This window comes from Ochotona princeps, chromosome 13 (assembly GCF_030435755.1).
Source record: "Ochotona princeps isolate mOchPri1 chromosome 13, mOchPri1.hap1, whole genome shotgun sequence".
NCBI lineage: Eukaryota > Metazoa > Chordata > Mammalia > Lagomorpha > Ochotonidae > Ochotona > Ochotona princeps.
This window is the reverse complement of record NC_080844.1, coordinates 8,334,698-8,471,778: the sequence shown is the minus strand read 5'-3', so window position 1 is coordinate 8,471,778 and position 137,081 is coordinate 8,334,698. Positions and strand designations below refer to the sequence as shown.

Here is a 137,081-nt window from a genome sequence, read left to right as displayed (position 1 = left end):
GCTTCACATCAGCTCAGTTCCAGCCATTGTGGCTACTTGGGAAGCAAACCAGCAGGTTGAAGATCTTTCTGTCTCTCCTTCTCTCTGTAGATCTGCCTTTCCAATAAAAATAAAGAAGAAACAGAAAGATCTTCCATCTGCTGGTTCACTCCCTGAGTGACCACAACAGGCAGAGCTGAGCTGATCCAGGTCTCCCATGTGGGTAGAGGATCCCAAGGCTCGCTCACTCTCACTATCTCTCTCTTACACACACTTACACACACTTATACACACACACACACACACACAGCCTTTGAATTAAATATTTTTAAAGAAACAAGTTATTTGTGAATTATGAAAAAGGTATACATGAATCCTAAAATATTCACCTTCAAATAAAATTGTACCTTAATTACATTTTCCTGTTAATTGTGTCAAATTCCCCCACAGTATATTCACTTGCAGTCCTGGTTATAAGAAAGCAGAGCCAGGCAGTGGCCACTGAGAAGAGCTAAGTGCTGTACATTTGGAGGTGAATGAGGCACTGTCCTTGCCTCACACTGCTCACAACCCGCTGCCAGAGCAGTTGAATCACTGCCCAGTGTCACTATCATTTGCAAATCATGTCCCCCTTTTCTGCAAAGCAGACCTAGAGATAAAGTAGACACATGTCCTCTTGGGGAATTTCTGCAGCCATTTGAGAAGTGGACCAGTAGTTAGAGAATCTTTTTCTCTGTCCTTCTTTCTGTAGATCTGCCTTTCCAATAAAAATAAATGTTAAAACACACACACACACACACACACACACACACACACACAATCTTGATGCCCTGAAGAAGGCCCCTGTAATTATGCACAGTCTGTGTTCAACAGCAGGTTCCCAGGCTGAGAGGTAGACAGCCAGGTAGGTGCTATAGGGCCCGTTTAGGAGGGCACTACCCCAGAATGGCAGTGGGCAGAGGCTGGCATGAACAGCTCAAGTTGAAGCAGAATTAATACTCTACTCAACTACCCTGGCCTGTATTTGTTGTAGTTGTTTAGATTTGTTTTTATCCCAAAGGCAGATTTTACAGAGAGAAGGAGAGGCAAAGACAGATCTTTCATCTGCTGGTTCACTCCCCAAATGGCTGCAGCAGTCAGAGTTGAGCCGAGCCGAACCAAACCCACGAACCAGTAGCCTTTTCAGGGTCTCCACCTGAACTGCAGGGTCCCAAGGCTTTGGGCCATCCTCTTCTGTTTTCCCAGACCACAAGCAGGAATATGGATGGGAGAGGGAGCAGCTGGACTCGAACTGGTGCTCACAGGGGATGCCTGCTTTGCAGGTGGCTTAACTTGCTATACCACCATGCCAGCGCTGTCTTGCCAGGGTTGTACTTGAAGTGAGACTCATTCGGAGTTTTACTGTTTGTTTACTCTCCTTCTGATGATTTCTGGGGAGGGAATGGAAGGGTGAAATCCGCTGAGTGCTAACTCTGCTAACCACACTACACAGACAAGGAGTTGTCACGATGCTCACAGAAAGCTACCAGAACTACACACAGTTTCCAAAATTCGTGCATCAACATAAACTTATCTTTTTGTGTAAGACAAAAAGACACACATTCTTGGTTTTCTTGCTTTATTTGAAAGACAGAGAGATAGCTACACGGAGAGAGAGAGAGAGAGAGAGAGAGAGAGAGAGAGAGAGAGAGAGATGGAGAGAAATCTTCTATCTGTGGGTTTATTCCTCAAATGCCTGCAATAGCTGGGGTGAGGCCAGAAGCTGGGAAGTCAACCTCGGAATTTCCACCTGGGTGGCATGGACCCAGATGCTTAGCCCATCACCACTGTTTCCCAGCACCTGCATTAGGAGGAAGCCAGATTGGAAGTGGAGCCAAGACTCAATCCAGGTATGCCACTATGGGATGCAGGAGTCCCCAAGCAGAGTTGCCAGAATTGCGCCGAATATGCATCCCTAAATGTAACCTTTAATTCTGTTTTCCAAAGAATGTTGAAGTACCCTCGGGGTATCTGAGTTCATTTTGGCATTTTCCCTGGTAGATCGATGTTTTTCTTTCATCTTCATTTCAAAATATATAGAAGCTTGGAGTCTGTCTGGTTGACAAACTTGGCCCAGAATTAAACGCCAGGGAGTGCCTCCAAGCACTTGACTGCGCGGGTGTATTCCTCCCACCATGACACAGGGCTGAGCCCGTTTCTGAAGAGCATCTCCAGCAGACGGGTGCAGGAGCAGCCAGGAAAGCAGCTGGGACTGTTATCAAGGCCCAAGGAAAAACAGAAGCAAAAGGAGGAGACTTGCCGTGAGATCTTTCCAGAAAGTTCTGGGAAGGGATTGCTACGTGAGTCCTGTGACTGGCCTTGCAAAGCTGCTGAATGTGGACTTGGAGCAGTGAGGGCTCCTGGGACAGCCTTTGGGAGTGTCCACTGAGATCTGCTTCCTGCAGTTTATAATTTGCTGTAAACAGGGCGCTGCTCCTAATTAAACCTGTATGATCACGCCTGCACTTTTAGGAAATGAAAATTACTTTTTATGATTCTCTTCTCAGTGACACACACACACACACAAACCCCAGAGCCGTTTTCAATCCAGGAACCTCTTTAATCTGTGGGGCCTTGACTCTGTGACTCTGGACTGCAGTATAGAGTCCCAGAACCAGGCACCACGTCCAGCAGGTGCTGAGGCCAGAGGATCACTGGCCGTCACAGGCATGTCTTGCAGCAGGAGGGTCTCCGATTCTAGGTGGCAGGGCACTAGGGTTCCCCAGACACGGTTCTCTGAGTTAGGACGGATTGTTAGGTAGACTCCTCCAAGTGTCTACTTCCTCTCTTGGAGACTGGGGGAAACCACCTTAGTTGGAAATTGGCAATAAAAGAAATGAATGGGTTTAGGTATCTTTAATTTTTACTCATTAAGAGAGGAATATGTGCTTATTAAACAAAATGTGAAAAATACTACCAGACACAACCACCACTATTTAGCATTTTGGCTGATCTTCTAGCATTTAAACAAAGTCTGAAGGTTGGACGTTTGGCCTGGTGAAGAAGTTGTGAGTTGGGATGCCTGGGTCCTACAGCCCAGTGCCTGGGTTCGATACCCGCCTCTGGCTTTTGACTCCAGCTTCCAGCTAAGGCAGACCCTGCGGGGCAGCAGTGATGGTTCATGTTACACCCGTGGGGAGACCTGGATTGAGTTTCCTGCTGTCAGATTTGGCCTTGACTCAGCTCCAAAATATTCTTTTTTAAAGTTTTGTTCATTTATTTATTTGAAAGTCAGAGAAAGAGAAGGAGGGAGATCAGGGAAGGAGAGAGAGCGAAATCTACTGTTTGCTGACTCACTCCTTAAATGGCCAGAAAACCCTGGGTGTGGCCAGGCTGAACCCAGCAGCCAGGAACTCTGAATGGATCTCCTACATGGGAGGCAGAGGCCAAGTACCTGGGCCACCCTCTGCTCCTTTCCCAGGCACATGAGCAGGGAGCTGTACTGGAAAATGTGCAGCCAGGACCCAAACGGCTGTTCACATGGGGATCTCGGTGTCTCAGGCGGAGGGTTAACCTGTTGCACCGCAATGCCAGTCTCCAGAATGAAACCTGTATTCACCTTGAAGACGTTTCTGATGTGCACGTGACAAGTGATTATCATATTGCTAGTGCAGCTCCATGGGGAGGCTTCACAAATCCTGCTGGTCTCAGAGTGTGCCGTGGGCAGGGGGTAAAAACTGGCACAGGAAGGGCAGCGGCCATTTCCAATAGTCACAGAATCCAGAACAGTCCGCTGGGAGAAGGGCCACTCCAGGGGGAGGAGAAAATAAAAAAGTTCCGATGCACTCACAATTAGTCTTGGAGAAGGAAGTCAGTCATTAGCCACCTTCTGACACCCCAGCAATTAGCCAGTCTTGGGAGGAGAGCAGGTATCTCCAGAGAGGTGCCAAATGAATAGGAGATAAGAGACTATAAAAATGAAAAGGCTTTTGGTCTTTCATCACAGGATAATCCAATGCACGAGAATTAATGGCGAGAGGCTCAGTAATAGCCTCCGTGAGGAAATCGAGCAGTGTAGCAGGATATCCTTTTTCCGCACTACAGCACCCAATTCTTTCAATTTTATATACAGCGGAAGCAATTAAACGTACTCCAAAGAAACCCGCAGCTGCCTTTTCCTGATGGCCCCATAAGCAACCACTGCTATTGTTCAACTTCCGGTACAGATCTAAGGTCACTGTGCTGGCTGGCAGAGGTGCTTCTGACAGCTTTGGGCTTACTTCTCTGAAGCTGAAAAACCTACACGAGGATCTCGAAAAAATTCACCTCTCCTTTTTGTCACACGTTGACTGGTGTCAGCGGCTGTCCAAAGGCAGTTCTTTTATTTGTCGTAGAACTCCAGCACATGATCGGGCACTAGTGTTTCTTTTAAACTTTACGAGACTGAATCACGAGTTGCTTGCTTTTGTTGATATGTTTACATGCAGCTGAGCTGGGCTGCCCAGGCATTGGTGGTTAGCGTCCGTGCTGTGCTCCATTCAGGGGATCGTGGAGAACAAAAGAAATTCAACACTGGAAGCCTGGAAATACCTTGTTTCTAACTAGTGACCTCCACCACCTTATCTTGCCTTATCAAGGCAATAAAACACATTGAAAGTCATCAGTTTTTTTTTTTCAAGATTTATTTATTTCTTATTGGAAAGGCAGATATACAGAGAGGAGAGACAGAGAGGAAGATCCTCCGTCTGACAGTTCACTTCCCAAGCAGCAGCAACGGCTGGAGCTGCGCCGATCCAAAGCCAGGAGCCTGCAGCTTCTTCCGGGTCTCCCACATAGGTGCAGGGTCCCAAAGTCTTGGGCCGTCCTCGACTGCATTCCCAGGCCACAAGCAGGGAGCAGGATAGGAAGCAGGGATGCCAGGATTAGAACTGGCGCCCATATGGGGATCCCAGCGCATTCAAGGCGAGGACCTTAACTGCTAGGCTATTGCACTGGGCCTGAAAGTCATCACTTTTTTTAAAAAGATTTATTTATTTTTATTACAAAGTCAGATATACACAGAGGAGGAGAGACAGAGAGGAAGATCTTCCGTCCGATATTTCACTCCCCAAGTGAGCTGCAACGGCTGGTGCGCGCCGATCCGAAGCCAGGAACCTGGAACCTCTTCCGGGTCTCCCACACGGGTGCAGTGTCCCAAAGCTTTGGGCCGTCCTCGACTGCTTTCCCAGGCCACAAGCAGGGAGCTGGATGGAAAGTGGAGCTGCCGGGATTAGAACCAGTGCCCATATGGGATCCCGGGGCGTTCAAGGCGAGGACTTTAGCCTCTAGGCCACGCCGCCGGGCCCAGTCATCACTTATTAAATGTGTATTTTTTGTTTTCCACACTTCAACCTCTGTGAAACTGAGAGATCTTCAAATTGATGACATGTCATGGTTTAACTGGCAATGCCTTTCTTTCTTAGTTGTACTTAAAAGTAACAATTTTGATCTATGTAGTGATTGATACTTTGATGAAACATGGTACACTTACATCAGGTTAGTCTGATGCGTTATTGCACATAAAATGATACAATAACTTCTGTTGTTGAGAAAAATGTTCACATCCACCAAGTTCATGAAAACTTTAGGGCTGAGTGTTATGGCACTGTGGGTGTCACTTGGGAAGCCTGAGTCAGGTGCTGGGATGCTGGTTCAAGTCCCAGCTACTCCATTTCCACTTGGTTTTTGCTAATGCATCCTGGAAGATGGCAGAAGATGGCTTAGGCCTGTGAAGCATGAGGGAGGCCTGGATGGAATTCCAGGCTCCGGGCTTTGGCCTGTGCTCAGCCCCGGTTGTTTGCTGCAGGCATCTGGACAGTGAACTAGCAGATGAAGGGTTTCTGTATCTCTCTCTTTCTCTGTCACTCTGCCTTTCAAGTAGATAGAAATAAGTATTATTTTAAAAGAAAGTTATATATAAAAATGAAAACTTGAATATAGGTTTTTCATAGGACTCTGACTTCATTCTTAGAAATAAGCAGGTTGTTTTCATTTTTGTCCTCAAAATTTTATTATAAATAATATTTATTCTTACAACTATAAAAGCAATACTGTCCTTGTGGGGGACACAAAACCTACTGAAGAAAGCACTAATTTGGGCCAGAATCATAGAATGCCAGCATCCCATATGAGTGCCAGTTCAAGGGTTCAAGTCCTGGCTGCTCCATTTGTGCTCAAATTCCTTAGTGCACCTGGAAAAGCAGCAGAGGATGGCCCAAGTATTTGGTCCCTTGCTACTGACAAGGGAGACCCGGACGGAGTTCCAGACTCCTGGTTTCACCCTGGTTTAGCTCCAGTCATTGTGGCCATTTGGAGAGTAAATTGGAGGATAAAATAACCTTCTCTCTTGCTTTCTGTCTCTCCCTGTTTCTGTCACTCTGTTTTTTTAAATAAAAAATAAATCTTTTTAAAGGAAGTACTAGCCATTCACTATACAAACACCAAGAATACTGCTAAAGGGTGGGACACAAAGATTAGTCACTCCTCACCATGGTGTTGGGGATTTCCCTGCACACCGCCCCCAAAAACAAACAAACAAACAAAAAAATGTTCAGCACCTTAATTGTCGACAAATGTCTTGTTAGAGTTACAAGTCAGTCTAGATTACCCTAAAATCTGCCAAGATCAGCAAAATTATACTTCAACACAACAAATGGCTAAATACTAAAATGAAATAGACACGAGACAGCTGAATGGTACCTTATAGCCATTTTAAGGTATATAGCAGTCGGTTCTGTATATAAAACTAAAACTGAAATGTCAATGGGCTAATCATAGGTTGTGGTTAAGAAATTGCCTTTTTTTTTTTTTTTTTTTGTAACACACTGGTTACTCACAACCATGTCAATTCCATAATGTTGCAAATTGCTGTTGATGTTATGTCGGGACTCTAACAACGGACCAGAAATGGTCTCCCCAAGAGACTGTTCAACCCATCTGGACAATAAATAGCTGGACTTTATACTTGGTATTTGTTTGCAAGGAAAGAATCTTGATTGAATTTGAACTGTAATACTGCATCAAGGTGGAGGAATCCACCAGGGAGGAGGGGCGTAGGGGGGGGATTCCCAGAGCCTGTGAAACTGTAACATAATGCAAAATAATTAATAATAATAAAAAAAAGAATACTGCTAAAAATATTTTTTTTCCTTAAAAAAATATTGAGCCTTGGCAAGATAGCTTAGTGGCTAAATCCTCGTCTTTCACGTGCCGGGATCCCATATGGGCACAGGTTCATGTCCAGGCTGCCCTACTTCCCATCCAGCTCCCTGCTTGTGGCCTGGGAAAGCAATGGAGGATGATCCAAAGCCTTGGGACCCTGCACCTATGTGGGAGACCTGGAAGAAGCTCCTGGCTCCTGGATTCTGATTAGCTCCACTCTGGTCATTGTAGCCACTTCGGGAGTGAAGCAGTGACTGGAAGATCTTTCCTTCTGTCTCCTTCGTTCTGTAAATCTACTTTCCAATTTAAAAATAGATTTATTTTATTTAATTCAAAGGCAGAGCTACAGGGGGGATTGAGAGAGAGAGAGAGAGAGAGAGAGAGAGAGACTTCCATCCATTGGTTCACTCCCCAAATGGCCACAATGGCCAAAGCTGAGTCAGATCAAAGCCAGAGCTAGGAGTTTCATTTGAGTCTCCCATTTGAGTACAGGGGTCCTAGCACTTGAAGCATCTTCTTTCCCAGTCACATTAGCAGGGAGCTGACTGAAAGGGACTCAAACTGGTACCCATATGGGATGCTGATGCTTCAGGTGGCAGCTTGATCTGTTATGCCACAGTTCCAGCCCCTGCTGCCAACATTTTGTCTTTATTCTTTTTTCATTTGTCTGTGTAAATACATACATTTACAGGTATCTTGCAAAATACCCTCAAATATATATAACATTAAAGAAATACCTAATTCTTCAAAAAGATTTATTTATTTTATTAGAAAGGCAAAATTGCAGAGAGAAGGAGAGACAGAAAGAAAGATCTTCCATCTACTGGTTCATTCCCAAAGTAGTTGCAATGCAGAGTTGAGCTGAACAGAAGTCAGGAGCCAGGAGCTTTTTCTGCCAGGTCTCCCACACGGGTGCAGGGTCTTAAGACTTTGGGTCTTCCTTGAATGTTTTCCCAGGCCACAAGCAGGGAGCTTGTGAGAAGTGGAGCAGGCGTGACATGAACTTGTGCCCATATGGGTTCCTGGTGTGTTCAAGGCAAGGATTTAGCCGCTGAGCCATCACATTGGGCCCAGAGAGCTGATTCTTTGAGCAAGCCAAGCATTAGGCTCCTGGCTTGTAACTGGAGTAGTACTTCGCTGGAGTCCATAGGAGCAGGTGCAGGCTTGCCTTGGTGAACAGCTGATGCATAGCCCCAGTAAGTTTCACTTTCACCTTAGCACATGAATGAAGCTGTAGCTTGGCAACCCTGGTGTCAATGGCAACTGTAGCAATAGCTGCCATCTGGGGCAGGGTAGCCAGGAAGGGCACAGAGCAACATGGCCCGTGCTTGAAGGAGTGTGTGATCACCTCCTACTTTTACAGGCAGAGGCAAAGGATTTCAACAACCCTATGGCCTAGAGACTCTCTTTTGATTGCTTGTATATTTTTAAGGATTTAAAACACTTGCTCATTTTTATAAATGTTACTACAGAGATAAAAATTTACACAGAGAGAAGGAAAGACAGAAATATTTTCTGTCTGCTGGTTCACTCCCCAAATGGCCACAGTGAGGTAATGGCCAGGGCTGAGGTAATCCAAAACCAGGAGCCAGGAGCTTCTGGATCTCCCACACAGGTGCAGGATCCCCCAAACATGTGTCATCCTCCACTGCTCCCCCAGGCCATAAGCAGGGAGCTGAATGGGAAGTGGAGCAGCGTGCACACAAACCAGTGCCCATATGGGATGCCAGTGTCTGCAAGATTAGCATGCTGTGTCACTGCACTGGCCCCATCATGCCTTATATTTTAGTACCATCCACACTGCCCATCCCTGGCTGGGAGGCTGGAGGAGCCCCAGTTCCCCTGTAAGTGAAACAAGCTCTGAAATCTTGTTTGGGAAAAAGAGAGGCACAGCTAAGCTATGCAAGCATGTCAACTCTACAGCGATCAAAACCTGTGGAGATTGGGGTTGAACAGTGAAGGTGGTTTTCTGGGAACAGGTGGGACTTCAGCATTCCAGGCGGGAGGACGAGTGAATGAGTGTGGGCCACTGTGAAAGACACTTGGGAGGCCAGTCCAATAGAATGCAGCCATGCAGCGGTGGCTTCCAGACTGGGTGGGAGTGGTGTTTCATTATGACAAGTCTGGAAAAACTGGGCAAGATTAGTCAAAGGAGGAAATAACCCATTAGGAGGAAAGGTAGTATAATTTAGCTAAATAGCAAGGAAGGCAGGCTTTCAGATGGGTAGCAAACTAAACGGAAAATCTTCCACATCTAAAAAGGAACTCTGACAAGTATCGGCTGCTGGTTAAAAATAGATTATGGATCTCCAGGAATGAACTGAGGGAGGTTTTTGTTGTTTTGTTTAACCTGCTTGAGAAACAGAGAGGTCAAGTTAACATTTACTGATTCACTCCTCTGAAGCCTGCAGTGGCTGCACTGAGAGCTCCATCTGGGTCTCCCAAGAGGTTGGCAGGAGCCCCATTATTTGTGCCATCACTGCTGCCTCCCAAGAGCCTGTGCTTAAGAAAAACTGGGGGTGGGGACCAGAACTGGTAATTAAGACCAGAAAGCCCAACAGGGGACCTGGGTGTCTTGGTTGCCAGGTCACCCAGGTACTCCAAGGAATTTGTTTTAAAATGCAAATGGAACCTTAAGCATCATTTGTTGATGTAAGTTGTTCTGGGGCCAATGCCATGGTGTAGTAGGTTAGTTTGACTCCTGTAGTGTTAGCATCCCATATGGGCACCAGTTCAAGTCTGGGATGCTTCACTTTTGATCCAGCTCTAGGGCGATGTCTCTGGGAAAGCAGCAGAAAATAGCTCAAGGGTCAAGTGTTTGGGCTCATGCCGCCCACTTGGGAGACCTGGATGACACTTGCTGACTTTGGCCTGGCCCAGCCTTGACCATCGTGTCCATCTGGGCAAGACTACCCCATCTCTCTGTCTTATCCTTTCTCCCTGTAACTCCGACATTTTTTTTTAAGATTTATTTGTTTTTATTACAAAGTCAGATTATACAGAGAGGAGGAGAGACAGAGAGGAAGATCTTCCGTCCGATGATTTACTCCCCAAGTGACCGCAATGGCCGGTGCTATGCTGATCTGAAGCCAGGAGCCAGGAACTTCCTCCAGGTCTCCCATGTGGGTGCAGGGTCCCAAGACTTTGGGCTGTCCTTGACTGCCTTCCCAGGCTACAAGCAGGGAGCTGGATGGGAAGAAGAGCTGTCGGGACTAGAACCTGTGCCCATATGGGATACCAGTGTATTCAAGGCGAGGACGTTAGCTGCTAGGCCATTGTGCTGGGCCCTCTGACTTTCAAGTAAAGAAAGAAATAAAGCTTAAAAAAAAAAAAAAAGAACTTATCAGAACTAAGTCAAATGATATTTCTGTCATTATCATGCATGGCATTTGTTAACATCAAAAACATACTGAAAACCAAAATAAAAACAAAAGCAAACTTGAAAACTTTTTCTTGGTTGATAGGAATAAGAAGAAATGTTTATTAGTGGAGATAAGTACTGTATCAACTATGTTATTTGCTATCTATTTGAAAGGATGACAGAGAAAGGGAAAGAGACAGCGATATCTTACATCTGTTGTTTCACTCCCCAGTACCTAACACCAGCAGTGACTCCAACTGGGTCTCCCACCAGGGTAGCAGGAACCCATGTGCTTAGGCCATCATCCACCCATGTCTTTCAGGCGCGTTGACAGGGAGCTTCATTGCGGGTACAAGATGCCTGGCTCAAGTTCGATAATGGAATACCAGTTCCCCAGTTGGTGGCCTAACCTGCTGCGGTGCAATGCCTACAGCTACTGCTGTGTCATCTATCTTAAGGTCAGTGAATGCTCATGTAGAAATGAGTATCTAACACAGGAATGGTGTTTGTGCATTGTTTGCTTCGAGTTTTTAAGCTTTAAGGACAGATGCCTACTATGATGCTTACTGCATGGACACTCAGTGCCCACTGCCTCCCTATTGGTGTTTCAGGCAGCCTGCTGGCTTCTAAGAACATACTGAAAGGACAGTGAGACAGCCTCTATCCTATGTATCTTGGAATCCAGCACAAAGACAGGTCCTTCCAGCCCATTATGTGGCCAAACTTGTATTCCTGGTCACATTGTCTACACCTGCCCACACCTAGGGGCTGTGGCCTGGTACCAATGAGGCCATGGCAGTAGGCATGGGGTGCTTGTTAGTGACTCTGCACTCCTGAGCCAAGGTTTTTATCTCTCCAGTTATTTCAGCCTGAAGCTGTATCACAGCATCTTGTTTTCCTGATTCACAAAGTGAATCAGACACCAGGGTTTCTGGACTACCGACTCCAAAGGAATTCTTGAGTGGAATCAGTGTTTAGGGGATTTAAAATCAGATATGGGTGTTTCATCTGTGTGTGTGTGTGTATATATATATTTGGAATATTGAATATATATTTATTAATCTTGAATTTGAGTATTAGCTGGTTAAAAATTACTTTATATATATATATATATCAGTACATACATACTTACAATTTGTTTTAGAATTTGTTTAAAAAAGTTATAGAGAAGAGAGAGAGCAGGGAGAAAGCACAGGAGATATCTTTTACCTGCTAGTTTATTCCCCACATAGCAGCAACAGTCAGGGCTGGGTGAGGAGCCAAGAGCTAGGCATTGTATCTGGGTTTCCCATGGGGGTATAAGGGCCTAAGCACTTGAGCCATCTTCTGCCACTTTCCCAGGCACATTAGCAGGAAACTGGATGGGAAGTGGAGTAGTCAGGACTCAAATCAAAACCTATGGGATGGGCCTGGCGGCGTGGCCTAGAGGCTAAAGTCCTCACCTTGAAAGCCCCGGGATCCCATATGGGCGCCGGTTCTAATCCCGGCAACTCCACTTCCCATCCAGCTCCCTGCTTGTGGCCTGGGAAAGCAGTTGAGGACGGCCCAATGCATTGGGACACTGCACCCGCGTGGGAGACCTGGAAGAGGTTCCAGGTTCCTGGCTTCGGATCGGCGCGCATCGGCCCGTTGCGGCTCACTTGGGGAGTGAATCATTGGACGGAAGATCTTCCTCTCTGTCTCTCCTCCTCTGTGTATATCTGGCTGTAATAAAATGAATAAATCTTAAAAAAAAACAACCTATGGGATTTGGGTGCAGGTAGCTGGCAGGTGGCGATTTAGCACACTGTACCACAATGTTGGCTTCTATTTTCTTTAAAAATTTACATTTACTTGAGAGGCATCAGTGTGCTCCTGTCTGCTGTTTTACTCCCTCAAATGCTATAATAGCGGGAGCAGGGACAAGCAGAAGCGGGGAGTCTGGAACCTGACCCAGATGTCCCACTTGAGTGGTGCAGACCCAGGTACTTGAGTTGTCATCTCATGGCCAGCATGATCAGAAAGCTGGACTCAGAAGTAGGGCAGATGGGACTTGAATTCGGCATTCCAATATGGCAGACAGGCATCTCTCAGGCATTCTAGCTGCTGGATCAAACATTTGCCCTTCATTTCACAAACTTTATTCCCACTTCTACAATTTCTGTTTTCTAGAATGTATATCACATACTCAAGAACCTTCAAAAGCTTCATAGGAATATGTGTATTATGAGAAAATGATGCGTGGATTTTGAAAAATTTTTGTACCAGAAAAAAAAACTTTTCTAAGATTTATTTGTTTTTATTGGAAAGTCAGATATACAGAGGGAAGGAGAGACCAAAAGATTTTCCATCCAATGGTTCACTGCCCAAATGACCACAATGGCCAGAGCTGAGCCCATCTGAAGCCAGGAACCAGGTGTCAGGAACCTCTTCTAGGTCTCCCACATGAGTATAGGGTCCCAAGGCTTTGGGCTGTCCTCTATTGTACTCCCAGGCCACAAGCAGAGCTGGATGGGAAGATGGAGCAGCTGGCATACGAACCAGTGCTCATATGGGATTCTTGCACATGCAAGGCAAAGATTTAGCCATTAGGCTATCCTGCTGGGTCCCCAAAACAACTTTTCATTCCATTTTTCACACACACTTTTGGATGTACCCTTGTGTGTGCCTGTGTACCTGGCTAAAAAGCAGCTTGAGTATGCCAGGCCTTAAACCTCCTGTGGAGGCAGTGAGCCAGTGGCAGGATGGGGGAAGGGCAGGATGTGCCGGAGCCAGAGGGAGGCCTTATCTCCAGGTGCTTGGTAGGTGGAACTGTGGCCCTCTAGGCAATATGTGATAGCTAGACAGCAGTGAGCAAACAACAGGTGGTGGTGCAGGAAAGCAACCAGGCATCATCAGATTGTCCTCCCGGGGAGCAGGGTTGCAGAGACTGCACAGAGAGCTGGGGGTGACCAAGGGTCCCCACACACAGTGCTCAGCAGAATCTGTGCTGCAGGGCTTGAGCTGAGGCCAGCCTACAGGCAGGTCAGCAGCCCAGGCTTCTCCTGAGAAAAAGGCCAGCAGTTCTGGGTCAGGGGTCCAGATCAGGACTTCCCAAATTACCAGCAAAGGTAGAAGGAGGCTAATTCTTGGGCTAAGGACACAAGCTCTGAGAATTCTTGCTGTTCCTGGGACTGGGAGAGGACAGAAGTTGTACAGAAGGTTGGGGAAAAGCGGAACAGAGAGACCCTGGACTAGGCAGGACCAAAGGACCTTATGGCTGTAGCCTCATAAACCATGTGCTTTAAAGCAAAGAGAAATGCAAATGCAGTAAGGGAGAGGCTGGTGTTGTGGCACCGTGAGCTAGCTTTTGCCTACAGACAGCCACTGTCCCACGTCATCAGTGGATTGCTCATTGGAGTCCTGGCTGCTGCACCTGCTAATGCACCTGAGAAAGCCATGGAAGACATCCATGTGGTTGGGCCCCTGCACTCCTAATGGGAGCCCAGATGGAGTTCTAGCCTCCTGGGCTTCTGCTTGAACCAGCCCTGGCTCTAGTGGTCATCACTCCACCTTTCAAAATAAAATAAATAAATCTTCACCTAAATGGGGTAAGGGAGAAGGAGGGAGTTGTTTATAAGTAAAAATAGGGAGAGAAAACATCATGCCATGACAAAAGAAAGCACAAACTCTGATTTATATATTTTTTTGTTTGCTTTGTGTACTGAAGTATACTCATACATTTGTCTTTTGGTTAAACACAGCTTCTGATTTGGCTGGGTTGCTCAAAACCATCATGGGCTATCATTAGCCAATAAAATGATGCAGTCATGTTCAGGTTGAAAAACAAAGGTGTTTCCTGCACTGTCCACAACACTTTTATCTTTTCATCCCTGGAGTTGAACTCCACCTGGAGAGTCAGTGCACCAAAGGCTGTCCCTTCTCACTGAGCGCTAGCTTATCTCCACATGCACCCAGACTCAGGGCTGCCTTGTGCCTCATAAAATCTTTACAACAGGAAAATGACTTTGGACGGATTAACTCGGATTAATCCACTGAACTTGGATCCCTAAAGGTAGAAGTCCCCAGTTGCGGAAAGTGATGTCACCCACAGCTTCCATGGCCAGTCTGCACCCTCTGCAACATGGTCATGGTGCCCTGCGACCCCACAGAGTTCTGAAGAGCTTGGAGGGGAGGTCCTGTTCACTGCTCACCTATCTCCCAGCTACTGAGCAGGTGGCAGAGTCAGTCTGCGTGCTAGTGGACTGAGGAACTGAGAGGCTGTTCAAGGGAAAGAAGATGGAATTGGCTGTGATGGGGGTGTTAATTTGGGGGTAGGAGACAGTTTCCTTGGGGGGCCGGGAACTTTGAGGATGGTCCTTAGTGCTCTAAATGAACAATATGGCTGCCTTACTTGGGTCTGCCACAACTCCCTGGTGTGGAACCTGTTCTTCACACTCCTGCCACAGAGGAAAAGGTACATTTCCAGCCTTTTGGATGAACCTACTTCAAGGAAGCTATCAGAGCATGTTCAAGTCGGACCTGCTGCCTTTGAGTGTGGGGGCCAGACAGTACATGGCCCACATGCCTCCCTGGGCTTCCCGGCTGCTGTGTTCATTTAGTGGGCAGACAAACTGGAGAAACAGGTTGGCATGCACACACATGCCAGACCAGAGAACCCCAGACCTGCTTGGTTGCAAGCAGGCAGGCTGTCTGCTGCGATAGGTTAGGGTTGTAGGCTGGGCACTGGCTGAGCCTTTTTTTTTTTTTTTTTTTTAATAAAGATTTACTTATTTTTATTGGAAAGGCAATTTACAGAGAGAAGGAGAGACAGAGAAAGATCTTCTGTCCGCTGGCTCACTCCCCAAGTGGCTGTTGTGGCCCATATGGGAAGTGAAACAGCGGATGGAAAATCTGTCCGTCTCTCTGTAAACTGCCTTTCTGCAAAAACAAATGCATTTTAAAATTTTTCATATGCCCCCAATTTGCTCTTACTCCAGCTGCATATAACAAGCCAGGCAACAACCATCTGGACATTTTACAAGTTTCAGGCCTTACAAGTTACAACCTGTGATTGTTGGCTATTTCATGGAGTTACGTTAAAAAACTGAACTAGGCCGTCAAAGACCATCCAAGGCCTATCACAGTTGGCCGTGGGTCTCCCCGCCCACTGATAGACAACTCAGCAAGCAACACAACACACGTACCATGGAGATCCTGGGCCAATAGGCTTTAGTGTCCTTCAGCAACAAGTTTCCTCCTTCCTTTGCAAATTTGAGCAGGCTGGTGTGCAGGATTTGCAGAAAGAAAAGCAGCCAATTGCAGTGGGTGCCAAGTGGCTCACAGATCCTGTTCTTGCTTAGTAAGATGCTCTAGGCAGGACCTTCAAACCCCAGACAGCTAGAAGACATCAGAAAAGAGAACTGAAGCTAAATCAGGATCATGGAGGGTGTCTGGGCATTGAAGGACAAAGCCAGCAAAATGAAAACAGAATAAATGGCAAAATTTCAACAAACATCTATTACCCCAGGAATCTAAGGCAACACAATGGCTTTTAAGTATCCCTCCTGCTCAGTGTGTAAACTCAAGGGTAACGGCCTGGCACAATTTTTCCCAACCCCCAACCCCTTCTGGGGGTCTGTTTTAAAATATATTTCTAAAAAGGGATTTGTCAAAAACGTGCCTATTGTAAAAGATACCTGACACGTTTTTTCAAACATTTACCATAAAGGCCACATTTTGCTAAAAAGGGGGTTTATGACTTTCTAAATACCAACCCTCAGGAAGAATGAGGGGAAACGGAAGAAAAAAGGGGTAGCGAACTATATTCTGATTTTCCACAAAGAGGGTGCGGGGCTCCGGGGGTTGAGGGGCACCCGAGGTCACGCGACGAAAGAGCCCAAGGTGCGGACGAGGGCAGTATTTATAGCGCGCTGAGCTCAGTTCTCACCGGCTCCCGCCGCTGCTCCTTATCTTATGCCTTTGGAATTCGCGCGGCGCTCCGGGCCTTGGGCCCGCAGGCGGCTGCTTCGCCCCGGGCCCCGGGAGCCGGCTCGCGGCGGCGGGCACCAGGCCGGCCGCGACGGCCACCTGGCCACGCTTTCCTTCTCGCGGCCGCTCACGAGCCCTTTGAGTGTGAGTGTCGGCGGGAGGCAGCACCCTTAGGACCCCGGGAAGACACGGCGTGTGTGTGTGTGTGTGCGCGCGCGCGCGCATGCCAGGGGGGAGCGCACAGCGCGCTCACCGTCGGGGACACCCCGCGCGCCAGCGTCTGGAGACGGCCCCGCCACGGCGGCGGCGGTAGGGCTGGAGCGTGAGGAGAGGCCCCCTCCCCACAGCAGCCCTGGCGCCCCCTTGCCGGCGGCGGGTCCTCCTCCCCGGCAGCGGGGCGCCGGGATCTTCGGGCTCTTGGAGCCCTTCGGGCCCTTCCGCCGTGCGCTCGGCTTCTTTCGTGGCCGGGGCGGGGCCGGCGCCGGGGCGGGTGCGCGCGCGCCGCGCCGTCTCGCGCCGCGCGCCCCTCCCCCTCAGGCCTCGCACCCACCTCCCCACCCCTCCCCCGCGTGCGAGTGGCGGCGGCGGCGGCGGCGGCGGCGGCGGCTGCCGAGATTGGAATCCGCCCGCCGGGCTCGGCGAAGGAGGCGGGAGGAGGGAAGGGAGGGCAGGAAGGCTCTGGGATCGTAGGACCGCGAGAGGGGCAACCGGGGCCGGGGCCGCTTGCACGCCGCCGAGGGCGGAGGCCGAAGCGGGGCCCTCGCCGCGCCCACCCGCTCCGCGTCGAGGGCCGGAGGATGAGTTCCCCGGGGTCCGGGTGAGTTGGCCGGCGGGGAAGTGCGTGTGTGCGCGCCGTGGTGGTGGTTGTGGGGAGGCCTGCGACGGCTGCGACGGGGAGGCTGGCGCGCGTCGTTCCAAGGGGAGCCGGGCGCACTGAGGCCCTGGCCGAGGGGGACGGCCCGACCGGGCTCTCTCCGGGTCAGGCCCGCGGCTCTTCGGTGGGCCCGGACCCCCCTCCGGAGATCTCTCCCCACCACGAACCCGGCCCCGCGTCCCGCCACCCAGGCCCCTCTTTTGTTTTCCCCTTGCTACCCCTCCCCGGGTCGTAGGCCGAGTTGGGGAGGCGGTGTGGGCGCCGGGCGCTGGGGCGACGTTTCTGGGAATCCTTAAATGGGAAAGGCGTTCTGGGCTGGCCGGCCCGAGCGGCGAGGTGGGGGTGTTCGCGGTGCGCCGAGGGGGCCGAGGGGGCGCAGTGGGCGAGTGTGGAGCCCCGGGCCGGCCTGGGCGTTGTGGTTCACCTGCCGCGGCGCGGCCTGCGCGGCCCTTGCTCTGCCGGTCCTGGAGAACTTTCTGCCCGGCCGCAGGCAGCCTGTTCTCTTCGTTCCTCACTCCCAGTGGACAAGTCTGGCGAGAAAATAGAAGGGAGGGGGAAAAAAAAAAACCAGCCTGCGCCAGGGAAGAGAAAGGATAAGTCGTATGTGAGGGGCTGGAGTCCTGTGCTCGCCTGTTCTACAGGCTTTTGTTTTTCCTCTGTTTTAAATGGTTAACAAACTGTTCCTTGTGTTGCGTCGTGTGATCCTCATGGATCACCCTGGGTGTTACATATTCCTCCACGTTTTTTTGAGAGAGGAGATCACCACGATGCGGAAAAAGGTGCAAGAACTTTGCCGTAAAGTGAGCCGGGATTTGAACCCAGGAACACCGGTGTCGGGCATGCGAGTTTCAGAATGACCACGCAGGCTTGGCCGCCGCGGACACTTCTTGGGTTAAGGGACCTGTTTGGGTTTCTCATCTTTGCTGTGATGGCTGTCTGGCTGCTGGTGTGGGGCTCGACCCCACCCCCGCCCCGCCCCCCTTTTTGTAAAGTGGGATTAAACTTGGAGTTGAAGCCGACTGTGACTTAATGTTTATGGTTGTGGAGTTGTTGGAAGATTGTGGACTGGGATTATTTAGGTTTTGGGGAGTGTGGAGCTGAAAGAGGGGGCGGTTCTGAGACCTGGGAGTGGGTGGAGTTTAGGAAGAAGGATTGAAATTTAGAACGACTTTGTAAAGGGTCCAGTGCTTTTTTTTCCCCCCCCCTTCAGGTTCTGTACGGAGCCCTTCTCCTTTCTGTACTTCACGTCACTTTTTGCTGAAACATCCGGACTCCTTTGGCTGAATTCTTGTGTCAGCTGCTGTCTCAGAGAGGAGTCTTTTTCTTTTTTCTTTTGTTTTTGTCCTTAACTATAACATTTTGTGTCATCTTTGCCTAATTTTCCAGGCTAATGGGGCATGAGTTATTCGCTGTCCTCAAAGTACAAGTGTACTGAAGACTCCTTCCGTGTCAAGACAACTTCTCTCGAATATTTTGCTCAGTTTTTGTTTTTTTTTCCTCAAGCTTTTTGCTGCCTTTCCTTTTTGGATCACCCACTGAGGTTTTTAAAAACATTTGTCCTTATGTGTGAAGAGTCAGGATAGTAGGCAGCTAGGGTTTTCCAGGTCCCTGAGTTATTTTTTCCTAAAATATAAAAATTGTATTTTCTCCCCCATGTCTCAATATTATCGGAACACATCTCTTCAAGAAACTGGGGCAGAATTAACATAGCAGCTAAGATGGCCCACCTAATCCCATCCCCGGGCCACCGTCTTGGAGCTGGTGTCTGAATGATCAGTTAGAAAGGGATTGAGGAAGTTATGAACAGATTCTTTCCTTTGTTTTTGGAGAAACTCCTTTGAAATGGAGTTTTAAAAGGTGCATTCTCCCCCTGTGTGCATGGGTCTTTCCTACCTTGGCTTGGAGCTCCCTCTGGCCACTAGGTCAGAAGCCACTTCTCTCTTTTCTTCGAATAAACCTTGCTTTAAAGCTAGAGTTTGCATGAAAATTCTTTCGTGTGAGAGTGTGGGGAGCCATGCTCTCGGTCAGCCGGAGCTGGTCGCAGACGAGAATTGAGGTTGCTGTCGTGTTTTTGCGTCCAACGTCCTGCAACACTTATGTGAAAGTCACGCGTGAGCATTAGGGAAAAATGGCCAAATAAAGTAAAACTGAGTTCAAGCTGACGCTCGGTCCTGGCTAATTCCATCTCTGCAGGGTGCCAGGAGTGGTGACCAGACCTGGACTTACTCCCCCCTCCCAGAGCAGCTGTGCCCTCATCTGTACATTTCAGGGCTTCTTCTGGTCCACTCCTGACGTACTGTCGTGTTTGGGGTGGTGGTGGACTTGAGTTCTGGACATGTTTGTCCTTGGCTTGGAAGTTTTTTGACACACGTTGCAGGGCAAACAGGAGCAACAACAAAGAGGGTGTCTGCCCTTCCTGACCTTTAAAATCCGCTGGGGAGACATTGGTGGAGGGATGACTTCTCCAGCTAGGTAGAGTTGGGATTCTTCATAGTGTTCAGCAGCCTCAGACAGGCACCTGACTCTGTGCTGTTGGTAGTACTGGCAGAATCCAAGGCGGTCGCCTTAAAAATGTTCTTTAGTCTGTTGTGGAGGCCAAGAATGAACTAGATAGAAAGGGGGCCCCTGAGGTGACGTGCGACTTTGTTCTTTCTGGCTGCTCTGCCTTGCCGTTGATAGATTGTTCAAGTCTCCCTTTTCCAGTCTAGGTCAGTTGACACGACTGAATAATCCTCCAATCTGTTTTTCTTCGGCACTTGAATCCTTTTCTCTGCTTGGCATGTGTGCACCACAGTACCTGGTTGGTCTGGTTCACACTGAGCTGCCCCTTCCTAACCAAACCTGCTTCTCCGGTGTTCCTTATTTCTGTTGATGTCACACCAAACCTTTCCCGTTTCATCACATCCTGTCCGCAGCCAACATGTGTTCATTCTGCTTCCGTGATCGAACACTGCTGCCTGCTGTTTCTGCCAACCCTGAGCAGTTCTTTATGCACCTCGGGATCAAGGTTTAGTAGACCTATAAAAAGACTTGAGCAGCTTTCTTCCTTTTTCTCCCTTCAGGAGCAGTTTAGACTGGAATTTTCTGTTCCTTGAAACTTTTTTGGATCTTGCCTATGATCCGTTTCAGTCCCACATCATTGGATACTGTTTCAATTAATTTAGTAATATTTGCTTCATGTAGGTTTGCCATTGTGTAGATTTTATTTTTTTATATTTTCCCATAAATTTTATTGAGCTATTGAATCTAATGGCACTTCATTTTCGCATAGGTTTTTTATTAAAGGTTTCTGCTGTATTTGGTTATTATTATTATTTATTTTTTGGGTTAAGTCTGAATAATCAGGATTTTATGGGTTAATGTTATAATTCATCTTGTCTTCATTTCCCTTTTTTATGGGAGCCTGGAGCCTCTTCTGTGTCTCCCACACAGGTGCAGGGTCCCAAGGCTTTGGGCTGTCCTTGACTGCTTTCCCAGGCCACAAGCAGGGAGCTGGATGGGAAGTAGAGCAGCTGGAACTAGAACCAGTGCCCATGTTGTATCCTGCCACGTTCAAGACGAGGATTTAGCCACTAGGTCGCTGAGCCCTGAAAGGCATACCTATTTTTCAGTGAGAGAGGAGTGGCAGTGAGAAGGTCATCCATCCTGTGGTCATGGAGGCCAGAGCTGAGCTGGTCCAGAGCTGGAGCCAGGAGCTACTTCTGGATCTCCCATGTGGGACATGCTCTACTGCTTTCCTAGGCTGTAACTAAGGAGCTGAAAGTGGGCCAGCCAAGACCAGAACCAGCGCCCATATGGGTTGTGGAAGATTAGGCTGCTGAAGCACCACATGGGCCCCAGAGTGCCTGTTTGTAAAAAATGTCTGGAAGACAAATCCACCCCGTTGTGTTTTTTGAAGAGACCGTTAACTAGGGGCGAAGGAGATGAGGTGTTCCACGGGATCCGTTGCAGGGGTTTAGTGGGCTCATTGAACTAAGTTGGTTTGGACAGTTAAATGTAGAACTAGCTGGTAAACATAGACCCAGCTAGTAAATTTTGAGGAGTTAAGGACACCTGTTTTAAGGAACTCTTGTTTTCTCTGCTGTGGAGGCCTTTGTGGTTGCTCCTCTTCCCTTTCTTTTATGGTATGTTTTATTTATTTTAAAGGCAGAGAGCTGGTGAGAGAGAGATCTTGTTCTTCCATCTCCTGGTTCATACCGTCAATGGCTGCAGCAGTTAGGGCTGGGCCAGACAAAACCAGGAGCTTTGTTCAGGTCACCCACGTGGGTGGCAGAGGTCCAAAGTCTTGCTTTCCCAGGAGCAGTAGTAGGGAGCTCTAAGGGAAGTGGAACAGCAGGGACTGTATCTTGGTGCCTTACCTGCTATGTCACATCTCTGGCCCCCGTTGCTGCCCTTCCTACTTTTATGCTTCGGGTGCACGTTGTCTTCTTGGAGATTTGGTACACTGTTAATGTCGCAAATAGTATTGGCTGTTGATTTATTTGTTTATTTTTAAAGATTTATTTATTTTTATTGCAAAGTCAGATATACAGAGAGGAGGAGAGACAGAGAGGAAGAGCTTCCCTCCGATGATTCACTCCCCAGGTGGATGTGCTGTGCCGATCCGGAACCAGGAGCCAGGAACCCAGGTCTCCCATGCGGGTGCAGGATCCCAAAGCATTTGGGACGTCCTTGACTGCTTTCCTAGGCCGCAAGCAGGGAGCTGGATGGGAAGTGGAGCTGCCAGGATTAGAACCGGCACCCATATGGGATCCCGGCGCGTTAAAGGTGAGGACTTTAGCCGCTAGGCCACCATGCTGGGCCCTGGTTGTTGGTTTATGCAGGGGAAGAGGACAGCTGTCATGTGTATGCTGAAATGAGCACCTTTTTAGATTCAGGAGACTAATTATGTAAGAAGGAAGGCTGAAGGCTTGAAACTTTGGGAAGCTTTTCTGCCCTGGCCAGGCCAGGATGGTGGTGTGTACTTAGGGCCTGGAATGGATAGGACTTGGTAACTGGCTGTGTATGGAAGGGCAGTAGGGTTGGTGAGAGATGTCCCAGGTTTCCTTCTGGGAAAGCAGGGCACATGGTGGTGTTGACTGAGGAAATGTTGGTTGTTGAAAACAGCACAGCTTTGATTGCATGCTGTTGAGGGGTCTTGGAAGCAACCAGTAGGATTCCCCTGTGTTACTGGGCTGGACTGGAGGTGGGTGTTGGGCAGTGAGGACCTACCAGATAAACTTCGTGTTCCACAGTGGGAGCTGGATGGTGCTCTCAAGTGACTAGCTTGCAAGGGGAAAGGTCAACTCACATTAACCTCCAGGAGAAAACACCTCCCTATCGCCATGACTGGGTCTGAGTGTTCTCCACTTTTCTAGCTTCATTTTCAGGCCTGTGGTCTCCTGGCAGAGAAAGCTGGCAGGTGGCTGCGTGTTTACCTTGATCTGACCACTGTGGATCCAGGAGGGGAGCAGAACCTCTTCAGGTGTATGCATGTGTATTTATATTTGGATAAATGTATTCATTTGAAATACAGAGTTACAGAGAGAGATCTGCTGGATCACTCGCCGAATGACTACAGTGACCAGGGCTTGGCCTGGCTGAACCCAAGAGCCTCAAACTCCTGGTCTGCCACGTGGGTGGCTGGGACCCAAAGCCATCTTTCACTGCATTAGCAGGTAGCAGGATTAGAAGTGAACCAGTGCTATGGATGGTGTCACAGACGACAGCTTCACTCACTGCACCACACTGCCAGTCCCAACTGTGTGTATATTGTCTCCTGGAGAGCAGGAAGCTGTCCTGCCACATCTGGCTGCCCAGGGGCTGTGTCTTTCAGGAACCGTTCGGGATGGGCAGAGGAAGGATGGCTTTGGGCAGGTTGAACAAGGAAAGTCTTTATAAGATATAAATAGGTTCTTTTATAAATAGGTCATCATCAGAGAATCTTAAGAATTGTGAAGGGTCTCCAGCAAGGTCATGGAAAATGTGTATTGTGGAAAACATTGTACATGAATTTAAAGGTTTTTTTTTTTTCACCAAAATAAATGTGTGTTTTATTCCATTTTTTCCATGAAGTTTTGGAAACACCTTGTACACACATAAACATTTTGGCATGTGGCTTTCATGCTTTGGCCCTTGTAGCAGTAGCAGCTCTGGTGTATGTAGCAGAGAGCTGGAACAGAGCTCTGAGAAGCACCACTTGGAGGCCTGGTGGAGAAGACAGACATTAAGTAGTTAAACCATTCCCTAAGTTCTGCTGAGACTCATGCCAGGGCAGCCCGGGCAGCCCGCTACACGCTGTGCCTAGCCTTGGATTTGTGACTTGTGGCTGAAAAGTGACTGCCAGCCACAGCATCAGTAACAAGGGGAGTGGCCCAGGACCAGTGGTGTTCCTCCTGGGCTCTGCTGTCGTTATCTCCTGTTTTCAGCATTAATTTTCTTCTTCTTATTATTTTTGGGGTAAGATTTATTCATTTTAAATTTTATTGGAAAGGCAAAATACACAGAGAGGAAATTACAGCGGAAAGGTTCTCCATCTGCTGGTTTATTCTCTAAGTGGCTGCAACAGCTGGAGCTGAGCTCATCCAGAGCCAGGAACTAGGAGCCTCTTCGGGTCTCCCACGTGGGTGCAGGGTCCCAAGGCTCTGGGCCGTCCTCCACTGCCTTCCCAGGCCACAAGCAGGGAGCTGGATGGGAAGTTGAGAAGCTGGGACACAACCAGTGCCCTCATGGGATCCTGGCATGTGCAAGGCAAGGATTTAGTCCTAGGCCATTGTGCTGGGCCCCCAGCATTAATTAAGTGTTTGAAGTGTTGTGAGAGTAAATTCTCAGTCATAAGAAGACCTCCCATCTGTTGGTTGACTCCCCAGATGCCCACAGTAGTTCTGGGTTTGGCCAGGTTGGAGCCAGGAGGCCTTGGAAACCCAGCCTAGGTATCCCAGGTGGGTGACTACAACCCAGGCATTTCAGCCATGGCTGCAACCTTCTGCGATGCACGTTAGCAGGAGGTTGGATCAGAAACAGTACCTGGATTCCAGTCAGGCACTCTGCTGAGCGAGCTTCAGCCCCTGTGCCAAACAGCACCCACTCTGTTAGTTTTCTAATTAGCAGTTAAAATTCTTTGTAATGTATTACCAGAGTCTAAGGTCGTAGGTATTTAAAATTGTGTTTGATTGAGAATATATCAGATTCCTGGCTAAAATATGCTCCTAACAGGACATTGTTTTTTTTTTTAATTATTTATTATTTAACTTCATTAATTACATTGTATCATGTGACACAGTTACATAGATACTTGGGTTCTCCCCCGCCCCCCCATCTAACAGGACATTGTTAAAGTTTTGACATTTTTAAGTTTTCAATATGTCTGTATTTTTACAAAGCACAATTTAAAAATGCCATGAAATAAAAACATCTCAAGAGTAGCTATGCTGTGGAATCTTAAATATGGCCCAAATCAACAAAATGCAGTCACTTGATGACAGATTTTTTTTTCTGTGTCTTTCCATTTCACTGAAGTTCCATATAATAAAAATATTGGGGGAAATTGTATGTTGAATTTGTGTATCTTAGTAAAGAAAAACAGCTACTCTCCTGAAATAATGCTTTAGTCATCATTCCTACTTGTTAAATATTTTTCTCTGGTTTCCTGTTTGCTTGCAATATGAAATCCAAAATCTCTCATATTGGCCTGCTCTGGCCCAGCCAGCCTTTTCTGCCTCGTTCACTTTCTCCTCTTCTAAAGTCTCCTAAATTACTTAGTTCTGGCTGGAGTTCAGAATCCTTAAGTCCCGACTACTTAGACCTTAGACATGACCACCACTGGTAGCCACTACCAGGTGAGGCTTGAAACATGGCTAGTCCCGGTCGCTTCTCTTCGCTTTTCGGCTGAGCTCCAATGAAGTGCGGCTAGTCCAAACGAAGTGCTGTAAAAGTGTGATTACATACCAGATTTTGAAGATGGCAAAAGAAGAAATGTGCTTTTAAGATATTGCTTGCATATTGATATGGCACTACTTAGGATACATGGAATTAAAGAAATATATTAATGAATGTATTTCACTTGATTATCTTTGAGTGTTTAATGTAATAACCAGAGCCTTTAGTAAGAAATGTTCAGCTGGGCAGGGCTGAGTTTGGCTATCGTGTCCTGGTTCTGTCGATTGGGATGTTAGGACTCCTAGCATGAGCCGGTCCCGTTGGTGCTGCCTCCCTCAGCAGCCCAAGCCTCAGTTAGCCCTTCCCTGCAGCAGTATTTGAAGGTAGAATTTTGGGGATTTCTTGTACTGTCTGCTAATATATTAGATTTTTTTTTTTACTAATAAGCCTTCTTTTTTTTATGTTAGTATGCTTGGTCAAACCTCAGTATAATTTGCTTAACTGAATGCTGCAGAAATCACATATTCTAATGGTCAAAACCATACAAGCATGAAGTGGGCAGCAATAACCCCTCCCCTGCTTACTCTGGCCAGCCTTGAAGAGGTAAGGTGCCTCTCTTTTCCAGTTCCGTTTTTTTCTTTTCCTTGCCGCCTCCCCCAAAATAGAGTCATCCTGTATATCCTTCTCTGTAACTGTTTTCGTGGACTGGATGGGGACTCTGTCGGTCCACTTGGTTTTCTGTTCTTTTTGGAAGCACATAGCATTCCATTTCATGTGGGCACCTTTTGTTTTAATCGACTCCCTCCTGATGAATAATTAGGTTTTTTCCCCAATTTTTTCTCCCTGCAATGTGCTGGCTGAAACAGCTGTATTCAAGTTAGGAAATCTGTTTGCCCTTCTGCAATGCTGGCATCCTATATAGGTGCCAGTATTTGTCTTGGCTGCCTACTTCCGCTCCAGCTTCCTGCTCACGGGCCTGGGAAAGCAGCTGAGAATGGCCGTGGAGAGTCCTGGAGGCTTCGGCATGTGCCCTTGTGGCCATGTGGGGAATGAACCAGTGGTGGAAAAGATCTGTCTTTTCTCTGTAATACTCTTTCAAATAAATACATCGTTTTTAGAAAGTGGAAATTTTAAGTTCAAGTTCTCTGAGTCCCAACTTGTAGGCTACTTCCTTAGTTGCTGAAGTGCCGGCAGTAGAGATGTGTTTGTACATTGGACATGCTCAGAGTTTGTATATAGTCGTGGTGGCAGGGGCTGCAGGCTGTGTTGCTGAGGTGGAAACGTTTTGAGCTGAAGGCATTTGAGAATAAGCTCAGCTTCCCCATCCCCTCCAATCCCTCCAATCCCTGTGTGCCTCAGAGCTGAGTAAATAATTGCACCAGTTGTCAATGCCCTAGGGTTTTTTTTTTTAAGATTTATTTATTTTTATTACAAAGTCAGATATACAGAGAGGAGGAGAGATAGAGAGGAAGATCTTCTGTCAAATGATTCACTCCCCAAGTGAGCTGCAACGGCCAGTGCTGTGCCGATCTGGAGCCAGGAGCCAGGAGCCAGGAGCCAGGAGCCAGGAGCCAGGAACCTCCTTCAGGTCTCCCACACGGGTGCACGATCCCAAAGCATTTGGGATGTCCTCGACTGCTTTCCCAGGCCACAAGCAGGGAGCTGAATGGGAAGTGGAGCTGCTAGGATTAGAACCGGTGCCCGTATGGGAATCCTGGTGCGTTCAAGGCGAGGACTTTAGCCGCTAGGCCACGCCACCGGGACCCTTTTTTTTTTTTTTTTTTTTTTTTAAGATTTGTGTGTTTGTTTATTATTTGAAAGTCAGAGTTTTGGAGAGAGGAGAATCAGAGATAAGGCTCTCCCATCCTCTGGTTTACTTCTTAAATGCCCAGACTCGGAGAGTTGGGCTAATCTGGAGCCAGGAGCTTCCTTTGGATCTCCCCCATGGGTGGAGGAGCCCGAGGACTTGGGCCATTCTCCGCTGCTTTCCCAGGCTGTTAGCAGGGGCTGGATTGGAAGTGGAGCCTCTGGAACTCGAATTGGCATCTGTGTGGAATGTTGGGACAGCATGTGAAGGCTTAGCCTGCTATGGCATGGCACGGCCCCAGAGGTTTTTACAGCCAGAGAAGATTCAGTCTCCTTACTGGAGAAGAGTGGGCACCACACGCAGATATCTAGTTGCCACAGTTTTCCTAAGGGCCCATTTATCTTTCCTAAAAGTCACTTATTTTCATGTTAGTGCCCTTTCTTCACCCTAGGTTGCTAATGTATGATAGGTAGGCCCAACTGTAAGACTACGGTAGCCACATGTTTTCTGTCAACTGGTCCATAGGCACGTCAGAATCTGTAATCTGTTTTTGTCTCTTTAATTCTCAGGTTCCAGTTAGCCTAAAAGGTAGAGGAAAAGGTTTTCTTCCCTAAAAGTTACCACATTGGCTTTTTTATGGCTGTTAAGGTGAAGATATTGAGCAAAGTTAGGTTTTTCTATCTAAATATTCTTAAATGTGAAGAGCATAAGTCAAAGTAAGTGGAAGCTTCCAAAATTTGCTTCCCCAAAACCAAAAATTATTAAATAAAGTAGAATATACTATTAGACTTTATTCCTAATGTGCAGTAATAATGCTATTTATTAGTGGATGGCATTATAATTTTAATTATGCTAAGACCTCACTCTCCCTTGAATTATTCAGTTTTCTGTTTTTATCAACTTATTGGTTTGTTTCTGGTCATGCCACTGACAACAGAGGAAATTAGTGTGAAGTTAAATAATTACACAAAAAAGATACTAACTTATAAAGGCAGCCTGGCAGGCCAGCATTGTTGCATGCAGGTTAAGCTGCTGCTTAGGCTGCATCGCATAATCGGAGTGCTGGTTTCAGTCCCACTGCTCTACTTCTGACTGGGACAACAGTGGACGATGGCCCCTGCCCTCAACGTGGAAGACCTCAGTGGAGGCCAGGCTCCAGTGGACAATGGCCCCTACCCTCAACGTGGAAGACCTCAGTGGAGGCCGGGCTCCAGTGGACGATGGCCCCTGCCCTCAACGTGGAAGACCTCAGTGGAGGCCCGGGCTCCTGTCTGGCCCAGCTTCCACCATTGTGGCCATGTGGGAAGTGAACCAGCAGTGGAAACTTTCTGTCTGTCTCTCCCTCTCTGATGTACTGCTTTGCTTTGCTTTTTTTTCTTTCTTATAGATTTATTTATTTTTTATTGGAAAGATTTACAGAGGAAAGGAGAGACAAAGCTCTTCCATCCAATGATTCACTCCCCAAGTGACTGCAACAGCTGGAGCTGAGCTGATCTGAAGCCAGGAGCCAGGAGGTTCTTCCGGGTCTCCCATGTAGGTGCAGGGTCCCAAGGCTTTGGGTTGTCCACGACTGCCTTCCCAGATGGTAAACCGGGAGCTAAAAGGGAAATGGAGCAGGCATGACATGATCTTGTGCCTTTATGGGATCCTGGCACATGCAAGGCGAGGACTTAGCCACTAGGCTACCGCACCAGGCCCTGATGTGCTGCTTTTCAAAAAATTAAGTAAATCGTAAAAAGTGAAAAAGAAATGCTGGTATGTTTACAGTGACTTTCCATTTATTTGAATACCAATAACTAACAAGGTTAACTAAATCTTGGCTTATGTGTTTAGTGAACTATCTGTATAGTTAGATTCTGTGACTTACTACATTTGCTTCCTAGGTGAATTTCTAACAGTGAATTTCTTTAAGCCTCATTTCTTCATTCACGATTTGGGCATAGCAGTGGTCCTTCCCTCTAGGTTACTGTGAGGACTCTAGGGATCAGTATGTATGTAATACTGTGCTTTCCACATACACTTTGAAGAATGTTATTAAAGATAATATTTGTTAAAAAGAAATAACTTGGAAAGTTGTTAACAGCAGATTTGAGGGACCAGTACTGTGGTACATTGGGCCAAACTGCTGCCCACAACGCTAGCATCCCACCGTGGGACTTAGCTTTGGGTCCCAGCTGCTCAACTTTGATCCAGCTCTCTGCTATGCCTCTAGGAGGGCAGCAGAGAATGAACCAAATGTTAGGCCCCTGCCACCCATGTGGGAGACCCTGATGAAGTTTCCAACCCCAGCTGTTGTTGGCTATTTGGAGAGTGAAAAAGTGGATGGGAGATCTCTCCCCTCTCTGTCACTCTGTCAAATAATAAATGCTTAAAAAAAAAAAAACCTGAGTGGCTGTATTTTTTCTTGAAAATTTTCATTTCTTGGGTCCAGCAGTGTGGCCTAGCAGCTAAAGTCCTCGCCTTGAACACACCAGCATCCCGTATATGCGCCGGTTCTAATTCCAGCAGCTCCACTTCCCATCCAGTTCCCTGCTTGTGGCCTGGGAAAGCAGTCTAGAACGGCCCAATGCCTTGGGACCCTGCACCCGCGAGGGAGACCTGAAGGAAGTTCCTGGCTCCTGGCTTCAGATCAGCTCAGCTCCAGCTGTTGCAGTCACTTGGGGAGTGAATCATCGGAGGGAAGCTCTTCCTCTCTGTCTCTCCTCCTCTCTGTATATCTGACTTTGCAATAAAAATAAATAAATCTTAAAAAAAATTTTTTTCATTTCATTTGAAAGACAGAGACAGATATGTTCCTTTACCAGATGCTCACAGCAGCGAGGGCTGGCTATTGCAGGTCTCCCAAGTGGATGGCAGAGACCCAAGCATGTAAGCCTTCATCTGCTCTCTCTCTCCAGGGTGTGCACTAGTAGGAACCAGAAATCAGAACTGTTGAAGGGAGACTTAAGCCCAGGCAGGCACTGCAGTAAGAGATGTGTGGTCTCAGGCTGTGACTTAACCACTGAGCTAAATTTCTGTCCCCATTTTCTGAAAAAGCAGATCTGAGAGGCTGTGTATGTAGGGTCCTTGAAAGTTTAATTGTTGCTTAAAAGATTATTTTTGAGTGTTAGTTACAGAAAGAGGAAGTGAGAGAATGAGAACGGGAGAGAAGTCTATTTTGCATCCTTTGATTCATTCCCAAGATGGCCATATCATCCAGAAGGCAGCAGCCAGGAGCTTCTTCTAGGTCTGCCTCATGGGGTAGGAGTGCAAGCACTTGGGTTTTCTTCTGCTACCTGCCCAGATGTGTTAGTAAGGAGCTGGATCAGAAGTGGAGCAGCCAGGACTTGAACTGGTACACATATGGGATGCTGGCATTGCAGGTGGTGGCTTTACCTGCTATATCATAAGGTCAACCCCTTGCTTTTTCTGTCTTGTGCATAAAGGTTTGCCTCAAGTTAAGTGTAAATAGTGGATAGAATGATTCTTTCTTTGTTTTTGCACATGGAAGCTGGGAATTCAGTTGGGAAGTGCAGCAAGGACTATACACTCTGAAGAAAGCCCTCAGAACTTACTGGGCCATCTCTTCCAGGACTTAAGATGGGACTGAACTTGGGGGCAGGGAACTGTGCAACAGTCCTACAATGGCCATTGGCCTGGATAGAGGAATATTTTGCCCACTTCCTTCTCTAACTTAGAAGCTTAGTGTTTGTGTGTGGAGGGTCAGCGAGACCTGGACAATAGAGCGGATATCAGTGAAAATTGAATGGATTTTCTCTTACCTGAGCTATAGGCTTTACTCAGCTGCCTGGTTTTTCTATGCCTGCTTCAGTCAGCAGTGTAGCCGCTGGGATGACAGTGGAATAGCCTGGATTTATCTTGAAGTGCTGTTCGTTCCCAAGGGTGATGCAGAACAGAACTGAGGTTTGGACGTATTGTGAGGGCTGACTTGGCTGGGCAGGCTGAAGGACTTGGAAGAGGTGGAGTGAGAGTGGCTCTTTAGGAGACAGGAGGTGGGTGAGCCTCTGGTCATCCAGGAGCTCTGCCTGTCCCCAGAGGAGAAGCCATCATTTGGCTGCCTGTGACGGAGACTGCGGCCACTGCCTCAGCCCCAGTGGGAGTGCCCAGAGCCTGAGTCGGCTTCTCCTGATCTCCCCTGCCCTGCCCTGTGAGATCACTGGTGGCCCTTTCCCCCCCTCAGCTGTTAGACTGTGGGCCAAGCTCGAGTTTGGAGAGGAAAGCAGTGATTGCAAGATTGAATGATAAGATTTTTTGTTTTGTTTTTAAGCATTAATATATTTTTTATTTGAAAGGTAGAATGAGAGAGAGATCTATCTTTTATCTGTTGGTTACTCCCCAAATGACCACAACGGTCAGGCTGAGCCAATCCGAAACCAGGAGCCAGGAGTTTTCTCTGGGTCTCCCATGTGGATGCAAGGGCCCAAGGACTAGGGCCTTCCTTCACTGCCTTTCCAGGACCTGAGCAGAGAGCTAGGTCGGAAATTGAGCAGCTGGGATTCAGACTGGTGTGTCTGTGGGATGCTGGCACTGCAGGTGGAGACTGAGTAGGCTGTGGTCCTGGCCCAGATGATAAGAGTTTAAGCTGAGGTAGATTGGATTGGACTTGACTTTCAGTAAATCTGGAAGCTATTTACTGGAAAGCTGTGGAAAGTTTTCAAGATACCCTTCAGAGATAGGAGAGGAAGAGTTGACCAACTGGAGGATAAGGATTAGAGAAATGCAGTACTGTTTCTCTTGTTTGTACCCATTTGAGATTCTACCTAAGTGTCAGATTACTGCCAAAGTTGCTTGGACACCGAGTCCCTTTTTCTGCTCTCCACATGAATCTTTTATGATGTTATACTGTGACCATTGTATGTTGTTAAACATATGGTGTGATCGTTTGTTCTTTTTTAGACTACATTCCAGTTCTGGTCAATGTAATTCTAACTTTAAACAGTTCTTAATTAAATCTGGTTTGAATTAATAGAATACATTATATAACAATCCTTTTAGTTAGAACATTAACTCAGATATATTATTCCATAATTGTTATGGAGGAGTTAGAGTTTATCAAACCTTGGAAATATTAACTAAAATAGAAAACACTAGTTTATTTTAGTAGTTAATTTTTACTCAGTGTAGAAGATTTTGACTTCTGTGAATTTTTATGTTAATCTTCAGTTGTTATCCACATACAAACACTAAAGGGACAGAGACACGTAGCTGAGTGGTTGTACGACACAAGTTAAAAGACATTTCACTTCACAGCGGAGTACATGGGTTTGATTCCTGACTTGTACGCCTTAGACCAGCCTGCTGCTATAGCTGCCCCGGGAGGTAGTGATGATGGCTTAGATGATTGGATTCCTGTGACCCAGGCCAGGAGAGTGGATTGAGTTCCCTGCTTTGGGGCCAGCTGTGTGTGTGTGTGTGTGTGTGTGCCCCGCCTGCACTGCTGCTCTGATTCCTGGGTAGCACTTTTTAGTGCATGTGGGAAAGCAACGGAAGATGGCCGAGTGCCTGGGTCTTTGCAACCATGTGAGAGTCGTGAATAGAGTTCCAAGCTTCCATCATTACCTTGGCCCAGTTGCGGCCATTGCACCCATTTGGGGGACAAATCAGTGGATGAAAGATCTGTAACTATCAGTCCCTCTGTCTCTGTGTCGCTTTGCCTTTCAAATAACTAAATGTTAAAAAAAAAAGGAGGGGGGAGTCTGGTATTGCGGTTCAGTAAGTTGTCATTGTGTCAGTGCCATTCCAAGGTAGAGTGTCAGTTCAAATCATGGCTGTTCTGTTTCCCATCTAGCTCCCTACTAATGTGCCTAAGGAGGAAGGCAGCAGAGGATGGTCCGTGTACTTGGGCCCCTGCTGCTGGTGTGGGACATACAGATTTCTTGGCTTCTGGCTTCCTAGTCCTGGCTGTTGTGGGCATTTGGGGGAGTGAACAGCTAATGGAAGAGCTCTCTCTTTGTCTCTGCCTTTCAAAGAAAGAAATAAATCTTTTTTTAAAAAAAGACTTATTTATTTATTTTTATTGCAAAGTCAGATATACGGAGAGGAGAGACAGAGAGGAAGATCTCCCATCCAATGGTTCACCCCCCAGGTGATCGCAACAGCTGGAGCCAAGCCAATCCGAAGCCAGGAACAAGGAGCCTCTTCTGGGTCTCTCAGGCAGGTGCAGGGTCCCATGGCTTTGGGCCATCCTCGACTGCTTTCCCAGGCTACAAGCAGGGAGTTGGATGGGAAACTGGGCTGCTGGAATTAGAACCTGCTCCCATATGGGATGCTGGCACATTCAGGGCTAGGACTTTAGCCACTAGGCTACCACACCAGGCCCAAGAAATAAATCTTAAAAATAAAAAAGATAGAAATAAAAACACTTTTAGTTTCATAGGAAAATAACTGTTTTTTTTTAGCTAAGAAGTATAGATTAATGGGTCTGGCTCAAGTCCTCCTTGCCTGGCACATGCCAGGATCCCATATGGATGCCAGTTCGTATCCCGGCCACCCCGATTCCTGTCCAGCTCCCTGCCTGTGGCCTAGGAAGGCAGTCGAGGACAGACAGCCCAAAGCCTAGGGAACCTGCTGCTAGCTCTAGGTTCCTGGCTTCGGATCAGCTCAGCTCAGCTCTGTTACGGCCACTTGGGAAGTGAATGATCAGATGGAAGATCTTCCTCTCTGTCTCTTCTCCTCTCTGCATATCTGCCTTTCCAGTAAAAATAAATCTTAAAAAAAAAAAAAGGGAGCTGGTGAAAGTGCTTTTTTATACATGAAGAAACCGTAATCTGACCAACTAGGCTAGACTACTAGTCCAAATAGGTTAATTTTTAGTTGAAAGTACAAAGCACGCTCACACACACACTTCAACATTCTATGTCATTTCTGTTGTTTTTGTTGCCTATTCCCCAAAGAGTAGACAGATTGGCCTGTTTGTTATATGCTCAGACTAAATATTTGTATTTGATAGGTTGTATTGGCTTGATGTTTGACAGTTAATTTTTAAAAAAGAATTAATTTTCTTTTTAATACTGTTTACATAGTTGAGAGGGATGATAACCCATATGGGCTTCTGATTAGGGTGGGGAGGTCGGGGATGGAAGAAGGTGGGTGGGACAAATGTTTCAGATTTTTTTTCTCCTGTGTCTGCAGGGATGGACGTGGAGGGGCTGCTGTTTGCTGTCAAATTATGTCAGCATTGGAAATAGGGGACAGTCCTTTGAAGATGCCTCAGAGACCCCGATGCAGAATTTTCTAAGCATGCTACTTGAGTGGTTTTGATAGTTCTCAGACATCTTTGGTTTTGTTGTATGAGGGTTGAGGAATCTCCAAGGTCTGTTGGTTGACTTGGTTCACTGTAATGCATTCTCAGGTCTAGGAACATTGTACAAAGCTTGGCCAGGAGAATTGTCCAGTCTTTTTGCTTTCCATCCTTTGATGAGGCAATTGATATCCCCTTCTGGCCTAGATGAGCTGGCCTTCATGTCTTCCATATTCACCTGGGCATGCTGCCCACCTCACAGACATCAGCAGCTGAGGAGACCTAGTCCTGATACGTAACACTCCAAGGTCAGGACTTACCTGACCTTTGATTTTGCCTGTGGTCAAGGTCTGAGTCCAGTGGTCTAATAGGGGAGTCTCCCAAGAAACCTTACCTGGGGTGACCTCAGACTTGACTTGTGTGTGTGCCAGCCAGTGCAGGGTCAGGTGTGGTATCTCACCTGCACCAGCCAACACACAGTATTGGTGGATGCCACTGCCCAGCCTGACCCAACCCCCCAGCTCTCTTGTGAACTGGCAGGTGTTCTGTTCGGACCCAGCCTGGCCTGTCTGTCATTTCTCTTGCTCTTGCCTGGCGTGTACTGTGGACTGGCCCAACCCATCCTCTCCTCAGGCTCAGCTCACATATGCACTACTGGGTACTACAGCCCAACCTAATCTGACCTGCTCCCAGCCCTGGTTCTGGTGCTCACCAGTGCGAGCTGCAGCCAGTTTCCTAAGTTCCCTTACCAGGCCTGCTCCCAGCCCCAGATCTTGTGTGTGTTGGCAGATAACTGCTGCCCAGCCTGACATGGGCAGCCCCCAATCCTTGCACTCACTGGCAGGTACTGTGGCCTAGCTCAACTGGCCCACACCCATTCTGGGTCACCTATAGGTGCTATGGCCTATCCAGTCTGTGACCCGGCTCATGTGACCTGGCAGGTGCTGTGGCCTAGCTTGGCCTGGTCTGCTCCACAGCTCCAGGTCTTGTACTCACAGGTGGGGAACTACAGCCCAGCAGGTGAGCCTACAGAATTGCCCTAAAGACCTGTTCCAGCCCTGGCTCTTGTGTGTGCTGGTGAGTGCTTTGAGCCAGCCTGGCATGGCTTACCTGCAGTCTCACTTCTTGCTTGCTGGTGTTGCAGTCTAGCCCTGCTGGGTACGGCCCATGCCCTGTCCTGACTCACGTGTGTCACTGGGTAATGCAACCTGGCTCAGCCTGGTCTGTCCCCAGACCTCACCCCATGCAAATGCAGCCTTGTCTTTCCTGGCCCACCCCCAGCTCTGGCTGTTTTGCTCCTTAGTGGGAGCTGCAGCCTGATAAGGAAGTTCCCCAAGTTTCCCTACCAGGCCCGCTCCCAGGCCCTGATCTCACATGTATTGGCAGATACAGTGGCTCTGCTTGGTGTGGTCTGCCCTCAGTCCTGACCTTTGTTTGTGCTGGTGGGTGCTACAGCCTGGCCTCGCCTGGCCTCCTTTCAGCCCCAGCTCCTGTGTCAGGTGGTTTCATGTCAGGTGAGTTCTGTAGTCCAGCCTGGCATGGTCCAGCTCTTTGCACCAGCTGGCAAGTGCTGTGGTCTCGACAGAGGCAAGCCCACAATTCTTCACAGTCTGCCCCCAGGTCCAGTTCTTTGGTGTTCTGGTGGGTGCTGTAGCTCATCCTGACATGGCAACCTGTGTGGGTGGCATCTGTGGCCTAGCTAAGCCAGACATGCCTACCAGCCCCAGCTTTTATGTATGCCAGTGGGCCACGGGTGATACTATTTAATCTAGCCCAGGTCTCCCATGTGGGCGGGTGCCTTGGCCTGGACCAGACATGCCTTCTGGTTTTTCTTCTCTAAACCATTGTGTTTCAGCTCCCTCACCTACCTGCAAGTGGTCTGGTCCATGGAAGCCCTCAGAAGTTGTTCCTCCCCTTTCAAACATTCTCCCAGCCACTCCTGGTCCATCTATCCTCAGAACCCCTTCCCTGGGCAGTCTGCAGTGCCACCCTGGCCTGGGGACCAGGGTGATGTGTCCCTGCCAGAAGTTCCCCACCTTCGCCATGCATCTTTTTTTTTTTTTTTTAACCAAAGGAAAAATAAAAGAATAAGCAGCTCTGCTGGCACACTGGTGTAGTTAACACAAATTTGGCATTAAGCAGACCCAGAATACCTTCCAGCTGCTTTTCTCCCAGCAGTGTAACACTTGCCTAGGTTTAGGGCACCCTAGGCAGCTGCCTACAGTTGGGGCAGCTGTTAACTCCTGCTTCTCTTTTTTTGATATGGAAAATGTTAGAAATTCTTCTTAGGCAACTTTTTGAAGGATTCTCTGATTTGCCAGATCCTCCCCCGAACTTTGCTTTATATATTAAGGTCAGTCAAGTACAGCTGCTTCAACATTGTTACAAAGCCCTTCACATGTAACTGCGCAAAAATTGCTTATGTTTTTTTCTCCTGAGACACACACACCGTTTAATTGTCACCACACAAACCACCTTAAAAATTTGACTGATTGATTGATTGATTTGGAAAGCAGAGTGATGTGGCCAAAGGGTGTTGCAGGGGTCCTGCGGTGGAGATACCTTGCTGGACCAGTGGGAAGCCAGGAGCCAGGAGTCTCTAGCATGGATGCAAGGGTCCAAAGTCTTCGGCTATCTTCTGCTGCTTTCTGAGGCACATTAGCAGGGAGTGGGATCAGAAGTGGAGCAGCTTGGGGCTTGAACTGGTACCAGTATGGGATCTTGGGATTGCAGACAGCGGCTTTATGTGCTACGCCGTGGCACACAAGCCATTATAACATATGTGGTTGAAATTAGGTAGATGTTGACATGACATAGTTATGTTACTGTGATTTTTCTTGAAATTTACCTTGTGAGATAATAAGAACAGAAAAAGATTTAAAAAATCAATTGAAAATGATAGTAAGCCTGTCTGTAGGCACATTTTTGGAGCAATGAGAAATGAATCCCTATTTTTACCTGTTAATGGTATTGGAGTATTATTAAATTATTTTTGTTTCATAAAAGTTGCTTACATGGTAGGTTGTGACATGTTGGTGTGTAACCCCTTTTCTTGAAAAGTTGGTTTGCAGAGAAGTGTTTTTTCCTCCTGATTACAAAAGTTGTGCCAACAAAACAAATTTGAGACACAAAGAAATGTGCCTGAGCCAAAGATAAAAATCCTTCGTGTTCATACCATATATTCAAAGGTAGCATCTGTATACATTTTGGTATAGGTGAGTTAAAATCTTACCACCTAGTGTTTCTATTGTAAATTAAGCATTTGAGGAAATCTGGTGGGTAAAGGTGACAGAGATTCCATCCATGCAGTATCAGAGTGCCTGGACTTGAGGGGAAGGGACTTCAAATTGGGGGTGGGGGTGGGTCTGTCCAACTAGAAATAGAAATTTTGGCTCTCCCTTCAGAGTCTTCGTTTCCTTCTCAGCTGTATAACTTTCAAGCTTTTAGATGTTTAAAATCTGATGTATATTTCTCTAATAATGAACTAAAATAGACTTAGGTGTGGGAAGGCAGAACTCAAGCCGAGGGAGGTCAGAAAAACAGATGTAAATAAAAATCCCAAACTTCTAGCAAAGTGAAATGAGAAAGAACGGAATCTAAACACTGAAACTGCACATCTGCTGGGCAGCTGTGCTTTCTCCAGCCCAAAGTTCTGTTGCAGAAATAGCAAAACTTTGAAAGAAAAATATTCTGAGTAAACTGCTCATGTATTCTTATCGCTAATTATGATGGATGTATATTTTTTGGTTGTAATGCGTGCTTTTGATTTGTTTTTAAGTGAATTGTTTCCATTTCCTAGGAGTTATAAAAATTATTTTCTAAAAACAACACATCACTGTTTCAGATTAAATTTAGATTTGCTATTCATGCCTTCAGCACTGAATGACTGTTGTGTTAAATAACAAGATTTTTAGTGATACAGAGAGCTTGATGCTGGGGTGAGTTTGTCATTGCTTTCTCTTTGTCATTGGACCAAACCCAGTAGCTGGTGATTAAATAGAAAAAAAAATTGTCAAAGATACACTCCTGGGAAGGCCAGGTGTTTTTATAAGACTTTAAAAGTAATTGATGGTTTTTATCTTACACAGATTTCTAGAGGAAATAGAAAAAAATGCAAAAGAGAAGATAAGATGGCCTTTAAAGCCATATGTCTTTAAACAAAATCAGACAGGCATAACATAAAACAAGGAAACAGGCTCTTCTCCTACCTTATTGTAACATACAACATAAAATAGTAGCAGACTGATTTCAAGCCTGTATTAAAATTCTAGGAAGTCAGCCCAAGAATTCAGGAAGATTTAATCTTAAGAAATCTGTATCATTTCTACTGTGCCAATCATTCAGCAAAAAGCAGTGCAAGCCTTAGTTTATGACAGTAAGGCAGTGGAGGAACTGGAGTCACCTTTCTGATAGACCAGGACCAGGGGAAGAAGGAGATTTGTTTAAGTCTTATAAAAGGTAAAACTACAGAGAGCATTAGAGCAAACCTAACTGGTGAAATACTTTGTGTAAAAGCACTGATAAGAGGCCATTTAAAAAAGCTGCTGTTGACGCTGAAGAGGAGGAGAGACAGAGAGGAAGATCTTTCCTCCGATGATTCACTGCCCAAGCTGCTGCCACGGCTGGAGCTGAGCCAGTCCGGAGCCTCTTCCCTGTCTCCCACGCAGGTGCAGGGTCCCAAGGCTTTGCACTGTCCTCCACTGCTTTCCCAGGCCACAAGCAGGGAGCTGGATGGGAAGTGGAGCTGCCAGGATTAGAACCGGCACCCATATGGGATCCCGGCACGTTCAAAGCAAGGACTTTGGCCGCTAAGCCACGCCGCCGGGCCCGCTAATAATTATTACATCTTTAAAAAAATGAATGCTCTGGGCCCGGCACAGTAGCCTAGCAGCTAAAGTCCTCGCCTTGCACACCCAGGATCCCATATGGGTGCCAGTTCTAATTCCAGTGGCCCGCTTCCCTTCCAGCTCCCTGCTTGTGGCCTGGGAAAGCAGTCGAGGACGGCCCAAAGCCTTGGGACCCTGCACCTGTGTGGGAGACCCAGAGGAGGTTCCTGGTTCCCGGCTTTGGATCGGCGCAGCTCTGGCCGTTGCGGTCACTTGGGGAGTGAATCATCGGAGGGAAGCTCTTCCTCTCTGTCTCTCCTCCTCTCTGTATATCTGACTTTGTAATAAAATAAATAAATCTTAAAAAAAATATTAACTCAATGAGATAATCTAGTGGCGGGTTGTAACGAATGTCCTGATTTTTTAATGGTGATGAGCATGAATAATTTGAGTTATGTGCAACAATGTAATTCTGGTTACAAATTTGCAGGTACTGTTGCTGATTCTGTGAGTTTTCCTTCCAGTTAAAGAAAATTTTAAAGTTTAACAAGGACTCAAAGTGAAAATGAAGATTTATGATATTGAAAATGAAGATATATATAAATGTATCTTCATTTGAATTCCTTTATGAACTCCTTTACCTTCTGGATTCTGTGAGTGTGTGGGCTCCTGATTAAGAACCCTCCTATAGAGGGGTCACATCCAGGAAACAGCCTCTTTGGCTGTGGAGTTTAGCCTGGGACATGGAACCTGGTACCCTTTGAACCTGTTACCTTTTCCACACTTCCATGCTTATGCCCCTCACAGTTCTCTTTACTCAGTTTAGTTTCTGTTGTCAGCCGGAATTGTTGAGTTGCACGTATTAAGATCACTCTTGCCCTGGCTTGTTTCATTGCTCAGAAATCTCAGAGTTGGTTAAATCTAGTAGCGCCTCCTGTACACCTGCCACTCTTTAAAAAAAAAGTGTCAAAATGTGTAACAAATTTATGTTCTTGACATTTTGAAAATGTGTACTGTTACATATGTACTACTTCATGACAGATTTCTAGAGTTTCTTTACCTTGCCTGATGGTAACTATGTACCCACTGAGTAATAATAGCAGCTTCCTGTTTTCCTCTTCCCCTAGCCCCGTGCAGCCGCCCTTTCCATTCTGTGTCTTGCCCTGATTGACTTGTATCGTTCTCATCATTCTCATCATGTCTTTGCCTTTCAGCTTTGTTGAAGCATGTCACACAGGGAGCTCCGGTCCTCTGGTTCACTCCCTGAATGTCTGCCACAGTCTGGTCTGGGTCATGCAGAAGGATGGAGCTGGGGATGCATGGGTGGCATGGACTCGGCTACCTCAGCTATTACCTACTGCCTGACAGAGTGTGCGTTAGCAAGGAGCTAGATTGGAACTGGGACTTTTAACCCGGGATTCAGGCATCTGAGGTGGCAGCTTACACGCCACTGTTTCGGATGCCTGCCTCATCATAATTTTAATGTGTGTTTACAGATTATTAATGATATTGTCTTCTTATTTCTTTTGTGACTATTTGTTGTCTTTGTTTTCTTTGTTATTGATTTGAGGGATTCTGTATGTATTTTGGATGTTCACCCATTCTTGTATTATATGTAATCATAAACCACATATTCATGGCTTGCAGCTCTTTTCTCATAGATGGTCTTGTCCCTGTTTTGTGATTCTTTTCTAGTCTTGGTTGATTGTTTCCTTTGCTCCACAGTTTTTCAGTTTGATGTTGTCCTGTTTGTTTCTGTTTGCTTTAGTTGGCTTGCTTTTGGTGTAACAGCCAAGAAATTAATTGAAAACCGGTATCATGCAGCTTTTTCTGTATTTTCTTCTAGGAGTTTATATTTTCAGGTTTTCTATCGAAATCTTGAACTCACTTTGAATTACTTTTTGTGGGCGGTAAGGATCCATCTTCTCTTGCTGTGGATCTTCAGTGTTCTCAGTGCCTCTTGTTGAAGAGTCTGCCCTTCCCCATTGTGTAGTCTCAGCACGTTATTTGAGCATTTAGGTGAGGGTTTGTTTCCAGGCTTTTTGGGCTCAGTATTTGGGTCATAGGTTTATGTGTATATGCCAGCATCATACTGTTGATTATTTTTGTTTTCAGGTATGTTTTGAAATTAAGAAAGAATGAAGCGCATCTAGTTTTGTTCTTTGTCAAGATTGGTTATTTGGGGTCCTTTGAGATTCCATATAGATTTTGGAATTGTTTTCATATATATATATATATATATATTTTTTAAAGATTTTGTTATTATTGGAAAGCCGGATATACACAGAGGAGGAGAGACAGGAAGATCTTCCATCCGATGTTTCACTCCCCAAGTGAGCCGCAACGGGCCGATGCGCGCCGATCCGATGCTGGGAACCAGGAACCTCTTCCGGGTCTCCCTCACGGGTGCAGGGTCCCAATGCATTGGACCATCCTCGACTGCTTTCCCAGGCCACAAGGAGGGAGCTGGATGGGAAGTGGAGCTGCCGGGATTAGAACCGGTGCCCTTATGGGATCCTTGGGCGTTCAAGGCGAGGACTTTGGCTGCTAGGCCACGCCGCCGGGCCTAGCAGTGCCCATGTCTTCTGGGTCTTTGCATTGTTGGCCTGTGTGGGTAGCAGTCTGCCCTGGTCGTCCAGTGTGGCATCTGTGGTTGCCTCTCCAGTTTCAGGTTCTCGTCACCTGGGTCTTCTCTGCTCTGTCTTGGGTGGGCTAAGCATTTTGTCAGTTTTATTGATCCTCTCAAAAAATGTTTGCCAGTCTTGTTTTTCTATTCTGTATTTGTTTCTGCTCAGTTCTTTTTTTTTTGCTTGTTCTTTTTCTGTTTCCTTGAGATGTGATGTTAGCTTGCTGGTTTTAGATCTTTTTCTGTGTGGACATTACTGCTATGAACTTACCTGTTAGTACTACCTTTGCTGCATCCTGTAGGTTTTAGAATGTGGTGTGCTTTGTTCTCACTTGTCTCAAGATATTTTTAATTTACACTGTGATTTCTTCTTTGAGCCATTTGAGTTATTCAAGAGTATGATGATGAATTTCCACATATTTGTGAACTTCTCAGTTTCATTCCATTGTGGTCAGGAGAGATAGTTGGTATGATTTCATTCTTAAATTTATTAAAACTTAATTTGTGGCATAACATGTGATCTGTCGTGGTGACTTCCTGGAGACTGTACTGTACAAGAATGTGCACCGTGCTGGTGTTGGGAGAAGGGCTCTCTCTCTGTGTTGGTTCAGTTGGTCTGCAGTGGTGTTTGGCCCGATGTTTGCTTCCTTATCTGCCGTGCTCTTGTTTTCCTCGTTCATGTATTTAGGTGATGTAAGTAGTGAATGTCTGAAAGTTCTCGCCACTGCATCTGTCCACCTGCCAGTGTCTGTGCTCCGTGTGTTTCCCGTACTGTTAGGGAGTGGCCTTGCCTAGCAAAGGTCACAGGACCATTTCTCAGGCCAGTCTGTCAGAATACTCCACATAATACTATTATTTCTCCTCCCCTCCCCCCAGATTTTTTGTTTTATAAAAGCCAGAGTGACACACAGGGGGAGAGAGAAAGAGAGCGAGCTTTCATCTGCTGGTTTACTCCCTAAATGCCTGGGGCACCACCAGGTCAAACCCAGGAGCCTGGAACCTGGTCCGGGTCTCTCATGAGCATTAGAGGTCCAGGTACTGGAGGCATCCTCTGCTGCCTCCCAGGCATGTTGACAGGAAGCTGAATGGGATGAACAGCAAAGCAGCTGGAACTTTAACTGGCACCCCCCAAGAGGGTTATAGGAAAACCATTGCTGTGTTACCATATGCTCTCCCTTTCATATTAAAACCCGATAAAACTGCTGATGATTCCACTTTGTCTTCCAACTGCTGCTCTGTTTTTTTTTTCTAAAAGTGATGTCTGTATTTTTAAAGATTTATTTATTTATTTATTTTTAAAGATTTATTTTATTTTTATTACAAAGTCAGATATACTGAGAGGAGGAGAGACAGAGAGGAAGTGGAGCTGCCGGGATTAGAACCAGCGGCCATATGGGATCAAGGCAAGGACCTTAGCCACTAGGCCACGCTGCCGAGCCCAAGATTTATTTATTCTTATTGGAAAGGCAGATATACAGAGAGAAGGAGAGACAGAAAGGAAGATCTTCCATTCAATGATTCACTCCCCAAGTGACCTCAATGGCTGGTGATGTGCTGGCTGGTGATCTGAAGCCGGGAGCCAGGAACTTCCTCCAGGTCTCCCATGCAGGTGCAGGGTCCCAGCCTTGGGCAGTCCTCTTGCTTTCCCAGGCCGCAAGCAGGAGCTGGATGGGAAGTGGAGCTGCTGGGATTAGAACCGGCACGCATATGGATCCCGGCGCGTTCAAGGTGAGGACTTTAGCTGCTAGGCCACACCGCTGGGCCCTAAAAGTGATGTCTATATTTTATTTCCAATTTTTCTGCCCCAGTAACCCCTGATTCCACTTGAGTCAAGCTTTTGCTATGGTATCTCACCCAAACTGCCTACTGAAAACTTAACCACGAATGACTGTGCTGTTTTTGTTCCTGTAGCATTTGATGACTTTGTGCTTCCTCTGTGGGATGTGTTGTTCCCTTGGCTTCTGCAACAGTCTGGGTCTCCATCACAGTGCTTTGTCAGGGGCTGCCCCCAGGGCTCAGTCTACTCTCTTTTAGCTATACAGCATGGCATAGAAAAAGTTTTCATATTGATTGCCTCATTTGTAATCTGCAGCCTGAACTTTCCCCTTGGAATGAAAGCCTATATTCCACTTGGATGTCTAACAGACAGTTCACGGGCCTGGCATTGTGATGGCCTAGTGGGTAAATTCTCATCCACCTGTGTCACTATGGGTGCCGATGCTCCACTTCCCATCCAGCTCCATGCTTTTGACCTGGGAAAGCAGTTGAGGATGCCCGAAGGCCTTGGTACCCTGCACCCTTCTTTCTTCAGATTGGCTCAGCTCTGGTCATTACGGCCACTATATTTATTTTGTTTTTATTGGAAAGGCAGATTTACCGAAAGAAGGAGAAAGATCTCTCCCCTGGTTTACTCCCCAAGTGGCCTCAACATCTGTAGCTGAACCAGTCCGAAGCTGGGAGTCAGGAGCCAGGAGCCCCAGCAGCTTCTTCTGGGTCTCCCACATGGGTGCAGTCCCAAGACTCTGGGCCATCTACTACTTTCCCAGGCCACAGCAGGGAGCTGAAAAGGAAAGTGGAGCAGCCAGGACGTGAACTGGCACTAATATGGGATCCTGGCACATGCAAGGTGAGACTTTAGCCACTAGGCTACCACATTGGGCCCAAAATATACTTTTTAAGGTTATAAACTGGAGTCAAAGAGCTTGTGCCAGTCTCCTTGCCCATCTCAAATAGCAAACATACAGTCTGCTTCAACTCACCATGCTGTCTTAAGGATAAAATTAAGTCTGCATGTAAAGATATTTTGAAATGTATAGAAGTAATATGGAATTTTATTGGTATTTTAGAATGCCTTTAAAACTTTTTTTCAGTGGTGAAGAAATTCAATATGTGCTGGCTAGCACAGCTTTTTGTTGCTGTTTTCCAGATTTTCTGACTCACATGGCTATTAAATTAGGATTAATTGGAAAGATAAAATGAAAATTAAAGTTTTAGCTTACATGATTCTTTTAGCCACTGGGATTTAATCTTCAAATTTATATGTATTGTTTTTTATTATTTCCTCCATTCCTGTCTTTGTTGTTGAATGAAGATAAATGGTAATTCTACCTTGTTATCAGCAAGACAATGGGCATTGTGTTCAAGTGGCAAACTGTTTGTTTATAGTTGGCTGCTCTGTGTGCTGTGACATGGCAATGTCCCTGTCTGCTAAGTGGAAGTCGTTTTTAAGAAATGATTTAAGTTCTGGTTTCTCTCCTTGTGCTGTAGTGGGCAATAGAGCCTTCTCTGCTTCACACCACAGAGATGCCATTTTGGGAGCCCTCCTTGTGGAGGAGAGAAGGAGGGGATCGGGTTACACATTCCTTGTTCCCAGCCTGCCCCTGTGCTCCCTGTACTCTGGCCTGGCCGAGGGAATGGCTAGAGGGCTGGAGGGCTGGAGGGCTGGAGGGTGGAGGGTGGAGGGTTGGAGGGTGGAGGGCTGGAGGGTAGAGGATTGGAGTGAAGGGCTGGAGGGCTGGAGGGCTGGAGGGTGGAGGGTTGGAGGGTGGAGGGCTGGAGGGTAGAGGATTGGAGTGAAGGGCTGGAGGGCTGGAGGGCTGGAGGGTAGAGGGCTGGAGGGTAGAGGGTGGAGGGCTGGAGGGTAGAGGGTTGGAGGGTTGGAGGGTGGAGGGTGGAGGGCTGGAGGGTAGAGGGTAGAGGGTTGGAGGGCTGGAGGGTGGAGGGTGGAGGGCTGGAGGGTAGAAGGTTGGAGGGCTGGAGGGTGGAGGGCAGGAGGGTGGAGGGCAGGAGGGCTGGAGGGCTGGAGGCTGGAGGGCTGGAGGGTAGAGGATTGGAGTGAAGGGCTGGAGGGCTGGAGGGTGGAGGATTGGAGTGAAGGGCTGGAGCGATGGCCCTGCCTTTGCAGTCCCTTTCACTGCAACTTCCCTGGGCCACTTCCCAGACAGGGCCCCCCAAAAGCAGTTTTAGCTTGTGAAAGTCGCTATTTATTTTTTCTTTAGCAGGATTTGTTTTTAATGTGATTTGACATTTCAAGTAAGGCAGAAGATGATTTCTTGCTTTGTGTATTTAGAGGCATTTAAAAATTTTGTCTTTTTAGAGGCCTGCTTTGTTTTAATGATGCAGTCCAACAAGTTTATCTCACATAGTCACATTTATAGCCTTTTAAATTGTATTTTGAGAAAAACAACTTCTTCATCATGAAATGGGATGAATTGAGTTGCTTATGTGTCTGAACTCTGGTCGTCAGAAGTTCCCCAGGCTTACAATATTTCTTTTGTTCTGCTTCCTTGCTGCTCTTAGATAAATGAAAACTTAACAGATAATTTTTGCATAAAAGCTCTCATAGAAATGCCAGGGCTGAATTCTGGCTGCTAGCTTGACTGTTTCATGCTGCAGTTTTTCACAGTTCCGTTTTAGCTGGACCATAATTTATTTTTCACCTTTAAAGGAATCACCTAATCAATTTTGATTATAAAGTTTGAATAAAACTGTAAGAACTTTAAGTGCATTTTAAAACCTAACGTTCACAAATATGTGTCTACATATAACTGGTACCGTCTGAACATTTGAAAAACTTCAGAGTTATTTGAAAGGTGATTGCATCTCCACTGAACACTGTCCGTCCTTAGGAAGTGTTGACTTTCTCATTTCTGGGTCATTTTAAGTATCAATACTCATCAATTTTCTCAGTAAACTCCTAAGGAGAGTCGTTCGTAATCGTCCCATTTGTGTCTGTTTTGGTGGTGGGAGAGTAGGTGCTGTATTTTCCTGACAGAATATTGTCTGTTAAGGCACACAAGGCATGTAGCCTGTGGTAAACATTTGCGGTTGGGCCTTGGGACTTGATGTTCTGTTTTGTCCTGTTCCTACAAGCCTTATTCTCTGTCTAGCTCTCGGTTTGTTCTCATTTACCTAGATCTTGTTGCCGAGTACTTGGCTTTCATGTGGGACTTCTGGTTGTCCAGCCTTATCCTTGCTTTTCTGTCTGTGCTGCTGGAGTCCCCATTCCCCCCTTATCTGAAGTCTTTCAGCCTGTCTGACCTCTGGGCTCTTGGTGACCTTGTCCTTTTCTGTGCTTCCCTGGTGCCCAGAGTGCCAACTTGGATTGCTGTCCCCCCCGCCTTTGGCATTTGACCCAATTTGGAATAATGGTACAAAATGTTGTCATCTGTGTACTAAGTACTGTGCTCTTACTGTGAGTGTGTAAAAACGCCTGGGAAGACCGGTGTCAGCCACAGACAGGAAAGTGAGACAGCCGACTGCTGGAGGCTTAGTCATGCGTCTTTCTGACTTTGGCTCCTGTTGCACATATTGGGAGCTTTGAACATATTAGATGCTTAATAAGTAGGACATGGTTAGATGACTCATTATGGCTTACTTTTCCTTTTATGGAGATCTTTAGAAGTTGTGGGAGAAGATGAATCTGTTAGAATTTGAAGTTTTCGTTTTCTAAGTTGGTTGGATGTGGGCACCATATAATTTTTTCATTCTAAATAACCATTCTCTAAATGTGAACTGTGTCCCATGAAGATTGATGTACGGTTTCTGGTAGTATCAAGAAATATGCTATCGTATGGAGCAAGTGACTGGTGAGCAGTGGATTTAGTACTGCAGCACGTTGTCATTGAAATCATAGGGTGGGATATATTTGTATGTTTAAAAGTTAGGTGTAGGTTACCCTCAGAGATGAGATTGTGTTGTGTAGGAGGGAAGGCGGAAACATGTCTGTCACCCAGCTTCCCTCACTCCCTCCTCCACCTCAGTCTGTGGCCTACGGGGTCTGAATCCCCTCACCTTTGCAGTGAAGTTTAAAAAGTAAATACAAAAAAAGATTGTGTTGTTCATTGGCTGTTATTTTGATGTAAGCATAATTATTTGCTGGTGAAATTTGAGACATATTTTTGACACACCTTATGACTTAAGATTTTGGATGCATCACACTGTTCTTACAAGCATACTTTAAACCTTCTGTATCTGTATCTTTCATTGTGACAGTTTTGCTAGAATATTATAACCTATACTAGTGCCTTGCTTCCTGGCTTCCCAGCATGTGGATATTTTTATATTGTGTGCATAACTTACCAGTTTCCATACTAAAAAAATGAAAATAGGGCCCAAAGTGATAGCCTAGTGGCTAAAATCCTCACTTTGAATGTGCCAGGATCTCATATGGGCGCTGGTTCCAATCCCAGCAGCCCCGCTTCCCATTGAGCTTCTTGCTTGTGGCCTGGGAAAGCAGTTGAGGACAGCTCAAAGCCTTGGGACCCTGCACCCACATGGGAGACCTGAAAGAGGCTGCAGGCTCCTAGCTTTGGATTGGCTCAGCTCAAGCCATTGTGGCCACTTGGAGAGTGAATCAACAGGCAGAAGATCTTCCTCTCTTTCTTCCTCTCTGTATATCTGACTTTTCAATAAAAATAAATAAATATTTTTTAAAAATGAGAATTAAAATTTTCTCTTGTTATCAATATAAACAGCATTTTAATATTCTCATTTGATACTACTGGTTGTATCTGTCTTTTTTTAACTTTTAAAACTGTAAGCTTATTCTTCATGTGTATGGGTCTCAGAAAAAATCAGTTACTTCAGAAACATCAAAATTGAGGACTTTTTTTTTTAAGATTTTATTTATTTTATTACAACGTCAGATATACACAGAGGAGGAGAGACAGAGAGGAAGATCTTCCGTCCGATGATTCACTCCCCAAGTGACCGCAACGGCCGGTGCTGCGCTGATCCGATGCCGGGAACCAGGAACCTTTTCCGGGTCTCCCACATGGGTGCAGGGTCCCAATGCATTTGGCCGTCCTTGACTGCTTTCCCAGGCCACAAGCAGGGAGCTGGATGGGAAGTGGAGCTGCCGGGATTAGAACCGGTGCCCATATGGGATCCTGGGGCATTCAAGGAGAGGACTTTAGCCGCTAGGCCACGCCGCTGGGCCCGAGGACTTTTTTTTTTTTAAAAAGATTTATTTATTTTCATTGGAAAGGCAGATATATATAGACAGGAGGAGAGACAGAGAGGAAGATCTTCTGTCCATTGAATCACTCCCCAAGTGGCTGCAACGGCCAGTGCTGAGCCAGTCTGAATCCAGGAGCCTGGAACGTCTTTCAGGTCACCCACGTGGGTGCAGGGTCCCAGGGCTTTGTTGTGTCCTCCACTGCTTTCCCAGGCCACAGGAAGGGAGCTAGATGGAAGTGGGACTGCTGGGATTAGAACCGGTGCCCAGATGGGGTCCCAACGGATGCAATAAAAGGACTTTAGCCACTGTGCTACCATACCGGGCCCAAAACTGAAGACTTTAATGTAGAAACTTTCAAGACTTAAAAAATACAAATATGATTATGTATTTATTGTTAATGCAGGCTTTTTATTAAGAGCTGGAGTTGGGAGCCAGAGCTGACCGCCCAGCACAAGGCGCTGCAGTGTGGATCCTGGCCATTTCAACTGCTAGACTTACCTTTCTGGAAGCTATCTTACTGACTGGCTTAAGTTTCCTTTGTAGCATTTATCCTAATTGTAGTTAAATAATGATTTACCTGAACAGTCTCGTCTCCCTCAGGCCTGTTTCCATGAGAAGCTGCAAGTGCAGAGAGGGCAGTGTAATTGAGTTAATTGTGTTAGGGACCCACCAGTGTCTTTCCTAGCACACCACCGGGTACCTCTCTGTGGCAGGAATATGCTTTGAATTTTGTTTTATTTTTTTTTTATTTGAAAGTCTGAGAGGCAGAGGCAGAGATAAGTCACTGTTTAATTCTTTTATGGCTACCAGCAAGTATTCAGAGACAGAGAGGAAGATCTTCCGTCCAGTGGTTTTCTGCCCAAGTGACCACAACAGCCGCTACTGCACCGATCCAAAGCCGGGAGCCAGGAACTTCTTCCAGGTCTCCCATGAATTACAGGGTCCCAAGAACTGAACAGGTACTCCAGTGTGGAGTGCTGGCGTCCTAACTGTTGGCCTGCGTGCTTATTATGTGTTTTGTAGTTCATTTGTCACATGTCCTTTAATCTTTTTCTGACTTTCAGTGAAATTTTTTTATATCTTAGTGAAATCTTAACAAATTTTTTCTGTATACTATGCTTTTTGGTGCTGTTTTGAGATTGTTTTTCAGCCATATTTCTTTTCTTTGCTTTTATTTTAGATTTATTTCTTTTTATTGGAAAGTGAGATATACAGAGAGGAGGGTCAGAGATCTTCCAGTCACTGGTTTACTCCCCAAGTGGCCGCAACGGCCAGGGCTGAGCTGATTTGAACCCAGGAGTTTCTTCCAGGTCTCCCATGTGGGAGTCCCAAGGCTTTGGGCCATCCTCTACTGCTTTCCCAGACCACCAGCAGGGAGCTGGATGGAAAGTGGAGCAGCTGCGATATGAACTGGCACCCATATCGGATCCCTGTGTGTGCAAGGTGAGGAGTTTAGCCACAAGGCAGGCTACCGCACCAGGCCCTCAACGATATTTCTATGAGATTATTTTTCAACCATATATCCTAACCAGCTTTATTAATACCTAGACAATTTAAATGTTATATCAAAGTACCATTTTTAGTTCTAACAGTTTTTGATTGATTTTCATGGAGGCATAGAAATACATGTAATGTTTAGTAACTTTGCAAAATCAGTTTTAATGTGTTGCTTTATATTAGAAGCAGTTATTATAGAAAATAATGCATTGAAGTTTGTTATTTTTTTTTTTTTATATAGCGCACAGTTTCCTTTATAGTGCCCAGATGAATCCTGAATGCATGTTTTGTAAACAGCAGTGAATAACAGCTCAGGTGTTTGTGCTTTTAGTATCTGGAGAAAGCGTTGTTTCCTGTCACCTACTGTTCTGTAGGAGATCCTTTGGCTTTTAACAGCAGAAACTTATCCTGCAGTTCTGGAATCCAGATGTGCCAATTCAGGGTGTTCCTTTAAAGGCACCAGGGAAAAATCTGTTCCTGGAAGTGTTCCTCTGTCACGACCCTCAGGCTGTGCCTGGGCCTTAGGTGTCTGCCCAGGGGCTCCTTTGTGTAAAGACACAGAAAGCCAGCCTTGGCTTGCCCTAGAACAATCCTGTTTTTGAAGGACATTGGATGTTAATGGCCCAGGACTTCAACCTAGGAATCTAACTCACAGCTTTTTATTTTTTAAAAAAATTATTTTATATTAAACTCCTGGAAAATGCATATCATAATATGTACAAAACATGCGTGGAGCCTGCCTGCCTGACCTCAGTAGCAGTTGCTGTGGCTCTTAAGGTTAACAGACCCCATCCTGATTCAAGTCAGCAGCTTTCATGCTTATGCTCCAAAATAATTTTACCTTTTAATTTTATTGTCCATGAACTTGAAAACGTCTTACCTCTTATTCTTATTCTTACATTTCTGTAAAAGGAGGGTTTATTTATTTATTTGAAAGGCAGAAAGACAGTGATCTTCAGTTCCCTGGTTCATTCCCCAAATGCCTGCAGCTTCAGAGCTGGGCTAAGCTGAAGCCAGGAGCCAGTAACTCCACTAGTGATGGTTGGCAGAAACACTGGGGCACCTTCTGCTTTCTTAGGCACATCAGCAGGTGGTTGGATTGGTAGTGGAGCAGCTAGGACTGGGATCTGCCCTCATATGGGATGCCAGTGTCTCAGGCAGCAGCTTAACTCACTGAGTCACAGCGCTGGCCCCTCTTGTTTAAATTTTCATGGGGGACAGTTTCGTTTTTCCTGGGTGTATAGGGTCATGTGGTGCCTTTGCTGAACCATTTGAGGAACTGCTTGACTGCAGAACAGCAGTGTGGCCTTCATTTGTCCCAGCAGTGAACAAGGATTCCAGGGTCTCACATCCTTGTCATTTTTTAGTAAACGTTCCGAATGGGTATGAAGCAATACTCCACTGTGGTTTTCTTTAGTATTTACATGCTTACTGATGGTCAGCATGATTTTTTTATGGTTGCTGTTCATTTGCATATGTTCTTTGGGGAATTGTTCAGATTCTTTCCCAGTTTGAAAAATTTTGGATTATTTATCTTTAATTTTGTACTGTTTTGTTTATTTGAGGGATAGACACAGTTTTTATTCACTTGTTAACTCCTGAGAGTGCCTGTGATAGCCTAGAGGCCCTGGCTGGACCACAGCAAAATTTCTGTTGGGAACCCAGTCTCATCCAGGTCTCCTCTGGGAATGACAGGGACCCAAGTAGCTGAGCCATCACCTGCCTCCCAGGGCAAGAAGTTGGAATCTGGAATGTAGTTGGAATTTGAACCCAGGTACTTTACTTTAGAATGTGAGCATCCTAACTGGCATCTTATCTTCTGCCCAGTCCTCCTCCCCCCAACTCCCACCCCCAGTTATTACTGAATTATAAGTTTCAGGTACAGGTCCTTCAGGTCTTTATCAGATATATGCAGAAAATCTCTCCTGTTTTGTGAGTTCCTCTCACTGTCTTTGTGGTGCTCTTTGAAGCACAGTGGGTTTAATTTTTGTGACGTATGTTTCTTTTTTTTTTTTTGTCTTTGTTGAATGTTCTTCAGCTTTTAGCCTTTTCTCCCTTGCTCTTTGTTGTTTTGTATTTTTTTTTTAAGATTTATTTATTTTTATTGGAAAGGCGGATATACATAGAGGAGGAGAGACAGAGAGGAAGATCTTCCATCCGATGATTCACTCCCCAAGTGAGCGCAACGGCCGGTGTGGCTCCAATCCGAAGCCAGAAACCTGGAACCTCCTCCAGGTCTCCCACACGGGTGCAGGAACCCAAGGCTTTGGGCCATCCTCAACTGCTTTCCCAGGCCACAAGCAGGGAGCTGGATGGGAAGTGGAGCTGCCGGGATTGGAACCGGCGCCCATATGGGATCCTGGTGCGTTCAGGTCGAGGACTTTAGCCACTAGGCCACGCCGCCAGGCCCATGTTGTTTTGTATTTTTTGTTGAACACACCTGCCTGTTTGATCGGTGGTGTCCCTGATGCCCGTGCTTGCTTGTCCCTGTGTTGTCTTCATGCCCTGCGTGTTGGCAGCTCCAGTGGCTCAATGAGCTCCTCCTTGGTGTCTGCTCAGTCCTGTGAGTGGGCACACCCAAGTACTCTTCCCTCAAACAGCAGTGGTTGTATCTCTGTGATGTTAGGACCTGTTGATGCCCAGTGCCAATGAGTTCCTCACTGAGGCTTGCAAACCTGCACATAGTTGTGTGTACTTTAAGACATCTGTAGATGAGTGTCACTACCCAGAGTCTTTATGCAGAGAAATCTGTTGCCTAAAACACTCCCTTACATGTCTATAGTCACATTCTTCCTCCCTCCCTCATCTGCTGAAAACCAGGACAGTTCTGTCTCTAAAGTACCCTTCTGAGACTGACTGGCTGAGAATCATGTTCTTTCAGATTCACGCAGATTGTTGCATGTCTGAGTAGATTTTTGCTCTTTCTGTTAGTATTCTGTTGAATGGATGTGCCATGTTTCTTCATCTATTTCCTTCTTGAAGGACTTTTGTAATGTTTCACTTTTTTTTTTAAGATTTGTTTTTTTTTTAGTTACAAAGTCAGATATACACAGAGGAGGAGAGACAGAGAGGGGAAGATCTTCCGTCCGATGATTCACTCCCCAAGTGAGCCACAATGGCCGGTGTTGCACCGATCTGAAGCCGGGAACCAGGAACCTCTTCCGGGTCTCCCACGTGGGTGCAGGGTCCCAAAGCTTTGGGCCGTCCTCGACTGCTTTCCCAGGCCACAAGCAGGGAGCTGGGATGAGAAGTGGAGCTGCCGGGATTAGAACCGGTGCCCATAAGGGATCCCGGGGCGTTCAAGGCGAGGACTTTAGCCACTAGGCCACGCCGCTGGGCCCAGTGTTTCACTTTTGATGATTGTAAATAGAGCTGTTATATACAGTGATGCATGCTTTTTTGCTTATACATAAATTTTCTTTTACTGGGTAAATTGATGTGAGTTGGGGTGTAGGGAGAAATCCCTGTGCCTATGGAACTGTATCATTGGTGGGGGAAAGGAAGGAATTTCCTGTTACAAGATGTTTCCACCATTGGTTATCTTCTTGTTACCTGCTTGAAGTGATTATCAAGTTATCTTATTTATATTGTTATGAACTCATAGGTTTAGATGTGCTGATTGAGGTTCAGTTCATTGCAATGCCTGTATATGCTGAAGCCCAACTTTACTGTTGAGAGCCTCTTCGGCTGGTTGCTGGGGCCTTTTCATGTGACTCAGAGGCTCATTCTGTTCCCCTCTCCCTCATAAAATGAGACATCTCAGAAACATCTACTGCAGGCTCTCATGTCTTGAATGGAAAGCTTTTTGTGCTCAGTAGGAAATGGTACTTCAGAATCCCAGTCAGGACAGTGCAGGGGTCAGGAAGCTCCTTGCTTCTGAGTTACTCGGTCTCTGTTTCTAGGTCTTTTAAGTGAACACTGCCCAGAAATATCAGTTGGGAATTCTGGTTTTTAAGGACATAGGAGTGACAGATGATTCCATAATGACTCATTTATTTTGTCTCATTTTGTACATCTGACAGTTTCACAATAACAATACTGACATATCCACAGCCAGCATTATTGAAAACAGTTCTTTGAAAAAACTCGTTGTGGCAGAACTGTCTGCCAGAGATGGAAAGAGCTGAGGGACTGAAGGCCAGATCCAGTGTGGCATATTCTGTACCTTATTGGGAGAATTTACAGATGATGTGTGATCCCAGGTGGCTGTGAGACAGCGATCCCTGAGCCACAGGCAGGAGAGAGAGCGCAACTTAGGTGCACCTGGACTTTCTCAAGAAGCATGAATATTTCAGTCACTAGCTAAGGAACATTTCAGGCATCAGATAAATACTTCAGATAAGAGCCCCAGGTATTCTCTTAACACCTGAGTTCAGTCTTTGTCAGGGATTGGCTTGGCTACCAGCGTCACCAAGCAAGTGGTAGTTCACATCCAGAGTGACTGCAGTCCTGTCAAGCTGAACCTTTCTGTTTACCTCTAGTGTGTAACGCTTACACTCTTATGTACACCTCTCCCACACAATGTGCCATAAAGCTGGCAAACAGTCCATAGCAGCAAGAGAGGCGCATTCCTCAACAGAGACGAAGATGGGGGTGGATATTTGTTACAGTGGTAAGATGCGCCTCTGAATGGCTGCATCCCCTGTCCTGGCTCTGCTTTTGGTTCCAGCCTCCTGCTAATGTGAACCATGGGAGGCAGTGGATAATGACCCATGTACTTGAATTCCTACCAGCCGGTGAGACACCTGGACTTAGTTCTGGGATTCTGGTGTTGGCCTGATCCAGCTGTGGCTGTTGAGGTTATTTGAGGACTGATTTAATAAATTAAAGGTCGTGTGTGTGTGTGTGTGTGTGTGTGTTCCCTTCAAATAAATAAACAATAGATAATTATGCAAATGACAGTAGCAATCAGAAGCCTCCCCCACTGCAAAGTGCAGAATAAACAGCATCAAGCCACAGCTGTTGAAGACCAGGTAACTATTTAGAGATGGGACATGTCAAGGCAAGTCTAGCAAGAGTGTCCAGAAGCCAGTGCAGGTGGCATCACTGCTGTAAATAACACAGCAGCAGCAGTGGGCAGACCTCACACGTTGGTCCATTAGTGATTCTTAGGATGCACAATGTAGTAACATGTCCAGCCAGTCTTTAGCCAACTACAGCATAACCTGAGACCACACAGGTCCAGTCCTTTGATTTAAGTCTTCATTTCTGAAATGATTTTTACAAGTTTGTCACTGAGTCATGCACTTGCATTTGAGTTTCTCCAGCTCTGACGTTTTTCATACTTTATGTAATTTTATTGTTTTAGCTCAGTTTTAAAATGGTGGGTTGTTTGTATCTGGTTTGTGTTTCTGCCTTGCTGGTGTGTTTTGATGGTTGATGCGGTGGCTGTTTGGCTTCCTCTCCCCACTACCCTTTTCCAGCACACATTTGTGTAGTAATTTAGATGGGATTTGGAGTTGGAAACTTTTCCATGGGTCAATGTTAATGGAAATTCTTCCTGGATTTCTGCAAGGAGATGTCACGGTTCAGGATAGGGTTTCTGCCTTCTCAGAACTGTTGGGGATTGCATTTGAGATGACTGATGTTGGGTTGCCTCCTGAGAACACCCTCACTTGTATATGGGCTGCCTCTTCCCTTTGTTGCAGTAATGGCTTTCCTGTTCACTTTCCCCCTTTCAGCATTTATTCCCTTCAGTACCAGGCTTTATCCTAGAATGGGACTGGTTGGTGCTTTTCAGAGTTGAGAAGAGCTTGACCAATCCACTCACCTCAGAACTCCCCAGCATGGAGGCCCTCTGCTTTCATCTGCAGCTGGATCAATTGTCCCCTTCCTTGGGTTCATGTTTATTTTTCATGGTTTCCCTCTGTTCTTTCCAATGAACACTTGTGGCTCTTTGGCTTGTAAAGGGACGTGAAGCAGCACACAAAACTTTAGCATGTTAGCCCAAGAATTTTGTTTGTAGCAAGCTACAAACTAATTTAAACATCTGTGAGAAGCAGTGACATCGTGGAGTCTGGGTCTCAGCTACTCTACCTCACACACACTGCTCCCCACAGCCGAGTGCCTGACTATGGTGATGATTTCCTGGTGCTTGTTCTCCTTTCTTTCCAGTTGGAGACACTTGATTCTTTGCTGCTTCAAGTTAGGTATAGATCTTCAAAGAAAATTGTGTTATTTCTGGGTGGACACAGTGTGAAGCCCATGACAATTCTCTGCCTGGGGTGTGCTTCGGCGTGCAGTGTGTTTGATATAGAGGTGAGATGGTCACCGAGCTGCCTGCCCCTGTTGACCGTATCATATGAAACAAGGAAAGCTTTGGTTGCATTGAGATTGTGAAATTTTGTTAGCCGACATAGGATGACTTAGACCTAGGCTCTTTTGATAACTGCTGGGTAAAAATAACTGTTAGGCACTTGAAATGTAGCAAATCCTAATTGAGATATACTGTAGGTTCAAAGATTATGTGCCAAATTTGGAAGTGTGAGTATGAAAAAAGTGAAATGTTAGTATTTTTTATATTGATCACTTGGTGAAATGGCTATCCCGGATTAAGTAAAATTTATCAAAGTTAATGTCATCGCTTGCTCTTTGTCTTCATGAAGTTGCTAGAGAATTTAAAATCACAGGTCATCACATTTGTGGCATTGTATTATCGACCCCTTCCTGGAATAATTAAATATCCTTCTCCTTTCTTGGCAGAAAATAGACAATAGATAGACCAAAGAAACTAAGCCAGCAAGATTCCAGATTTGGAAAGACCACAAAAGAGGAATGCATTCTAATGGGAAAGTTGGCAGAAAATCTACCTACTGGATCAGGACATGCAGCCCTTACCCTTAATTTCTGTCCTCTGTCCCTTTTCCACTTGTTTGCAGAGCACTGGCAGCTGGAGGTATACATTCTACCTAGGAGACTGGAGGACTCTTCTCTTCTAAGAAGCTGAATGAATGGCTCCGGAGAAGAAATGGATGAGTCTGCCATTTGAGAGTCTCCATAGTTGCACAGGCAAGTGATGGCCCTGAGGTCTTGCTGTGAAGACTGCTGGCTTCTGAGCCCACCGATACCCACGGGGGGGCCAGTCAGCATCTGTGGACTTTTTTTTTTTTGGTAAGGTTTATTTTATTTGAAAGGCAGATTTACAGAAGGAAGGAGAGACAGAAAGATCTTCCATCCGCTGGTTCATTCCCCAAATGGCTGCAGTGGCCAGAGTTGAGCCAATCTGAAGCCAGGAGTCAGGAGCTTCTTCCGCCTCTCCTACACCCTACAGGTGCAGGGTCTGAAGACTTTGGGCTGATTTCCCAGGTCATAAGCAGGAAACTGGATGGAAAGTGGAGCAGTTGGGATACAGTCCGGTGCCCATATGAGATCCTGGCACCTAAAGGGGCAGAATTAACCAATTGAGCCATTGCGCCAGGCCCATTGACTTTCGTTCTTTAAATGAAAAACACCCAGTTGAAAACATCTAACAGAAATGGAACTCTTGAAGGAGAGAGAATAATAAAAGTAGTGGGGAGTCCAGATACACTAGAGATATAATGCAGATGATAAAAAAAGTAGTTAATGTGGTCTTTGTAATCTCTTCTCCAATATCCCCATTCCTTCAATATTTTATTATTATTATTTTTCTAACTCTGGTAAAACACACATCAAATTTATCATCTCAGGCAATTAAGATTTTGAAAAAAAATTTGAGAGGCAGAGAGATAGAACTCTCCACATTGTTGGATTGCTCTCCAAATGCTTGCGTAACCCATTGTGTGCTGCAGCTCAGCCCAACCATGCCCACTACACACTCAGCCCTCATGTACACCACTGGGAACTGCAACCTTGTTGGAGTGACCCCAAGTGACCCCTAATAACCTCCACCAGATTGGCCCCCAGCCCTGGTTCCCATGCATACCAGTACAGTCTCTCAGAGATGTGCCCAGTTTCCCTACTGGACTTATTCCCATTCCTGAATCCTGCACTCTCCAGGTGGTTCTGCAGTCTAGCTTGACAGGATTTGTCCCCAGTCCCAGTACTTGCCAGCTGATGCTGCAGCAAAGCCCAGCCAGCCTGCGCTTACTCTGACTCATACATGTACCAGTGGATAGGCTGTCAGCCCAGACGGGCTCTCCTTCTAACCCAGGTTACCTGCAGGCCATCAGATGTTGTAGTCCTGCCTAGCCTGGTCTACCTCCGGTCCCTCTCACACTCACCAGTGGGAGCAGTGGCCCAGCAAGGGAGCCTCCAAGCCCCCACAGCTCCCCTACCAGGCTCGCATCTTCTCCCCTACCTTGTGCTCACCTGTAGGGCTGCTTCCTGAGAAAGAGGTTCCCTAAGCTACTCTATCAGGTCTCCTTCCCCTGGCAGTTCTTGTGCACACCAGTGGGTATTTGGCCCAGACTTTCTTAATCCACCTCCTGTTCAGGCAGGAACAGTGGCCTTGCCTAACTGGTTCACACCCATCTGGTTCTAACTGTTGGGTGTTACAGTCCAGCCACACCTCATCCACACCCAGACACAGCTCTCATGTGGTTCAGCAGGAGCCGAGGCCTAGCTCAGCCTGTGTAATACCCATCCTGGCTATGATGAGCACCAGTGGGTGCTGGGAGTCAAGCCCAGTCTGGCACCCCCCAGACCCAGTCCACACCCATGCCGAGGGATACTGCAGTCATGTCCAGCCCAGACCACTGCTTCCATGCCATCTTTCCTGTTCACCAGTGGGAACCACTACCAAGCTAGGCAACCCCTTAGCTCCCCAGCCAGCCCTTTTCCCAGCCACAGATATCGTACACACCAATGGTTGCTGTGTCCTAGTTGGGCAAAGCCCAGCCCTGCCCACTATCTCCCATTCTTGGCTCCTGCACATACCAGTGGGTTAAGCCTTACCCAGTCTGCCCCCATACAGAACCAACCTATACACTTGCCCAGCCTGTTCAGTACACAGGCCTGAACAACACATTCACCAGCAGGAGCTATGGCCCACCAGGGGAGTTCCCAAGTTCTCCTATCTGGCTCACCCCCAGACACAGATCTCACATGTGCCATCGGGTGCTATTCCCCCACCAAGCATAGTCTGCCCCCTCCGTCCTGGCTTGTGTATGAGCTAGTAGATGTTGTGGCCTAGTCTGCCCCACACCCCATTCTTGGGTGTGCCTGCGGATGCCTCAGCCTGCACCTTTCCCATGCAGGTGCAGGGTCCCAAGGCCTTGGGCCGTCCTCTACCGCTTTTCCAGGCCACAAGCAGGGAGCTGGATGGGAAGTGGAGCTGCCGGGATTAGAACCAGTGCCCACATGGGATTTCGGCACGCTCAATGCAAGGACTTTAGCTGCTAGGTCACCACGCTGGGCCCTGACTGTGAGATTTTTAATGTTCATTTAAAAGGAGAACCAAAATGAATAATGATGTCTGCTGTGGGCATAGGCCTCCGGATCTTTGTTTTTGTTATTGTTGTTGTTGTTGTATGTATGTACACTGATGGCCAGTTTTTACCAGCCCTTAATCTGGACCCTACATGAGGCCTGACCAGACACAATGCATGCAATTCCCATGTGAACCTGTACCACTCCATCCTTATACATTGTCAGGTCCTCCTGCACATCCTTGGAAGGCTGCCTTAAGTTACTTTTCTGCTTTAAAATTGACTACAGTATCTCGGAAGTATGATCAAGTGTATGTATCTTTTTTCAGTCTCACTTGCCTGTTAATGAGGCAGTTCTCTGAAATGCAAAAATTCAAATGCATCTAACCTCACAAACATAATCGCCAGCCCTATGGTAAGTTTGTGCAAAAAAGCACATGTTTCCTAGTCAGACTTCTGAGTTGTGTGCATTACATTGGGATGGTTGCTTCTAATTATCTGTTTGAAACCCTTCCAAACTTGCTACTGCTGCTGTGGCATATTTTCCGTGATGGCCCGCCTTACTGCTCGTCCAGCTTGTGGGCTCCTCCCCAGGCTTGTGAATCACTGGTTGAACAGACAGCACTGCACAGTAATTAACACCCTGCCTGTCATCTCAGAGAGATGGGACCTTAATGGAGCCTTCCTAGTCTTCCTTTCTGTCCTGAATACAGGTGGTAGTGCTGTCTCACACCTAGCCTCTGCAAGAAACGGTCCTGTTTCCCCACCTTTGGAAGTGATCATTTTATGTATTGCTGAATTTTAGTTTTTATAATTTTAGTTTCTATAATTTTTAGATTGTCATTTGTCTCAGTGATCTAAAAATTTTAGATGGCTGACAACAACTTAGTGATGATAATTTTAAGCTTTTAGTAAATAATAAAGTCATATTAGTTGATAGCCTATTTGAATTAAATTCTGGCATACCATTGTATTTTTTTTAACTTAATATATATTACAAAGGTGAAGGGGATTATGGACCCATGTTTAGGATGGGGCAGGGAAACGTGGGTGAGATAAATATTTCAGTTTTCTCTCCTGTTTGCATAGAGGGAGGGAAGGAAGAAAGTGCACCGCTCTTTGCTGTCAGCTACATCAGCGACTTGGGAACAAGGCCTCAGTGTGGAGAGGGGGTTTTTCATTTGACTTACAATGTATTATTCAATCTACAATTTATAAATTCTAGATGAATTTTAAAATTGACTGATGAAAGAAAGCTCTGCCGGACTTCCTTATGGATATGTCTGTATTTGAGTTTAGTAACCTGTTTACTACAACCTGTGTGTAAAATTACAGTTTAATAAAATACATCTCTTACCAAAATTTTAATTTAGTTTTTTATTATTTATCTTTTTTTAAGATTTATTTGTTTTTATTACAAACTCAGATATACACAGAGGAGGAGAGACAGAGAGGAAGATCTTCCCTCCGATGATTCACTCCCCAAGTGACCGCAACGGCCGGTGCTGTGCCGATCCGAAGCCGGGAACCAGGAACCTCCTCCAGGTCTCCCACACAGGTGCAGGGTCGCAATGCATTGGGCCGTCCTCGACTGCTTTCCCAGGCCACAAGCAGGGAGCTGGATGGGAAGTGGAGCTGCCGGGATTAGAACCGGTGCCCATATGGGATCCTGGGGCATTCAAGGAGAGGACTTTAGCCACTAGGCCACACTGCCGGGCCCCCAAAATTTTAATTTAAAAACTTGCAATTTGTTAGGGACGTTGAATGGGTGGTGAACACCTATGTGCCTTTCACTGTGTTTACCCACGTTTTTGCTAAGACCTTCCACGTTGAGTACCTGATTTCTCCCTGTCTCTCTGTTTATAAAAGTACATGTACTTTTTTCTTCAGTTACCTGAATGAAAGTAAGCCGCAAGCATCTTGACGCTTGAATCTGGAATATTTTAGCAGGTGTATCCCAAGAACCAGAATGCTTTCCTGAAGAGCTACTTAATCATACCTCAGAGATTGAGTGCTAATACAGTAATAACATAGTGCCCTATTTAAATTTCCTCTATTTTCCCTCCGAAGGAGTTCTTTGCGGATGTTTTGGTTGGTTTTTGATCTGAGAGGAAAAAGATCTGACTTTTTCCTTTTAGAACAAGCTAGCACCCCTCCGCCTTGTATGCCCTCCACCCCACTCCTGTCTTTGTTAAATTTCACCTAGTTTTTTTTTTTTTCTTTAACATTGTGTATATGTATGATACCTCAGAATTTGCTGGTTACATTTCATTTCATTTTATTTGAAAGACAAACATACACAAACACAAATGGAAAGAGATCATTTATCTGCTGGTTTTCTCACTAAATGCCTACACAGCTAAGTCTGAGCCAGGGTGAACAGAACCAGGAGATTGCTGGGATTCAGTCTGAGTTCCCCACGCAAGGAGACAGGGATCCAAGCATTTGAGCCATCGTCTGCTGTCTTCCTGCACATTAGCAGGAAGCTGGATCAAAAACAGAGTGGCTGGGACTGCAGCCAGGTGCTCAAATACAAGCTGCAGGTGTACCAAGAAGCACCTTAGCCACTGTTCTACACACATGTCCCCAGATTAAAGTTAAAATGTGTTGAGATAAATATTATATAGCTGGCATTGTGTGTTTTCTATTGTACTACATGAGGAAATGAAGTAGTTTTTTTTTTTTTTTTTTTCATTCTGGTTTTTCTCTTTGTTTTATAAAAGCTTGGTGTTTGTTTTGATTATTTTGCTGTTTGTAATACAGTGTCCTTAAATTTTAAAATACACTTTTGTAATATTTTATTCTTATTTTTCTAGTTATCTTGAAAATATAGAAATCAGTATAATAGACATCTGTATAACTAACTGTTACTCAGAGTTTAAAATATTAGAATTAGGGCCCGGCACGACGGCCTAGTGGCTACATCCTCACCTTGCATGCGCTGGGGTCCCATATGGGCACTAGTTCATGTCCCAGCTGCTCTGCTTCCTGTCCAGCTCCCTGCTTGTGTCCTAGGAAGTCAGTGGAGGATGACTCAAAGCCTTGGAACTCTGCACTCACATGGGAGACCAGGAGGAGGCTCCTGGCTTCTGGCTTCGATTGGCTCAGCTCTGGCTATTGCCTCCGCTTGGGGAGTGAACCAACAGACAGAAGATCTTTGTCTTCTCTCTGTAAAATCTTACTTTATAATAAAAATAAATTTTTTTTAAAAAAAAGATTGATTTATTTTTACTGTAAAGTTAGATACACAGAGTGGAGAAGAGACAGAGGAAGATCTTTTGTCCACTGATTCACTCCCCAAGCTACCGTTGTGGCTGATACTGTGCTGATTTGAAGCCAGGAGCCAAGAGCTTCTTCTGGGTTTCCCACACAGGTGCAGGGTCCCAAGTCTTTGAGCCATCCTCGTCTGCCTTCCCAGGCCACAAGCAGGGAGCTGGCTGGGAAGTGGAGCTGCTGGGATTAGAACTGGTGCACATATGGGATTCTGGATGTGCAAGGTGAGGGTTTTAGCTGCTAGTCTACCATGCCAGGCCCTAAATAAATGTTTTTTAAAAATATTGAAATTTACTATGTTGGCTTGGGTTTAGAGTAGTGAGTTTTAATCTAAAATTGTATGTAAAAGGATATATATAGTGGAAAGTATTTAAATACAATAACAGCTAATGATAAGTGTGTTCCAACCTGCTGTCTAGGAAGTACCAGGGCATCTTAGAACCCTCTGTGTCTGAGGACAGTCACTCCCCACATGTGACCACCATCCTCAGTTTGCTGTTTTTCTTTGACTTTTCCTTAAGTTCCACCAGTTATGTTTTCCCTTTAATACACCTCTGTTTGTTTTGTCCTACTTTTGAGCTTCATATGAATGACAGTATGTTGTAAGTCTATATTCTTCTGGACTTGATTTTCATTTGACATAATGCTGAGAATTCATTCATTCTGGCATTATTGCCTAAGCCTCCTTCATTTCCACTATTATGTAATGGTTGCATCCTGTGGATGGATTGGAATTGACCAATTCATGCCTGTGGTGCACTTGGGTTTCCTCTAGTGTTGCTGCTCTAAGTATTGTTTGCCTGCCTCCTGGAAGCTGGGCACAGAGGTTCCCTAGGTTATATACTAGAGCTACTAAAGCTAGAGTTGTATGTTTACAGTCAGCTTGACTGGACAGTGTCAAAATAGTTTCAACGGCTGTGGACTAAGTCAAATAAGAAATTCATAAGAAATGGGTTTGTAAGACCATGGAAAAGCAAGATAATAAATTTTGTTTTCCTTATGTTTTGAGTTTGGTATACCTAGTTAAATGTATCAAGCAGGCATTTGAAGTATGTTTGGTTTTTAGCTACACCCATCTTAGTTTTTTCCTGGGTTGACTCATTCAGGTGTGCCATATTTCCTTTCTTCTTGATGTCATGTTTCATATCATAGAATAACATGACTTGATCATAATAAAACTTGTGTTTGGTTCTTATAACCTGTCTCAGGCCCTGGTTTGCAGCATTTTTACTGTTATAGCTCCGACCCAGAGCTGCTTTAAGATAACTGTCCTTATTGCTGATGTCGGTGAAGACTAGTGAGAAGAGGTGTTACTCCCAAACTGTGTGCTAGACAATTGTTAGCAAAGGGGAGAATAGAAAGAGATCCAGGCTAAAACAAATAAACAAGGAAATACTTAAGTAAATAACAGTGCTCTTCTGGGATCAATCAGAACTAGAGTGAGTGGCAGTGTGATGATTTCAGTATACTAGCAGAACTCTGGTGTCTGAAATAATAATTTTCAAATTATTTTTGTATTGAGAAGATACAACAATGTAGGTTGTAGAATTGGTGAACATATAGTGATTAAGAATTTTTTCTGGGGTCTGGCGCAGTGGCCTAGCAGCTGAAGTCCTTGTCTTGAACGCGCCAGGATTTCCATATGGGTGCCGGTTCTAATCCTGGCAGCTCCACTTCCCATCCAGCTTCCTGCTTGTGGCCTGGGAAGGCAGTCGAGGATGGCTCAAAGCCTTGGGACCTGCACCTGTGTGGGAGACCTGGAGGAAGTTCCCGGTTCCCGGCTTCAGATCAGCGCAGCACTGGCCGTTGCAGTCACTTGGGGAGTGAATCAGTGGACAGAAGATCTTCCTCTTTGTCTCTCCTCCTCTCTATATATCTGCCTTTCCAATACAAACAAATAAATCTTAAAAAATAAAAGAATTTTTTTTTTGGCAGTTCTTGAGAGTAGAGATTTTACTGTACAGTGTTATCCTAACAGGCAGAGTTACTGAGGTAGGTCTTCCTAACACTGTTTTGCTCCCCAAATGGTTGCAGTGACTTCTTCCAGGTCTCCCACATTGGTGTAGCTTCCTTCCTTCCCTCCCTCCCTCCCTCCCTTCCCCCCTTCTTTCTTAAGATTTATTTTACTGAGAGAGTGATTCATCTGCTGCTTTTCTCCTTAAATGGCAGCAGAGCCGGGACTGGGCCTGCATGTAAGGGCTTTAACCATCCTCCATTCCTTTCCTAGGTGTATAAGCGGTAGTTAGATTGGAAGGCGGAGTTGGGACTCGAACCTGTGCCTGTCTGAGGCTGTGGCTTTACAGGTGGCAGTTTAATTTGTTAAGCCAGTCGTGCAGTCTCCCTGTGTTTCATTGTCTGTGATTTTGGCATTTGTGTATTGTTTAACAGATGGAATGATAATGGTGGTCTGTTGAAATTGGCTTTCTTTCACTCAGCCTGGTCCCTTGAGATGCATCTACCTTACTGGAAATCAATAGTTCCTTTTTGTTGCAGAGTAAGATTCCTTGGTATGGATATCCCATAGTCTGCTTGATTTTTCACCTACTGAAGGATAATGGTTTTCTTCTAGTTTTTGCCATTGAAAATAAAGCTACACTACACTGAATATTTGTCTTCAGGATTTTTCTGTGGATGTAAATTTTCACTTGTTTGAGATAAGGAAGTACTAGTCTAAGGAAAAAAAAAAAATTGAGTGGCACTTGTTAAAGCCTGACAGGCACTTGTTAAAGCCTAGAAAGAAAGCCCTTTTTTTCCCCCAGATCTGTGTTAATAGGGACAGGGGCCACTGGGTAGGGCCTTGGGCTGAGGAGAGATTGTGCTCCACATGAATGAATACAGCCTGGGCAGCTGAGTATGAGTAGTCAAGGAGCAGAGTGGCATGAGTGGCGAAGAAATGACCCAGAGAAGCTTCAGAGGAATTCTGTGTAAGCTGGCCAAGCAGGAACCTTGCTGAACACAAGCCGGGAGATAGACCTCACTTGGATGCTGGAGGTTGAGATAGCCAGTGAGCAGGTATCAGTGAGAGGTTCCAGCTGAACTCGGTAGCAGAACTCTTTGCTAAAACTGGAGTTTAGACCTGATTCACTCAAGAGCCCCAACAAATCTCTGAATGGCACAAATGTACTTGGCAATGTGTGTAAGTATGGTTATTTTTTATTGTATTTTATTTTTTTTATTTTTTTAATTCTATGGTGCAATTCCATAGGATCTAGGTCCTCCCTCCCCAAATTCCCACCCCCAGCTGATTTTCACCATATTATAACAATGGTATAGTGCTTCACAAGGAGTCATAATTCCATCAGTCTGTTAGTTAAGTGTGCCCTGACATTGTTGGTACAATGTCAGACGGTGCAGCATCCCATTGTCTAGACATGTCCAATAGTTTCACTGGGAGTCCATCTTTGATTTTGAAGGAGGGAATACAGCCTGGGCAGGTGAGGATGGATAGTTGCGGAGCAGAGTCCGATGAGTGCAAAGTAGAGATGCATGCTATGTCCTATCCTAACAACTGGACATGTAGTCTCTGTTAAGCAGTTCTACACATTCCCTTAAATGACAAGCTATCAGATAAAATCAGCAACAGGAATAAGGATAAGACAAAAGATTTACAGCACCATGGAGTTAAGTAACATAGCACTGAATAACCAGTATGTCGATGAAAAAGAAAACGCAAAAGGTTGGAGAAGATGATGCTGCTGTGTGATCCATGAGTCAGTGAAGATTTCAATAAGAGAAAGACTGTTTTGAAGAAGTGAGAATAAACAGCATCAGAACCTATGGGTTGCAGCACAAACAGTATTGAAGGGTTATTGAGCTTATAATCTGCATGATGGTTGCCTTATATCAGAGAGAATGTATGGTATTTGTCCTTTTGGGGTTGACTTATTTCACTGAGCATAATGGTCTCTAGTTGGTTCCATTTGGTTGCAAATTGGATCATTTCATTCTTTCTACTGGCTAAGTAGTATTCGATGGAGTAGATGTACCACATTTTCTTTAAACCACTCCTCTTTTGACGGGCATCTGGGTTGTGTCCACGTCTTTGCTACGGTAGCCTGTGCTGCTGTAAACTAGGGTTACAGATCCCCTTCTCTTAAGCAGATTTCATTTTCTTTGGATATATTCCTAGGAGCAGTATAGCAGTTCATATGGCAGGTTTATTTGGAATTCTCTAAGCATTCCCCATACTGAATTCCATAGTGGTTGTACTAGCCTGCACTCCCACCAGCAGTGAAGGAGGGTGCCTTTCTCCCCACATCCACTCCAGCAGGTGTTGTTAGTCGAATGTAGGCCAATGTGACTGGAGTTAGGTGGTACCTCAACGTGGTTTTCTTTTGTATCTCTGATGGTTAGGGAGCCTGAGCATCTTTTCATGTCTGTTAGCCATTTGAACCTGTTCTTTTGAAAAATGTCTGTTTAAGTAAAAACTACTGAACCTTTGCATGTTTAGCCAACAGTGTATGGGAAATGCTTCCTTTACATTGCTGCCATGACCGAGTCAGTGGTGCTTGTGGGTGTATAGTGACAATGCCCTGGTGACTGGTGAGGCTAACAGTGTATCTTCCCAGGGACCTGGCTGCCTTGCACAGTCCTCTTCAAGAAGGTGCCTCTTTGCCCACTTTCTAGTTGCAGCTTTTATCTGCTGTTGAATTTTGAGATTTGTGTGTTGTAGGTGAATCCTTTATATATACATGGTTTGCAAGTATATTGTCTAAGTGTATCTTTTCCCCCCCCTTTCTTAACAGGGTCTTTGTATAGCAAAGGTTTTAAATTCAGTTGAAGTCCAGTTTACCTTTTTTTCCCCCTTCCCTGCACAGTTTCATCCCGTATTCTTACTGCCAGCTTTTAGTCCTGAACCACTGTTCTGCTTTCTGTGTCTGTGGACCTGCCTACTGTGATGCTTCATGGAAATGGAATCAGGCTCTTTCTGTCTGGCTTCTATGGCTTAGCATGTTTTCAGGGTTCGTCAATGTTGTAGCATGAGTCACTTCTTTGTAGGGTTTTATTCATTGTTACGATTAAGTAATACTCCACTATGTGGATAAGCCACATTTTGTTTATGCATGTGTTCTTGTTGGACATCTAGGATGTTTCCACCTCTTTGCCTACTCCAAAACAGTTGCATTTGTAGTCTTTCAAGCTTCTAACCTGTTTCATACATGATAACACATGTTGTGAACATAGACTCCTGCACATATATATTTTTTTAAGATTTATTTATTTTTATTGCAAAACCAGGTATACAGAGAAAAGAGGAGAGAGAGAGAGAGGAAGAGCCTCCATCTGCTGACTCATTCCCAGGGCAGCCGCAATGGCCAGAGCTATACCAGTCTGAAGCCAGGAGCCAGGAGCCCCCTCTGGGTCGCCTACACAGGCACAGGGTTCCAAGGCCTTGGGCCGTCCTTGACTACCTTCTCAGGCTACAAGCAGGGAGCTGGATGGGAAACAGGGCTGCCAGGACCAGAACCGGTGCCCATATGGTTCCCGGCGCGTGCAAGGTGAGGACCCCAGCTGCTAGGCTACTACACCAAACCTGTACATGTTTTTAAATAAGTTTTCTCATATAAGTAATGGAGATATGCTTCTTTTTCTTCCCCCCCCCCCTTTTTTTAAACTTACAGTCATGTCTGTGTGAATAGATGAGATACTTTATTTTTGACTACATAATGTTCAGTGTTTTGATGACGGGTAACTTCCTGTGTTTTTCCTCTCATATAGCAGTGGAAGTAAATATCTTTAAGTGGGTGTGTGTTGAGATTTTTTTTAATTTAAATCCACTCCACAGATGATGACAACAGCCAGGGCTGGGCCGAGATGAAGCCAGGACCAAGAGGTTCCTCTTGGGTCCTGTGATCGCAGTGACCTAAGCACTTGGACCATCTGCTGCTGCTTTCCCAGGCATGTTAGCAGGGAGCTGGGTTGGGAGTGGAGCATTCAGGAGTTGAACCAGAGCCCATATGGGTTGCTGGCATTGCAGGCAATGGCTTAACCCACTACACCACAGTGTTTGCCACAGAATATTTTTTTTTAAGATTTATTTTTATTACAAAGTCAGATATACACAGAGGAGGAGGAGAGAGAGAAAGATCTTCCGTCCGATGATTTACTCCCCAAGTGGCTGCAACAGCCAGAGCTGCACCGATCCGATGCCGGGAGCCTGGAACCTCTTCCAGGTCTCCCACGTGGGTGCAGGGTCCCAAAGCTTTGGGCCGTCCTCGACTGCTTTCCCAGGCCACAAGCAGGGAGCAGGTTGGGAAGTGGAGCTGCCAGGATTAGAACCGGCGCCCATATGGGATCCCGGGGCGTTCAAGGCGAGGACTTTAGCCGCTAGGCCACGCCGCCGGGCCCTACCTCTCTTTTTTAAGAAAAAAGGATTTGGGCCCGGCAGTGTGGCCTAGCAGCCTGTGGCCTGGGAAAGCAGTCGAGGACGGCCCAAAGCTTTGGGACCCTGCACCCGCGAGGGAGACCTGGAGGAGGTTCCCGGTTCCTGGCTTCAGATCAGCGCAGCACCGGCCGTTGCGGCTCACTTGGGGAGTGAATCATCGAATGGAAGATCTTCCTCTCTGTCTCTCCTCCTCAATATATATCCGCCTTTCCATTAAAAATAATAAATCTTTAAAAAAAAAAGAGAGGTAAATGTTTATTGGAAAGGCAGATTTGGCAGATTTACAGTGAGAGAAAAGTAGAAAAGTCTTCTACCCACCAGTTCACTCCCTAAATGGCCGTAGTATCTGGAGTTGACCTGACCTGAAACTAGGACCAGGAGATTTTTCTTGATCTCCCATGCCGGTGCAGAATCCCAAGGCTTTGGGCCATCCTCTGCTGCCTTCCCCAGTCATAAGCAGAGATGTGGATGGGAAGTAGAGCAACTGGGACATGAACTGACACCCCTATGGGATGCTGGTTCTTACAGGTGGAGGATTAGCCCGTTGAACCATTGTGCTGGCCAGTAACTTGTTTCTGTTACCTCTCATAATAGCCTGTTTCTCTCTTTTTTAGGCAATCACTGCTGTACTTTCTACCTCTAAATTTGCCTTCTGTGAGAGTATTTCATGTACATAGAATCATTTCATATATAGTCTTTTGCATCTGAGTTATTTCATGTAATGCCTTTTTGAGGTTGGTCCATGTTGCAGTGTGTATCCACGTTTCCTTTCTTTTTATTGCCTGATAGTATTCCCTTCTGTGGCTTGCCCGTATTTTGTTTATTCACTCAGCAGGTGGCAGACATCTGGATTGTGTCCAGGTCATGATTGTTATGGATAATGCTGCTATGAACATTTCTAGATAATGTTTGTGGGATAATTTTTATTTCTCTTGGGTAGGTTCCTAGAGAGAAAATGTTGGTTCTTATTGTGAGTTTCTGTTTACGTTTAACTTGAGGAATTTGACAACCTGTTCTGCGCAGTGACTACATCACGTTGTGTTGCTGCAGTGGTGGGTGAGGTTCTAGTTTCTCTGTTCTCACTGGTGCTTGCCAGTGTCTGCCGCATTGATGAGGACCATTCTGCTGGCTGTGTAGTCGTATATTACATTTTTAGTTTTCCTTTCCCTAATGGGTGGTGATACTGATCATCTTTTCAGTAAGCACAGAGAATAGAGGTAAGAATGGAGGTTAGCAACATGAAAGATGAGAGCCTGAAATAGACAATGTGTTTAAGCATGAAGAAGACGGATTTTAAGGATAAACCAGTTGGCCTGGGCAGCATTTAGGAGCAACTTAATGTAATAGATATAGTAGAAGGAGGAGGGCTTGTGATTCCAAGACTTCTGGCTTGGTAACTGGATAGATGGTGTGCCTCTAGCTGAAAAAGTGAATGCCGAGGACATAAACAGCTTCTGTGCTGCAAGGTGATGTCTTTCATACTAGTCCTATTCTCTTGAAATGGCACAGAAATAACTTTTAGAGTTGTTTACTAGTGTGGAAATATGTGTCTAGTTCAGAAGAGGGATCTGGGCTGAGATCTAAATTGAGATTTAGGGCCTGCCGCAGTGGCCTAGCAGCTGAAGTCCTCACCTTGAGCTCGCCAGAATCCCATGTGGGTGCCGGTTCTAATCCCGGCAGCTCCACTTCCCATTCAGCTTCCTGCTTGTGGCCTGGGAAAGCAGTCGAAGACAGTCCAATGCTTTGGGATCTGCACCCTCGTGGGAGACCTGGAGAAAGTTACTGGCTCCTGGCTTCGGATCGGCACAGCTCTGGCCATTGCGGTAATTTGGGGAGAGAATCATCGGACAGATGATCCTCCTCTCTTTCTCTCCTCATCTCTGTATATTTGATTTTGCAATAAAAATAAATAAATCTTTAAAAAATAAATAAGTTGAGATTTAAATTACCATTGTACAGATACAGTGGTGTGTGTATGCTGTATCATTGGGTTGCTTTAAGATACTAGCAAGATTTCATGTAGCAAGAAGATCTGAATTGGCATGCTCCAGCAGTCCTTCATTCATGTTTAACAGCCTCACTGTCTTTTTTTTTTTTAAGATATATTTTACTTGAAAGGCAATTCTTTTCTTTCTCCCCCTATATAGAGAAAGAAAGAGAGATATTCCCTCCATCCACTGGTTCACTCCCCAGATGGCTTCAGCAGTTGGAGCTGAACTGTGCTGAGCTGAGCTCAAGCTGGAAGCCAAGGGTGTTTTCTATTGCTTTCTCAAGCCACATTCAGAGAGTTGAAATCAATGAGAAATGGAGCAGCTGGGACTTGATCTGGCACGTGTCTATATGGGATGCTGGTGCAGGCTGGCCCTGCCCCACTGTGTTTTACCCCAACCTCCATTCTTACTCTGTTGGGTTGTGCTTTTAGTCCCCTCCCTATGGGGGTGTTTGAGCTGCCACCTTCCAACAGAGTTTTTTTTTTTTTTTTGTTAAAGATTTATTTATTTTTATTACAAAGTCAGATATACAGAGAGGAGGAGAGACAGAGAGGAAGAGCTTCCGTCCGATATTTCACTCCCCAAGTGAGCCGCAACGGCTGGTGCTGCGCTGATCCGAAGCCGGGAACCTGGAACCTCCTCCAGGTCTCCCACATGGGTGCAGGGTCCCAAGGCTTTGGGCCGTCCTCGACTGCTTTCCCAGGCCACAAGCAGGGAGCAGGATGGGAAGTGGAGCTGCCGGGATTAGAACCGGTGCCCATATGGGATCCCGGGGCGTTCAAGGTGAGGACTTTAGCCGCTAGGCCACGCCACCGGGCCCTAACACAGTTTTATGTTAAGAAAAACACTGGCCATATCCTCTTTGACCAGAAAAACCACCTCTAGAACCTCCCTGACAAACTTAATATGCCAGAGTTACACTAGATGCTTGGTGATCTAGTTGCTCACTGGCAACGAAACAGCAGATGGTACGGTTGGCTGACATTAGAGATTTCTATCCGAAGGATCTTTTTTTTTTATCTGTTCTAGGATGAGCGTTCCTTCTTGACTTCAGTTTTATTTTGTAGTTAATCATGTTTTGAAAAGAATTCCTCTGTGTGGGATTCCTGCATCCCATTTGGAGTGCGTGCTTCAGGTCCTGTCTAGCTCCCTGTTCGTACACACCCTGCAATGGCTGGTGCTGCACTGATCTGAAGCCAGGAGCCAGGAACTTCCTTCAGGTCTCCCACACAGGTGCAGGGTCCCAAGACTTTGGGCCGTTCTCGACTGCTTTCCCAGGCCACAAGCAGGGAGCTGGATGGGAAGTGGAGCTGCTGGGATTAGAACCGGCGCCCTTATTGGATTTTGACATGTGCAAGGAAAGGACTTTAGCTGCTAGGCCACCGTGCTGGGCCTGATATTTGTCTTTCTATCTTTAAAGTATAAATTAAAAATACCCTGTAGTCCCTATCATTAGAATCAGGTCATATATTTTTATTTAAAATTTGTTTGTTTTTTGGAAATGCCATTCAGAGTCATGGCAAGAGAAGAGACAGAAAGATCTTGCGTGTGCTGGTTAACTCCCTCAGATGGCCTCAATGGCTGGAGGTGAGCCCATCTGAAGCCAGGAGCTGCTTTCAGGTCTCCCAGCAGTTGACTTGACCCATGCACCTAGAGCCACCAGCATGCTCCGTACCCTCACTGAGCTGCACATTCCAGGCTGGTTAGAACTGGTTATGAACACAAGTGCAATTCTGCCTAACTGGGAATCTGAATAGTGCTGAATTTGGGGTGTAAGTGTTGCTTCCCGCTGTTCCTGTTTTTGTTTTGGAGTATGATTTTTTTTTTAAAGATTTTATTGTTATTGGAAAACTGGATATACAGAGAGGAGGAGAGACAGAGAGGAAGATCTTCCATCCGATGTTTCACCCCCCAAGTGAGCCACAACGGGCCGGTGCGCGCTAATCCGATGCCGGGAACCTGGAACCTCCTCCAGGTCTCCCACGCAGGTGCAGGGCCCCAAAGCTTTGGGCCATCCTTGACTGTTTTCCCAGGCCACAAGCAGGGAGCTGGATGGGAAGTGGAGCTGCCAGGACTGGAACCGGCGCCCATATGGGATCCCGGGGCGTTCAAGGCGAGGACTTTAGCCACTAGGCCACGCTGCCAGGCCCTAGAGTATGATTTTTAAAAAGATTTATTTATTTATTTATTTTGAAAAGTCAGATGTACAGAGAGGAGGAGACACATCGAAGAAGATCTTCCATCCGCTGATTCACTCCCTAAGTTACCGCAATGGTCGGTGCAGTGCAGATCAGAAGCCAAGAGCCAGAAGCTTCTTCAGGGTCTCCCTCGTAGGTGCGGGGTCCCAAGGTTTTCGGCCATCTTCGACTACTTTCCCTGGCCACAAGCAGGGAGCTGAATGGGAAATGGAGTTGCCAGGATTAGAACCGGTGCCCATATGGGATCCTGGTGAGCTCAAGGCAAGGACTTCAGCTGCTAGGCCACTGCGGCGGGCCCTGGAGTATTATTTTTGTTTCTCTAAAGTTTAAGCTAACCTGGAAATTTTTATATGTGAGTACTTTTTTCTCACAAGCTTAAATTTTCATGTTGTTTTTTTGACAGATGTTGGGAAATTTGTAAAGTAATAGGTTTCTAAAAACACTGTGGATGTTTTCATTTTTTTCTTTTCAAATGTATAGTTTTATATTTGAGATATGCCTAGTGTTTCTTCTACTTGTGTTACTCTAAGTAAAAGTTCAGTCTTAATGAATTCTTTTTTTTTTCCTAACCAGATTTATGAAAATATGCATCCACTCAATACTGTCTTGGAATTCATGAGATGGAAGCATAGGTCAAAGCTGTTTGGAGAAAATTGGAAGTACATTTTTATCTGGGTACATATCTGAGGTAAGCACATCAGGTATAAGAAAGCAGATTCCCATTTCTTAGTAGTTAATAGTCTTTACCTGTCATCATCATACCTTTATTTGAGCTTCTTTAGTTTCAATACTATAGTTTGTTAGCTTCTGAATCACCCTTCTAACAAGTTAGTAAATAATTTGTTTTCTTCCTCTTGTAAATGTGGAACCTGTTTCAGGGTGAAAAATACTTGTTTCCTGTTAATTATTGCTGGAGATACCCTCGGCTAGACGTGGTCCAAGTTCTTGTTTCCACATGTGAAAGAATTCATAGACGAGGCGTAGATAGAGGTAAATAGGAAAGCAAGATTCGTTTAAAGGCAAAGGGAAAGCTACACACTTAAACTGGAGTGTCGGAAGCACAGGAAACAGAATCAGTTGCAATTAGCAGAATTCCTTGTCATCCTTTAATAGGCTAAAAGGTGTGACTGGGGCAGTGCAATTCAAATATTAAAATAAGACAGTTTTAGGAGTAGCTGGGTTTGACCACCACCCGCTTGCATGAGAGAGTGTGTGCCAAGCCTGCCACCACATTGGGAACTTCTAACCTGAGTCAGGTGTTAAAAAGAGAATCTTAAATCCACCTCTGCCACCGGCCACCGCCAGTGGGATTTAGAGCAAAAGCTGGCATTTTGGGGCTGTGCGTTATGAACTGGGCAATCTTCAGCCTCTCTCCTCACTATCGGCCTGCCTAAATTGATGCTGCTTAAGTCGTAGTATAGAAAATAAGCTGTAAATTGAGTTGTTTATGTTATTTCAGAAGGTTTCACATATTTTCTGTTTCAGGAGTTTATTTTATCTTTATGTCAGAGATAGAGCAAGAGCACTCCATCTGCTGGTCTACTCCACACGTGTTATATACAGCACCAGGATTGGGGTCTGGCTAGAGCTGGAAGCTGAAGCACAATTCTGGTCTCCCATGTAGATGGCAGGACCCCAAGTACTTTAGCTGACACCACTGCCGCACAGGATCAGCAGAGTGGGGAGCTGGAGTTAATGTGGATAATATGAGCCAGCTTCCAAAAGTTCATGTAAAAGTACAATTTAAAAAAGTAAATTCATGGGCATGGTGTAGCCTGGTGGCTAAAGTCCTCACCTTGCGTGTGCCAGGATCCCATATGGGCACTGGTTCGTGTCCTGGCCGCTCTGCTTCCCATGCAGCTCTCTGCTTGTGGCTTCGGAGGGCAGTCGAGGATGGCTCAAAGCCTTGGGACCCTGCACCTGCGTGGGAGACCCAGAAGAAGCTCCTGGCTCCTGGCTTCGGATCAGCTCAGCTGTTGCTGCAGCCACTTGGGGAGTGAATCAGTGGATGGAACATCTTCCTCTGTCTGTCCTCCTCTCTGTATATCTGCCTTTCCAATAAAAATTGATAAATCTTTAAAAAAAATTCATATTAGTGCAAAAAGTGTTGAAGTCCCTATGTAGCTTTTTCATAATAAGCATTTTCTGTGCACTTATTGAAGGTATTTTGCCCCATTCTTGTTTCCTTAGCATTTGCTTGCCCTTCTTGCATCCCTACCAAGCTGCTGGATTTGCTCTGCCGATAAGTGCCATGCTTTCTGATTCTTTGCGGTTTCTTATTTTTAGCTTGTTGTAAGAGTTGTCTTTTTTTCCTTTCTTGAGATTCTTGGTTCCTGTGATCAATGCTCTTCTGATTCTAGAACTTTATCACTTGATAGTTCTCCCCTCTGGGTTCCTTACTATTTTCTCCTGGTGTGTTCCTTCCCCACCTTTTTACTCTCAAGTTTTAAAGTCATCTCAAATGTCAGTGCATCCCAAAAACATGTTCTGATCTTTTGGTTCCAAGATTAAGTTTCTATCTTTAAGTTTCCAAACAAGATACTTTGGTTTTTATATGATGCTAGTTTGGGAGATCCTGTCAATGCATGTCAGCAAGACACAAAGGACTCAGCAGACTCAAGGCTCTTCTCTGTTGGTTTATAGTTGGAATGGTAAGATAAGTAGCAAGAAGCTGCAAAGGTTTTCGGAGAAATGGAACTAGAAGTAAGTTAATTTTGGTGTAAAATATTCTGTGGAAAGTCTAAAAGGCAGAATTTGGAGATTTCGTATTAGCAAAAATGGATAGAATAATGTCCATTAGGAGTACTCAGTCTTCAAAAATATCCTAACAAAAGAGCCGGCACTGTGGCATTGTAGGCTAAGGCTTTACCCCGCACTGCAGGCATCCCAAACAGGTGCCAATTTGAGTCCCAGCTGCTCCACTTCTGATCCAGCTCCTTGTAATGTGCCTGGGAAGGCAGCAGTGGAGGATGGCTTCTGTACTCAGAAGCCCCTGGGGCCCAGCGTGGTAGCCTAGCAGCTAAAGTCCTCATCTTGCACATGCGGGGATCCCATATGGGTGTTGGTTCTAATCCTGGTGGTCTAGCTTTCCATCCAACTCCCTGCTTGCGGCCTGGGAAAGCAGTCAAGGATAGTTCCAAACCTTGGGACCCTGCATCTTTGTGGGAGACCTGGAAGAGGCTCCTGGCTTCTGGCTTTGGATCAACACAGGTCCGGTCGTTACAGCCACATGGGGAATGAATAAGCGGATGGAAGATCTTCATCTCTGTCTCTTCTTCTCTCTGTATACATGGCTTTCCAGTAAAATTTTAAAAATCAGTCTTAAAAAAAAAAATAAAAAAGAAAGAAAAGCAAAAAGAAATGAAACCCATGGCTCCTGGCTTCCAGTCACCCTACTGCTGGCCATTGGTGGCCATTTGGGGGTTGGGAACCAGCAAATGGAAAATCTTTCTCTCTGTCATACTGTGTTTCTTTTTCTGTGTCTATAACTCTGCCTTTCAAATGAAAATAATTATTTCTTTAGAAAAATTCTAACATTATGTATTGAAGAAGTAGCCACCTATTTTCTAATTATGTATTGTGTAAAGCTGGAAGACACTATGCATGTGTGTTAGGAGAAGTGGGGTTTTGTGATTGAACTAGTACCAAGTTATTTTCTGATGTGAATCCAGTTGAACCCTCAAGTTAATTGTTGTAGTAGCTACATATACATGTGGAGGTTTGTGTGTTTGTTTATTTTTTGAAGATCCTCCTGTGTTATCACTTTTACATTTAGAGTAGTGTTTCTCAACGTATAAAACATTTCCTCCTGATAGTATTCAGAATAATTTGAAGTGGCATGTGAATTAGTTTTTGAGAATTTTGGTATCATTGTATTTATTTTTATAGCCTCCAATTAATGATAATCATAGTTTACCATTTAAGATAGTCTTCAGTGCTTTGCCCTTTATTTTTCTCTGTTTTGGATTGTGGTTCAAAAACCTGAGTTACTCATATTCCGTGTTCAGGGAGGAAAATGAATATTATCTTTATCTAAGCACTTTCTTTTTTAATTAAAGGTTTTTTTATTTTTATTGGAAAGTTAGATATATAAAGAGGAGGAGAGACAGAAAGAAAGATCTTCCGACCGCTGGTTCACTCCCCCAAGTGGCTGCAATGGCCAGAGCTGGATGGAAAGCGGGGCCACTGGGACACAATCTGGCACCCATATGGGATACCGGGTGTGCAAGGTGAGGACTTTAGTTGCTAGGCTACTGCGCTGGGCTTTCTAAGCACTTTGTATTGAGTATTTAATATAAACTCTTGGTTTATTTTCTCTGCTTCATTCTTCATTATTAAAATATTTACTTGAGATACAGAGACAGACAGAGCTTATATCCACTGTGTAGGCCAAAATCCTAAGCCTAGAATTCACATGTGGGTTACAGGGACCCAAGCTACCCAACACCTGCTGCCTCCCAGGATGGGCATTAACAGGAAGGAAGCTGAAGCCCAAAGTGGAGCCAGTACTCAAACCCCAGGTATGCTGAGCACAGGCTGTCCCAGGCAGTGCTTAACCCTTAACCTGTTGTGCCCTGGCCCTCCCCCTTCATTTTTGATCCTCCTCTCCCATTTGCTTTGCTGCTGCTGTTGAAAACCACTTTACTGTTTGTTGTATTTGAATGAATGAATGTATCCTGATAAAAATATATATTGCGGGTGGTGGTTTAGGCATTGAATTGAGATAATTCAGTTTTGCTACAAACATTGTGCTCTTTTTTGTGCTGTGCTTCTAAGTTATACTGAATATTCCATTATATACAGTGTCACATTTCCTGCTTCTAAAGAGGCGACGTATTCTCTTGGACAGTCCAGGAAGTGGAGCCATATACTTTTTTAAAAATTTTTTTAAGATTTATTTTTTATTTAAAAGGCACATTTACATAAAAGAATGAGAAATATTCCATCTACTGGTTCACCTCCCAGATGGCCTCAGTGGCTGGAGCTGGGCCAGTCCGAAGGCACGAGCTTGTCTGGGTGTCCCATTAGGTGCAGCTGCCCTTGGAGTACTTCAGTTGGAGTCTTGCTTTTACTGCTTCCTGAAAATGGAACCTGAGAAAATGACTTACTACTGCATGGTTTATTTGGGATATCAGCCAAAAAGCAGAAATGGGATAATGGGAAAAGTGAGGAAAGAGCCAAGTAGTATGTTACATAAAATGTGTTAATTTACCTAACTATGAGGACAACTGGGCTTCTGTGCCCTGGGGCTCCCAGGATATAGCTGGGTGCTGTCCTATCCAAGACTGGAAGTTGGAGGTTGACTCCTGACTTCTTCTACCTTATGTGCACTGGAGCTTTAATACTGGCATTTCTGCAGTTGTTCCCAGTGCTAATGAACAGTCATCTCCAGGTCTGGAGAAACCTTGCAAAGCAAACCCCAGCCATTCTCTGGTTCAGTCTTGATGTCAGATGCTCTCGGTCTGTGCCTGTTGCTGTCCACAGAACAGTACTGCGGAAAAGCAGGTGGTGTCTGCTGTAGTCAATCCCTGTTCACTCAGATTAGCTATTGGCTCCTCAAGTCCGCTATCACTGACCCCTTCTTGTGGTGCCTCTCTTGTTACCTTAAACCAGAAGGTCATTGGTCAGCTCTAGTCCCCACTCTGCATTGGTGCTGAGGCTGGGCTGTTTGTGTTCCCCATCGATGTTCTGTAAGCCCTCAGACTGTGCTGCTGACAGTAGGGTGTGCGCTGGTCAGGGGAGGCAGACCACACCTGAAGTATGTGGCAGTGACTTGGTCAGCCTGCTTCACAAGCCTCCTTCGTGTCTGTGGCTGCCCCTTTCGCAGGCCTGTCAATAGCACAGAGGTGGCCAAGGGCTTAAGTTGGCCAACAGCAACGGCCGAGTGAGCCTGTCTTTAGTCAGAATGCAGTTAGGTGTGTCTTGTTAGTTAGATGTTGTGGTGAGCATTAACAAAGACCATTAAATACCTTTTCTCTAGGACCCTTTCCTTAATTCCTGTTTTGCCTCTTCCACCCCCTAACCAGCCACGTGCTCACTCTTCACTGCCCAGGGGTCTGTTTGCTTTTACTTCACCTCCTCATTTCCCCAAGCTGTCTGCACAGGCCATGCAGCTGTCCAGTTTTGACTTGCGTCTGTTACCAGGTGCCAGCATTGCTTTTTGTGTCTGGTTACCAGGAAGCTACCCTGAAGGGGCTGCCTCACATGGTGTGCTGTGTCCTCTGGAGCTCCCTGAATCTAGTTCAGAGGCACTGTTGATATTGTACAACTGTTAGCTGCCATGCCCCACCTTGTGACTCAGAGGGTCATGGTGGGTACCGCCATGATGTCCACGCCCCACCTCGTGGCCCAAGGGTTCATGATGGGTGCCTCCATGATGTTTCATGGTTGGCTGCTCTGCAGGGATTTGTCTTCCTGTCAGCCATTTTTTAGATAGTTCTACAGAACATTGAGGCAGGTGCTGTTGCTGTGCTGCGGGGACTTGCTTGAGGATTCACCCACTCTTCTGGGTCTCATGGAAGCTGGCAGCCTTCATGTCGTCTGGGGCCTCTGCTGTGGTGGCCCTGGTTTTGAGCTTCCTGCTAGTTAAAGAGCCCCCTTCAAGTGAGCTGTGTTTCTTTATACCCTCTCAGGGGACCTGGGTTTTGTGAGCACTTACATGTGGCTTTATGCATCTGTTGTTTGGTGTTGTGTTCTGCTTTGGAAGGCAAAGTCATTTCCTGTGGACTGATAACAGAAGCTAACCTGGTTTATCCAACAAGCTGCTGTTTCAACAGGCTTGGACTTGGAGGCCTAGGGAGGAGCCCCAGGTGTCCAGCACTCACATATGTCGGATTCTTTGCAGGATCATCTCTGGGTCGGCTGAGACTTTACGAGGCTGCTGTGCAGCAGGGCAGTGAAACCTGAGACTTGGAGAAAAGCTGTGTCACGACTTCCCTGTTGATTTCTCTTTGGAGTTCCTTGCCCACTGAGCCTCCTGCCCATGTAGGGAAACCTAGAACCCATCAGGGTCCCAGAAATATTGACAGGCCCTGCCCATGGTCTCTTCAAGGGGATAGTGAAGGAAGGCTTATGCAACCCTTCTATACACACTGACTCTTTGGAACTTAAATTTTAAGTTTTTGTTTTTTTTTTCCTCAAACTTGGTGGCTTTGCTTTTGGTTTACTCATTTGAACCCTCTCTAGTTTGGGCAGGTTTAGAGTGCAGATATAGTTTTATAGTTTGTAACTACATGTGCTAAGCAGAGTAACAAACACATGCTTGAGATTTCTGGTGTTTTCATGCTCTCCAGTAGCATTTCCATTCCTAACTTTATTCTAATAAACCTCTTGGTCTGTTGTACACTTTTATCTTTGTGTAAGATAGTTTCCCATTAAGGTGCCTCAGCTAGAAATTCCAGTTTAACCTCTGTTTGCATTCTACTTCCTACATTCTTTTCTCTCCTTACTCATCTTTTGTTATACCAAATTAGGTAGGGTCTCATTGTTTCTTATTTTTATTTATTTGAAAGGCAGACAGAATCTGATCTCCCAGCTGCTGGTTTACTCCCTCAACGCCTGTAACAGCTAGGACTAGGCCAGGGCAATGCTAGGATCTCTTGTGTGAGTGTCACGGACCCAACCTGGGGCTTCACTGCTGCCTCTCAGGGTGCTCATTAGCAAAATGATAGAATCGAGATCTCTTCATACTTAACCTTATTTTCTCTTTCTGTTTGTGTAATCTTTTATAGATATGTAAGTTTGTTGGTCTTTTCGATAGCCAACATTTGGTTTTGTAGTTTAACTTGCCTAGGTCTATTGAATATTTCAATTTTTGCTTTTAGCATTCTGCTTTTTTTCTTCCTTTGGTACTCATTCTCATTTTCCAACCCTGTTCCATGTATATTCTGTCAGTTGTTTCTAAAGATTTGGAACAGTAGGGACACACTTATTCTAGTGTGTTGCTTGTATATTTTCTTTCTTTTTTTAATGATGTTTTAATTTTTCTATTGGAAAGGCAGATTCTCTGAGAGAGGGAAAGACAGAAAGATCTTCTGTCTGCTGCTTTACTACCCAAGTGGCTGCAATGGCTGGAGTTGAGCCAATCCAAAGCCAGGACCAGGAACCGCCTCCACATCTCCCATGCAGGTGCAGGGTCCCAAGGCGTTGGGCCGTCCTCTACTGCTTTCCCAGGTCACAAACAGGGAGCTGGATGGGAACTGCAGTAGCCAGAACGTTGAACTGGTGCCCATATGGGATCCCGGCACATGTAAGGCAAGGATTTAGCCCCTCAGCTACTGTGCCAGACCCTGCTTATGTATTTTCAAAAACAGCCTTTCACCCTTCTTTCTCCTGGGTTCCATCTCCAGCAGCGTAGGACTTTAATTTGGGCACCACTCGTGACATCTGTGTCTCTGCTTTCTCTGAGGCCTAGATGTTGCTCAATTCTGTGAGCTCTGCAATGCCTTTCATTCTCATTGCCTGCCTGTCAGGTTGGTTACATCTTCTGTGAAGTATTAGATGTTAGTCTCTGCTCTGCCCATCTGCCTTTGATCTTCTGTAATGCTTTGAGAGTGATCTTGAAACCGTCACCAGTTTCTCGTTGTCCACCACTTTTAGTTCATGAGACTTTAGTGTTTGAGGATATTCATCACCTCTTACTGTTTTTACACCTTTGTTCTTTGGGAAAATCAAAACTGGTAAGATAAGGCAAATATGTTGTGCTGGTTTGTTCTTTGTCTCTGTTCTTTATCATGTTCTTCTATCTTTGAGTTCTTGCTGCTGATTGCCCAGCCTGGGAGTGCTTTCCTGATATCCTAGGACATTGAAATCTGCTGTTGCACATGTTAGGATCTTTTTAAAACCTTGCCTGATCCCATCACCTAGAATTTGTCTCATTTCTGCCAGCTTTGGGTTAAGCTGCTGTGCTTGGTTAGCACAGTGACCAGTCACCTCTACACCTTAGCCGGTCTCATACCTGCTTGTCAGGCTTGGTCAGTGAATAACATAGTAGTACGTGTAAGCCTTTACAGTTGTACCACCCAATATGTTGTCCCTAGCCAGTGTTTTGTTGCACAGCAAGTTAAACCACAACTTGCAACACCGGAATTCCAGATTGGAGTGCTGCTTTGCGTTCCAGGTGCTTTGCTTCTAATAAAGCTTCCTGCTAATGTGCCTGTGGAGGCAACGAGTGATGGCTCAAGTGGCTGAGCCCTTGCCAGCCTTGTGGGAGAACAAGATGGGGGTTCTGTCTCTTTTGGTTTGGCCTGACCCAGGTCCAGCCCCAGCTATTGCAACCATTTGTGGAATGAAGCAACAAATTCAAGATCTCTCTCCCTGCCTTTGTCACTCTGCTTTTCAAATACACACACACACACACACACACACACACGCGTATTTAAGGTTTATTGTTTTATTTGAAAGGCAGATTTTATAGATAAGGTGAGACAGAGAGATCTTCATATACTGCTTCATTCCACTAATGGCTGCAATGGCCAGAGCTGAGTCAATCTGATGGCGGGAGCCAGGAGCTTCTTCCAGTCTCTCATTTGGCTACAGGGGCCCAAGGACCTGAGCCATTGCTGTTTTCCCAGTCTGTAAGGAGGGAGATGGATCAGATATAGAACAACTGGGACACGAACTGGTGTCCATGTGGAATGTTGGCTCCGCGGGTGAAGGATTAGCCCTATCCAACACTGCACCAGCCTAAAATATTATCTCATTTAATCTTCATGACAGTCTTATTGCTTTTATTATTCTCACTGTGTGGGTGAGAAAACTGAGGCTCAGGGAGAAACGTATACAAGCTTGTTGCAAATAAGTGGTAGAATTTGAATTTGGGATTGATTGCATTTTTAAGAATACTTTGAAAGAATTAAAGTTGCTAAGAGATTCAGGTTTTTTAATAGCTAGTAGAATCAACTATTTGAAAGATTAATTGGAAAAGAAAGAAGAGCAGATATTACAGGTAAGTACGGCTTTAAACTCTATTGAAGTGGTGGTTTAAGTTCTGCCTCGTCTAATTCTGATCCAACTTCATGCTAACGGTCTTGGGAAGACAGCAGATGATAGCCCAAGCACTTGAGTCTCTGCTGGCTCTATGGGAGACCTGGATGAAATCCTGGCCCAGACCTGGCTGTTGTGGACAGTTGAAGGATAAAGCAGCAGGTGGAATGTCAGCCTTTCTCTCTGTTTCCTTCTCTCTTTCATATAAACCAACTAACCTAAAAAATGAGAATGCAAAAAAGTGACATAACTTCAAATCTCGTATTTTTTAGAATATAGTGATTAAACACTATATGGGTTTCAGTTCATGTTCCAACTGCTCTACTTCCCATCTAGCTCGCTGCTTATGGCCTGGGAAAGCAGCAGAGGATAGCTCAAGTCCTTGCACCCACATGGGAGACTGGGAAGGAGCTCCTGGCTTCAGATCAGCTCAGCTCCAGACATTGTGGCCATTTGGGGAGTGAATCAGCAATGGAAAGCTTCTCTCTTTCTACTTCTTTCTCTTTATAAAATAAGAACAAATACCTGGAGTAACTTTATACCAATACATTTAACAATTCAAATGACACAGGAATTCTCTAGAAAATTAAAACCTAATAAAATTGACTCAAATGGAATAGAAAACCTGATATTCCTCTAAATGTGAAAGAAGTTGAATTTGTTATTGAAAGAGTCTCCACCTCCCATACTCTCACAACAGGCCCTGGACACATGGTTTTGTCAGGTTTTTTTTTTTTTTTTCCCCAGCTCTTCCGGAGGTAATGTGTCCAGATTGTAGACTGCTCCAGAGAACAGCAAAATAAGGAAAGCACCTACGTTGATTGTGTAGAACTCTATAACCTAGATAACAAAATCAGACATGGGGAATAGAAGAAAAATTATAGGCTAGCTTTGCTTACGTAAAACTTAATAGAAACAAACCTAACCATGTACTTAAAGTTGATCTGTCATGCAGTTCTGATAGAGCAGCATGGGGCCCACAGACAGCCTCGCCATAGGTCTCTCACCCTTGCTCCCACAACAGCCTGCTTGTCCCCATGCTACCTTGCTACCAAAAACTATCCACAAATCTAGGGATCCCTTGAGCACCCTCAAGCTTGAGAATTCCCTGAAGTTTGAATTCCAAACTCAAGACAGTGCCAGACTTAACAGTGCATGGAAGAATTAAATCTTCAGGTTCAGTAGTTTTAGTATATGAAATACACTGACGGTGGATAGATTTACAAAGGACTAAAACGGCAAATAAGAGAGCTGAGCTAAGGGGTGAGGGCAGCTGAGGGGTAAGGGCTTGGCCTCTGCCGACGGGAAGGTGTGTCGCTGACCATTTAAAGGTAGCTTGAAGGAGGAGTAGTGCAGTTACAGCCCCTGTGGTCATTTCCTGTCTTGGCCAGGTGTCAAACCTCTATCTCATCTTCCTGAAGAAAGCTGCTTCCTATCCAGAAGAAATGCCAGTTTGTGCCTATAGCTGTGTACTTCCTGAACACAGCTTTCCTTTCCATGTGTAAACTGAAGATCACCCCTTCAGAGTCATTCCTGTCTGTGAGGCTCTCAGTATCTGTGAATAAGCCCAGGTGAAATTACCAAAGGAAGACATTTGAGGTGGCATGTGCCTCCCGTGCAGTTTCTCATGAAGGGTACAGGTGAAATGGAAGAGACTCCTGGAGACTGTACAAGTATCTGACAGTCTCAACCAGGAAGCTTACCTGAGTGGGGCAGACAGGGTCTTTAGTTGGTGGTGTGGCAGGAGAAAGGGTCAGATGACAGAACCCAGTCTTCACTCCTCTGTCCTGCCAAAAGGTTTGTCTGGCTCAGGGCCCAGCCCTGTAATCAGGTGGGGTCTTTCTGGTAACCAGTCTTCACCCTGAGTCAGCTTGTTAGGGCAAGCTCAAGAATGATCCATGGCACTGAGGAATCAAGTAGACTCCTCTATGCCAGGGTGTTCCAAAGATTGAGAGTCCCTTCCCGGAACCAGGGACAAAGACTGGCCAAATTATTATACAGTAATCACATTGAAATTGCCTCAGGAATCTTAGAATGTGAATTAGTAGTGATATCACGGTTTATCCTGCCACTTAATGACTTGAAACACTTACTGATGTACAAGAATTAGGGAGCAGAGGAGCTGGATTGCTTACACTTCTGGGCATGTCATGCTGCTGTGGCCAGAAAGTGGCAGCATTTGCAGTCATCTGAACGCTGAAATGGGAAGTACTTCCGAGTCCCTGTCCTCATGGGTGTTGGCAGGCTGCCTCTGATCTCCAGAGCAAGTGGTCAAGAATGCAGAAGCTGTGATACCTTCTAAGACCTTAGCCCCAGAGGTCATACTGTCGAGTGTTCACTACTGTGTTCGAAGGAAGTTACTCAGCCCATTCAAACAGAATTTAGGTTCCACTGATTATGTGAGCAAGGGCCCACTGCATCGCATGTGTGGAAGCCGTTATTTTGGCTACAGCATTTCGGAGAAGGAAACGTTTATAAGGTCAGCTGGCAAGGAAGTCCTTAACCTGAGTCATTTTGCCTGACATGCAACAAATCAATTACTGAGGACAGAGTGATGGGTGACAATAGGTACTTGTTGCAAAGCCTAGGGCTAGGAGTTGGCAGCTGTCTCTTAATTCCTAGTTTTCTTGTGGGGCTAAGGATAAGGCATTTTGCAGACTGAAGTTAGGGCTAAAAGCTATATGTTCAGCCCCTGTGCTGGGCTATGGTTAGTTTGCAGTGCTTGTAGTCCTCCTTTGGATTCATGGATGTGTGTGTGTGTGTGTTATTTGAAAGAGGCAAAACTACAGAGAAGGAGACAGGAGAGACAGAGGTCTTCCATTTGCCTGTTCACTCCCCAAATGGCTTCAGTACCATAGCAGAGCCAAGAGCTTCATCTGGTTCTCCATCTGGGTGCCTGGGTCCAAGGACTTGAACCATCCTGTGGTGTAACCAAGGCATGAACTGGAGCCCATATGGGATACTAGCACTTCAAATGGAAGTTTAGTCGATTAAACCATGCAGCAGACCCAGTATTGTGTTCTTTTGGGGATTTGTTGATGGCAAAGTAGACTCCAGAGTTAGCTTGGGGCTACATGCAGGTGGTAGTTAGTTTTTGCTCAGGGTCTGGGATTCCTGGAAAAACCTTGAAGACAAAACTGAATATGAAGATGTTGCTTCTAGAGGAGTGAATGACCTGAGGAGGCTCAGGATGTGGGTTTCTTTGGGTCAGCTGCACCACTCCTTCAGTTGAGTGAGCTGGTTTCAGTAAGAGGTTGACTAAGAAGCAGCATAATCAGTACTAATCCACGGGAAGGGAGATAGAGAGTGGGGCCTGACTTTTTTTTCTTCATTAAAGCTGCTGTATACAGTCTTGGTTCCAAGGACAATCTTTTGGGCAAGATTTGTGGGGGCAGGAAAGAGAAGCTGTGATGTTGCAGCTTCAGTTTGGGAGGCTCCTGCTAAAGACAAGTATAGATTGGGTGAGGGTTGGTCCAGTGAGCAAGTGTTGTGGTCTGCTGGCCTTTTGTGCTTGAAGGCCACCTGTCTTTATTTTCCATTATTTTCTTTCTCTTTCCAGCAGGTGGGGACTGACTTTGTTTCTTGTGTCTTTGTAGTTCATAGTTTTCTCTTTTCATGCCTGTATGGCTCAGCTGGTCAGCCTGGGTCTATTTGAAACCTGGCTCTGCCAACTTGGGGTGAAGTCTAAGACCCATTGAGAAATGGTGACCTAACACCCTGACTCTCTGAAGAAGTATCACTGTGTCTAAAAGAGAGCAGTCCAGGACAATTTGTGGACATCAGTTAAAACCACCGTGGAAGGTTTACTGGGAAAGCTCTTAGTGTGAGTTGTTATTGAGTTGCCCACTAATGCATGAAGGGGGAAGGATGCAGTGGTTCTGAATTGAGCAAAAAACTCAGTGAACTCAGTTCCTTTCATGAAGAGAACTGCTAGCTAACTAAAGTAAAAGGAAACTTCCATAATGTGATCAAGAGTCTCATTACATGTGTAATTAACTTAGGGACGGTTGATGTTCCCTGCAGTGGATAATTCTACTTGTTAAAGTTTATTCTTGTGTCCTTCAAGAGCATTTTAAAATTGTGCTTTTAGCAGTGTCCACATGTGGAAGTATACGTGGTACAATAAAAAGGAAGGTTATCAAAATAGCTGTTAATGCTAATGTTAGACCCAGAATCTGACAGATTATTGCTGCATTTAGAAAAAATCCCCCAAACAGACATAAATGCTCATGACAGCATTTCTTGCAATACTGCAGTGTGGAAGTGACCTCACGCCCATGTGTTGGAGAGTGGGAAAGCACAGGTATCAGAGACTGAGTGTAAGGATGGCAGGTACCCATTGTGGAAATATCTTGCAGTCGTGTGAAAGAATATTTCAGTGTTTGCAATGCCTAGAACTCTTCTGGGGGTGTCCAGGCCCCTGGACCTTGGGACTTCTGAATTTGGCCATGCTGTGTTTCAGACCTGCAGGTTTACAAGGTTTTCAGTTCCTGTAGTTTGTGGCTCATGCTTATGAAGCATGGATTGTTAAGGAAAAAAAAATGTTGAAAGATCTGATTCTGACACAGTCTGGAGGCTCAGAATTTACATGTAAATATGACCTCTGGACCTGTGCTTTTGTCTCCTTAGTGAAAGATTGCAGCTGGGTTTAGCTAGTATGTTAACGTTCCCTTCTCAGACCGCTGGCATGAAAGGGGTGTATTTTCTTTTTGTCTGTGATTATTTCTGTAATTTTTTAACTTGGTCTGTGAGTCTGTAGAGGTGTAAGCCTAGCCATTGTTTGCCGCAAGCAGTGTTTTAGATTTTATAAAGACCTTTCCTTGGATCTTTTCATTTCTATCTCAAACTTGAGGATATGCATGAAAACAGTGGAAATGTTTCCTCCCTGAATCTTGATCCAAGTCAAGGCTGAGTGAACAAAAGGAAGTGGTTTGGGTTTTGTATTATTTCAGTGTGTTGAGATAAGGAAATGAGATAGTTTATCCAGTGCACTGCTGTTTGGGAAGTCTGTCTTGTGTATGAAAGTAGCAGGAATTGGCACAGCTTGTTGTAATTTTTATTCTTTTGTTCAGTCATTCCCTCAGCAAATAGTACCAGCTGTGTGCCTAGCACTGTTTTAAGTACTAAAAATACACAGTGAATGAGCAATGCATCCCTGCCTTTATGGAACATACATTCTGGAGCAGGTGGCAGGCAGTGACGAGTGCATTATATATTAAATTACAGTTTGACAAGTGCTAAGGAGGAAAAAATAGCAGAGAAAGAGGGTGTAAGTGCCAAGAGCAGAGATGGGATTACAATTTTAAATGGGTGCAGGGGAGGGGAGGAAAGGGATTTTGAGTAAGGGCTAGGAAGGGTCATTGCTGATTTCCTGGAGAAGAATGTTCTAGGCAGAGGTACCTGTAGCTTGTTTAGGCAAGAGTAAGAGGACCTGTGCTGCTGGTGTGAATGCAGTGGAGTCTGTATATGTTGTAGACCTTGTCTTGTATTCTTAGTGGATTTGGAGAACTGTCGATCAGAGATTTTTCATTGATCTCTCTTTGGCTGCTGCATTGAGAATTTATGGTAGGCGAGGTGGAAACACACAGACCAGTTAGAAGACATTCAGTAATCCAGGTAAAGGACGTGAGTGGCTTGGTCCACAGAGTGCGATGGAGCTGGGGAGGAATGCATGGCTTTTGGATGTGTTTTGAAGATGGAATCAACTGATTTGACTACAGGAGATTATGAGGAAAGAGGAATGAGATGTACAAAATAACTCTAAGGGGAACTGTCAGAGAAAAGAGCCTGTTAGCTGGGATGGGAAAGATTAGTCCAGCTAATTTGGGAGATGGCAGGAGAAAGATCAGGAGTAATAAATTGAATAGCTGTTGATATTGCTATCAGATTGACTGTTTTTTAAAAGTTATTTTATATGACAGGCAGAGTTAGAGGTTGTCTGTCTGCTGATTCACTACCCAGATTCCCACAGGGCAATGGCTAGGCCAGGCAGAAGCCAGAACTTGGACTGCTTTTTCAGGTGCATCATCAAGGAGCTGGATTAGAACAGGGGCAGCCAGGACTCAAATCTGCCTGATTCTGGAGTCACAGGTGGTGACGTGATCTGCTCTTACACTGCCATACCCTAACAGAACAATTTCTATGTTGTTTGATCTGTTCTTTAGGAAGTTAGCTCTTTGGGAGCTGGCACCATGGCACAGAAGGTTCACCTGTGGCACTGGGATGTCATATGGGCACCAGTTTGAGTCCAGGCTCCTCCACTCTTGATCACCCAGCTCCCTGCAAATGTGCCTGGGAAAGCAGTAGAGAATGGCCCAAGTGCTTGGGCCCTTGCCACCCATATGGGAGACCTGGAAGAAGTTCTTGGTTTCGAACCAGCCCAATTCTAGCCATTGTAGCCACTTCAGGAATGAGCCAGCAGATGAAAGCTCTGTCTGTGTGTCTCTCCTTGTAACTTTTTTTTTATAACAAATAAATCTTTATATAAAATTAAGATGTTTTCTTTGCATATGTGCTATAAACTGTCTTTTCTAACATTTATATTTATTCAGAAATGCTAATTTTGTTCTATTCTGGCCCATAGGAGTCAAGTGTGCCTTGCCTTTAATTCTCATATCAACTAGAATGATTTTGATTGTACCAGAAATATTAATCCTCCTTAACATTAAAAAAAAAAAAAGGGGAACTTAATGGTTCTGAACTGAAAAGCTTCCAATTAGTGCAGCCTCATACAAGGCTGCTTGAATGGCTCCCTTCTGACTTCTCAGTCTCCTGACCCTGTCTTCGGGTTCCCCTTTGGTCCTTCCAGGGCTGCTCAGGAACACTCAGGCTCCATTCATATTCAGTGTGCAAGATGTCTTTGTTGCCATTGAGAAGCCAGCTCACCCTGAACCTGCCCTGTGGCATAGAGGGAGAACATGTGGATTGGTACAGCCTAGGTTTCTTCAGGCTCCTGATTGTGCCACCAGCATTCCATACTGGAGGGGTGAATTGAGTCCTGGATGTGATTTTCTGTCAGTCCAGCAGCAGATGGCCCAAATATTTGGTTGCTGCCTCCCATGTGGGAGATAAGGATGGAGATCTGGCTCTGGTTTCTGCTGGGCCCAGCTCTGGCTACTGTGGCCATTTGGAAAGTGAACCAGTAAATGGAAGATCTCTCCCTCTGTCTCTATTGCTTTGCCTTTTAAATAAGTAATTGTTTTATTTCCTTTGAAAAGATAATTTTCTGGGCCTGGCACAGTAGCCTAGTGGCTGAAGGCCTTGCCTTGCACTTGCTGGGATCACATATGGACACCAGTTCATATCCTGGCTGTCCTGCTTCCCTTCCACCTCCCTGTTTATGGCCTGAGAAGGCAGTAGAGGACGACGGCCCAAGTCCTTGGGACCCTGCACCCATGTGGAAAACCTGGAAGAAGCCCCTGGCTTTGAATTGGCTCAGCTCCGGCCATTGTGGTCACTTTGGGTGTGAAACAGCAGACAGAGATCTTTCTGTCTCTCCTTCTCTCTGTAAATCTAACTTTCCAACATAAATAAATAAATAAATAAATAAATAAATAAATAAATAAGATAATTGTTTACCCCCAGAGCCCTACTGTTTTGCCACTCTAGCTACTAGCCCTGGAAAGAGACCTTTATGAAGAGAGTAAGGATTTATGTCAGTTATGTCATGCTAGTCAAGAATTCCTGTTTCTCAGGGTAAGGCTTTTGAAGTGGCACGTAAGACGCTATGTAGGACAGCTGCTGCCCACATTGGAATGCCTTGGTTTGTGTCCTGACTCTACTCCTGATCCTGCGGTCTGTTAATGTGTAACCTGGCAGGCAGCAAGTGATGGCTCAACTAGTTACCAGTTGCTTGAGAGATGCCCCATCGAGTTCTGAGCTTCTGGCTGCAGTCTGTCCCAACCCAGGCTGTTGCAGGCCTTTGAGGAGTGAATCAGTGGATGGGAGATCTCTCTCTCTTTCTCTCTGATTTCAGATTGAATTAAATAAATAAAATGAAGATAATAGAATCTGTATTACATAAACCAGAGTTTTGAAACTGAGTTTCTCTACAAAGAGGGCACACACGCATTTGGATGAGACAGTTCTCTTTTTGGAGAATGTTTCTGGACCTGACGTTTCTTTTCCACCTTGGTTCTTTCTTCTTTTTTTTTTTAATAATTTAATTTATTTTTTTAAAATGATCTTACTTAGTTGATTAGGGTACAAAGGGTCAAGGGCTACTGGAAAATGGGTAATACCATTGCTTCCACGCTAATATCATTTTTTCCCCCTGTATCTGGGGTCAAGGGAGAAACAAAGGGAAAAGCCCCACCCAGCCTCCCACCCATCCCAGGTCCCGAACATGAGGCGGTTCTTGGGCACTCATTATGTGTCCTGTTTCGACAAATACTCTTCCAAATAAAAAAGTCACCGGTAATATTTCTAGACCTCTTAGGAGGGTGTAATACCTGCCTGAAAGGACTCTTTGAAACAAGTACTCCTCTGCATTGATGGTGTACATACTGGTGAGCAGGGATACCAGGCAGCCCTCCTGGGTGAGTGACAAAGCCAGTTTACTTGAGCCATTGATGCTGCTTCCTAGAGTCTGCATAATAGGAAGCTTGAGTCAAGAGCCAGAGCCAGTTGTTGAACCCAGGTACTTGCACACAGAGTGCCAGGTATCTTAATTGCTAGGCAAGGGTCTACTTCCTAAACTTATCTTTCAACTCCATTTCCACAAGCTTTCTGAAGTACTCTCATATGTGAAAATATGTATGTGCTATGTGCGTATGTAGGCATTTATTCTCCTGTCTATTGCTTATAAACTTTTATCAGTAAGGGGCTCAAACCTGAAAGCTGAATTCACAGTGGTTATTTAACAGGGAAGAGTGATATAGGGGATTGATTACACAGGTGTAAGAGACCTTAAAAAGCTGAAAGAATGGTGGGATTAAACTGAGATAGTAATTATGGAAAGCAATTACTACCCCTATGAAGAGTTCAGATTTCAGAACCCGTAAGCTTGAAGAAAACGTGTCCCAGGATCTGTAGCCCAGGCAACTTTGAGCTCAGCTATTGCTGTTAACTAGGATGCTCAGGGGGGTTTTTCAGGAGCTGGGATCTAGGCCCTGTGCAGTAGGCATGGCGGGGTGTGAAGGTTGCAAGAAGCTGGCTCTTGCAGTGTAGGGGGAAGCCAGGAACCCAGCCAGCTGCTGCCACTATTTGGAACGGTATGTTCAGGAGGCTTTGGACAGGAGCAGCCAACCAATCCTGGAAGAAGGAAATCCCTTCTCTGCTCTTGTAGCTTCTGTGGCCCTGCAGGGGGCCAGCCAGGAAAGACAGGTTTGCAGTACCCACATTATCAATATTCACGTTCCAGCCTCACAGAGCAAAGCTGCAAGAGGGAGGGGGGAGAGAGAGAGTGAGTTTTAATTGAAAAGCAGTGGTGCAATTATGGACACAGTTCCTTCCATGTTTTTATCTCATTACTCTCCTGCAGCTTCTTTACTCTGCGGTAATGAGGGGAGTTTTGGCATTGCCAGCAGCTGGCCTGCCTGCCACTTACTGGTTGTGTGAATTTGGACAAGTTTCCTGACTCTACTGTACTTCACTTTTCCTTGTGAAGTTGGGAAGACACAATAAACTCTTTGAACGTGGCTCAATAAAAAGGAACTTCCTGTTTCTCTTTCTATATACTTGTGGCATACTGACCAGAATGCTACACTTGGGTTGGAAGACTTGGGTGTGTGTCTTTGTTGTTGCTGTGACTTGTACTAGCTCACTTTATCCCTGCCTCCCCCAAACCTGTCATTTTTCTGTAAATGTGGGAATAAATTTGCTTACAGAAGATCAATGTATATCAAATAATAAAGTCTTTCACAAATTAGGGAATGACAAGATGATGATATGCCAGTATGGTTAAAATTTACCGGTAAATGCTGTTGAATCCTCACCAAAACCCAGGTCTGTCTTGTCCTGGACCCTGAACTCTCACTACCACATTATGTTGATTTTGTCTCTATTCAAATAGTGCCAGAAGCACAGGTGGTATTTTTCACTCTACCTGTAACATGCTTATGGGGACAACAAGACACTGTGCCTTCCAGGGCAGTGTGCATCATGGCTTGGCTTCACCTGTTTGCTGGTCACATGTTTACTCCAGAGCTCTTAAATACGCAGCTACTAGCCTCAAGGATCCAGATTGCTGTGGAGGGAAGTCTAGTTCTGATTTTGTGGAATTTTTTTTAAAGTATAACTAAACAAAAAACAAACAGGAAAGCTTTGAGGAATTGGGCCAGTGGGATAGAATTTTGAAAATATTTGAAAATCTGTTATTGCCTATTTTAAAAAATATTTCCTGAGGCTGGTGTGGCATAGTTAAGCCTCCACCTGCAATGCCAGCATCCCCTATGGGTGCTGTTTCAAATCCTAGTTGCTCTGTTTTTCTGTCTAGCTTCCTGCTAATGTATGTGGGAAAGCAACAGAAGATGGGCCCTTGTGAAGCCTTGGGTCCTCTGTCAACACTGGTGCCCTGATGGAGTACCATCCAGGCTCTTGGTTTTAAGCTTGGACCAGCCTCAGCTGTTAAGCCATTTGGGGAATGAAGCAGTGGATGGATGGAAGATTCATATTTTCTCTAACTCTGCCTTTTATGTAAGTAAATTAAAAATATATTCCTAAACCTGCGTCTAATATTGAGGTCACTGATGAGGGCTATGAAACAGAAGTGCACCTAGTAGAAACCATGCCCTACTCGCATGTCTTGCGTCTCTGGTTCTGGAAGAATCCATCCTTTGCTGGGGAGATCTGTGTCTGAACTTAGAACAAGTATGTGTTTGAGAGGGACAGCTGAGTAGAAATGTAAGGGTGACAGGTGTAATTAGCTTCTTATGCGCACTGTCACACTGGGGAAAAATGACATCTGTCAAAAAGCAGTGACGGGGTGTTGCTAAGACTGACAGTTGCCAGGTGGTGAAGACCTGCATTCAGAAGTGGCTTTGGGGGGCTGGGGTGGTGGCTCAACTGGCTGATCCTCCATTTCCAAATTCCTGCATCCCATTTGATGCTGGTTCATGTCCCAGCTACTCCACTTCCAAGCTACCTGCCTGCACCTGGGAAAGTAGGAAAGGATGACCCAAAGCTTTGACTCTTTTTTTCTGTCTCTCCTTCTGTCTATAAATCTGCCTTTCTAATAAAAATAAATCTTAAAAATAAATAATATAAAATTTAAAGTGCATGGTTTTCACATGTGATGGAAGAAGCCCAAATCCTTGCTCACAGGACCCAAGGTCATCGGAACAACAGCTAGGAGCCCTGAGCGGTTCATAGACGCAGAACAGCAAACTTCCTTTGGGACTCAGGAGAGGAGCTTTCTCTGGTCCTTACTTAGTTCCAACTTTGGATCCCCATCCTCCCTGGCAATGACCATCAGGGTAGCTCCAGAGCCCCCTCCCCCAAAACAAGCAAACAAACAATCAGAATAGACAGAGAACAATAAGGAAAGCTTAGAACCAGACAGGATACAGTCAGCGTGGATTCACATATACCTTACTAGGTGGGACACAGAGATTAGATACTCCTCACTGGGGAATGGAAGAGTGCTCTGCACACCCCTCCTAAAATAGTTCTACACCTCACTGTTGACATATGCCTTGCTAGAGTTATAAGCCAGTTTAGACTATCCTAAAATCAGCCAGGTTAAGCAGAATTATGCCTCAACGCTATGGACTGCTAAATACTAAAATGAGGATAGACACGAGACAGCTGACTAGTACCTTATAGCCATTTTAAGGTGTATAGAAGCTGTTTATATATAAACTAAGATCAAAATGTCAGTGAAGTAGTCACAGGGTGTGGTTGAGAACTTGCATCTTGTAACATATTGGTTGCTCAATACCATGACAATTAATACCATAATGTTGTAAATTGTCATTGATGTTAAGTTGGGGCTTTTTATTGATCAGGATGATATTCTGCCAGCTCCACCTTCAGACCAGAGATGATCTCCCCAAGAAACCGTTGAATGTGTCTGGACAATTAGATGCTGGACTCTTTGCTTGGTATATGCTTGCAATGAAAGACTCTCAACTGAATTTGATTTGTAATACTGCAACAAGGTGGGGGAATCCCAGAGCCTATAAAACTGTGTCACATAATACAGTGTAATTAATAAATAAATAAATAAATAAAGTGCATGTTTTTTTTTTTTAAAGATTTTTTATTATTATTGGAAAGCCAGGATATACAGAGAGGAGGAGAGACAGAGAGGAAGATCTTCCATCCGATGTTTCACTCCCCAAGTGAGCCGCAACGGCTGGTGCTGCGCCGATCTGAAGCCAGGAACCTGGAACCTCTTCCAGGTCTCCCACGCAGGTGCAGGGTCCCAAAGCTTTGGGCAGTCCTCTACTGCTTTCCCAGGCCACAAGCAGGGAGCTGGATGGGAAGTGGAGCTGCCCGGATTAGAACCGGCGCTCATATGGGATCCCGGGGTGTTCAAGGCGAGGACTTTAGCCTCTAGGCCACGCCGCCGGGCCCAAAGTGCATGGTTTTTAAAGGAGACTGGCATTTAAAAATTACTGGGCCTGGCATGGTAGCCTGCTGGCTAAAGTTCCTGCCTTTTGTGCTCCAGCATCTCATATGGATGCTGGACCCTCGAGGGAGACACGGAAGAGGCTCCAGGCTCCTCGGTTCAGATAGGCTCAGTTCCAGCCGTTGCGGTCACTTCGGGAGTTAATCAACAGATGGAAGATCTTCCTGTCTGTGTTTCCTTCTCACTGTATATCCGACTTTCCAATAAAAATAAAATAAATCTTTAAAAATTATATATACATAAAAGTTATTAAGGTTGAACTGAATAGGCATCTAAATAATTTCCTTTGCTAGAAGGAACACATGCACACATTGGTAAGGTTTTTCCATCAGGAAAATAAAATAATGGCAGGTACTCAATAAGATAGAATTTATTTTTAAGTAAAAGAAAGTTAAAGCTTTGCAAATAGCAAGAAGATTGAACCAATGATTCAATAAAAAAATTTGAAGAAAACAAAACAGGAAAAGGCTGAAGTCAGCTGAAACAAACAGACCAAAGTCATTCTTTCCTGTTCCCATTAAGCCCCCCACCCTTAATTTTTACTTTCTAGTAGACAGGTTTGGGAATTTCCAACGAGCTGGCCAGCTGCCAGTTCCACGAAGCATCAAGGAGAAAACTCTGCCTTGCAGCCCCCCTCCCGCCCCCGGCAGCGCCAGGCGCCTGGTCTGACAAGCTCTCTGAGAAGGAGTAGATGCAGTGCAGACTTTCTGTCTCCACGGGCATTGTTTGCCTGGCTGCTTTGCTCCTTATCCAGTGCCTGCATTAGCATAAGAATATCGTCTTTTCCCTTCGCATAACCTCCTTGCGAATACACACATGTCCCACAGAGCAACACTTTTCACAGTTCTATGAGTCTAACAAAATATCATCCAGCTCTAAACAGGAACTTTTAGGAAAACAGCTTGTTTGAAGAGGATGAGAGGGAGTATATCTGAAGCCACGCACTGGAATCTTAACAAAAACAGGCTCAAACTAGGACAGGGAAGTTCTGCTGAAAAAGCCACTTTTTTTTTTTTTTTTTAATTTTTTATTTATTTTTGTTTTTATTTTTTTAAGATTTATTTTTATTGGAAAGACATAGTTACAGAGAGGAGAAACAAAGAAACATCTTCCATCTGTGTGTTCACTCCCTAGATGGCTACAATGGCTGGAGCTGAGCCCGCCCAAAGCTAGAAGCTTCTGGGTCTCCCATGTGGTTGCAGGGTGCCAAGGCTTTGGACCATCTTCTGTTGCTTTCTCAGGGATTAGAACCAGTGCCTATATGGGCTCCCTGTGCTTGCAAGGCAGAGAACTAACCAGCTGAGCTGTGGGTAAGGGACCCCTTGAGCTTCAGTGACCTGGAAGCTTCCTGGACTGAAGGCTCCGCATTCCAGGGACCTGCTCCCTGGGGGCTGACACAAGGCCTCTGTCTTTGTGAGGCCACTTGAATGTCCTTCCCACTTGGAGGCTGGCTGCTCTCAAGTGAGGGAGCAGGGAAGGAGCTGGCCAAGTGGCTGGAGTCACTGTGGTTTCAATTTTATTGGTTAGAAATGAGTCACAAAGTCTCCCCATTCAGGGGAAGTAGTTAGGCTCTGCCCTTTGCAGGGAGTTTCAAAAGCACCACATGATATTGGAAAAGGTGAAATAAGTATTTTCTAACTGAAAAATGTCCTTTTGAATGAGTTTCCGCAGACCCACAATGCTGTATTCACACTGACCCATATTTAATCAGTGGTGAACCACAGAGCTGAACGTGGTGTTGGTGCCTTTTGTTTATCTTCCGCCCCACGCGCCTTCCTTGGAATCAGAGGCCCAAGAGGCATTCCCTCTGGGCAATCTCAGATGTCCAAATCTCAACTCTTGCTGCTTCCTTCACTCCTTGCAAATCCCACTTAGTCCCACTTCAGTAATGCCTTCCAGTCTGAGCCACAGTTGCCATTTTCCCAAACTGATATTTCTTTTTCTGAAGATGGACTTGGTTGAAATGCAGAGTGACAGGGAGTATCTCTTGGTTCTCTCCCAACGTGGCTGCCACAACTGGGGCATAGCAGGCTGAATCCAGGGGCTGGCAACATAAGGTAATTTCCTGTTGCTTTTTCTCAAACACAGCTGGGACTAGTGCTGTTGTCTGGGATGCTGCCGTTGCAGAAGGTGGCAGCAGTAGCTCCTCACTGTCCTAAATTTCCACACTGTTTTGTTCTTTGCTCCTCCAGTTCATTGTATAGAAACCATCCTGATTTGCATCACAGACCCTACACAGGTCTTGCCTGATCTGGGCCTTGTGTTTTCAGTTTTGCCTTTAACCTCATCTTCCATCATTGTCTCTTATCCCTAACATTTGAGAAACAGTGCCCTCTCCTTTCTGTGACTCAATGCTGGATCTTTGCACAGGCTGTTCCCTACTCTGGGCTGGCTCTTGACTCCTGCAGTTGTGACTTCCTTGTCATTCTCGTTGCTTCCCCACCCCTCGACCTAGAATAAATTAGGTCACTGCTGGTTTACTCCATGGCTTGCCAGCTCCTTTCTAACCTTGGGTTGGGATTACCAGGGCCTGTGCTGTTTTTGAGTGTCTTGTCTTGTTCAGTAACCGTCGATGCCACGCTCTCATACTAGAGTCAAGCATAAAATAGGCATGATTAGAGAGTAAATCAATACTGAGCAAGCAAGAACACTGTATGCAGGACTTGAGCATTAGAAGGGATTTGACAAATCCGTAGTCCACTTGCCCTTCCATGTTGGTATGTCCTTGACAAAGGTGCGTTTGCTTTGTTGCTTGTATCTCAAGATAAGCCATTTCTGCTCTGCGTTCCTTTCATTCTCCTTTTTAGAGGCCTGACCAGGTAGAACAGAATAGTAAGGCAGTTACCTCTATTTTGTTAATGCTTGGTGAGATTACATTCAAGTCTTAGCAGTTGTCCTAAGTGCAGTACACACTGAGCTTATAGTTGGCTAAGCCCTAAAGGCTCGTCTCCATACACATTAATAGGAGGTTTTCTTTTTTTTAAAGATTTATTTATTCTCATTGGAAAGTCAGATTTACAGTGAGGAGATCTTCCATCCACTGATTTTACTCCACATGTGTCTGTAATAGCCAGAAACTGAGCCGATCTGAAGCTAAGATCCTCCTTCAGATCCCCCACTCGGGTGTAGGCTAAGGCTCTGGGCCATTTATCCTCCACTGCTTTCTCAGGCCACAAGCAGGGAGCCGGATGGGAAGTGGAGCAGCCGGGATTAGAACCAGTGCCCATATGGGAGGGATCCTGGTGCATTCAAGGCGAAGACTTTAGCCACTAGGCTACCACGTCAGGCCCAGGAATTTTAATCTGTAAAAATTTTTTTCCAATGAGCTTGTCCTCAGTAACACATATTACTTTCTGTGCCAAGTTGGCTGTGTGTTATATACGTACATGATGAGGGATGAAAAAAGAATTACTATACTCCTACTTTGCATTAAGCTCTGCTAGCACTCTGCAATGTATATTTTATGTAATATACACAGAGGGTCCAGGAGACAGTGTAAGGTGGCAGGTAACGTGGGGTTCAGACTCAGACCTTGTTGGTTTGAATTACAGCCTTGTCACTTATCGGTAGTATGACCTAAAATAATTTCTTAAAGTCTCCTTGTCTTTTTTCCTCATCTGTAAAATTAAAATAATCATTCCTTTCTTGTAAGGTGGTTGTTGTGATTCAGTTAGTTGCTATTAGCAAAACCTCTGTCACGGTACTGGCACATAGTTGGAGGTGAATTATTCTCAAAATAAGTTGGGGTTAGCAAATATCATATTGGTTTTTAAGATAAGGACAGTCACCCAGAGAGGTGAAGTGACTTATTTAGGCAGATTCAGGGTTTGCACTTCCACCAGTGTAGAGGGACTGTGAGTGTGGTAAATGCTTGGAGTGTCCTGGATTTACCCTGTAGGATGCCCAGTTTATAGGTCTAATGAGACAAGCCACTGGAGAGATGGTCCCGCCTGTCACTGTGATGGGGGAGGAGGAAGACTGGGGAGCCAGAAGGAAATGAAATGAATTTGTTTAGACAGGTAAGGTGTATTCCTAAGGCGATATGAGATGGGCAGATAGACACGGGGACACAGATCAAAGTTGAACGAAAGCTACTAGAAATTTGTTTGTGTTTGGAACCTGGAACAAGTATCCATAAAATCACAGTTGAAAAATTTCAGGAAGTCAAGTTTCCAAAAGAAATGCTATGAAGTCACATCTTCGACATTATTCTGTACTGATTGTGGACTTGATATTTTCTCTCAGCATGGTATCATGGGAAGCAATTTAACTTTATAGCAGAAGAGTAAGAAGTTGTGGGGATTTTAGAACTAAGCCATAAATAAGATGTCCATATAAAACATTTTGCTGTGAACTTTGTCTTAGTATTGTAAATGCCTTTGGAGAGTGAATTATACTGAAAAATTCTAGAATATAACTGAGGAAGCTTGAAGTCATACCAGTGGTGGTTGTATCAGGAATAAGTAAAAGCATTTTAATTCAGGAATGATTTAGGCTTATATCTCGATGCCTGCTAGCCTTTTTTTTTTTTTTCCTTGTTACCTGTTTAAACTGTTCTACTTTGAGGTCTTTAAGAGTTCACTGTGTAGGAGGCTGGTACAATGGCATAACAGGGCAGCCTGCTACCTGCAGCACGGTATCCCTTATGGGCACTAGTTTATGTCCCAGCTGCTCCACTTCTGATCCAACTCCGTGCTTTGGCCTGGGAAAGTAGCAGAGGATAGCCCAAGTCCTTGGGCCCCTGCCACCCATGTGGGGGACTTCCAGAAGAAGCTCCTGGCTTTGAATTGGCTCAGTTGAGGCCATTTGGGGAGTGGTCCAGGGATGGAAGATCACTTCCTCTCTCTAAAATCTGGCTTTCAAATAAAAGTAAATAAATCTTAACAACAACAAAAAAAGAGTCCTCTTGGCATGTGAACAATAGCCAAACCTTAATTGAGATGTTATGTTGAATGTCATCCATATTAAAAGCCAAATTATATCCTAATTATGTTAGATTTGCAATATTTTAGGAAAGTTGTTCTTTTTCTTTTTAAGCATGCAATTTTTAAATTTTATTTTTAGTTTTTAAAAATAATTTTACTTAAGATGAATTTGCACTTGGTTTTGCTTTAAGGAGGGAGCTTGTTGCTAATTTAAGAATGTGTGATTTTCTATGTGAATGTTCTTTTCTGTCTATAGAATAAATGGTTAGAAACATGCCAGACCTGTTTTATTACATCCTCTAGGATTTGAAAGAGTGTTAGTGAATGGCTTATATTTTAAATTGACCTTTTCTATGTTGTTCCTGTTACATTAGGGAATTTTCTTGAAAATCAAACAGCTTACATCTGAGCAGCCAAGAAGAGAGTTAATGTGTTTCTCTTGTTTTCTATATGATTCTCTGAGATGAAGAGGTTATAGTCCGCCACTAAGTTATTTCAGCTTTGTGCTTTGAAAGAGCTTTGTCTGGAGGTACGCCTGGCCCTGTGTTTTCCTATCAGTTTTTGCAGGCTTTGCAAAGTTGAGTTATGCTCATTAGCCTTTTAACTTTCTTGTCTTTCAGGAGGAAACAGTGGGCGTTGGAGGCATCGTCAAGTGATTGTGGCCTGCCACTAGAACACCTCCCTGAGAAGGTCACCGAAAGATCATTTGTTCAAGGTGACAGAGGACAGGCACCACTGAGGGTGAACAATGACTCAGCCCTGTATTTACATTCGATTACTGGGAGCCTACCTGTTCATCCTTTCTCGTGTTCAAGGTCAGTTGGTGCTCTCTGCAGTAGTTGATGTAGGCATTCATTCTCATGTCTGTTCTTTTTTGGGGGCTGAGGGTGGATTTGTTTTATTTACTGCAAAGACAAAGAGATCTCTTTGATCTAGTGGTTCACTTCCCAGATGGCTGCAGTGGTTGGGGCCTGACCAAACTAAAGCCAGGCGCTTAATCTAATATGGCTGCAGGGGCTCAAGCACTTGGGGCATCATTTGCGGCTTTCCCAGGGACATTAGCAGGGATGGGAAGCAGAGCAACCAGGACTTGAACTGTCACCCATAAGGATGCTAGCTGGCATTGCCGGCAGTGGCTTAACTCGCTGTGCCACAATGCCAGCTACAGTATCTGTTCTTTCAACTCATGTTGCCTTTTGAACAAAACAGTTAGGCCCAGCATTTCAAGAAAGTTATTACTGCTATTTATTTATTTTCAATGTTTGGAAAAAAAGGTTTATTTATTTTTATTGTAAAGTTAGATATATATATAGAGAGAGGAGGAGAGACAGAAAGAAATATCTTCTGTCCATTGATTCACTCCCCAAGTTACCGCAACAGCTGGAGCTGTGCCGATTCGAAGCCAGGAGCCAGGAGTCTCTTCTGAGTCTCCCAAACAGGTCCCAAGGTTTTGAGACATCCTCCACTGCTTTCCCAGGCCACAAGCAGGGAACTGGATGGGAAATGGAGCCTCCAGAATTAGAACCAGTGTTTATATGGGATCCCGGTGCTTGCAAGGCAAGGACTTTAGCCCCTAGGCTACCACTCCGGACCCCAGCATAGCTTTTTAAGAGGCAAATGACACATGTTAAACTTTTGAAGTTGGCTTCAGTAGAACTATTTCTAATGCTTTCATTAGAAATGTCTCCTCCTCGGGGCCCGGCAGCGTGGCCTAGCGGCTAAAGTCCTCACCTTGAACACCCCGGGATCCCATATGGGCGCCGGTTCTAATCCTGGCAGCTCCACTTCCCATCCAGCTCCCTGCTTGTGGCCTGGGAAAGCAGTTGAGGACTGCCCAATGCATTGGGACCCTGCACCTGCGTGGGAGACCTGGAGGAGGTTCCTGGTTCCCGGCATCGGATTGGCGCGCACCGGCCCGTTGCGGCACACTTGGGGAGTGAAACATCGGATGGAAGCTCTTCCTCTCTGTCTCTCCTCCTCTCTGTATATCCGCCTTTCCAATAATAATAAAATCTTTAAAAAAAAAAAAAAAGAAATGTCTCCGCCTCTCAGAGCCTATTTGCACATCCGTAGCGTAGACATTGTCTCAGTACAGCATCATGCGGTCTTGGAGCATTAAATGTGATGAAATGTAAGTGGCACTTGTCTGTGCTGAGTGCTAAAATTTTGCTGAAACTCGATTTCTGACCACTACTGTAATATCACCCTGTGTGTTCCTCGCTTGCGTCTCCCAGCAGGAAGTCATTGTAAGGACTCTTGGTCATAAGAGCTGCATTTGCACGAGAGGTTTTTCCTGTATGATTTAATTAGCATAATGTTTTGAACTGAAGAGACAGAACTGTGTTTGCCAAAGGATTTCAGATAGAACCTGGTGAGCATAGTCATATCCTCAATTTTTTTTTTTTTTTTTTACTTCCTAGGCTGCTCTTTCATTTGGTCCACAGTGATATGGATTAATATCCATCCACAGAAAGAAAGATGCTGAGCAGCATAAAGCTTTTGGCATTTTCATTAAAGCTATGGGCTGCTTGTGTTTTGCTTCAAATATGACAATATCATCATTGCCATAGTCAGAATGCAGACTTCTTGCAGAAGCCGCTCTTCTCTGTGAAACACCAGATTTCTTAACACACTTACTTTTACATCGATGACATGCCTACTTGATCAGCATCAACCCAAGGCAGTCATTGTTTTAAGACTGAAGAGTTAAAATTAGTAGTAACATTTCTATTTGCCTCTTACCTCCAGGTCATCTCTGTTTGAAGTAAAATAAGAAATAAAGTCTTTGTAGGTTGTCTCTAGGCAGTGTAATATAATCCTCATCCCCCACACCGTCTCAGATTGTTCAATGAAGATTATTTGAAAAAGTTCATGGAAAATGTGCATTACCAAAAAAACCCAAAACCAAAAACAAAACCTCTGTGGATTTAAGAATTCTTGCACCAGAATAAACTTCTTGTAATTTGTTTTCTATGTACTTTCTTTTTAAGATTTATTTTTACTGAAATATAGAGATATTAGAGAGGTGGAGATATTCCACCCATTGATTTACTCTCCAAATGGTCACCATAGGCAGAGGAGCTGATCCAAAGCCAGGAACCAGGAGCTTCTTCTGGGCCTCCCATGTGAGTGCAGGGTCCCAAGGCTTTGGGCTGTGCTCTGCCGCCTTCCCAGGCCACAAGCAGGGAGGCAGCTGGAATGTGAACTTATGCCCATGTGGGATGCCAGCACCTCAGGCAGAAGCTGAGCCTTCTTACTCTGCGACAGCATCAGCAGCCTCATGAACTTCTTGAAGTATCTTCATGTACTATACTTTTATTAAATGGAATGCATTTTTGATTAATTATCAGATATAAATAAACAAAAAGACGTAAGAATTTTACATTTCTATGATAAAAAGCAAATGTGCTTTTATTTGCCTTAAGTGGTGTAGCAGGTTAAAGCATGAGCTGTCACACCAGCATCCCATGTGGACATTGGTTCACTGCTCCACTTCTTACCCAGCTCTCACTAATGCACTTTGGAAAACTGGAGGATGCCCAGAGTCCCTGGGCCCCCGCCACTCCCATGGAGCCTCAGGAGCTGCTCGTTCCTGGGTTCAACCCGGGCCCGCTGAGCTGTTGCAGCCATTTGGGAAGTGAGCCACATTGATCCCTGGCTCTGGCTCTGGCTCTCATTCACACTCTTGCTGTGCCTTTCAAATAAGTAAATATTTCTTTAAAACAAAAACTAAGCAAAAAAAATTATTGTGATAGTTGCCACAAATGATAGCACAAAAAGTATCTGCTTATAAAGAAAATTATTAGTAAAGTTCTTACTTCCTAGGGATTACCGAGAATTTCAGAGTGGTGCAATGGAAAATAAGTTACTTCAGCTCTAACTTTAGCTTGAATTGTGTCTCAGGACACTTATCCTAGATATAAGCAGGGGTTTTGTGAGCATCAATATTCTGATGTGGGCTTAAATGCCTTATATTGAGATAAAGTCACTTAGGTTTCACTGGAAGAATGAGTCGTCTGATGCATTTTTAAGACTTATTTGGAAAGCAAAATTGCATAGAGAGATTTTCCATCTGGTAGCTCAGTCCGCAAAGGGCCACAACTGCCAGAGCTGGGCCAGAGCAAAGCCAGGAGCTAGGAGCTTCTTTTGGGTCTGTCACGTGGCGTCTGGGGCCAAAAACTTTCGAGCTGTCTCCAGCTGCTTTCTCAGGTTTACTAACAGAGAGCTGGATCAGAAGTGGAAGAGCTGGGACTCAGACTGGCCTCTATGGGATGTTGCTGGCACTGCAGGCAGCGGCTTTGCTTACAGTGCCATAGCACCAGGGAAGGCCCCCCTTTTCATGTACTGATTTATTTTGAGAATCAGAGTTACAGAGAGAAAGAGAGTTTCTGTTTGCTGGTTCACCTCCAGATAGCTGCAACAGCCAGGACCAGGCCAGGCCAGAGCCATGAGCCTCATCTGGATATCCTGTGTGTGTAGTAGGGTCCAAAGCACTGGGGCAATCTTCTGCAGCTTTTCCCGGGTCATTAGCAGGGAGCTGAATCAGAATTGGAGCAGCTGGGACTTAAACCATAAAACCTCACCCACTGTTCTATGGTAGCAGCTCTAGAGTCATCTGATACTAACTTCTTTGATTATTATTATTATTTTGAATTTTGAATTTTATGGTACAATTCTGTATAGTCTGGGATTCCCCTCCCACCAGTTCCCACCCACCCGACTAATTTTCCGCATATTGATCCTGACTTCTAATTGGTGTTTAGTCCTTTTCCTTCTAAACTCTGGTTTTGGTTGTAAGTAACTGGTTACTCAACTGGCAGTGACTTAAACTGGGGTTTAGTTTGAACATAGGATGTAGGTGTTAACCAGCGTTCATTTAGTCATGCAGCACTGTCAAGGTGGACATCTGCAATTCTCTTGGGTCTTCCTTTTTGGTTACAGGGTAACTACTCTTCATTTGAAGCAGGAAAAATGAGGAAGGGGATACCAGGCTCAACTGGAAAAGCACAGGTGTCCCGGAAACTCATTTGTCTCCCAGCAGATCTTATCCTAACGCTTATTGGCTACAATGAGCCTAATCCAGGGCTGTGGGCAAACAGCTTCTTGCCGTTTTCTTAAATTAATCTGTCTGTTGTCTAGGGCTGAATGCAGAGTTGGATTAGCTAGGGAGGGGGGACATCAGCTGGGCAGCTGAAAGAGTCCGAGGTGAAGTTTATCTCATCTGTCAGAATGTTCTCAGCTATGGGTAGCAAAAAAAGAAAAACAGTTTCAGAGAGCTTAGCAGGAGTCTGAAGGTATGGGAACTAGTTATTTGCGTTTCAGTTGTGCCGTCCTGCATGTGTCAGTTTAGCTCTGGGTTAGCTCCCCTCAGCAGCCAGCCATGGTGTGCCTGCTGAGGCGGCAGACGCCACAGCTTCTTGTTGATAACATTCAGTGAAACAAAGGGGAGTGGATATATCTCTTCACATCTCTTTTTAATTGATAAAGAAATCTTTCCCCAGACACTTCCCTCCTTCCTCCAATAGACTTCCTTCTAATCTTAGTGTCAAAATTTGATATACATTCTTGTGCAAACAAATCACCCCCAGGGGGAATGGATCTAAAGCTGTTAGAATAGCAGTTATCTCAGCTGAGAGCAGGGCTGCACTTTGCCTCAGTCTTGAGGAGGAAGGCAGGCATTTACAATGTGTAAGTGGGCTCAGTGTTGTGGCATGGCGTGCAGAGGCATCCCATGTGGACACTGGTTCATGTCCCCTTCTATCCAGTTCCCTGCTGATGGCCCAGGACCAGCCAGCAACCATCTGAGCAGTGAACTGCAGATGGAAGATCTCTCTGTCTCTCACTCTAACTCTGACTTTTAAATAACTATTTAACAATCACAAGACAGAGCACATGAGTGTGTGTACACACAGCTGCTGGGGTCTGTTAATGGGGTGCCATGTTGGTCTGCCTGGTGGTGCACACAGCCCTCTTGAGGGCATTTGATGCCCAGCCAGAAGGCTCTTGGTGAGTGTGTCTTCCCGGGCACTAAACCCAGAGTTGGTCCGCTCTGTGCTCTGAGCTGCTGATCCTCTTGGTGGCCAAGCAGTGGGTGTGTGGTTCCTGTTAAGAGGAAGGATGGTTAGAAACATGCTCTGCAGTCGTTGCTGCACATGTAGCATGGCCATGGAGAGAGGCTGGCCTTTGTGACAGCCCCGAGTAGTCACCTGTGAGGATTCCCGCTGTGCTGAGGTGGTGGTTTAGTGGAGGGGTTCTCAGCAGTCTGGGTGGCTTTAGTGGCGGCTGCTGTGGAGTCCAGCTATATCTTTGGTAATACAGGCCCTTGATATTTTGACATTCAGTTTCTGGTTTCTGGTTTCTGCTCAACATCCATGAGTTCAAACTGAGGGTCTTTTCTAGCTGTGGTGTGCTCAGTGAGGATTGCAGTCTCTAGTTGTCCATCCTTGCCAGCCTGCTCCCTGGCCTTGGTTAGATGTCCTGTGCTCTGAGGCCCTCCTCTGTACTGCATGTTAGAAAGTGACCCTGCTGGTTTTGATTTCCTAGCACTTACCTCTGACACCTGTGAAAACACCAACAGCAGTGTTTATTGGTTTTTGTTGTCTTTCCCCTCTTAAGATTTAGGGCTCTAATTGATAAGAAACTTTGTTCATTGTTCTGCTGCTTCAGAACTTAAAGCTTATTACCACTACATATTTACCTAATACATTTTCATGAATTAAAAATAGGTAAAGGAAAAAAAATATCATTGGGGTCAGTGTTGTAGGTTAGGCCTGCACCTGCAATGCTAGCATCCCATATGGGTATTGATTAGAGTCCTTGCTGCTCCACTTTCAACCCAGTTCCCTTCTAATGTACCTGGGAAAGCAGCACTGGATAACCCAAGAGCTTGGGTCCCTGTATCCATTTGGGAGACCCAGAAGAAGCTTTGGGGTTCAGCCTGGCCCAACCCTAGTCATTGCAACCATTTGGGGAGTGAATAAGCAGTTGTAAGATCTCTGTCTCTCCATTTTCTTTATCTCTGCTTTTCAAATAATAACTAAAAACCTTTAAAACTTTTGTTCCAGACATTTCTTTTACTGAACAGCCCATAGCAATAAGTGCTATGTCACCAGATTATGGCCTCTTGGTTTCCTTTTTCCACTGAGAGGCTTGGGACTCCTTGGATAAATTGCTGATTTTGTATCTGGCAAGGCAAGTGCAAGGTGACCTGGAACATCTTGGCTGCAGAGCAAGGGAGAGCTCAGAGGATGCAGGGACCTGTTTGACGTGGCAGAATTGGAACCATTTGAACATTGGCAAGGATAATAACTGCAGGGCATTAAAACAAGTCAAGTATGTATAAGTTCCCGAGTTCGTAGTGACTGAAAGTCATTCTTTTCCAATCTTATTGAAAAAGCTGACTGGTTATTATTGCAGGTATCTAGGTCAGTAATTTTAACAAATTGTGAATGGTGGGGGGGTGGAGATCAGGCATTAATTCCTCTTTTCTGTTACATGTGCTGCACCAGGTACTCAGGCAGTAGACGAGAGGGGACATCACTGTAGAGATATTCTAGGCCATAAGGAAGTAGAAATGATAGAAACAGGGTACTGTGTTTTGTACTACCGTCTGCTGCTTTCCCAGGTGCATTAGCAGGGAGCTGGGAAGGAAGTAGAGCAGCTGGGACACAAGCCAACACTCCAGTATGGGATGTCAGTGCTGCGGGCAGCAGCTTAACTCACTGTGCCACAGCACCAGCCCTTGTAACCTAGTTTGAGAGCTGAATCAGTTCTCAGCTGTCCTTGGTCCCCTGGGCTTATTGAGTGGAGGAGTGTTATGGGTAGCATAGTCACACAGCCAGCTGAACCTGGGGTGGACCCAGAAAAGATCAGCATCCGGGTCTCTTCATTTCCACCTAGTGCATTTATTCCTTTCCTGTACCCTCATCTTTACAGTTCATGCTCTTGAAAATATGTGAAGTCTGCTGTTTGCATAGAAAATTGGAAGGCTTCCAGCAGCTTTGCCCTAACATTGCACTATTTTGGGAAGGGTGGGGCTGATTAAGGACTGGACACCGTGCTTACTTGTGTGTCCTACAGAGACCCAGCACCTTTTCTTTGTTGAAGGCATTTCTCCTACGCGTTTCTGTTATACTCCCTCAGAAGTGAAATTCCTCACTGCATGTTCATGTAAGGAAGAGGAGTCAGACCTGCCGAGTGTTGGATCCCTGACATACTTGTCAAGCCACATGTTCTTTGCCCATTTCACTGTGCAAGTGCGTGGTTTTTCTGTTCCCAAGAGTTCATCTCATCAGTATGGCTAAGTTTAAAGTCATGTCCACGGTGCATCCTGAACTATTTATTTGATACTGATAATGAAAGACAGGGCCAGCGGGACAGCCTAGTGGCTAAATCCTTTTTGCATGCGCCAGGATCGCATATGGTTCATGTCTTGGCTGCTCCGCTTCTCTTCCAGCTCCCTGCTTGTGGCCTGGGAAAGCAGCAGAGCATGGTCCAAAGCCTTGGGACCCTGCACCCGGGTGGGAGACCTGGAGGAAGCTCTGGCTCCTCGCTTTGGATTTGCTCATCTCTGGCCATTGTGGCCACTTGAGGAGTGAGCCAGCAGATGGAAGATCTTTGTCTAAGTCTCTCCTCTTTGTAGATCTGCCTTTATGATAAAAATGAATAAATCTTTTTTTTTAAAAAAAAGGAAAAGGGAGAGAGAGAGGAGGAAGGAAGGAAGGAAATGAAAAAGGAAAAGAAAGGCACACATGTAGGTGTGTGACTCTTGAGGGCAACCACAAGAATGGCTTAGGCGATTTCAGCTGAGCGACAGGGCAAACGTAGTTCCTACAGCAGGCATTGCAGCTCTGTTCTGCTTTCTGCTGAAAGGTTTCAGTGCCACATCTGACCGTGCCTGTCACTTGAGGCCACTGGATTCTAATGCAAACACCCAGTTCTCTTTCCATAAACTCAGTACTGCCTGCCCTCCAGTAACCTTCAATTCCTGGCAGCGTGGTCTGGATCCCAACCAATGACCTTGAGATAAAAGGGCTCCAGATAGCACACTTGGTCCCATGCTCATGCTGTTCCCTTACTTAAGCAATTAAAGGCCCCAGCAAGATGCTTAGTAGCTTCTTTCCACGGAAGGGTACAAATAAAGGACATTTTAAAGCTAGTCAGAAGCTTTGAACCAAAGACTTCAGGAGAGGAATCCTGATTTGTGTGTGTGTTACTGTGGAGACAGTTTCAGCCTTTCCCGCAGGTTAAGACCAAGGTCAAGCCTGTGCCGTCCTGGCTTGCCTTCACTAGTGCAAACTAGTAACCCAGCTATCTCTAGGTGATCCACAATGTTTTTAAGATTTGCTTCAGTTATTGTGTTAAGAACGTAGAAACATTGCTTCATTAAAAACTGTAAACAGCTTTCCAGAAACTGTGCACTTACAGATTCCTTATTTTAACACAGGACAGAATCTAGACAGTATGCTCCATGGCACTGGGGTGAAATCGGAGTCCGACCAAAAGAAGTCAGAAAATGGAGCCACCTTGGCCCCAGAGGACACGCTGCCTTTTTTGAAGTGCTATTGCTCAGGACACTGCCCAGATGATGCGATCAATAACACATGCATGTAAGTGTTTGTGCAATTCCCCCTAGAAGTAGGTGATGAATAGAGTGGTGTCTGGTGCTATTGGAAAAATTGCTAAGGTTTTTCTCTCAGGTTATGTACAATATCTTTCCAGAGGACTGAAAAAACTTACTTAGCATATAAGAACATTGTTCCACGAAATGATTGATACTTCCTTGATAAATAAAAATGCTGTTGTGGAGCAGGCTTTGGGTACAGTGATTTTACTGCTGCTTTGGTGTATCTACATTCCATATTGGAGAGCCTAGGTTCAAATTCCTGTGCTCCTGTTCCAGCTGCCTGCTGGAAGTTTGCTCCTTATTTAAAAGGTGGTAAGACATCTCCCATCCCCCAGCTCACACCCCAGGTGTCTGAAGTGCCTGAGATAGGGCAAAGCCAAAGCTGGAGCTCGGAACTTACTCCAGCCCTCTCATACATGTGACAGCAACATGGCAGCTTGTCGTGCCTGCCGCCTCCCCTGGTGCACATTAGCAGGCAATTGAAGTCAGAATCAGGAGCAGAGCTGGGGTTTGAACCAACCAAGGCACCCCAGTCATGCATGTGGGCATCTCCTCTTATCTGCTAAGCCAGATGTCCCCCCCATGCTGCAATCTAAATATGTTTGTCCATTTCGGTTTCTCTTCTTATTTATGTTAATTACCCATTTACATAGTACTTGCCTGATATCATGGGTTATTTGTTAGTGACTTATTCTCCCTCCCTGTTCCCAAACAAAAGTGAATCATCAGTTTTAGCAGAATTTTAACCTCACATTTCCCTCTTAACAGAAAATGAGGAATTTTACAAAAAAATTTTTTTTGATGATGTTTGCATAGCATAGTTGATCAGGGTGGGAAGGATCGAGGGTTAGGGGAAAGTGGTTGAGACCACTACCTCCGAACAAACTTTTTGCTCCTCCTCTGTCTGGGAAGGGGGAAGACCAGTGAAGCCGCACCCAGCCTCCCAACCACCCCAGCATCCAGGGATAGGGAGCGGCCACCCAATATCCCAGGGTCCCTGATATGGAGCATATTCCGAGGGTTCTGCTTAAAGTGGTCTTGATAGTTCTGAAATGCTGTTGATCTCACCGATCCAAGAATGAGGAAATCCTTCCAAGGTCCACTGGCTGACACAGTCCACGCAGTCCAACCTGGAGTCTCCATTCACCCAGATATTTGCTGTCATTGCTTGGCTGGAGTAGTTGACCAATTTGTTCTGTCCTCCTGCTGGTACCACATGTCCTCAGCAGGTCCCAGTGGTCTGCCATATCCTCCATGTGCATCTGGGCATACCGTCCACTGTTCTGTCTTTTCTACTGAAGAGGGCTAGTTGTGACACAAGCACTCTAGGGTCAGCCTACAGGTCCTGCGATTCTCCACATGGTTGGAGTTCTGAGTCTAGTGGTTCAGTTGAGGGATCCCCAAAGAGACCTCATCTGAGGTACTCCCAGACCTGACTCTTACGTGTGCTTGCCGGTACAGGATCTGGCTCAATCTGTCCCCCACATCAGACTACGTATACACTGGTCATTTCAATTGCTGGGTCAGTTCTGTCTCCAACCCCATGTCTTATGCAAATCATTGGATGCTACAGCTCAGACCAACCCAGCCCACTACACACTCGGCCCTCAGGTACACCAGTGGAAACTGCAGTCTAGTTGGTCTACAATAATTTTTAAGTGACAACAGTCTGATACAATAAAATGTAGAAGTATCTTCCATACTCATTATATTCTAGATGGACATATTGTGGAAAAACCCCAGCATGCTATAAATATGCTTATATAAATTGAAATTTTAATAGCCACAAAAGTTCTGCCCGACAAAAATTAAAAAACAAAAAAGTTCTGCCTGTTTTCTGTCACATCAAGATTGAGTCTATGGATCTCATGTAATAATAATAAATAAAAGATTAAAAAAATAAAAGAGTTTTATCTGTTTTCATGTATAAATGTAAATCCTGAAAGTATGGATAGAAAGACTTTAGCATTATTTTAAGCATACTTTTGAAATATTATTTAACTTTTTTAAGTTTCACAAGTAAGCTTCCTGTGATCACATGGCTGTATTAGCAAGAAGTTTGCCGCTTGGCGGTGAACAGAAATCTTTTTCACCTGAACACGGGGTCCTCCTGAGCCCTTCACATCTTAGTTCAGGGATAGCCACTCCCGTGCCCAAAGCCTGCGTGGCTTTGCCAATAGGTCACATGTGAGTGCAGTCCTAATTTGGAAAATAAGATCCTTGAGGCCCTCAGTGCCCGTTCCCGAGCACTGTCTTCATGAGAGGTCAATAGTGGGTATTCCCTTGCAGAACTAATGGACATTGCTTTGCCATCATCGAAGAAGATGACCAGGGAGAAACCACATTGGCTTCGGGATGTATGAAATATGAAGGATCTGACTTTCAGTGCAAGGTGAGTTCTGGCTTGGGACCCATTTGGTGAAGGAGGGACCCCGGGAAAGGCACAGACACGCACCCGCTGTCCACACTGCTGTGTGTTCTGTGAGCAGATGGCTGCGGGAACCTCTGTTAACATCAAGTAGGTAAACGTCACTCCTGTCCAGCCGGAGGAGAGCAGCTCTGACTCCTGCCTCCCGGCAGAGCCTGCTGAGATGGATCAGGGGATGCAAGGGGGACAGAGGGCTGTCACTGCACGGCACGTTCCCAACGGCCCGGCTTACTCTCTGTTCCAGTGGGATGGATTATTGCTCGGAAACCCCACTCTCATTCCTGGTAATTTGGTTTTGTTTCCACCTCCTGTACTGTCTCCCCCTCAAGCTCACAAAGTGAGTTGATGTAACGTAGACTCTGTACTTCATAAATGCCAAGTGAATTTTTTCCCTGTAGAGATTTTTATTTCTTACATAAATCTGGAAATGAAAATTGACTTGTGTGGAGGATGGGAGTGGACAGCGCAGGAAAAGGAAAGGCTGTGTCACCCAGTTCTGTAATAGGCGGACCTGGTGTTGCCCGCTCCTGTTGGAGGTGAACCGAGGCTGGGGCCACTGGTCCCTGATGAGATCTCAGGCATGTGGGGGTTCCCAGCCTCTGGCTTGTTCTGGCATCTCCTCAGGGGTTCTTGTCAAGCTCACCAGACAGCTAATTGGACATTTGCTATTTGCATTGGCATGCTGGCATTTAGTGGACCTACCTCATTTCTTTCCAGTTCCTCTAAAGCAGATCTTTTTTTATCCTGTGTTTTTCAGCATAGCTAAGGCTCAGGGCAATTCACGGGCAGAGCTGGGGTTTGATTCCAGAGCCCTTGCTTTTTCCACAGCGGCGACCTGCCTTTAGTCTGCTGGCAGGCTCTGCTGTCTCCCCTCTTAAAGAGAAGCACCGTGACCTGTAGCTATCTGGTTTCCAGAGTCCTTCCATCATGTCTGTCTTTCAGCCGTCTCATGAGTAATCTGTTCTTCCTGGGACATCAGACAGCTCCCATGGAATGCAGAAATGCTGTCAGCTGTCTTCCTCCACGCGGGCTGCGCTTACCTGGTGGCTTCTGGTCTGCCATCTTCACCTACAAATCATCGATGACAGGGAAGACAGTGGGACAGGAGACCACTCGTGCAGTTCTGTCTGCATTCCCTGTTCTGCTGTTGGTCTTAGGCCCATTGCTCACTGGTCACCGCAGCGCTGCCTTTCCTGGGCTTCCTCGCCCTCAGGGCAGCTTTCCTGGATAGTGTCGGATGTTTAGCTCTCTTCCTCACCCTTAGTCGGTGAGGACACCTGCACTCGATTTGGAATTATTTCAGATTCTTCATATTATCCTTAATATATATCCGTTTTCTCTTTCTCATCACAGTGATTTTAAAGTAATCAAGTTTTTTTTTTTTAATTTCAGTTAAAATGTAAGATTCTTTGGGCCCGGCACAGTAGCCTAGTGGCTAAAGTCATTGCCTTGCATACACTGAGATCCTGTATGGGCGCTGGATTGTGTCCTGGCTACTCTACTTCCATTCAGCTCCCAGGTTTTGGTCTGGGAAAGCAACCAAGAATGGCCCAGAGCCTTGAGACCCTGCACCCGTGCGGGAGACTCAGAAGGTACTCCTGGCTCCTGTCTTCGGATTGGCCCAGCTCCAATTCTTTTCTTTGTTCTTTTTTTAATATTTATTTTATTTTTTGAGGAAGATCTTCTGTCCATTACTTTTCAAGCAGCCATAACAGCTGGAGCTGAGCTAATCTGAAGCCAGGATCCCAGAGCCTCTTCTGGGTCTCTCACACAGGTGCAGGGTCCCAAGGCTTTGGTCCATCCTCGACTACTTTCCCAGGCCATAAACGGAGCTGGATGGGAAGCGGGGCAGCCAGGATTAGAGCTGGTGTCCATATGGGATCCTGGCACTTGCAAGGTGAGGACTTTAGCCACTAAGCTTACCATGCCAGGCCCTCAGCTACAATTCTTGCAGTAATTTGGAGGGTGAACCAGCTGACGGAGGATTTTTCTATATCCTTCTCTCTGTATATAAGCCAATAAAAATAGATTGATTTCTTTTTTTTTAAGATTGATTTTATTTTTATTACAAAGTCAGATATACTGAGAGGAGGAGAGATAGAGAGGAAGTGGAGCCGCCGGGATTAGAACCAGCGGCCATATGGGATCAAGGGGACCTTAGCCACCAGGCCACGCTGCCGAGCCCAAAATAGATTAATTTTTAAAAATGTAAAACTTTTTATTTGGAAATTTCCAGATTCTCTTGAGCATCTTTCCCAGATGAGTTCTCCAGTCATAGGTCTATGTTCACCTCTTTAAAGTAACACCTGATTATTCTGACTCTTTCCTTTTCTAACCACCTGGTGTGAGGAAGGACAGCCTGGGAACTTCTGTTTATATTCTTGCTACTTTTATATTGAAAAACAGTATCTTTTTCTTAGAATTGTGATCCAGGATGGCAACTCTCCCAGGCACTGCTGAAATGTTAGCATTCAGCGTATTAGATGCTGTACTGTCATTCACATAGACACCGCGCCTGGTAGCTGCTCTCTGTGCCTGTGGCTTCTGGCTCTCTGTGGGGCCCGTCTCTGACCGGTGGGCTCCAGCTCCCAGCAGTACTGCTTCTGTGTGCTGCCTCATCCTGTGTGCCACAGGTGTGAGCACAGTGGTCCTTTGTGGCAGCTGCAGCTCCCTCTGCTTTTTGGACCCCCTCAACTTGTTCATGGGATCCTGAGTCTCAGCCCAGTCTCGGTACCACTGGGAGGTCATATTTAGGATGCTGGGTGATGATTGTGATGCATTTTAATATTCATGTTTTTAAGGAAAAGATCTCATTAATAGAGGTATAGCAAGACTTGCGCAGTGGCGAGGACACTCACCATCTACAGAATATGTGTTCTTAAGGAAAACCATTCAGGATAGGTGTTGCAGCTCTGCCAATGAAGCCACTGCTTGAGGAGCTTAGATCCGTGTCGGAGTGCCAGTTCACACCCTGCACCTCTGCCGCTGCGTCCTGGGGGCAATGCTTGGGTCCCTGCCGTGTGGGTCCCTGCCGTGTGGGCCCGACTCCTGGATTGGACCTGGTCCGGCTCTGGCTGTCGGGGGCATTTGCAGAGTGAGCCAGAGGATGAAATGCTCTCTGTCTCAATATCCCTCTGTCTGTCTTTCAAATAGACAAAAACAAACCGTTTTACAGTCTTCACAACACTGTTTTAGCAGTATACTATTTTTACATGTAAAATTGGCAAGTGTTTTTTGCTTATTGATTTAGTAATTACATTTTTACAAGTACTGAAAAATTCATTGTTAACTTTTTGCGCCATTTCTAATCTTGCCATTACTCTTGTTCCTCTAGGATTCACCCAAAGCCCAGCTGCGCAGGACAATAGAATGCTGTCGCACCCACCTGTGTAACCAGTATCTACAGCCAACACTGCCCCCTGCTGTTGTAGGTAGGTCAGCACAGGCCCTGAAATGAACACTCAGGTGATGCCCCTGGCCTGAGAGGACAGGATGGAAAGGTAACGTGTTTCCTTCCGTTGACAGGTCCATTTTTCGATGGCAGCGTTCGATGGCTGGTTGTGCTTGTGTCCATGGCTGTCTGCATAGTTGCTATGATCATCTTCTTCAGCTGCTTTTGTTACAAGTAAGAGCATTTTTCCTTTGATGCACAGTATGTTGTGAAGTGTTGGCCACCACAGTTGTTTTCAAAGCCAAGGGGCAGACATTGCTGGCTGCTGCGTGCAACTCAGAAGCTATCGCCTTGTAGATACCCTTTTATTCAAGTGGATTGTTTTCTTAAAGGGAAAAGAGGGCTTCTCTACGAATTAATTGGACACAAGTGTGTACTCCATGGATTCATGAATACTTAGAATTTTCTTTACAGGACAGTAAGCCTTCTCACTAATAAAAATAGGTCAATTTGTACAGCCTGTTCCAAGAAACCAACCATACCCTCATTCTTTATTAATTTCGGCTTCAGAACTAATTGCACTTGGCCCTGATTCCAGAAGACAGCTGCCCAGAAAAAAAATATAAGACAGTCCCTCCCACTAGAAATCTTAATAATAAGCTGTTGTCATGCTAGGATAATACAGGGATCAGTGGGACAGGTTCAGAAAACCAGAAGCAGACATAAGTGCATACAGAAATTTAAAATGATGGAGGTGACACTTCAGATCATACATGAAAAGGTGGATTATTTGGTAAGTGGATTTGGGACTAGGCAGCTATGTGAAAAAGATGAGGTTTAACCTGTTGCCTACACTGAAGGAAAATTTAGCCTGATTAGAACTGTATATTTTAAAAACGTAATCATTGAAGTACTAGAGGAAAAAACAATGAAATATTTGAAAAAATAATCCCAGGGTTTGAGTCTCACAAAAAGATTTATTTTACACGAGAGAAAGAGGAGTTGACACAAATCTCCCATCTCCTGGTTCACTCCCCAAATGGCCACAATGGCCAGAGCTGAGCCGATCCAAAGCCAGGAGCCAGGAGCTTCCTCCAGGTCTCCCATGCAGGTGCAGGATTCAAAAACCTTGGGCCATTCTCCACTTTCTACCCGGGCCACAGGCAGGGAGCTGGATCAAATGTAGCAGCCACGACATGAACCAGTGCTCATATGGGATGCACGTGCTATGGTGGAGAATTAGCCTGCTATGCCACAGACTCCTACATTTAGCTTTTAATTGAAAACTACAAGCATACTGAATATTCATAATATGCAAAACACAAATTAGCTTTTCTCACCTGTCATATGCTGACAAGGTTTCATGTTTGACAAAAGATTTTTGAAATTATGTTACTATCCCTGAAACAACAATTTAGAGTTTTTATAAACTTACTTATCTGGCTGATACAAAGACAACAGGAGATAAAATAAAGATTTCAAGCCCGTGAAGCAGGCAGATGACCAGTCAGTGATTTACTGCACCCAAACGTGTGAGTCCTAGCCTCTAAACGGAGAAAGCTAATAAGCTCTCTGTCCCTGCTGTCCACTGCCCAGACACTGGGGACTGGCAGCTGGGCTTAACTCTGGAAGTGAAGTGAGAGATAACAGGAAGGCAGTAAAGACCTCTAGTGAGAGTGTAGTGTTACTGAGCTACTCCAAAAAGACAGCAGGTAGCGACTCGCCATCTCTGTGCAGCTGTAAGCCCAGCGTGAGCTCAGGCTCTGCTGCTGCTTAGGTGGCAGCCAGGCTACCTGCAGAGGCTGGGCCTGCCTGGGAGAGCCGCTTGCCAGGGACTGGCTTCCGAAGCTGATAGGTTGTAGGCTGCCTGTTGGCAGGAGCTGCTAGTCCTTCTATGTGAGCCTCTGCAGGGCTGATGGCGGGTCCTCCCAGCCTGAGACATCTGAGGGATCCAAATGGAAACTGCAGTGCTGTCCAACATCCGAACTCGGGAAGTGGGCATTTGGTGTGGTAGGCAAGATGCCCCTGTGGACACTTGCTTCCTGTTCGAGCATCTTGCTGGTGTGCACCCTGGGAGGAAGCAGGTGCCAGCCAAGTAGGGAGTCCCAGATTGAGTTCCAAGTTTCTGAGCTTGGCCTAGCCTAGCCCTCAGCTATTCTGGATGTTTGAGGAGTGAACCACGAATCTGTAGTGGCTCTTGCTCAGTCTCTGTCTCTGCCTTCTGAATAAGAATGAAGTTTAGACTTGAAAGTTGCACCAGCACTTCTGTGGCCTTGTCTTGTGGCAATGGGGCTAGACAGGAAGAACATCATGAAGTGAGGCTCACTATGGGCTATTTGGGTTGCTAACCCCATCGATGGGGGTTCCGCCCACCACCCTGGCTAGTCCTGTGACTGCCTGCCTGCCTCCTTAACCAAAGGCTAAAAGTGTAATGACATTTCCTAGTAGCATTATTTTAGGGTCCACAAGGGTGAAAACAAGAAGGAAAAGTGAAGATTTGCACATTGGAGATGGGACCTGCCTCTACTGCCTCCTGCAGCCCGGTCAGCGGGTGTGTGCTCTGCTGACCGCAGATGGAATGAGATCTGCCATGAGGACCTAGGGCAGTGGCCAGGAAGAGTACCCCACAATAAAACTATAATCCACTGTCAGATGACAGGGTAACAGGAGGATACCCTGATCTCTGGGCGCCATGAAGCAAATGAAATGAGCCTTAGGGCTGCCGCCTTTACTGCCGGAAGCAGCTTCTGGCTGCAGGACACAGGGGGGTCTGGAGTGTGACACAGCCCAGCTGTCTAGCTTATAGGACGGAGTGCTAGAGAGGAGAACCTCGCTGAGCGCTTCCCATCCAGGGCTCAGCTGGACACTGCCGAGCACGGGCACGTGTGGAAATTCCCAAGGCTCGAGAAAGAACCCCTGCAGAGATTGCAGAAAGCGTGTGGATGCTCACACAAGGTTGGGAATGCTGTCTGTATTCTCCAGGTGGATACTTTCAGCCTGCATAGTTCACAGAAGGGCCTTGCCTCAGTGCGCAGGATAGTGAACATCAGACTACACATGGCTTGATCCTGTCCCCAAAAGGACCTAGGGACCCATGTTTCCAAATAACTGTACCCTAGAACAGACACAGATATTTATAGGAATAGAAAGCAGACATCCGTCATGGTTCAGATAGTTAACACCAGGATTTCCCTTTGGTGAGGGAAGAATTAAACAGCCAAAAACACTGACCCAGTACTTACACACATTTTGGGAATACTAGATAAAAGCATTAAAATCCTGGTTATAGCTGTTATTTGTTTAAAAAATTAGAGACATAAAATAGTTATCAAAGATCCCAATGAAACACTAGGAAATGAAACCTACAATACCTGAGGTGAAATTTTGAAAAAAGATTGAATTAATTAATGAAAAGCCAGAATTACAAGCTGTTTCACTCCCCAGCTTGGCTGGACCAAGACAAAGTCAGGACCCAGGGGGCTCATCTGAATCTTACCCATTGCTGGAGGGCCAAGGCCTGAGTTGCATTGATTGCTTTTCCAGGCGCATTAGCAGGGAGCTAGATTGGAAGTGCAGTAGCTAGGCCCCTACGCGGTAGCCTAGTGGCTAAAGTCGTTGCCTTGCATGCACTGAGATCCCATATGGGCACCAATTCTAATCCCAGTGGCCCTGCTTGTGGCCTGGGAAAGCAGTCGAGGATGGTCCAGAGCCTTGGGACCCTGCACCCATGTGGGAGACCCGGAAGAGGCTTTGAGCTCCTGGCTTCGGATCTGCTCAGCTCAGCTCCAGTCATTGTGGTCACTTGCCTCTTCCTCTCCTCCTCTCTGTATATCTGACTTTGCAATAAAAATAAATAAATTAAAGAAAAAAAAAAAAAAGGAAATGCAGTAGCCAGGGCTCATCTGGTGCCTAAATGGGATGCCAGCCTTACAGGTAGCAGCTTAATGTGCTGTGCCACAGCTTTAGCTCTAAAGGTTCGTTATTGATCAGATATACAAGACTAGTTATTTGGAATACTCGTTTGCAGTCAGCTGGACTTCAGTAGGTCTCAATTGCTAATCTCAGAAAACCCCAACAGTGAGTTCAGGAGGTCTTGTTGCACTTCTTACTGGTTACTTTTGCTCGGATCTAAATAGATTTGCAAGTGCACTCTTCTTGAATCATTCACATCCTGACCACATGGCTACTCCAGAACTCTAGCCTGCCTCCGCTCTAAGCATCACCTCTCCGTTCTAGCGAGGGTGTCCTTTCTCTACTGTTTTACAGCTCCTTGTGTTCTCTGGCCTGGAATTCTTCATCTGCTTCTGTAAATTGTCCGGCCCTTGGAACTGATCGACTCTGGTCATGTACCTTCAGTAACACTACTCTTTTGTCTTCTGCTTTCCATATTTCAAGTATGCATTTAGTGAGCGTGGTTGTTCACTTAACATCTGCTTTTCCCATTGAACATGGTGAGATTACTGGCCTAGTAATCTTGATGATTAGCTTGCTAGCAGTTCCAGTTGCCACTTCACCTTGAGTTACTAAGGATGAACACTGTAGATCGGTGTGTCCTTCATGCTTGGCGTGTGATTGGTACTCAGTAAATATTGCTGTTTATCAGCCACACCTTGGCCAGAACACCTGCTTCAGAAACAGTGTCACTGTTAACTTGCCAGATAGAAAGCCCACTTGTGGCTGATATTTAGCCTGGTAGTTAAGACATCCCACATGGACATTCAGGGCTGTCCCCAGGTCCGGCTTGTTGCTGACATGTACCCGGGGAGTCAACAGGTGCTCATTTATGCAGTCACATCTCTGCCATCAAGTGGGAGACCTGAGTGCCAGGCCCCCATCTATGGGAGAGCTCTGTCTTGCTTAGTTGCTTGTTCTCTCAGCCTCTCAAATAAATGGAAGACAATTTTCCAAAGCCCACTTCTGGGTTAATCATGGGTCCATTATCCTCTCTGGCATACTGGGTACTTTTTTCTAATCCCACAATAGTTAACTATAAAAAATGAGTGATGCAAAAATTAATCTTTCATTTAATAAGAAAGAAGCACTTATTGTACACCCAAAACAGTAGTTGCCAGTCAACATTTAGAATTACTAAAACCGAGAAAGAATATCATGTGTGTATGTGGGTGTATTTCTATTATTTTCAGTGCTTTGCACTTAGTTTATTTAATTCTAGGCTTTAGGGCCAAGTTTTGTCTTATACTATATTTCTTCTGCCTGAAGAACTTTCTTATAAAAAAAAAGATATATATTTGAAAGGCAGGGTGACAGAAAGAGAAGAAGGAAAAAAAAAAAAACCTCAAAAACCTCCTCCATCTGCTGATTCACTCCAGATAGCCAGGTTGGGCCGAGAGTTTGAAACTCACTCCTGGTCTCCTATGTGGATGGCAGGGGCTCAAGTACTTGGGTCATCTGCTGCTGCTTTCCCAGGTGCATTGACAGGAAACTGGATCAGAAGTGGAGCAGCTGGGGCTCAGTGATGCTTTGATGTGGGCTGCAAGAGCCCCAGGGGTGTTGTGTAACTAGTTGGGAGGATGTGAGTGGCTGTTCCTGCATTGGGAAGGTGCAGGGCTATTAAGAGGTGAGTTAATATTTCTCCACGGTGTGAGGTCAGTCCGAAAAGCCCGAGACTGGGAAAGGAAAGATGCCATGGTGTCTGGTGGTGAGCAGTCACCTGTCTTACTAGCTTCACAAGGCTGCAGCTCTGAGTTCTGAGAGGACCCAGAGGGTATCTGTTGCTACTGAGCCACAAAGAGCTCCCTGACAGGTGGATATGAAACTAAGTTCTATAAATATAAAATACAAAACTCTAAAATCCGATGACGTTAAAAACCAGCTTCTAGAAGTGTTGTAACTCAAGGGTGCAGATGAAGACAAAGGGAAAATGGTCCCTTTCCTGTGACGCTGGAGGGAGCGTCACTGGTTCTGTCTGGGTGCAAGCCAGCAGCGTGTTCTTCCAAATACCAGATTTAGCTCCTAGTAATTATACTATAGCTGTGCCAGAAGCTGTTCCCATTTCAGACTTGGGTGTAGTCGGAGCGGAGCCAGCCTACGCCTCACTGGGACAAGGGTGGCTGGGAGCTTATCCCACGCTTGGATGGCAGGCGTTGAGGGAGGTGAGCAGTAGCACGTGTGTTTGTGTAGGAAGATGCACAGATGGGCGCCAGGAGCTCACCTGAGAAACAAACTCAGAGTGTGGATGGAGATAGCAGCAAGAGATTGCACACTGTGTCCTTTTGTGCCTTTGAATCTAAAATACTTCAGATAATTGCCCTTGTGGAAGCTGAATTACAAATGTGATTAAACGGATTCAGCTGTCCACATACAAATGAATGTGATTTGGTTTTTCACTGGTTTCCAGTTTATGTTATGAAAGAGTGAACTGGAAAAAAAAAACAACTCAGAAATTTAGAACCTTGAGACCGGGAGGGTTTTCTAAAGGCACAAAAGCACATATCAAAAAGAAGATGGGCTGACTGCACTACCTGAGGACAGGCCACACTGCAGGACAGAGCCCTGGCTGTCACACTGTAGGGTGGCACTGTGGCACATAGGGTTAGGCCACTACTGTGATGCTGGAGCCCAGGTGCTCCACTTCTGATCCAGTTCCCTCCTCATGTGCCTGGGAAAGCAGTGGTGGATGGCCAAGGTCTTGGTCCTCTGTACCCTTGGTACTCTGTACCCTTGGTCTTCTGAAACCTGGATGGTGTGCCAGGCCCTCTCCCTTTCAAAAATGATTTTTTTAGTATTTATTAATTTTTTTAGATTTATTTATTTTTATTGGAAAGTCAGATAAACAGAGAGGAAGATCTTCCATCCACTGGTTCACTCTCTAAGCAGCTGCAATGGCTAGAGCTAAGCTAATCTGAAGCCAGGAGCCTGGAGCCTCTCCTGGGTCTCCCATGAGGGTGCAGGGTCCCTTGGCTTTGGGCCGTCCTTGACTGCTTTCCCAGGCCACAAGCAGGGAGCTGGATGGGAAGTGTCAGGGTTAGAACCGGTGCTCCATATGGGATCCCTGTGCATTCAAGACGAGGACTTTAACCGTTAGGCTAACACACTGAGCCCAAGATTTATTAATTTTTGAAGAAAAAAAGTATTCATCTTTACTTGAAAGAGAGAATTAACAGAGAGAAAAAGATCTTTCATTTGCTGGTTCACTTCCAAAATGGCTGCAACAGCCGGAGCTGGGCCCATCCAATGCCATGAGCGTTCCCCTGGATCTCCCAAGTCGGTGCAGAGAACCAAATTGGGCCATCCTTCTCCACTTTCCCAGGCCACGGATAGCGAGTACACCGAAAGAGGAACAGCCAGGACGTGAACCAGCACCCATACGAAATGCCAGTGCTCTAGGTAGAGGTTTAGCCTTGATACACCTCAGTGCTGGCCTCTCAAAGAAATAAATTTTTCCTTTTAAGACGTGTTTATTTTTATTGGAAAGTCAGATATACAAAGAGGAGGAGAGAAAGATATCTTCTGTTCATTGATTCACTCCCGAAATGGCCACAACAGTTGGAGCTGCGGCAATCTGGAGCCTCTTCCAGGAGCCTGGAGCCTCTTCTGGATCTCCCACGTAGGTGCAGGGTCACAAGGCTTTGGGCCATCCTTGACTGCTTTCCCAGGCCACAAGCAGGAGCTGGAGTGGAAGCAGGACTGCTGGGATTCAAACAGGTGCCCATGTGGTATCCCGGCAAGGTCAAGGTGAGGACTTTAGCCGCTAGGCTATTGCACCAGCCAAACCAAAATGAAAAATTTTTAAAGTAATTATAAAAGGGTAAAACTGGGGGCTGGTGCAGTGGCTCAACAAGCTAATCCTCCACCTGCAAACACCAGCATCCCATATGGGTATCAGTTTGTGTCCCGTCTGCTCCACTTCTGATCCAGCTGCCTGCTTGTGGCCTGGGAAAACATCAAAGGATGGCCCAATTGCTTAGACCCAGAAGGAAACTCCTGGCTTTGGATCAGTTTGGTTTCAACTATTGCAGCCATTTTGGGTGGTGATCCAGTGGATGAAAGATCTTTCTAAGTCTCTGTAAGTACCCTTTTCGTAAAAATAAAGAATACATTTTAAAACAAAAAGGGTAAAAATGCCTCAGTTGTATAACATGCAAAAGGCACAAATAGTTTGTTAATAAAATTTTAAAAAAACTAAACTGTGGGGGGAAAGCAGTGCAGCTCAGCAGCGGTCGGGGAAAGCACGGTGAAGGGAGGCCCGCCAGCTGGCCAGAGTCCAGAAGCTACGCAGGTTAGCACCTGCTGGCTCGGGGGACAGTGGGGTTGTAGCACGGTCTTTGGGGAAAGTATAGATTACTCCGCTTTGGAAAACAGTGTGATGATGCTGTCTGTGAAACAGGCTCTACATCATGGCACCATGTACACTAACGTACTTTTGGAAGTAACGAAAGCTATCAGGATAACTACACCACTTCCTTGATGGAACGGTGATGCCGCGCCCAGCCCAGGTGTGGTCCCAGCTTCACCACACTGGCAAGTGTCTGACCTGCGGCCGTGAGGAATATCCTGGCCACGGTTTAATTTGTAAAATGTAGCAGTAGTACTTCACCTCTTAAAGCTTCTGAAAACATGAAACAAGTCCAAGAAAATGATCATACTGTACCTTGTAAATGTGCACAAATATTGTACGCCAGTTAAAAATCAGGGCTGGGTGTTTGGCCTAGTGGTTAACGTGCTGGTGTCACAGGGTCGAGTGCCTGGCTTTGGTGCCCACAACTGATTCCTCATTCCATCCTCCTGCTGATGTAGGCCTTGGCAAGCTGCAGTGATGGTGCCAGTTGGCTTCCTGCCATCCACGTGGGAAACCTGGATTGCGTGCCCAGCTCCCGGCTCAGTCCCAGGCAGGAGCCATTGCAGGCGCCTGGGGACAGAGACCAGAAGATGGGAGCTTCCTTACTCAGGACTTGTCCCTCCTCTCTCTTTCTCAAAAATAAATAGATAGATATAAATATTAATGTGCATTAAACTTAAATGGTCTGCACTAGAGTGTCAGAAGTATTAGTCTTTATCTTCCTGTGTGTCTGAAATAGTTTATCACATAAAGGCCTTTAAAAATATCAGAGTGGATTAAGACAATATTGTGAGCTCTTTTTTACAAAATAATTTTCCCATTTTTCAAAATGGAATTATATGTCTTGTTTACAGAAAAATATAATATAAATTCACATAAGACGATGCTGAAGATACTTAACATTCATGTGTGTGAAAGTAAATATTCTAATACTGTATTCCTTTCTGGTCTTTTGAGGTACATGTGAAAATATTTAAAATTTTTTAAAATTTATTTTTTATTGGAAACGCGGATATACAGAGATGAGGAGAGGCAGACAGGAAGATCTTCCATCTGATGGTTCACTCCCCAAGTGACTGCAGTGGCTGGAGCTGAGCCAATCTGAAGCCAGGAGCCAGGAGCTTCTTCTGGGTCTCCCACGCGGGAGCAGGGTCCCAAGGCTTTGGGCCATCCTCGACTGCTTTCCCAGGCCACAAGCAGGGAGCTGGATGAGAAGCGGGGCTGCCAGGGTTAGAACCGATGCCCCATATGGGATCACGGCACGTGCAAGGCGAGGACTTTAACCACTATGCTACCTCACCGGGCCCCCGAAATATTTTTAAATTTCAAAAAATGTTTACAGCTAGAAAAACACTCTACATTGTGCTTTTTTTCACTTGTCAGTGGTAATGTCTGCCATTTTAACTTGATACACAGAAATCCACTGTGTAAATTCTGCCGTAACAGAGGACATATTGCCATTTAGTAAAGCTCATTTGGATAGGATTCTATCTACAGGAAGGATGGTGTAGAAAGAATTCTGTAGTTTTAGAATCTAACACTTTTTTCTGCTTTTTTTAAAGACATTACTGTAAGAGCATCTCCAGCAGGCGGCGCTATAACCGTGACTTGGAACAGGATGAAGCCTTTATTCCAGTGGGCGAGTCATTGAAGGACCTGATTGACCAGTCACAGAGTTCCGGCAGTGGATCTGGCCTGCCTTTGTTGGTGAGTTAAGGTTCCGTGTAAGCAGGGGTGGTGTGTTGACAGACTTCAGCAGTCAGGAGTCCGTGGGCAATTTCATTAACTCAGGGTATACGAAAATATCGGCCACACTTTCCTCCTTATTTGGAAGGAAGTATACAGTGATGCAAGATTAAGTAGTGAAAAGGAGAAATACAAAACGAATAAACAAGGAAGGTTAAGAATCCTTAGAGAGTAAGAGATGGTCACGGAGGCCTGCAAGAGCCGAGAGGTGGCTCCCAGGGTTTCCTCTGAGCAGATGCGCAGCTGCTTTGGGGAGGGGTCGGGAGATGGAACTTAACACAAGGGAAGTTTCTGCTTGAGTGCAAGCAGTTTGCTCGCGTTTTGGTGTGAGCTGCTGCCTTGCTGAGCTGCATGGGTGACAGTGTACAGATCCAGCTCAGAGCAGGCTCCCCACCTCCACTCCTGACAGCCCCAGTCCAGGGGCTCTCAGTGTCACAGCAGCAGCCAGGCACAGAGCCAGAAAGTTCATGGAGACAGAAGACTTACTTTAGTGCAGAAAAATTCAAGCGCATGCACACGGATGTGTTCAGAAGATTCATGGAAAACGTTTATTATAAAAAAGTTACATACGAATGTCAAAATTTTTTGCACCCTAAAAAACTTACCTTGTAACTCTTTTTCCACAAACTTTTTGAAGTGCTCTCATGAATGGGAAACAACCCCAGCGTCACCAGTTGGCGTACAAACTAGTGAAGTGTATGGTCAGACAGGAGGAAATGCCTCATTGGTAAAGAGTAGCCGGCTGCCGCCACCTGCCAAGTCACAGGGGATTTCTGGGGCCCCTCACACTGAGCAGAAGCAGCCAGTGTTGTGGGCTTCTGTTTATGTGGCTAAAACAAAACAAAAAAAGATTTATTTATTTATTTTTTTATTGAAAAGTCAGATATGCAGAGAAGAGAGTCAGAAAGATCTTCCATCCACTGATTGACTCCCCAAGTGGCTGCAGCAGCCAGAGCTGAGCTAATCTGAAGCCTCTTCTGGGTTTCCCACATGGGAGCAGGGTCTCAAGGCTTTGGGCTGTCCTCCACTACTTTCTTAGGCCACAAGCAGGGAGCTGGATGGGAAGCAGGACTGCTGGGATTAGAACTGGCGCCCATATGGGATCCCAGCACGTTTAAGGCAAGGACTTTAGCCACTAGGCTACTGTGCCAACCCTGTTTACATGATTCTGGAAGAAGTGAAATGGGAATGGGGCAGGAAGAATATCCGAGAGACGGGGGCTGAGGAAGAGTGCTGTTCTACATTGTAGTCACAGTATGGAGTCTGCTTGTCAGAACTTCACTGAGTTGTTGTCAGAAAGGATACATTTTAGTATATGAAATTGATGCCTCAATTAACCTGACTTTAAAAGCTACAGGATTCTGTATTGAATGATGCATACTATAAGTCAATTTAGATTGGTATAAAATGCAGTCCATGTTAGGTTCCTTTCTATCCTGAAGCCTGGTGTTTTTTGCTGATCACAGCCACTTCTGAAAATGAAAGGTGACAATCAGTGTACATCCTCCATTTAACAAATACTGATTATACTGATTATACTTGGGGTGTTGTCCCAAATAAATACTCGTGTTCTGTGAGCAGGGGATGGAATTCAAGCAGATACATGTGAAAATCATGATCATAAGGCCCAACCAGAGCGTGTTTGTCCATGGAGGGTCTGAGAAGGGCGGTCTCGGAGCACTGGACACATGAGATAGACCCAAAGCAGGATGGCCCTGAGGGATGTGCAGCAGGTGGAACAAGGCAAACAGGAGGACTCCCAGCGGGTGACCTTCACAGATGATGGGATTGGGCCACGTCGCATAGGACTGTATAGCTGTAACTTTTGTTTAGATTTGGCTGCATAAGCCACATACCATTCTAGGACTTAGCAGCTCTGAAGCAGCCAAGCATTTATTACCTGTCACGACTGTGAGTCTGTTGGACAGTTATTTTCTTGACTTGCTCGGCTAGAGCTGGGTGATGTTATATGTGTGACACAGTTTGTGTGGTGCTGTCCCCTTGTCACAAAGCCCCCAGAAAGAACAGGAAGGGCAAGCCGTAGTGCACAAACACCTGTCAGTCTTCAGTCTTCCTTGTAACACTTCCGTTGCCCAAGGTCAAGCCTGCAGTGCAAGCCCCAGGGCTGCCCTGGCTAGTGCTCAGGAGGATTACGGTGACATGCAACTTCAGCCAGCAAGCAGCACGCTGGCGCCATCCAGTCAGCGGGGCCTGTTCCATCAGTGAAGTGCATTCCCACTCTCACAGGGTAGTGGATCGCTGGGCTACGCTGTGCTTTTTGATGGCGTGGGCCGTCAGACCCCTGTGTTAGTCTCCTCGTGAAGGGCTAAAAACCTCTTTCTTCTTTTTGTGAAGGTTCAACGAACTATTGCCAAACAGATTCAGATGGTGCGGCAAGTTGGTAAGGGCCGGTACGGAGAGGTGTGGATGGGTAAATGGCGTGGAGAGAAAGTAGCAGTCAAGGTGTTTTTCACCACGGAAGAAGCCAGCTGGTTTCGAGAAACAGAAATCTACCAAACAGTGCTGATGCGCCATGAGAACATCCTCGGTGCGTACACACCGTGCTCCAGCTGGGTTGGCAGGGAGCTGGGAGAAGCAGGAGCACAGTGAATCTAGCTGCATACGCATGGCTGAGGCACACCCTGCAGAATACACAGCCTGCACACAGCACAGTCCTGCGTGCTAGCCACCAAATGCGCTGCCCGACTGGCAAGGCCCGAGGGAGTGCTGAGTGGGAGGGAATGCTGACCTGTTGTACCGATTGACGTGAGTGGGAGGGAATGCTGACTTAGTGCTCTGGTTTATATAGCAGTGGAAGTCGGGTCATTCCTACACAGCTCAAGCAGTTTTCATGAGTTGCTTTAACTGCCTTTACCCAGGTCAGCTCAGCAACCCTCCCTGCATGTTCTGTGTTGAGTTTGTGTCCTCCTACCCCCATGCACACAATAGCAGGTCTGATCTGTGGGCTGCCCAGGCTGATGTTGCTCCCCCGTGTTTGACAGGAGATACTGCCTTTCATTTGGAGAGTGTACAACAAGCATGTAACAGACCCTGGGGCTGCTGTTAACCAGCTGCCAAGAACTTGCTTAAAACCAGAGTCCCGGCAGGGCTGTGCTCTCTCTGCAGGTCCCACAGGGGGATCCTTTCTAGCCTCTTGTGGGCTCCTGGCAGTTGCCAGCAGTCTCCTGGTACGTAGCCCCAGACAGCTGCCCATGCTGTATCTGCTGCCTTGGCCTGCTCCCTGGGGACCTGTCTCTGCATTTGCTCCTGAACAGGCCCAGTCCAGACGAGGCCTCACTCTAATCCACGTAACTTGGTGACTTTTGCAAAGGTCCCATTTCTCAGAGCAGGTGTCACTTCTGCAGGTTCCTAGGGACCTGAGTCCACAGGGAAAGGCCAGTCAGCCTAGTGCCACACCCCCCAGCCTCCCTCAGGAGGCTCCCTAAGGTGGCAGTGTGGCTCAGCCAGTCACCAGCAAGCCAGTAGGGGAGGGCAGATATGGGGGCAATGGGGGAGCATACATAGGCACTCCCTCTGGTTAGCAGTTTTGCCTTTATGATAGAATCCACTTTTTGATTTGAAACTGAGAGTTCTTTCTGCTAGGAACCATAGTAGATTGATAAGATTCCCCAGGTTAGTGTTTCATGTGGATTTATTCTTTGATGCTCATTGAGATTTGTAAACTTACTGCTCTGCACGGACAGATAGAAAGATACAAAGATGTGGTCACGCATCTGGGAATTTTTGTTAGGCAGACTGCATTTTTGTTATCTGTACCTGGTACCTCAGTCACTCACCCTCGGTACTCTAAATACGCTCTTCCCAGCCGTCTCTGAGGACAACTAACCTTGAAAATTGGTTAACTGGACAGGTTTCATAGCAGCGGACATTAAAGGTACAGGCTCCTGGACTCAGCTCTACCTGATCACAGACTACCACGAGAATGGTTCCCTCTACGACTTCCTGAAGTGTGCTACCCTGGACACCAGAGCGCTGCTCAAGTTGGCTTACTCAGCTGCCTGCGGCCTGTGCCACCTGCACACGGAGATTTATGGCACCCAAGGGAAGCCTGCCATCGCCCATCGTGACCTGAAGAGCAAAAACATCCTCATCAAGAAAAATGGAAGCTGTTGTATTGCTGACCTGGGCCTCGCTGTCAAATTCAACAGGTGTGTGGTACTTTGCCCAGCCATGTTGAAATTCGTGTAACCTCCACGAGGTATTTACCTGTGTGTCTTGAGGATATTGGAATTCTTAAAAAATTGTAAAGACTCATTATTTAATTATACATGTACATAGTTGGGGTTTGGGAGGGGTTCTTTTTTTTACAGTAATCATATTCTAGTGTGTATAGTTTTTGATTTCCTGCTTTCTATCACACGTCCTTCCAGTATGGAAGGATATTCCTGTAGATCTTCCTCATGGTTTTTAACAGGTGCAAAGTTTTCCATGATCCAACTGTTGGGCACCACAGTGGCCTACACTGTATGTCTCCTATTAAAATGTTTTAGCAGGCGTCACTATATGTGTTAGCCATAAAATGCAGTATAGCCCTACAAACACTTGTACAAGTGTTTGTTCATGATGAATCCATCGGGGATTCCCGTCCACTGCCTGTTGTCGCTGTGCAAAGCAGGGGTCAGCTTACATTCTGTCAGCAGGAAGGAAACACACCCATTCGCCACGGCCACTGGAGAGTGCTTCTAGGCTGTCACAGGAAGGGGAGAAACTTACGTGGCAAATGCGAGATGTGATTTTGTTGTCAGTCTGGACGTTGTCTTTTGTTGCAGTGATACGAATGAAGTTGACGTCCCCTTGAATACCAGGGTGGGCACCAAGCGCTACATGGCCCCCGAGGTGCTGGACGAGAGCCTGAACAAGAACCACTTCCAGCCCTACATCATGGCCGACATCTACAGCTTCGGCCTGATCATTTGGGAAATGGCGCGCCGTTGTGTCACAGGAGGTAGGTGCTGGAATAGTGTGTTCTGACTGTGTTTGTTTGCCCATCTGCTGCAGCTGGTGTCAGAGGTCCTCAAAGCTACACACTGGTCCATGTCCACTGCTGGGAGTTCACCAGCAACAGCACAGGGCACAGGGCTGGGGCAGAGATCAGAGAACACCCGTGAGACCCCCGGGCCGTTGCACCATGAGCTCTGCCAACATGCCATGTGCTGTCCTCCAGGGAGCTCACTGGAAGCTGGCCGCTCCACACGCCTCGCTTCGGAGGGAGGGCAGGTGTCAGGCATGTCCAGACCATGTCAAAGCAGCTCTTCTGTACCGGAAGAACTGTATGTCCACGTGGGACACCATTTCCCTTCAAGCTCGCAGACTCGAGCCTGGAGCGGGCCTTTGTGGGAAGCACGGTGTACAGCCGGCTCTTGTCTGCAGGGTAGAGCCAAGTCAAAGCAGGAAGCATGTTCATTTGGAGGACAGCCATGCTACTGAACAGCACCATTTACAAGGGCATGGTGTAGCATAGGTGGATGCCCTTAGTTTTAAATCACATACTTTGGATGGGCCTGAAGGGAGGAGAGGAAGCAGTGAGCATACTTGAGGAACAATGTACACTCGCTGTGAAAAGCGAAGCCTGCAGGCCCTGCTTGTCTTCCTTGGGAGGGACTCTGCAGGCCTGTGGCTCAGGGCTGCTGAGCAGGCTGGCTGTGGCCCAGCTCCTGCCTGTGTGCCCAAAGTGTCTCCCTCTGCCTGCAGGGATAGTCGAAGAGTACCAGCTGCCATATTATAACATGGTGCCCAGTGACCCATCATATGAGGATATGCGCGAGGTCGTGTGCGTCAAGAGGTTGCGGCCCATTGTGTCGAACCGGTGGAACAGCGACGAAGTGAGTGCAGCTCGCCTCCTAGGAAAGCTGGTGGGCGTGGTGGCAAGGGTCCTCTCTGCTCACTGCATTCTCTCTGCTTTCAGTGTCTGCGGGCCGTTCTGAAGCTCATGTCAGAATGCTGGGCCCACAACCCTGCCTCCAGGCTCACAGCATTGAGGATCAAGAAGACGCTTGCCAAGATGGTCGAGTCACAGGATGTGAAGATCTGAGCACTGTGAGCAGTCCGGAGGCCAGGCCTGCACCGCAGGGGACTGCGCCCACCCTGGGATCGCTGGAGCCGCGTGGGACAAGGCCATGTCCACACCATGTCTTCCCAGGCTGCTGCTGTCACGTCCTTCTAGAATACAAGCAGAGAGCTTGTGGACACTTCCTTCTTTATATATGGACAGCTGTGTTTTCATTGTGGTATTTGATGCCTTTGTTTTTTTTAATTGGGTTTCTATGAACATCAAGACTTCAGTCCTGATTGACGAGTCTCCTGTGAGACTCTGGTACTGACCTGCCTGTTCACTAGGTGGTGCTTTCCATGAAAGCCTAAGAAGAGAATTCAGCCGAGACGGAGAACCACGCTTTGCCTTCTCTTGGAGGACGCTTAGCCTGTCCGGCACACTCACCTCTGGGTAGCAGCCTCGACATGACAGCCGCTGGGAGACCCTGCTGGGGCTGCGGCAGTGTGTCATGCCCGCCTTGATCGCGGAGGGAATAGGAACTGCCTGGGGAGCTAGAAGAGAGTAACACCCACGTGCACAGGGAGACGTTGGTGACTGGTGGCTTTATGCTGTAACCGAGAGGCACCCTCCCAAGAAGTGAGCCGCGTCACTCCCCACTCACATCACCCGCTGGCGACAGCGTTGGTGTGAAGACCAAAGTCTCAAGTGCCAGGGCTTTGGGACTGTTTTCCTCCCGTCCCCATCTTTGTGGTTCTGGGGGGTTTTTGCCAGGAGAAGCGCCCTGTCTGCAGCTGGAGCTTCCAGGGCCACGAGCCATGCTCTCACAGCCATGCCTGCGCAAAAAGCCTTCTGTGCTCCTCATCCTCAGCCACTTCTAAAAGGGAAGTTGTTTGTTTTGTGTGTGATGTGCTTTACCTGCAGAACACCTGCTCCTTGGCAGCCCACCCATCTCTCGCGTGTCCCTTCATACTGCGGAAACCGGCCCCCCCGCAGGGAAGGCACCTGAGCCAGCAGAACTGCAGGGCATGTGCAGAGTGAGTGTAGCTGTGACCAGGAAGCGTGGCTGGGCTTGTGTGCTCCTGGCAGAGCTGAGTCGAGATCTCAGTGTTCCTTTATGCAAGGAGTCCGCCGTTAGAAACTGGGGTGTCGGAGCCGGCAGAAGTGTGTGGGTAGCTGTTAAATCTGTCGCAAACTATACAGTCCTGTGGGATTTGAGACTTCCTGGCTTCTGTCCCCCGACTTGTGAAGAGTTGGGACGAGGGCTCCGGGTCCCGTTACAGTGTGTGACTGCACTGCACAGCTGTCACTTAGTCGGTACCATGTGTAGAAGCTGTCTCTAGGGATGCCCCCAAGCTACTTGCCTCTGCCACCTGTGCTGGCCAGCCTCTGTCCAAACACACAGCTCTTGAGGGCATCCTGTGAGGTTTCTTTGGCATATGGTATGACGTAATTTGGCTAATCCCACATGGTCAGAAAGGTGTAAATTAAACAGGGGCAGTTCACAGCATATGTCCTTAAATTACCAAAAAACCTGGCTTTCTTTTAAGGCTAAAACGTGCACATTTTGTCTACATACACATCACATTTCACCAGTTGGAAACTTGCCTTAAGCGTCTGGGTTGTTCCCTGTGTTTCATCTAAGATGCATGTGAGTCTGACGTGTTTATCCACAGAAGTCAGTGTGCATTTTGAGAATATCAAATAACTTGCCTTTTACGTAGAATCCTGTCTGCATATCAAGATGTGTATCTGACTCAAAATTGCCCTGTTGTTTTAAACACTTAGATCTCATTGACTTAGTCTAAATTCATCTTGATTCATTTTTTACTTGATAAACTAAAAATCTTGGTCATCTTAGTATAGCAAATTTATTTTTTTAAAGGCAGACTTTATTCTTAGCAATGTTAAAATAGTATGTGGGAGCAGAACCTGAGAGAGTAGATGAGATCACTGTGGAATGAACTCACTGTGATTGGTGAGGGTGAGTCCAAGAATTACCCTGAAAAACCTGCTTGATAAAAAACATTTTCTAGGCTACCGGGCTCAAAGATCAAAAGCCGGCAGATTTGAGATCCTGAAATCTAAAAAGATTACATGAAGCTTACTGCTTTGTCCCCGTCTTACTCTTGAATTTGAAGTTCACCTAGTAAAATGAAAGAATTAATCTGTCAGCCAGTAACGAGAAATACCTCCCCTACCACTGTTCTGATTTATAAAACCCAGAAAGTTTCAAAGTCGGCTTTTTACAAATGCCTGCCTTCAACCAGCCATCCCATTCACAGTAAATTTAAACGTAAAAGCAAAAACCTAACCTACCTGATTATGAACAACAGAAAGCCTTGGTAAGTTTTCTTTCCACTGCTGAATAGCTCCAGGATGAAAGGTGCGTTGAGATTTGCTTCTGTTTCTGAGGCATAAGGTTGGAATTGACTTTTTCATGTCACCTCTCTGGTGTCCACAACGTTGATAAATGTGGCAGGTGGCCTTTTCTTGTGACCTGAGCATCCCATTGCCCTGCAGCGTGCCAGCCGGCTGCCCGAGCCACCCTGCACGGAGAGGACTTGCTTTTCAGCTGCCACAGTTAGAGAACAAAGCCAGCACGGTTCTCGAAGAACCGGGCATCTCAAGGGAGCCCCCAAGACGAAATCTGATACTGAATAATTTATTCCAAGGTGGATTTTTTTTTGACGTTAAAAGGCATTTCTTCTCATATTGTTTTGAATTATATCTAAACATCTAAAACATTTTCAGACACAGAAATAAGAGTTGTAGCCCTTGTATTGTTGAAAACAGTGGCAGTGTTCACAAACAACTCGGGTCAGATGTTAAAATCGTCACATCCTTGACTCGCACTGTCCTGGGGATCGCCATGGAAACCACAGAGGGGAGTCCTGCCCTAAGAAGCAGATGTTACTGGGGCACCATCGTCAGCCACGGGTCGCAGCCGTCCCACAAGGGAAGTGTGAGTCCGGCTGCTGCAGAGGTTAGCTCACTGTACTCTCCTGCTCTGTCCTACGCTTTCAAGTGGAATTATTTAATCCCTTACAGTGACCTTTGTGCTTTCCATTTAAAAATGAAAATGTAGTATATATTGTATAAAGTAAAGATATCATTATAGCCTAATTAGGGAAACTGTACATAGATGTTGAAAGAAGGGTACAAATCAGCAGTTTTATTATGCAATTGTAAAACACCAAAACCAAGACTCATCTTTGATATGTAACACACTAAATGTATTTTATACAGCATCTGGTCTGAAAGGTGCCTTATTAAGTTTACCATTAATTGCTTTGTTCTATATACAGATTATGTCCAATGTATCATTTTTAAGTAAATAACCTTATTTTAGTATACTTAGTGATGTGTTCTGTGGTGCTGTACTGGTTTGGGGTTGTGGAGCAGAAGCCAGGTGGTGATGAGATTCTGCGACGAGTTAGTGTGTGCTTCGGGTAGTGTGTGCTGCGGCCACCAGCCTGTCCGCATGCCAGTCACGTCCCTACTGCGGCGAAAGGAGTTTCCCTTCAAAACTCGGGGCATGGCTCTCTGGTGGTGGAGGTGGGTGCTCAGGGCAGAAATGTGGGGAAACCAGGACCACAGAGCCAAATCCTCCTAAGTCAGACTTTCAGACTTTACCACTAGACACGCTGCAAAAGATAACAGTATGCCATTGAATGTGCTTCACAGGCATCTTCAGTGGCTTCATAATATTCCACCAAGTAGATGGGATCATTCCTTCTGTAATGGAGCCCCTATTGGATATTTGGTTTGTTTTGGAAAATATAACCAATATACTGGCCATGCTTGCACAGAATTCTTAGCTGATCCTAAAACTAAGACTAGTGGAAGGCAACTTTTAGAAGATGCTGGACTTGTTCAAGATGGGGAGCCACAGGCCTGAGGTTCTCAGGGGACACTGTTGTGTTTCTTTTTAAAGATTTATTCATTTTATTACAGCCAGATATACAGAGAGGAGGAGAGACAGAGAGGAAGATCTTCCGTCCGATGATTCACTCCCCAAGTGAGCCGCAACGGGCCGATGCGCGCCGATCCGATGCCGGGAACCTGGAACCTCCTCCGGGTCTCCCATGCGGGTGCAGGGTCCCAATGCATTGGGCCGTCCTCAACTGCTTTCCCAGGCCACAAGCAGGGAGCTGGATGGGAAGTGGAGCTGCCAGGATTAGAACCAGCGTCCATATGGGATCCCGGGGCTTTCAAGGCGAGGACTTTAGCCGCTAGGCCACGCCGCCGGGCCCGACACTGTTGTGTTTCAACACCTGCACAGGGGGTCCTTCCTGCCCCCTGCCCCTGCTGGTGTCGCCATGTGCCTCCCAACCCAGGCTTTCCCCTAGAGCACTGAACATGCGACACTGTCAGAGCTGGTGCTGGTTGGTGACTCACAGAAGGCTCACAGGGGCCCTTGGGTCTTTAACAGTTTACACTCTGATGCCACACAATGGAGGACATAGGTTTCTTCTCCTACCTGTAAAAATGGTGACCCCAAAGCGGAGAAGTGGAATAGTCTAGTCCTCCCCCACCCAGACGGACATCAACCTTGCCAAGGGACTCCATGTCACCCAACTGGGTCAAATCTTGTTCGCTTGGAGAAGTGCCTCTTCATGGTTGCCAGTGTGCCGGCCATTTCTGCCACATCACACTTTAGTAAGTTAGCTGCTACTTCGTACCAAGTTTTGCATCCATCCTTGGGACAGTGCAGCCTGGACCTTGGGGACATGGTCCACTGAAGATGGC

At 45.8% G+C, this 137,081-nt stretch overlaps 1 protein-coding gene across 1 annotated transcript; it reads left to right on the top strand.

The window, feature by feature from the left end:
- The first annotated feature begins 16,982 nt into the window (after nucleotides 1-16,982).
- Nucleotides 16,983-132,931, top strand: BMPR1A (bone morphogenetic protein receptor type 1A). The gene is made up of 13 exons (XM_058671409.1): nucleotides 16,983-17,285; nucleotides 73,924-74,038; nucleotides 101,451-101,645; nucleotides 110,276-110,438; nucleotides 112,745-112,847; nucleotides 116,218-116,314; nucleotides 116,409-116,508; nucleotides 126,136-126,280; nucleotides 128,675-128,867; nucleotides 130,191-130,488; nucleotides 131,110-131,285; nucleotides 132,032-132,162; nucleotides 132,246-132,931. Exons 3-13 carry the CDS (start codon nucleotides 101,579-101,581, stop codon nucleotides 132,369-132,371), a joined length of 1,599 nt encoding a protein of 532 aa, XP_058527392.1. The 5' UTR covers nucleotides 16,983-17,285; nucleotides 73,924-74,038; nucleotides 101,451-101,578; the 3' UTR covers nucleotides 132,372-132,931.
- The last annotated feature ends 4,150 nt before the right edge of the window (nucleotides 132,932-137,081 follow it).

Excerpts from the sequence above, each read along its gene's own strand:
- BMPR1A (XM_058671409.1), top strand. The coding sequence starts at position 101,579 with ATGACTCAGCCCTGTATTTACATTCGATTACTGGGAGCCTACCTGTTC. Across the intron at positions 112,848-116,217 it reads GATCTGACTTTCAGTGCAAG|GATTCACCCAAAGCCCAGCT; the intron begins GTGAGTTCTGGC and ends TTGTTCCTCTAG. Across the intron at positions 126,281-128,674 it reads GATCTGGCCTGCCTTTGTTG|GTTCAACGAACTATTGCCAA; the intron begins GTGAGTTAAGGT and ends CTTTTTGTGAAG.